The 144,179-nt window shown below is 41.0% G+C and overlaps 2 protein-coding genes across 4 annotated transcripts; both read right to left on the minus strand.

Moving 5' to 3' along the window:
- Nucleotides 1-1,195: 1,195 nt before the first annotated feature.
- BICC1 (BicC family RNA binding protein 1) lies at nucleotides 1,196-92,908 on the minus strand. Of its 3 annotated transcripts, XM_082285849.1 has the most exons (21): nucleotides 92,577-92,908; nucleotides 59,279-59,325; nucleotides 47,039-47,108; nucleotides 23,629-23,708; nucleotides 22,312-22,470; nucleotides 21,329-21,382; nucleotides 20,318-20,512; nucleotides 19,153-19,404; nucleotides 17,743-17,874; nucleotides 16,660-16,846; nucleotides 15,109-15,267; nucleotides 14,542-14,738; nucleotides 14,107-14,248; nucleotides 13,006-13,162; nucleotides 11,476-11,641; nucleotides 10,222-10,261; nucleotides 9,415-9,569; nucleotides 7,562-7,715; nucleotides 5,781-5,941; nucleotides 5,227-5,326; nucleotides 1,196-4,099 (listed from the first exon to the last, which is right to left on the minus strand). In XM_082285849.1, exons 1-21 carry the CDS (start codon nucleotides 92,776-92,778, stop codon nucleotides 3,969-3,971), a joined length of 2,940 nt encoding a protein of 979 aa, XP_082141975.1. In that variant the 5' UTR covers nucleotides 92,779-92,908; the 3' UTR covers nucleotides 1,196-3,968. The 3 variants fall into 3 exon arrangements, with proteins under 3 accessions (XP_082141975.1, XP_082141976.1, XP_082141977.1); XM_082285850.1 differs by lacking the exons at nucleotides 47,039-47,108; nucleotides 59,279-59,325; nucleotides 92,577-92,908 and adding exons at nucleotides 29,375-29,577; nucleotides 32,753-32,836; XM_082285851.1 differs by lacking the exons at nucleotides 47,039-47,108; nucleotides 59,279-59,325; nucleotides 92,577-92,908 and adding an exon at nucleotides 29,038-29,098.
- A 22,009-nt stretch (nucleotides 92,909-114,917) lies between these two features.
- LOC309575766 (protein NDNF-like) lies at nucleotides 114,918-119,198 on the minus strand (the record flags this gene model as incomplete). Its single annotated transcript, XM_082286554.1, has 3 exons — nucleotides 114,918-116,269; nucleotides 117,168-117,301; nucleotides 119,011-119,198. The coding sequence occupies 3 exons, from the start codon at nucleotides 119,196-119,198 to the stop codon at nucleotides 114,918-114,920; spliced, it is 1,674 nt and encodes a 557-aa protein (XP_082142680.1).
- Between the last annotated feature and the right edge of the window lie 24,981 nt (nucleotides 119,199-144,179).

Raw genomic sequence — 144,179 nt, forward strand, 5'->3', positions numbered from 1 at the left:
CTTGACAGAGCTTGGAGGCTCCATCTATTTTCTCTTGTGTATTGGCACCATTTCCTAGAACGCATCTTTCTGTTCAGACTGAAAATCACCAGTTTTGTTCCACTGACTGGTAGCAGAGACAAACATGCCCAGTTTGTTCAGGGAGCAATCCTGCTGATGCTGTGCCATGCCAGCTGCTGGGAACACTGCTTGCACCACATGGAGAGCAGCCAACAAGCTCTGATGCTCCATCACCTCCTTCTCTCTCCCACACCAGCTTTACACTCTGCTGACTGAAGCCACTGGAAGCAATATGACCAAATAAATTGTCCACAAAGGAAATTGTCCTTTTTAAATTGTCCACCTTGCTTCACACTAGCTCACTATTGGTCAGACATCAGAAACACTGTGCAGTTTGCAAGCCCACCTGCCTGTAAATTTCCATGTAATTTATGTCAATGCCTGGTAAATTGGTGCTCAGCACCACACCCTTCAGTTGTCCTCAGCAGAACAGTTTGCTGACCTATTTCCTTCACAGACTTGCTCCCACACCTGCACTTCTCAGCAGGTACTCAGAAAAACAACTCACAGATTGTTGCAAGGTCAGTGAGCCAGGAACAGCCACTGAAGTGGAGAGCTGTGTCTATAAAACAGAGACCACGTTAGGCTGGGATAACGAGATGCCTGAAAGCACTGAGTGAGGTAGAGCAATACCGAACCTGTATGAGCGCCTGTGGAGCAAAGAGACAGGACTGACTGTGTTTGTTGTGTGCACATTTACCTCAGTGTGACAGCTGTGCCTCTCGCCAGGCTGACTGGTCATGTCCCAGCAGCCCAAAGAAAGAATTCCTTTTCTTCCCCCCTACTTCTACACTGGAAGTGACAGTACAATGACCATTGTGAAAGAACATACACAACTCTCTGCTAACCTGACCAAAACAGTCATTAAAATGGGAAGACCAAAGAAAGAATACAAGTCATGAGCAAACTCCTAAAACCTGCTATTAACTCCTCTTAAATTAAGGAGAGGCACCCCAAAAAAGCATTTTCATTTAAAAGCTAGACAAAGACACTGTATGTGATATAAAAAGAACAGTAAAACACAAGAAACATTAACATGTGAAAGAAACATGTTGCAATTATGTCAAATACTGCTTTTTATATTTTATTAACAAGCAAGCATCCCTGGAACTGGGTCTATATAAAAATACTTCATGAACCAATCAGAATACAAGGGAGTTATATAAATTTATTTTATGCAACACTGATTAGTTTTGAAAATTTCCGTTTTTAATGTTTTAATTTCAACTTTTATTTTTTTAAAAAATCACTGAAAGGACACAACCCACAAAAATACAATCTGTATCTGCTCTATATTTACAGATAACTGGTCACTATTAAGGCACAGATTTAAAACTAACATTTTATGTAGCAAGTCAAATATTTGTGCATAATGTAACACTAACAATACGATACACTGTACTGTTATTTTCCCTTTGTGGAATCAAAGTAAGTGAGAATTTTCTTTACTTCCAGTGTGTTCTTTTTTTTTTTTTTTATGTGAAACCCTACTGAAAAATAATGTTGTTCATTGGAGATTTTCCACTTTGGTGTAAATGAAATAAGCACTGCTCAGCAAAAGACCACATCAACTTAATACTGTAAGAAAATCAGTTTCTGAGTATAGTACTGTCTGGATACATAGCACGTACTTAAAAAGACTAAAAATCTGAGTGTAAAGCTTTAGGATGCTTTTAGGTTTAGGCAAAATAAGCAAGAAAGGGGTTGCAGAAAATTCTGTACATAGTGTTGCTGAATATTTATTTCATTAAAAATATTTCACAAAATAATGAGTCTGAATACAATTTGATTTATAAGCACTGGGCTTGCAAATGCAAACATTTAAACGACAGCTTATCTGTAAGCACATAAATAGTCCCTGTGAATGGAACTATCTGCATGCTTAGGAGTAAGCACAAGTGAAAATAGCTTTAGAATGAGAAGTTGTGGCTTCCAAGAGGGTTTCCATGAAGTCACTCTTGCCTGTGTGACACACGTCCACACAAATCTCTGACACATGGATAAGGACTCTTGGTGTTGGGCACAGGAGCTTGGTGTGAACAACTGTGTGAGTACCAGATACAGTTTTAGCCAGTCACATCTGCAGTACCATTTTTAAACCAGACGAAGCTGCTACTGGATCTACAGGGGAAGTCACTCAGTTATACACCATTAAGTAGATATGGCTGAAATGAGCACTGAGCAGCAATTTTTAGCTAACCACAAGACTTTATATTATTGCTTGGTCTATGCCCTCAAGTAATAGTCTCTTTAAATTCCCTTTGTGTGTGCAAATTTATCCATACATCATTTTGCATTCTCACCTTAAGAGAAAGGATTATCCATGGAAAGTGTCAAAACTCTCTCACCCATTTTTGCATAAACCCCAACTACTGTAAATATTATTCTAATGCCTTCTGTTAAGAGCACTTGACAGTGGTTTATGTCCATCTCAAAAGGCTTGTACACTGAACATAAATAATACATTACAGTAGAGGTAAGGTAATTCACAATATTTCTCATGGGAATGCTTTTCAATTAATGCTTGGAAACTACACATTGCATTGCAAAAAGAGGCACTTTATGGATTCCTTCATTACACTGAAACCCTTCATAAACCCATAACACAACATCTGTAAAGACAGAAGAATAACATTGCCAAATTTTTTGGACTTTCACAGTATAAGAATGCAAAAGTTAGCTCTAGCCACTTATAACATGGACTCTTTCTGTTGAACATAACTTGTTTCAGAAATAGTTCATCTCCAAAGTTTCAAACACTTCTGCAGCTGACAATTACAAATCTAGATCGAACAAAACAGATGCTATTACACCTATTTTATGTAGGTCGCTTCATTGCTGCATGCATAGTCATGTAAGAAATACGAGTCATTTATTAAATGGCAACAGTGCTGTCTTGTCAAATTAGATTAGTTGTCTGTTTAATCAAACTGACAGCCCAGAGCTCTAGTTTGATGAATGCCTTTCAGTCTCTACCATAAATCTGCAGTAGATCAGTTTAATCTGTTACGTATTGTAGGTGTATAGAATCTAAAAATAAAAGTCTGATATAAATAAGTGTCCTTTAGTGGCAGGGTACTAAAAATAGCCCTTTGCTTTGAAACAACCATTGAAAACAGTTTTAGCATAACAGGCAGCAGTTAAATATGTTGACTGCAAAGGGTTAATATTGCAAGGTCCATTTTGGTCTTTCATTGCATCTGTTACAGTGAGTATTATTGCAGGCAGCATTAGACTGCTTCATAAGAGCATAACAGGACTGGTCCACTACCAAGTGACTTGATTTTGGAACAATCTCTTCAGATAACTACTGGGGAGACAGAGAGAGGAAAACCAAAAATCTGTGTAAGAACCAGTTTCTAGTACCATTATAGTGAGATGTGACTTAATGTAGGAACACCTGAAAAAATTTGATTAGTGCCAATATAAAAATTGATATGGAAATGAAAGAGAGAAATAAATTTCCACAGGACAAGAAATCAGAACACGTAAAGTGCAGAAAGACCTCAATAATTATTTTAAGCAGTACCAGAAAAAACCATCTTGATAAAGCCAAATCTATGCTCTCTGGCATCCCAGCTCTTCATTCTTCCTTCATTCAACAAAGTACAAAATTCAGTGCATACATTATAGTTATAGGTAATAAAATACTAAACAAAGAACCCTATATTATTATTATTGCAAATTCTGTCCAATCTACATGAGTAAAACATAACCCACATTTGGTGTTTCAAAAGACAACTGACAAAATGTGTTCTCTCTGATTTTTTTGGCACAGTACTGTGCAGACAAAACGCTTTGGTCCTTGACACCCAAACTCCCAAAGTGCAGAGGGTGGTGTGCAGTGAAGGCTGTCCACAGGATTGCCATGTCCATCTTTCCAGCTGATTTCTGAGCCCAACCTCCTGCTACCAGCGCCCGCTGACACTGGCAATGTCCGAGTGATACTGGCGCGGCAGTCTCCCACTGGCTCCCCCTTCCAGGAACGAGGCACGGATGTTGGATGGGTCAAAGAGCTTTCTTCGGTTTTTGTTCAGTTCTGGAGAGGTCAAGCACACCCACAGAAATCTCCCATCAGAAATTCATTTTAATGTTTTGATCTAAACCAAATGCAAAACTTCTGTTTAAAGGAACAAAGTATTTTAGACAGACACAGTATGCACTGAAAATATCTGTGAGGTACCCCTTCAATTAACAGTTCAACAGGATAATATGAGTGTCAGGTTAAGACTCAGAGGCTCCTTGGGATGCAGGCATCTACTTGGAGCAGTTCTTATTTCTCAATGGTATAGTGTGAAGCAGATCGTTTTTTTGCAATATTGATTTAGATCAAATTGACATAGCTGGAACTTAAAAAAGTTTGTTATAATATTCAAAGACTGCAATCTTCCTGGAGGCACGACCATGCAGTGTGGACTGAGATTGACAGAAAAGCTTACTACCAACTTGGTAATTTCTCAGTGCACAATTCTTCATTTCAACATAAAACTGAAGCAGTATTTTAACAAGGACTTTCAGAAAAAACAGATGCTCACCTGTCATTTAAACATGCACCCTCATCTTGTGTTAGTAATAACTCATCCAAAATATTTTTCTTTCCCCCACTTTCCTGTTCTTGTAAACTCTGTGCTAGATACAAATCCCCGAGAGATTACATAGATTTTCATGACTGCTACTGAACTAAGTACATTTGCAAACCAAAAACCAGAAAAAAACCCCAACAAAGTCCCCCAAAAGCAGGCACTTTTTCCCAGTAGGATGACTGCTCTGCTAATCAATAAAATGGAGGTAGGGAACCAAAAGGTTGAAAATGCCAGTTCTGACTGGTATGTAGTGCTGTTCAGACCCTGCAGGGCCTGTAATCCCAGAGATTCCTGGACCCTCAAGTTTGGGGCATCAAACTCCTGCTGTGAGCTGAACTTTCTACCAAGTTCCAGCTTTACAGGACTCTTCCAAGTGAGCTGTTATGAGGTCATGGGAAAGCTCTGTAAAGCCTGGGTTTAAGCACCTGTCGTGAGGGGCAAGCTAATATCACCTCTGTGGACTAGACCCTTACTTTTCAGTCTTTCCAAGTCATTTTTCCTTTGTCAGCTATAAACACACAATATGAGTGAGAAGAATACAAACAAAGCTTAAAATCAATAAATGGTACTCAGTGTTTTTTACCTGAGATTGCAAGCAGCATTTTTCTTCTGGCACCAAAAGTGGTAATTCCCAACTCTTTCAAATCTTGATCAGTAAGAGTAAGGAATGTCTGCAGATCAATCTAGAGTAAAAAGAAATAAGAAAATTATGCAAAACAAGTCTTTCCACAAAAGTATTAAGTAATACATGTGGCTCAGAATAGCTTCATTTTTTTTTCCTACTGCATTTTACAGTTACTCTGCCAAACTATTCTTTGCATGTAAACAGCAATCATGGCTTTTCAATGGCTTCTTCACACAGTTGCTCAATTTGCTACATTTCTGACAGAGAAGGAGAAATTAAAAAGTAATCAGTTCTGGAAAAGAAGAGAAAATTAGTTACTCATATTTATTTATGAGTCTTGAGACTTTTAAGTATTTACCACAATTTTAAGATGCATGATCCAGCTTTGAAAGAACAACTCATGAAAATCCTGTCACAAAGTGAGTTCTAAGTCGCTTTTGGTGAAGAGACAGAACAACTACTGCTGGAAAACATCCTACCAACACCAAGGTGCCTCTTGAGGGAACACCAACCTCTTGCTGCTGGAACACATCTGTGTATTTGCCCAAACCAAGCTTGCTGAAGAGCTCAGGCAGATCAGATCCCTTAAACAAACTGTTGAGGTTACAGCCATTGCTTCCTGTCAGTGAGGAGATGCAGTCCATGTAGTTACTGCTACTGAGATAGTGTTCAGCTGAAAGGGAACAAGTGCACTTTTCAGACACATCACAGAAGGGCATAATTTTCCACCAACATTATATTCAGCTAGCTCATTAAATTTACGAAGTATTCAAATCTTTATTTCACAGGGAAAAAAAAGCTTCTCAGTGCTCTGAGAGAATGAACAGTATAAAGCAATTTTTTTGTTAATTAAGTTCCAGTGTTTGTTTTCTATAGACCTACTTTTGTCCAGCCAACTCATTGCTGTTTCTTTTATCCTTTATCCACACATTTTACTCTCTGGGAAAGCTACAGCTGCCATAGAACATTTTCTTTCACTGCCAGTGTATTCGTGTTTCTAATTTTCTTCTAACACACATGTAAATATAATTTTAATCTTCATTTATTTTAATTAACCTAGAACTTCCATTTTTGTCCAATTAGGTTGAAAACATCAATAGATTGATTTCAAATAAACGTTTCATCTTTTTAGTTCTTCAAGTACTTAGAATGCGACGTGCAGCCATTCACAGCTCAACTAATGTGCTTTTTAAAACCATGAATATTTTCTCTAATTGGAGTTATCCTTTCTTACCATGTACAGATTTTATTATCTGTGTACTTTGGGATTTAGGTTTATTCACCCTTAAAAGAAAATGCAACAACAAAAAGTATAAACAGCCACAGTACTTATTTCCCCATAAAGCAGATAGGTAGTATGGACTTACTATTCTCTACCTCCACTTTTCACTCTTCCAGAAAAGCATCTATTAAGTTATTAAAAAAATGTAAGTTCAACTAAAGTAAAATTTTAATTTGTAAACTTCAAGCATCGTTAAAAAAAGTAATTACAAAACATACAGCCTGTGTCCACAGAAAGCAGTATTTAAAATCATGCTAGGCCATGCCAAACACATGGACAGGCTTCTGTCCACAGAATTGCCTGGGTTGGAAGGGACCTTAAAGCCCATCTCATTCCAACCCCTGCTATGGGCAGGGACACCTTCCAGTATCCCAGGTTGCCCCAGGCTCCATCCAACCTGGCCTTGGGCACTTCCAGGGATGGGGCAGCCACAGCTTCTCTGGGCACCCTGTGCCAGGGCCTTACCATGCTCACAGGGAAAATTTTCTCGTAACATCTGACCTAAACCTATTCTGTTTCAGTTTGTAGCCACTCCCCCTTGTCCTGTCACTACATGTTCTTGCAAATTTTATCCCCATGAAGAGAATCATGCTTTAAAATTCAGTTTCAGCATGGAATATCACTTCACCAGTGAGCAAATAGCCCAATAAAGCCCTGGCTGTTGCTGCACTGATAACAGAGCAGTATGAGAGCAGTCTAGAAATAAGCCTTTGTAGAGGTCTGGTTTCAGTATACCTGGAAAAACCCACTCCATGACAGCAAAGAGTTTTTAAGCAAGAATATCTGGCATTTAACAAATACCCTTAAAAGTTTTCCTTTAGGACCATTATTTGTATATCATGTTACACAAGCTTGCACTTCTTTGTAAAAATTTGCAAAAAAAAAGTAATTATTTATTACAAGGTGTCAGCAATTTAAATCCCTAGTGACGTCAGGATACATTCATATCAAAATAAATATTGATATCAATATGATTACTTTGTTTTAATCAGATGATAAGAGCTTATTAACCTGATTTGTTTTGTTTCCGTTTGGGGCTGCCAATTGAGGAGACAAAATCATGAGCAGTGGGTCCAAGGCCATTCCGGTCTCTCCAGTTATCAGATTCACTGCCACTTCCCAGGTGCTCCCGACTGCTGGACCGGGAGAGAGACATGGATGAACCCTGCAAACAACAGGAAGAAAATCTGGGCTGAAAACAGAGGTTTCATTGTGACTCAGATGTTTTCTTTGAAGCAGCTCAGTTAAAAAGCAGCTTTTAATGCTCGCAAACATTCTTTTGGCAGTTGATCAATAGTCAAATAATTGCAAACCGGACACAAAAACAGCAGGTGTGCTTAAAACATATGCAGTTTACAGTTTTTAAGCAGGAGTTATTTAAAGACCATGATTCAAAATAAATTTCTCGGTATTTCCAAGTTTGTTTCCAAAACATTCCATGGCATCAAATTCCCACACAAATTCTAGACAAAGCAGTCTATTGACTACATCCCTTCACAGGGAAGAGAACATAACAGAACATTTATCTGAAGATAAGTGGATCGAGTACACACTACTTGACAACAGTCTTGCACATAATAATACAACAACAATTCTGCAATGGCTTGTAAATTTGTAGTTGTTTTGTCTGTGATCTTTTAAAATAGGTTTTCATATTCCTGTGAAATACTTATTATCAACTCTCATCACTGTGGGTGAGAACGTAGCAATACAAGGCAGCAGCATTCAGTGGCAACGTACCCAAAAGAAATTGACGTTATAGATATCACATACTTACATGAGCTAAAAATTGTGGAAATGAACAATTTAATTCTATAAACTTGCACCAAATTGTGACTGAAAAACATCACTTAGGAGGCAGCAATCTTTTACACTATTCAGTAAAACTGACACCCCTGAAGAAACACTGTGTTCTTGGTTAGAATCACAGACCCACTTAGAGATTTTAGACATCAAGGCCTGGGAGAAAGGCCCACTGCAGCTCAACTACCATAGAAAAGTAATCACAGATTTTGGTTGCATCTTTTTCTTTCCCCGGTTACTACTGCATTACATGTAGCCAAGCCTACTGCATGTACCTGAATGGCTCAAAAAGTTGACATGTCAAGTGGAGAACACCAAGGCACATTTTTGTCCTGGCTGAATATTTCTTTTGCATTAACAGACAGTACATCCTAGAGAACTATGAAGTCCCCTTCGTTAAGAAACATACCATTTACATTTTATATAAGCAGGACAGAAAAAGGTGTCTCTGTGGAAGCTGAGAAGGATTACAGCAAGGAAGCACACTAAAAAGCAACTTCAGAATGCCTTTGAGAAGAAGGGAACAAATTCCCTGTAAGATTCCCATGCTGGGACTCTTCTGAAGAGACTTGCTGGACTCTCTGCTTTCTGCCTGGGAAAATTCTGAGCCCAGTGCATAGTGCAAGGAGAGACAGCCCTCCCAGTTCTCTGCACAGAAGGAAAGATGAGCTGCTCATTCTACTGTTCTCCTCCACCGTGCAGTGATACACATCATATAGATTATCTGTCATACATACACAGTTTTCATTAGGTTACTAAAGCCCTGCTGCTTGCTTGCAACTACTGGGATGTTTTCTCCTTAAGTTGTTTGAAGCTGCTTTAAACAAAGATATTTTAAGAAGCAGACCTCTATGCTCTATGACTTGCCTATAAAACAGATCTAACTTTGTGTTGGGCTGAATGTATTCCATATGCCTTAATACTTATGTAAGAAATACTTTTCACCATAAAAAATATTTAGAACAGGTATCTGCAAGATTTTTTTTCCGGAAGTTATAGACATATCTCAAGAGAAACAACTTACTGAAAGTAAACTTCCATTACAATATACTTTTATATACCTCATATGTGGTTGTCATGGAAGGCTTGTATGATACATGATTCGCTCTTCTTAGCTCCTTGATAGTTTCTGCAGGCATTGATTTAGAGAACCCCAAACCACTCCATGTATTTGTTGGAGTTCTCACTTCTGTTACCACTGGCTTCTTTAACATAGCTGAAAATACAGAGACAAATCAGTAAATCTCAGCCTCAGTAGAAGTACTGAGAGGATAGGACTGAAATCATGTTTGCTAAAAGCTTGAGCCCAGCACACTCTAAACACCTCCACTTGCCACACAGCTTGAATCCTACCCTTCCTTAAGGCAATTTACTCTGCCAGAAGATAGTTAAGTCCCACAGGGCTGCATGGAAGCCAAAAGAATCGTATCTGTTTCAAAGAGAGAAGCTTCTGTTTTTCTTTTAGTGAATGGGTAATTTGGTTTATTATTTAACAGGGTCAAAGATATGGTTAAGCCTCTTACCAATTCTACAACTCAATTTATCCCTGAAGCAAGAGGTCATTCAGCTGATGTGACAAACACCTTGAAGTTAAATTTGCATCCAAATAAAGGGAAGTATTACAGTAATGAGCTCTCTGAAAACAATATTGGTCGTTTGCTCATGGATTTACTTACACATCCCACCTGCAAGCTGCTTACACTGTGTTTTATACTGTGTTGGTATTAAGAAATTTTTGGAACATAAAGCAAATGTTTCACTACCACTTCCAGATTTTATTAAAAACTGGATTACAAAACTGAAAGTTCAGGAAACCATTTCATCTAAGTATCAACAAACTTTTCAGAAGTCACTGTTCATCCACATACCTTTGGTTGCTAGTAGTTTCTTCTGTTCATAGTCAAATGCCTAAAAATGAAACACGCAGAAGATCATTTAATTTCCATTCTAACTAAATGTCACTCCAGTAGTCATCTCTTTGTGAAAACAAAGGTTTGCAAAGTGGCCACTGAATACATCTAGGAGAAACCTGAAATACTGCACAGTAATTTCACAGTAGCCCAGTTAGAGCCCTAGTTACTTAAAGTGTTCATTGAAACATAGATAAAGATTTTAAATAACTATCTGATTTCCATTTGAGCGAGGCTAAAGCAGTATATTTACAAAATGCTTAGGAGGAATGAATTTTTCTTCAATTTTTTTTTAATAAGACGTCTTTCAAGCATAGTTTCTCTCCTTAACCATCTATTCTTGGCATTTAAAACATTCCTCAACAGTACGAAAAAGGTAATATATCTTAGCAAGTCTAGCCACCACAGTTATTTTTAATAATCTTTCAGGTTTACTTCTCCTTCATGCATTCATTTTGTGAAAGGAAAAGAACTTAAGTTTTGAAATAATTCAAAGAACTTTTGTATGTGTTCTACCTGTGTCAGTGGAAGATGTGAAGTTTAAATACCCCTGATTAAACAAGCTACACTTTGTTGAACTACAAATCAGGAAATCTAAACACACAAAACTACAAAAATGCTGTATTAGCCTGAAGTGTTACATTCTCTACTAAAAATAACTAGAGGAATAACTAAGGAAAAGGGCCGCAAAACACTAATCTTTCTCTCATTCGACTACTCCATACAGTCTGGTTATGCCCACACTGCAATAGATCTGTACTGAAAATAATCCTGTTACTGCTTCCTGACAAAGGGGTCTCCTCTCTCTTTGGGGAGAGTTGCAGTAACATGGCAGTAGTTTGTATTTGTAGGCTGTAATTAACCAAGTTAATTAAGTATGAGAAGGTGTGAAATTTATTTTGTAGCTATAATTCTCTTGAAGCAACAATGTAAGACTTCTTACAGGCAAATGATGGAGACAAATACAGCCACCCAACTTTGTGTACTTAAACTTTTCTTACTCAAGAGAAACGAAGAGCTTTTCTGTTCTCAAGACTTTTCATTGACAAACCACTCCTCAGTTGAAGCAGTTGATGGCTTGGCTGTGAATACTTTTACTGAACTGGTAATGACAATTCAGCCTCCAGTCCCCAATCACCTCTGCATTCTATGGTAACTTCACTCTGCAGTATCAATATTTATGCCTAACTGGCTTCATTCAGGGAGACCTACCTGCATATTTACAAAGGAGGGCTGCGGAGCCAGACGCGCTCTCTCGGAGTTCTGCTGGGCGGCTGCCGCCCGCTCGGCCGCCCGCTCGCTGCCCGGGGCCTTCTTATCAGCCACGGGGCTTTCCGGGGCACCCAGCTCTGCCTCGGAGAGCAGCCTGTCCGCGGTGCTGCGGGGACAAAGGCACTGTTAGCTCAGGCTGCTCAGGCTGCTCAGGCTGCCTCTGCGCCGGCAGCGAGCGCCCAGTGCGGTTCTGGTAACTGGGCTTCACCCGGACAAGTCTGGCAGCCAAACTCAAGACATGTCCGTACACAAAGATCTCCGCATTTTCAGCAATATTTCCACAAGTTTCAGCTCTCCTGTACCTTTTTCTCTGTCAGTGAAGGAAAGCAGTGTTTCTCCTTCCTGTATCACTAAGAGGCATAGTTTACAGATTCAGTTTTTGAACTGTCTGGGGTCTGGAAATATTGCATGTAATCCCTGCACAGTGTGATTTCCCATTTAGCCTTGCTCAGGCCAGTAGTTCAAACAGGTTCACACTTGTAGGATAAAGAGAGATTGCATAATAGGGACTAAGAAAGTTGACATAGGTCCTACTTGCTTTCACAGCTTCAAAAACTGCAGTCCTACATGCCTACATTACCTCTTGATGCAATTTTATTTTTCTAAACCTTGGCCACATTTCAGGCCTACACTAGAACAGTATAAACTCTTACTTCAAAGCAAAGTGATCATGTTTTTGAAGCTGTAAACTACTACCCCCAAGGAAACTGTGGAGCACTATGTCCTCAACAAAAAGAGCAAGACACACAAACAACCGAATTTGGTTAGCAGGATTCCTTGGATTTTTAAACTGTGAAAGCAGAATTAATGAAATACATATCATAGCCTTAAGAGTGTAAATAAATGAAGCAAAAGAAAATATGTGTCTCAGAAGAGTGGTGATAAACAGTTCCCAAACAAACAGTGAGAACATGAGTATGTCAGACAAAAACATTGCATTTAGAACAAAACCTGTGTTGCCAAGATGTATTATGACTCAAATGAGCCTTTCCCACTGCTGGGTCATTAAAGAGCCAACCCAACCAAAATCATTACTGAGACAAGTGTTTGAGAACATGCTGCTACGCCCTGAACGCAGCTTTCCTAAGAAAACAGCCTCAGGTACACACAAAAGGAAAAAGCTGTCAAATTATCCTCTAAGCAATCAATAAAGAAGGAAAGTGCAAAAATGTATACTTTAGAAACAGGTAATGAAAGTTCCTCTGACAAGGATCTCAGTTGTTTTGTGGGAGAGAAAAGACATTTTTTTAAACTCAAAGACAAATAGGATGAACAAAACGCATTCGAAGTCTGCAGTCATCAGACAAACTGGGGGCTAAATTAATGCCTAATGTGATGGAAAATCAAGGCCAAATTAAATCAGTTCTTTGAGTATCTTATGACTGAACCCCCCCTTCTACGTACAAAACCACATGAAGTAATTTTGCATTGTGAAAGTTCCACTAATCTGTGTTTATACACTCAGCTTACTGTAAGTGGGAGTTTTTGGTGCCTTGCAGTAATTCCACCGTTTGCCTCTTGGCACAGGCCTGCTTGGAAGAGCTCATCATCTGCTTCAGGTCACTGGTGTTTGCTGAATGGGACGGACTGCGGGGCATGCCCACTTCTACGAAAGCATCATTGCAACCTACAAGGCCAATAAAAGGAGAGTTAAACAACCACCCTGCTGTGTCCTAGTGAGCTTGCTGCAGGAATGATAACTATGGGAGAAAACCTCCTCCTCCTCCTCACAGGACCATCTTCAGGGACAACTCTTTGGTCAAGGTTAAGAAGTCAAGATGTGTATGCTCAAATGCAAAAAAAAGGTGTCAGTATTCACATATATAGTAGTCACACTAAGTATTTCCTTTTTTCAAATATTTATTTTAAGTAATATTAATTAATATTAAACGTGAAGGCTGACAATTCAAAGTGACTAAGTATTCTGAAGAAATTTGATTTTATACCCGGTTTTAATAGACTTTGCCAGGTGCTCAGGTAGCTTCTGCTGGAGTAAGAGCTCCCCCCACTTCAAGTATCTTTAGAACATGTTTTCACAAGCTTCAAGTGGAACTGCCTTTCCCTCCCTCCAAGAATGATGGGGACAGTTAAGCACTTCAGCTTTTAAAAGGCAGCATAACTGAAATGCTGTTGCAAAACATGCAAATAAAATTGTTTCCCAGTGTCTAGGTTAGATCTACACAATTTCCTGCAAAAACCTTCCCAGAGACATTAATTATTTGCTTTTGTTAAAAAGCAAAAATAAAACATCATTTAAACCAGAAGAGTTTAGTTACCCTCTGAGGATTTTAGTATTTTTTTACAGCAGCTTATCTCCCTCTGCTCCTAGGGAATAAGTAAAATGTTGCAAGTACATTTATGTTGATTTAAGGTGTTTCTAATAACAGCACAGCTCAGTTACTACAGGTTCTATTTACTTTCCTTGACAATGAATCTGAGATCCAGCAATCTTTTCCTTAAACATGGTTGCAAAAACAACTCACAGAGAATATCTTCACATTTTTGTATCATGAACTATACACAGACTGTACAAACACTACCAAACAAAGGAATGCAATATCAAAATCTTACCTTCTTCACTATTTGCCTTGGCAGCTACTTGTTCTGAGGCCCCATGAGCACTTGTTTGCCTTACTGCATCACTGTGGTTTGTGGTCAACACATTTTCTCCCAGCGATGTGGCAGACAGTGCAGCATACTTGATATTTGAGGCCTGAAAAGATTGTCACAAATCACTGAGGTGATTTTTATGCTTAAGGAAATATTGAAACAATTTCCCTTTTCTATCTGTGCAGGATAACAAGGAATCTCTTCCTGGAGAACAGTAAGAGAACAGTATGTTTGAATGTTCTATTTTTCAATCTTTAAGTCATATTCAAATACACTGCTGTTTGTTTTTAAACTTAGAAGCTTTATGAATCTACTAATATAGCTAGTTTTCTCTTTCAGCTTTTCTTAGTAGAGGTCTAGTACAAAAATCTGGTTCTCCAGTATAGTACCACTTACCTTTACATGACCATTTAAAGAAGGGGAGCCTTTTTTGCTTTCTGATTGCATGCCATTAACATGGACTTCAACAGGAGTCAAGCCTGGTGGTGGAGATGGAGTGTTTTGACCATAATTAGGCACTCCAGACAGCAGAATACTAGTTAAGGTTGCTTGGGCAGTAGATGGTATCATTAGGTGTGGAATAGCAGAAAAACCTGTAACAAATTTTGGTTATGTTCCGATTAAGTTTCTCATTTAACTTCTTCAGGCATTACACTACTTTATATAAATCTTTATGTAGCTATAATAAATTACTAAAAAGTTTCCATTAGAATTGCATGCCAAAACCATAATGCTTTATCTGGGTAGGTTAACTTCATTTTCTACATAAAACAGATGGAAACACTGCATTTGACAGCATGTCATATGTTAAGTTACAACTTTAAATTTGCATATTTATTCATCTGTGCTAAGTAAGTGTAGGAATTAAGGTTCCAAAGAATTAATGATTCTGGATTTGTCAACTGTCATTCTAATGACTTGGTGTTGCACAGTTCATTTAATTCACATTAAACTTCTACCGACCTGTGGTGTTTGTGTTAGCAAGAGATGTTGCCCATAATGTGGGACTGGGCGTGCCTGAACTTGGACTCTGCAAAGGGCTCACAGAGCTATTGAGGGCATTCAACAGAGAGTTTGGAGCAGTTGAGGTGTTGACTGACAGGGCTGTTGGACCTAAAAGGCCTGCAAAAAAATCATGCAAGTAAATATTTAGTTAAGACTTACAGGAAAACATTCTTCACAAAAGTACCAATCGAAAAGAAACAGAACAAACCCACATGAAGTGGCACCAGCCTGTATTTCACAAATGAATTGTAACATTAAACCTGCTGTTCATTTGGTGCACCATGCTTGTTCTTAAACTGGGCAGCATATATCCAAGGAGAATTGGAGCATCTTTTATGTCCTTCTACTTCTCTTGTCATAACAAAGAGTCTGCACTGACTGCTTCTCAGCCCTGGCATCCCTTTGCATCCCCTCTGTTGCTTCTGATGGTTTGTTCCAAAGCAGCATCACAGAGACAAGAAAGCACCTGTACTGCACCACCTCACTTTCATTTCACACAATAACGTTTCTCTCAGAAGCTCCTGTCAATTAACCACTACTTGCACACTAACAGCTATTCAATTCCTTTTTGCACCTTCAACACAGGCTGCAAATCATCCCCCAAATGCACTGATCAGTCCCAAAGCATTTCCCCAAACCAGCTCTTTGTGTAAGAGCATTCACAAAGCAGTTCAGCACTACACACTGAAAAGGTAAAAAAACCCAACCCCCCAAAGTGCAGCATGACAAGAACAGTCACAGAAGCAGCATTAAAAATCACAGTCAAATGGCACAAACACTTTCTCCTGTGTGACCCTAGGGAAGAATGTGACATGGAACTACACAGCACTCCCGCATGGCAGTCACAAGGGACAACGCTGGTTACATGAGAACTCAGAGTTTCAAGAATTTGTGTCAAGATTTGTCACTGGTTTCCTCTGGGACTGCTTGTTTTTTCTATCTATACACTTCTGGTACAAAGGTATTTGCAAAGCTTGAAAATAAAATAGGAATTCCAGTCTGGACTATGAGCTGCTTCTACAAAATTACATTAAGATAGGAAGCTTACTCATTTCTGTCCTAAATTTCAACTGATAAGTAAGGTCTAAGCTAGAAGCACGTGGATCCCTCAATTACAGTGAGATACTGAACTGAAATGTGGTGTTTGCTCTGTTAACTTTCATGGTATTGTTGACAGGCTTCAGTACCCACCCATATTCAGGACAGCCTGAGACATCATACACCCAAAGAAGCTGTAAAAGCCATGTCCTGCCTCACCTCTATTTCCCTGCCTTACACTTTCAGCTGAGTGGTTTGCGTGTTTCCATAGATTTTTCTACAGGGATGAGTCCCAAACCTGATTACAAAAGCCTTGGAGAGGTTTTATAACAACCAGAAGCTGTTGCAATTCTGCAATGCTTTAACACGGTTCCTTACGCAAAACACACATCTGCTCTTTTTTCCTAGTACAAGTGAATTAAGTTTCAAACAAGCCTATATCAAAAAAATATAAATATAATGAATGCATACCAAGTCCAGTGAGTCCTAGCCCTGCTGAGGACAAAATATCCAAACCAGGACAAGACAGACCAACAGGGCATGAGACAGTAGAGGGATTTGATACTATGGTGACTCCGCTACTTTCAAGTCCCAAGAGGCATTTCCGTGCCTCGTACATATTTAAGGCATTTCGTTCAACGCTTTTTACAATCACAGACTGCAGGGAAAGAAAACAACACCAACAAAGGAAAACCAGTGAGTAACACTTCTCCTTAACACAGATAGTTCTTCATACTCCTTCATGGCTACCACAACCACAGCAGTGTGAGACAGCATGAGCTAACATCCAGTAGCAACTATTCAAATTCAGGAAGTTCAGGACAGTAAGACCAGTGATTTCATAAGGATTTGAAGTGAGAATGATGGAAGACCTCTCTAAGAAAATTAATTACTATCATATCTTGGTGCTTTTTGGCAGACCAAATGTTAAGCACCTCAAGAGCTAGAGAGCCGAATCAATAATTAATATCTTATCTTCTCTTTTACCTGAGCTTTGTAGCTTGAAGTGGACAAAAAACCTAGTTGTTCGTATTAAATTCCCCTACTAAATTCATAGCTGTCTGAGAATAAAGTAATAAGTGCCTGGAAAATGAAATTACAAAACCCCATTGCTTCTTGTACATTCTCTACAGGATGTGTCTTTGTATTGATTTTATATATCCCTACACAGGGAAGCTCACATACTGACACAATGGAACGGTCATTTCAAATTTTAAAACTTCTGCCTGCTTGGGCATTGTATACAACATGGATGACTGCAAGAGTCCCCTATCCATACTGGCCTGAATATTTTACAATAAACACCTCCCACTGCCTTTATCAGTATATTCTATACAAAAGCTAATTTCTTCATTATTAAGCATTTAATAAAAGTCAAAATACCCTAGAGCAGAGCTGCTGGATCATTTAAACTGATATTTCAAGCATTAAATACATATGGCTTTCACAAGTTTATGATCCACTAAACTGGGGAGGAAGAGCACAAATATCAACTCATCAGCTCTGAAACTTTGCCACGAAAGCCTAAAAGGAAAATATTAGCTTTGTACAAACCTTGCTTGGTTGCTTTGGCTTAGGCTTAATGCTTATGAAGACATCTAACTGCTCCATTAGCTGTGTTATAAACTGTGGTTCTACTTCAATTTCTTCCTTCATATCAAACATGAGCACAAGGGGAAGGCAACCCTGAAAAGAAAGGCACAAAAAATCCTAGCACTTTTAACTGACCATTTTCCCATGAAAATATTAGCAATAAACTGACCTGTAGATATTGTAACATTTACACATCATGATGCAAGGAAATTTCTGTAAGTTCAGAAAAGAGAGCAAGGATGAAATTTTAAGGAAAGCCATTTCCTTGTATGCAGGCATACAGGTGTATCTTCCTGCCCTGGGATGCTAAACAAACAGTTTGGTAGCACAAGGGTGAAATGTTTTACTGAATATTTGACATTCCAGTCTGCACATACGCACCCTGAGTAGTTATTTATACAGACTTAGAGGTGCCTGGAAGATTCAAATTCAGAAACCACGATTACTTATTAAACCAGAACCAAGACTTGTCAGGAACTGATGGCAGGACGTCATACTAAAAGTCTCCCGTCAAACTATTTGAAATAAGGATACATACTTCTACAAAATCTCTAAGTTACCATTGCCAAAGTCTTAACTTTTACCTTTCTCTTCCCCATTCCAGATCAGCTACATAAATATTTTCTAGGGATATGGATAACACCTGTAACACACTTAAAATACTAAAGCTTTAGCGTAAAAACCCCCCAAAACTGAATGGTCCCGTCCTCCCACGTTTTGTCCATTAATATTCACATGTACAAAAAATGTGCACATATATTAGTACTAAAAAAATGGCTAAAGGCTCCTGTGAAGCTTAAAGATCAATATATCAAAAATCTCTACAAATAATGATATTCAACACCAGAGCTATTTTTATAAAAGGCCTCATGGAATTGTTGCTATGGTATTATAAAGATGGTAAGACTGCAGAATGAGTAATTATTTCCTATGGTTTCCCAATTTCATTGAAAACTTGCCTACATGGGAACTAAGCAATTCCTGACATTTCCCCTCAAAAGAAACCTATTTACCTGACAAACATAGAAAAGGCAGGTTGGCAAAACAAAACATAACCTGTCACCGAACACCCACAGGACATTTCAGAAATCTGCCTCTACTCAGAGGCATATTGCTATTGTAAATTTAAATCACTTATGCGGCATTTATATTACCAAGGTTATTTTCCAAGTCATGTTACCAGAGATTACAAATATTTTCAATAACTACAAACACTGACAAAACCCTGACAAAAACTGAGCTGTTTGCAGTGTGAATAGCAATCCTTCCTCTCTGTGGCTAATTTACATTTGACTTGTAAATAGATGCAGAGTGAGCATATTTTCCGTGATCTGGCAATTTTTTCCCACAAGTTTCACTGAAAGTATTTACCATGAGATATTGCCTGGCAAGACAGACAGACTCAATTGTGCCCTGGAGGTAGACAGTGGATTTCTTCTGTGGGTTACTAGGGTCAGGGAAGTGGATCTGAGCACCAGTCCTCTGCATGATATGTTTGATGTTGCTGCCGTTTCGACCCATCATAAAGAGATGATGCTGCGCTGCGATGTCGAGCTGTGTGCTCACAGGGATTGCAGAGGCCAGGCTCCCAGCCAGGTGTTCCAGGAGCATGGCTGTTCCTTCCTGGGGGGAATGGGAGAAACCAGTGAAACAGTGCTTACAGGCACACAGAACAACATCTCTGGTTGCTTCCTTGCTTGTCATGCGCTCCACAGGCAAGATAAAGAAAATATTGTTGGGTTTAAAACCAGGATTGATTTGTTAAAGGTAACAAATGCACCAAACTCTACCCACTACTCCCATTTTATGGCCAAATGCAGCATTTAATTGCCACTCTGTAAAAGGCAGTAAGACAATGCTGCATGGTTTGGTCCCAACAGGGACCATACAGGCAGTTGAAGTCAATAGAGATTTCTCTGGGTAGGTACACTTGCAAAACTTGGCCTTTCAGTGTTGGGCTCAGATGTTCTTACTGGCTTCAAATACACCCATCTGGGACTGGATCAATCTCTCATACTGCCAGTTCCTAACAAGAACACTTTTATACTTTATTAAGATGAACAGGCTCCTGGCAGTTCCTTGCCTTGGCTGTCAAATTCACATCTCCCAGTGCTGGATTTGCAAGAGCAGTTTTATTGACTAATTGGGCAACTTCTAAGGTTATTTATTTGTGTGCGTGAGAAGAACTCAGCATGAAGAATTTGAGGTGGGAAGTGTTTTTGTTTGCATTGTTTTTGAATTAAAAGATGGGTAAGATCAGCACATATTCCGGGATTGCTAGAAACCTGAACAAGTGTGCAGGAGATGAACACCAGATGAAAACCTTACCACAAACAATGCTAAATCCTAAACTTGAAACTATTTTCTGTGCATTTTTACACTTCATTTATATCAATTAATATAGGAAAAGATTCAAACCCTCAGCGTTTGCAAGTGATTATAAAATAACATGTACTGATAAGGCAGGATATACCATCTTAGACATCTTAATTATAAATATGTGACATTCAGAAACCTACTCAAGAGTAGAGATTACCTTCACAGCACTAGTGTTGTTTTGTGACCCTCTGACAATGACTGTAGCACCATACATTCGAGAGCGTTGTTTGAAGGAAACTGAAATGTTGTATGTCTGACATATGTGCTGAATGGTTGGAGAATTAGGATCTGGGATGGGTTGGAGAATTCCAGCAATAGGCAATTCAAACATGAGTACCAATGGAAGCAGCTCCTACAACAGTAATGAAGAGTAGATATTGAAAACCAGAGCCATGCACACTAAAAATGCAACAGTTTTATTCCTCAGTCATAAGGTACAGGTCAGTGATGATTAAACTGACATAACACATCCTCTGCCCAGAGTTCATCGATAAAAATATCGTACTGTCACTTGGAAAAAGGCACCTCTTTTTCCAGGGATACTAGAGTGGGGGTTTTTTGCATAGGCTTTTTTGAATTTTGTTTGGTTGATTTTTTTCCTCCAAAATAGCAGGAGCATTTGGAACAAAGTTGTGTGACATGTCTGGCTAAAAAAATTGCAGTGAGCTTTTGGTAATTTATTTGACTTTTCACTATCCATGCCAAAATACACTTAAGAGTTGAAACTAGAAGGAAAAGATAGAAAATAGCTACATGTGGAGAATGACACTGAATTATTTACACAAATTATACATGAAAATGGTTAAAACGTAAGAAGCTGAAATTGCCTTTCCCAAGTCACAGATTCACATAGGATGCCTGAGATTCCACAGGCCATCTGTGGTGGGTAAGTTAAGATGTAATTTTCTACACAGTATGGAATTAATTTACATCTTGCTTAGAGAGTAGACTTCGTGTTCAAGACCCACCTTGGGCTAGTTAAAAATTCGGCCAGAATGTGAATCACTGTTATAATACCCTGGGCATGTTTCTCATATGGATACTCACATTTGTTCCTACATTTCTGCTGTCACTACACAGAGGCAGACAACCCTAGGGTTCTCCAAACTATGCATTTTTTCCCTGTCAGATGTTTTCAAGTGGACACTACAAAGAGCTAGAGCATTACCCGAATTCTGACTCTTGCAGACTCCACTCCAGCTGGCTGTCCTGCAATAGACACCTGGAAGAGCAAGAATATAGAAAATATTGCATCATACTTTCAAATGAGGCATGGAAAAGTTATTCAGATAGCTGTGCTCTCCTTAAAAAAAAAAATCTAAAAAAAAATCAATACTTATTTCACACCTGGCAGCACCTGAGAACTATAACCTGTATTAAAAAAATAATCTCTGCATGTTACAGCATCTAGGTTACATATGTTTAGGCAACTAGAAAAAAAGGATACATCAAACAATACAGTGGTTTAGGTCAAATAATGGAATTACTACTGTATATAAATGTTCAAATGCTAATATTCAACAACTGCAGATTTTCTTGAATGTTTTGAAATTACTCTATTTTGCTCAGCAGCCATTAGGATGCACAAGAGGGAATTCTAAGTACAAGGACGAGAGACTTGAAAGTAAACATTCCACCAACATTAGCACCAGGAAAGATGTGCAATTCAGGCTCAATGACTTACTCCAATGAAGCTGAACTCTTACAATAGGACATTCATTTCTGCTGGCTGTCTGCTAAGTTTAGTCTTCAACTAAGTTACACCATAAGCAAAAAGCACCAAAAAAATCAATCAATATGCTGAATAAGTCATGTGTTGAACAGGAAAAAAAAAAAATTACAAAAGCAGATTTTTTCCTACCACTTCCCTACCATTCACACTAAGTTGTTGACTTCCGTATGTGCAGAGTAATTCTAGCTTAAAAAAATTAAAATGATTCATGAGCCATCACAAATTGTTTCCATCTGTTTTTAAAGATTTGCTCACTTAGGAAGCTCTGTGCTTTCCACACTGAGTAAATACCAAAAATCTATTTCCCTGAACATGAACACACCATCCTCAAAAAACCCAAATTGATGAGAGAAGTTTAGAAATGTTTTATACTCTCAGGAATTGCGATATAAATGAGCTCAGTACTAAACAACACTTACTTGGTTGCTTTTCTCTGCTTGATTGTTCCTATTTGAGTCTGGAAAATGGATATGGCATCCCGTTTCCTCCATCACTTTTTTAATATTATTGCCACCTTTACCTATCACATGAGAATGTTCTGTATGTGAAACATCCATCTTCAAGGTTACCCGATTGCTCTGGAAATCAAGCACCCACGGTTAGACTTGGTCACAGCAGAACCCGAGTATTTAAGTTTTTAAGAGTAATGTAACTTCAAGACTGACACTCAAAACTGTATTTCCGAAGTATTTTTGCCATTGCTTAACTTCTGCTCGAGGATGTTTTTAATATTAATCAGTTGGATGTTAATTTGGTCTTGTTTTCTTTCTAGTGAGGAAACAACAAATACCCCAAAAGATGCATCTTCAAAAAATGTCTAAGCCATTTAAAATACTCCCGAACTTTCATCAACAGTGACTTAAGTGCCCTTTTGCAATTTATTCTAATTTCTTTTAATTCTGTGTTCTTTCAACTGAAGCCATGCACCCCTGTTTGATCTGAAAGGATCACATTATGAAGACTTTGCAAATCAAAGCCATGGGACCAAGTAACGGTGTTTTTTCTTCCTTAAATTTTTTTGGTACATGAATTTTTAAAATACACAAACACTGCCTACAGCTATTCTTAAAAGCTCTATTTTTAACAGCCCATAATAATGTTGTTAAAAGTTGTTCAACAAGTGGTGCTTATCACTTGAGCGTTCCCTTTGGCAATCTGCTCAGAGAGCCAGGAGGGTGTCATACAACTACACAGGAGCCACACACACTGCCCCAAAAGGGCTGCTGATAAATTAAAATAATTTCTGATGAACAGAAGGGACCCCATGCCAAAAGTCTAGATGTTTTAGAAATTCTGGTCCTGATGTTTCAGAGTGTAAGAATTAAGCAACAGTTAAACTTTAAACTGCATAAATGCTCCTAAAATTGAATTTCAAAGAGGAACAAAATTTTAGGTTCTCTGAAGTGGTTGCATAATCTACTGCTTGCAGTGAAGCTGTATTTCAGATTTTAAAGAAAAACCCCAATTCAATGAACAAACCACTTATGCTTTTAGCCATATGGCTGGAAATATTATTTCTATATAATTCAGATCTGGAAAAGCTGCTTTAAGCAAGTCTTTTCTTGCAAAATGTTTAAATATGTGGGTATACACCAATATCAACATCTGCAAGGCATATATTGGAGACTTTGCTTCAGAGCGTCCATAAATACCTTCTCTTGAAATGTGCCTATTAAAGAGATCAATGTCACCACAAAATTAGGGGCTAAGGTGTCATTCTAAGAAAATTCTCTTACTTTTGTGTCCAAGACAGACATGATTTTCTCTTTTGCTTCTTTAACATTTTCTTTTTTCCCAGAAACTTTAATATGGGGATCTATAAAAGAAATAAACTTGTAAGAAAAATACAGTAAAATAGCTATAAAAAAATTTCCTCACCGCTCAAATCCATTTGAGCCCATTATTTATAACCCACCGATAAACTGTACCACCACAGCCTTTGGGATTCAGCTGAAGACCAAATGTCTTATTCCATCCCTTCAGCCCCACAATTAGGATTACCAGATGAATTTAGTAAACACGAGAACCAACTTAAAATAAACAGAAATCCAATCCCAAATGTATATCACAGTACCATAAACACTGTCTGCAATACAATTATGCAGCTAAGGTCTTCTCAAACAAAAAGTAACAGCGGACAGCTCAAAGCTTTTTGGCAGCCCACCAAACTCAAACCCTCCCTCATCATCACTTCATTATATTTAATTAGTCTCTAGAAATATCCCTTGCAGTTCTAACCTGGCATTAAAGGTGTCTCCACCCAAAGTCTTCTGATTGCTGTTATCAAATGAAATTTAAATGAGATTTTAATAAATCACTGAAGCGTAAAGTACAGAAATTAGCAGGAACACCAGCTGAAGGTGGGTTTTGACCAGTGAGATCTAAAATTTTGATTCTACAGCCCACATGATAATTTTCAGACCATTTCCCTTAAACAACATACATAAGGTGTTGGGCTGAGCTACCAGATGCAGTTCTGATCCCATAATATACACCTGGCCAGAAAGTACAGACACAACTCTGGAACTAAATCAAGTATCAATTACTCCAAGTGTGAAAATCACACATCAGCCAGTTTAGCAGCACCATCTGGTGTCCAGGAGCACGAAGTGCCACAGTGCAAAATCACTGTCAAAACATTAAATATAAGTTCAATTAAAACAAACAAAGAAATGCCCAACTACCACCCCCATTTATTATTAGTAGAAACAAGGGTATGATATTGCAGGTGATGCCTCTTTCCCCTGCTCTTGAGTCATCTGCCCTATTGCAGTGATCTTTTTCTCCTATGATGCAATGGACTGCTCTCAAAAAGAAACTCTCAACCCTCTTCTGACTCTTGAATTAATGTAATTCATTATGCTAGACAAATACATACATCTTAGGGAATATAAAAGTAAATATATTCTCAGTGGCAGGAGAAAACAGCTGTAATGCAATGTATCTGCCTTTCCCATCATCTCAAGTGATTGAAATCACTTCCCTAGTAAAGAAATATTGAATAATACAACTTTAGGTTGTAAACCTGTTCTATTCAGCTGAAAATTGAAACTCGAAGTCATGCCTGGATACTCTTTTCATTCCAACAGTAAAAATAAGTCTCTGGTCTTTGCCACTGAGAAGTTCTGAGCACATTCAGCTGGGGATAAAGAAACACTCAAGGAACAGAGGATTCACTGCCAAGTTTCATGAAAGTAAAGAAAAATGCAGCATTTTGAGTTCCAAGAAACAGATATATTTTATTTTTCAAAATGGAAAAACTGTAGTCACAAAAACATCGTACGCGCATAGAATCTACAGAAGCTTCAAAAATCTGCTGCTTCAGCCTTTCACAATGGAGCAAAGTAAAACAAAAACCCAACAAAATAGTCTTAAGGGCAAATTTTCTTTTCTTTTTTAAGTTGAGGAAGCCATGTGGTTCTAATGCATTTAAGCTGTGAATGATATTTGAAGTGGATGTCGCAGTCAGAAATTCCCAGCAGCAGATTCTAGCACACTGTGTGTGCTCCAAGTGCTCTTTAGATGCAACCAGGAAAAACACAAGGCCAGACCACCACCACCTCTGTGGAGCTGCTTTTCATGTATCCACAAACATTCTATTTAAATACATATTTGATTATATGTAGGAAAACTACCTGAAATCAAGCCCGGCATCCTCTTAGTACCAAAGGAGATTACTATCATTCCATAATACTATTTGCTCACCCATGGGTGAAAATACATTTCAGAACATCCGTTTTTTCCATTTCTCATCTCAGTTGGACATCTCTTTTCTGTTGATAGTGACAGCTTCAGCCAAACATCCTGTATTTCTACACTTATTGTTTATTCTTTTTAGATGAAAAAACTCAGTTCCTCACTTTAAAAACAAAACCAAAGAAGAACCCACAAAGCAAGAAAGAGTCCACTGATGCTGGTGATAATTCTAAAATATGCTACCAAATCCTTCAAAATTGATCTTAAGTACCCTTTCCTCACTTGACTTCTTCCCAAGGACACAGTGGTTGGAAATGTAAATGAAGCAGGTCAGTTTAAGTTAAAGAAATTCTTCCATTGAGAGCTGTTCACTCTTTCCTGCAGTGAAACACTATTTAAACACAACCTCATCAAACTTTGCCTGAAAAGTTACTTGTAACGAAAAGATTTGGAGTATTTGAACTGGACTTGCATGAGTTCAAAGCACTTTGAAACTACGTATGATCTGCTGGGAAACTCAGAAGTACACAAATAACAATCAACAAACAGATCATGTCAGGGATCAATTAAAAATTTAGAGACACAATTAGATCATAATAACCTGATTTTCTGTGTATTACAGAAACTGAATTTCTTAATATAGCTGTGGAAACAAATAGCTTGTTTGCTTTGCAGCTGATTCCACAGATTAACAGTTACATTTAATTTAGAAAAAAAAAATCCTACTTTGTCTTAGTACTAAGACAAGATTCCTAGTTGGATAAAGCTCTACATTTAATATTTGAAATACCTACAGGTGTGAGGGCAGCAATGCACTGTCAAAGCCCCCAGAAATATCCCTGGCACACTCAGAAGTGTGAAGAGGACTGTCAGGCACAGAACTGTAACAAGTTGTGATGCGTGTCCAGTACTGACGGTGCAGAGAAGCACAAACTGGCACTCCAGCCATGATCTACACTGATCCACGTGGCCACAGCACCTGCACCAGCTGGGGCCACAACAATGCCACTTTTTTCCAGGTGATGCTATGTCATTCCTCATCCCTAAGGAACACCTAAGTTTGATACCTGTTTTTACTGGGGGGGGGGGGGAAGGAATCACACTTTTTTTTAAGCTCCTGAATACAACTGGAAGTATATTTCATGTAAAACCAGAGAGAGAGCAAAGAACAGGTGCCTACCATAAATAAAGACACGAGACACCCCAGCTCTGCAAACTATTTGCAAACACAGAACAAAGGCTTCAGAAGAGGTCTGTGTGCTAGAAGCATACAAGGCTTTAACACTTTAAATAAAGTGTAGTGTCAGACCCTGGAAAAGGTTTTTAACTCTTAAGAAACAACATGATTAGTGTCCTGCAAACTATTAAAAATGCCATTGTATAGTGAACCACCTCTTCCATCCATTTTGAAGGGCAGTATATTTTTCTTAGGAATGGAAAAGAAAAATATAATTTTAACAGGCTTTTCCCTGTCCTTGTCGAGAATGGAGGAATATTTTACACAGAATAGAAAGCTGAAGTTACACAACAGACACTGCTGGAAATTTTTCTCAACAGTCTTCATTTTGCCAGACTCCTGCCTTCAAGTGGTCTTTTATTGCTCCTATCCTCAAATTCCTCACTCCACACTTTGGCAGAGTTTCACCGCCTCAGTCTTTGTCCACAGCTATACCAGCAAGCCTCCAGCCCTATTGCTGCTATTGTGTGTCACACTTCAGCAAACAAAATAAAATTCCTCCAAGCAAAAATATGTCTGTGCCAGTGCAAATGCATCTACACCAACTCTTGCCAGGCAAGAAATATTTCAAATAATTAAGCCATTTAACTGTGTAGGCCTCTCCTGCAGTCCAATGTACATTTAATATCTGGGGGAGCTCTTCAGACCATAGCTATGCATCCAGCTTGTTTACAGGATGAACAGCCTTGACTTAAGCAACACAAATACCACTACCCTAAAAATAGCCAGACAACTGGGCAACACCAGGGCAGATGACAGTCATTCCTAATGAGTGGCTGATTAAGATCTGAATAGCCCAAGAGTATTACTGAACTTGAGCCATTCAAACAAAAAGACAAGAGACCCAGCATTTTTAAGGGACAAGTTATGAAAGTGTCTGACCCAAAAGTACCAGCAAAACACACCAAGTCATGTGAGAAGTTAAAATAAAAAGAAAAAAACCCAAATTAACAGGCAGAAGTTGGTATGTTCTCATCTGAAAGGGCAAGTACATTGTTTGCCCTACAACAAGATGAAGAAACATAGACCTATAAAACAAACAAATTTAAGCAAAAAGGTCAAGTAAGGCTTCCTATTAATATGGAAAAAAGGATAATTGAATTGAAACAATTTATTTAATGTTCTTAAATTAGGAAATACTGTGTGCAGTTTTAGGAGTGGATATTCACTCACCAAAGTAGATGATTGGTAACAGCCAAGACAGACTTGAAATAGGCTCAGACTATTGCTGTGGAAAAGGAACAACAAGGCTAAAAGCAGGCAGTAAATGCTCAGGCGTAAGGGCACATGCAAAGGAGCTCGACTGAATAATCAAGTAAATTCCTCACTTGGGCACTTGGTGCTGTTGGCTTACCAGCTTAAAAGACTCCTCGCCCTCTCTCCAACACAACTCAGGGTACTCACTTCTCTTCCTGGTGTCTAAACCACAGAAGAAAAAACTACTCGTGTTAAGGCAGAAAGCAATGAGCCATTTCCTACTGCAGACTCCTGAGTATCCTCAGAGATATCACTCAATAACAACATGTGGTTTTTTGTTTGGGGCTTGTCTTTTTTCTTGTTTTTTAGTTGAAATTAGACTGCAGATTTATTGTCTCTGAACAAGATTTCGCCCAGCTACTTGGGCACGATCAAAAGGCTACCCAGAGCATCATAAAACTCAATGTGGGCTGCAAGCAATTAACAGTGTCTTCAGAGGAGACATATCCTGAGGCTCTGGGCATTCTGGGGCATCTGTTTGTTGTGGACAAACAACTGATTATGAAATGTCCCTGGGAAGAGCTAAAGCCACTGCCTATATGTGTGCACACATTTGAAAGACTCTGTCTTCTCAGCATTTTCTCACTCTTAACTTTCCCCCCTTACTGGCATCTAACTCCATCTTTACAAGGATTTCTGCTCAACTCAGAACACAAGAAGGAAGCTGAGAAAAAGTAAATACTTGTTGCACTGCTCCTGCACAGCTCCAGGAAAGGCAGCTCACACACAACTGTTCACTCCTTTTACATTCTGCTTGCTGCCATGCAGTCACCTGAGGAGCATTAACTACCAGAGCACTGCTTTTCAACCCTGCCCTGTAAGAACTGTGTAATGTGAAGCCAGCAATCCCCTGCTCACTCCTCTCCACCATTTATAATAATACAATATATACATATATACACACAGGCAGACATACACAGATATTCACGAAGCACAGACTGAGCAACACACTGACCTCACTCACACAGAAACTGAGGAATGCAGTGCAACATCTGGGAGAGCAGAGAAAAGAATCTTGCTTCTCAAAGATTTCAGTGTAGCTCAAAAGAAAACTTCAGTATCTGCAACAGGCTACTTAAAAGGGCTCTTAGAGTAAAATATCTGTTTGATGTAGACTCACAAATTAGAAGAAATGAGATGCCCTTGTACATCAATTATAGCTGAATGCCACATTTGGGTCTCTTAGCAGCTTTAAAACATCCCAGCAGAACACTGAAAATTCATGTTCATAATGCCCAGAATTAAGTGAAAATTAGCCAGAGACATCAGATAAGCTTTAAAAATTAGATTACCTGTACAACATTATGTTTGGAGAAATAAACTATTGATGACTGGATTTCGGACCAGTGATAGAGGAAATGAAGTTGAAAAGACTTCTCTTAAAGCATAAGCAAAGAGGGAAGACAAGGAAGAGGTAACAGATCATATGGCAATTTAAACAGAAAAGTGATGGGGTTTCAAGGGAGAAGGGGAAGGCCAAGGTGGAGAAGAAAACCTGGAAAGAAGAAATGAGAATGAATTAATTGCAATCACCCAGACACTCCATTTCAGTTACATAATTTCAGTTTCTTACCACTGTGATTAACTTAAATTCCTTATTTTACTTCTTCTAAAAAGAGCCTTTAGGGACATTTTGCAAATGCAGTCAGCCACCAAAAGGCACATGCCATGCAGCCCTTCTGCTGCCTCTTGGGCAGTTGCTCTTCAGCCTTCAGCCCAAGTAGCCACCCAAAGCAAGGCAATCTCTCAGCAGGACACGAAGTCTGTTATGGCCTATTTTTTTCAGCATGGACCCAACAAATTCACAGTTCATTATTTAAGTGTCTGTTGCCATTGTATTTCAAAGCACAAACACAGAATCACAATGCCTGGGAAAGAAAATAAGAAATAAAGAGAAGAAATAAGCTATAGTATTGTAAGATCAGCTTAATAGAGGCCCTAGAAAACAGCCACAACATTCCTATCAGAAATAACACCACTATCTCCACACAGCCTCATACTCAGGGTTGCAATTCTGATGCATAAGCCATGAGATAATTTTAGTTTCTCACACACACGTTTTCAAAAAAGTCCTTGTGACTGTGTTTTTCTAAATAAAAAACATCATCTGACTCGTGAGCCTCAATTCACACCTCAGGCTCAGCCTTCCTTGCAGTGCTCCCACATCCAACCCCTGGCTACTGCTGCACCTTTTACTGTCTGATTGCTCTGACTGCACTCCATCGTGTGAGCTGGTCTGGACACAGCCACTGGAAGGGATGAACTCTGTGGCTGGACCAGGAGGATGCAGTTAGTCTTCAGCAAAGACTAATGCACTGTATAAGCCTGAGTGAGCAGGGCAAACAGAACTGCCCTCTTGGGAATCAGGATGGAATGAAATGTTAGCAGAAAGATAAAAACAGCTGCCTCCCAACAGGACATCAGACATCTGGTGACTAAAGGCACAGAGTGCTCACAGAATATTTTTGATCACTGTTACTGCATTTGCAAAATACTTTACCTTCTCTGCTTTAGTATCACACTGTGAAATGAATTTTCCACAAGAAAGTTTTCCTTTCTCAAATTATTATATTTTTAGAGGTTATTTCAACTGTATTCCTGATGAACACAGTGAACAAGGTAGCTTTTTTTGTTTGCTTTGAGTTTTCTAAACAAAGAGAAAAATGGCAAGTCCAATAAAGAAACATCTAAACTGTCTTCTTGAGAGTTACTCAAGTAGCAACAGGTACATCAATTAGATGAAAATGATGACAAACCAGTTGTCAAAAATGATGAAAACTCCAGTCTAAGAGTCCACAGGAATACTGATTCAAGGGCTTAGTAGGCTCTTATAAAAAAGAACTCCAGTACAAGCTTCTGCTGCACTTCTGCTGCCTAGTTTTTCTTCCCATGTACCAGACACTAATTACATTGCTTACAACAGATAGATACTGAATAAGAAAAACTTCCTGCAGTCTTTTTTGAAGCTGTAAGAAGTCATTTTATGAGACAGAGTTACATCATTGACACACTCATCTCTACCTCTTGGGCTTGAAATTTGATATATCAATACATATTTTAAAGTTACGATAATATTAAGCGTATGAAATTTGACTCAAAAATTGATATGCTATCAAGAAATTTCTGCTATTGACTGAACAGGACTATTTCTTTTATTACTTTTTAAAAGCACAAGGTACACATTTTTTTTCCAGCCAGCATGGCAATGTATTGACTTTTTCCATGCACCACTACTGAGCAGGCTGTAGTCACCAGGAGGAAAAAGACAAATAGAGACAAGGGAAGTAGTATTTCCATCTTCCTTCTAAAACCCCTTGGGATGCACCTAATCAACAGAAGCATTACCCATCTGGTGACAATTGGTTCTGAATACTAAAACCTTTTAGATGCTTTTATACTAACAGTTTATTGTGTGAATACTGATTCACACATTTTAATCATGTAGTAATTGATCATTTCTTAGCTTTTAGTGTGGCAATATGTATATGGCACTGTAACAGCTGTTACATTAAATCTTACATTAAAAGGTTTTTCTTATTCACAGATATTGAATTATTTTCACCAGTACAACAGGCAGTTTGTAGCTGATTTGGGAAGAGAACCTTCATCTCCTGAAGAACAGTGACCTACTTAAAAACTTCTGTTTTTCTTCTCAGGGAGGGGCTCAGAGCAAGCAAACACTGCCCACACTGCTCCTCTGGAAGGGTAACTTCTTTGTGATAAAGTGAGAAATGAAAACAGCAAACACCTGAAAGATGTCCAGTGTTGCCTTTCAAATCAAGAAATCGTTCCTGAGCTATTCTCAGATGAATTTTCTCTGCATCACTTCTGTCCATCTGTCTCTCCCCAGTATTAGACTTATAGCAAAACTCACCTCTGGGAAATTAATCACCTATTGAGCATCTCTGTGATGTGAATTTCAGCAGTCATTCTGATAAATTGCATTCTGTGTCCCAAAAATTGAGTTTAAATAGCAAGATGGGCATCAGAGTGGAACACTCCGTCAGTCTCTACTTTACATGGAAATGCAGTGCAGAGCACATTGCAGGGTATCTGCTAGCTAAAAGCTCCAAAAAATCCAAAACCAATACACCAACTAATTCCAATTTTCACTGAAAGATCATGACAAATTTGTACTCTCAAGTAATTTAATTACAGCAATAAGTTTATATTACTACATTCCAGGGCTTGGAATTCCAGTTTTACTACAGTTACTGCCAAGCACACTCACTGGATGTTAAGCCCCTTGACAATTCCCTTCATATTACAACTGTGTTTGTATTTTGCCCCTCCCTTGTCTGGCCAAGTGTAAGCAAATCGCTGTTCTTCACAGAAAACACAGCAAGCCCTGATCAAAAGCAGAAAAGCCCCAAATCTTCCTACTCCTACAGGAATGAACAAAGTTCAAATCACTCTTGTGTAAATGTACTTAAAGCACAATGCCCACCTGCTGACTCCTTTGCTACCTAGCATTTCCTTCAACCATTCACCAACGTGACCATAAACACATTTTATCCTCCTCTGAGCCAGTACAAATTCATGACTTTAAGCTCTCATGGCTGCAGGCACACACACCCCGAGCACAGAAACACTGGCAAGACGAGCACAAACGAGATAAAAGGCTCAAGCAAATGTGACTTTCTTTCAAAGCCTTCTCGCCTGTCACCTACCCCGCAGGCGAAGCGCGGAGAATTAATGGCCGGGGCTGTCTGCTGAAGTGGCAGCAGGCTGGAGGCTCGGAGAAGTGACTCCAGTAAATGAGGGATTTGCTGCCAGCTGCTGGCACGAGGGGTGCTGCGGATTTGTGCGTGTCTAACTGCTCGGATCAGAGAGAACCAACACCAACTCCTGTGGCCGAGTTTCAAATGGCCTGGGATGGTCTTTCTGTCCATTTATTTATTGCAAAACAGGGAGGAGTCATCTGTGCTTGAGTCAGCTGCTCCAGAAACAAAAGAAATAAACAAACTTGTGATCTAAACACAACGGTTCTTTAATTTTTAAAGTACACAGTTGTGGGGTTTGGGGGAATTTTTCTTCAGAATGTAAGAAACAGTATGCACTGACAGTTTCTCATTTGCAGAGAAAGTTAATAAAAAGCAGATGGAGGTCGTAATACAGCAACTACAATACATGCTGTAATTAATCTGGCACTCCAAACAATAAACACAATGTCAGCAAGAGACTCACTTTAAATCTCTTAGTCAATTACGGACTGATTGCCTCAGCAACACATTACAGAAATTACTGACCATTTACAAAGTTGCCTTGGGGGAAGCAATCCTTCATCTGTAACAGGTACTCTGTAGGTTAATTAGCTAACTTAGCAGCGAGTACCCAAAGTGAATACTTGGAGAAGTATTTAAACTAAAGAGATGCTTTCCCCTCAAAATATTCACAAGCCAAACATCACAAGCACAGAAAACAGCAGAATTTTTCCACCTTTACATCTCACCCTGAGAAGAGCAGCCACTGACCAAAGAAAAACAGGGTAATTCATGTGCATGCACGCATTTCAAATGGCAAAATATGCAAATACAGTCACTCTTGACGAATTATAAAAAAAAAACAGACTAGAAGAGAGTGAGGCACAGGAAGTTTGTGCCTCCAGACAGAGAATATGTCCGCTCAGAAAAACGGTGGTAGTGTTGTTTCATTTGAAATGCTGAAAAAAATCACAGAAAATCATCATTCTTTCAAGTTCTACCTCCACATTTGGAAGGAAAAAAAAAAAAAAAAAATCCTAGTGTCAGATTCCCAGTAACTGCTTCACTATAGAAAAAAAAATAATTACATCCCCTTTCCAGCATCTCCTACAAATATTTCATGTCCCACCAATTTGAACCAGGAAAGCGTAGAGAAACTATGTGTTGTGGACGAACAATGTAAGTCAGCTGAAAATTGTCCCCACAGTTTAGCTGTCTAAATACTTGTGGGAGAAGACAAGTTTTCCATTAACTGCAGCAAAATCAAATTCTAGCTCATGAGTATGACAAAAAAAAACCCCTAAAAAGTGATAATTCAATCAATAATACATTTATATCATATTCAAAAAGTTGCCTGCAACTGATTTCACTTGGGTAAATTTCAACCAGCATTAAAACAAAGGAGTTTTGCAAATATTTGTGTATTATCCCAGGCATGAGAGTCACTTCAAAAATTACCAGCAAACGCTAGACTTAAAAACCAGAGAATTGCTTGAGAGAAACTAAAAAGTATGACCTAACACTCCCCATACTCCACCACACCAGTCTAACTCTTGAATGCCAGTGCTGGGCATAGGTTTTTGTCAACATTTCAGTAAGCAGCTATGGTCTCACACACCTCACTCTCTGGATGACCTTTAGCCTGCCCATGCAAAAAACAAACAAACAAAACCAAAAAGAAAAGCTGCATCATTAGGCTGATTAAGGCACTGGCAATTGAAAGAGGTCAGCAAGACAAAAATTCATCTTAATATCAGGAAGTGAAGAGCATCACTTCTCCCCACAGCTCTTGCTCATATCTTTTCCCTACCAGGAGATGAGAACAGAACAGCAAAGAGTGCCACTTGCAGACACAGCTTTAGGAGCTGCAATTTAGGCACTCAAATCTAAGTTAGCAGATGTTCATTTTCAGCTGCTGCTGGCAATGACTGGGGTTAAAGTTTTATTTGCAAAATTAACAGGAGATGAAGAAAAAGAAAAAATGCAAAAAATATCTGTGTCTGTCATTGTACATTAGGGAGACAAGAAAAAAAAGAGTTAATGGCCAAGAGTCTCTTACTTCTTGACAATTTCTCTGTTTGGGCTGATATGCTGCTTATACTGCTGAGAAGTAATTTTCAGTATCATTAGTCAGCTGATTAAAAGCATAACCCATTTTGCCACAGCTTTCTTATCTTTGTCTGGCATTTTACCAATAATTCATGCTATAAATGGCCTTCTCTATAGTAGTTTCTTTTGGTTTATTTTTCTTCCAACCCCATCACTCTGGAACTAACTCCATCTTTACTTATGGAATCCAAAAACTGCTCCCCTCCCAATTGCACCCATGTGCACTGTCATAGTTTTTCTACAGGTATCCCTTCTTGCAACACCCTTCAGTAAGCAAATCCACAAGAAAATAAAAGGATACTGCACCCAAATAGCCACTTTCATTATTCTTTCCCCTCAGAGAAAGCACATGTTCAATCTGACAATTCAGATTTCTTTGATGTGACCAAATGTGCACCTATGAGCACCAATTCACCTTTGCAACCCTCCACATGACAGCACCCAGAGGCAGGAGAGCTGAATATGAGCTTTACTGCTCACTGCACTCAGCAGTAGGAGCAGGAGAGGGGAACTGTACACAGGAATGCATTTTGCACATGTATAGCTACAAATTTACTGCTGGAAATCTCAGTGGGAGCTGTTTGGCATTAGAGTACTTTAAGCCAATTCCACAAAACAGCTTGCACTTTCCTGAAGCCCAATATTTTCTCAGCTTACTTTCTTGGCCACTACTCTCCTCCAGCACTGCAAAACAACGTTTACATTATTTGACATTGCACTGGACACAAATCCCATCAGCTGGATGAAAGCTGCACTCAAAATTAATCCTTTTTATTGCCATCTTGGTTTACTTGCACACATTCTAATTCTGTTGTGTGATTTTTTAGTAGAAATTGCCAATATCCTCAGCTCCCATGGACCAGAAATTCATGTTTTGCATTCCTGGTATTTTAAGTCATATGTATGTTTTGACACAAGACAAGACATCTGTTAAATGTTTAACAAATTTAAATTGCAGCCATCAAAACTACATCTTTATGGAAGCTGCACAAAGACCTCAGATGGGAGTAGTGACCTATTAGACACTGAATCACTGGTCTAGGACAGCAGTGAAAGTACACATCAATACTGTGGTGTTTACCAGCTTTTCCCTAGGATATTAATGAAGTAAAAACCTCAGAATTGTGTTTGATTCAATTTCCAAGACTAGGATATGTATTGGGAGTTCATGCCAGACACCTCTGAACACAATCCTCCTCTCCACTTTTTGGAATATACATTTTCACCCAATCCTTCCACAACATCTTCCTCTTTTGCACATCTCATCTGTTTTCCCATTATCTCTACACCACCTTTGTCACTAACTCTTTATTATTCTATTCTTGCAAACCCCTCATTTCTTTTAAGACCCTCACTCTATTCTCACATTTCCTGCCATCCCACTTACTTCTTTCCAACTGGCTTCAGTCTCCTCATCAACCTCTCATTTCCTCTCCATGTCTCTCACTTTCCCCATTCCACTTCATTCCCAACTTTGTGCTTTCCCACAGCTTTGTTCCCATTAACAAGAGCTCATTTGCCTTTCCCTTTCACTGGAGTTAATACAAGGAGAAGATGTTGCCAGCAGCTCTCTGTGACTGGCCTTGGTTGGTAAGCACTGCCAGATGGTTTTGGTCTTGCTAGTTAAACTAACCCAATTCCAAAGCCAAAACTACCGGAGCGCTCAACAAACATTTACCATAAAAACACAAATATTTTTTAAACATTAAAGATCTGGACCAAGAAGAAAAAAAGTCACCAGAACACTAGCTATGCCCTGGATTTTGTTCTCTTTAGATCTGACTTGCTTTACAGAAAATGTTAGTCTTGCCAAATAATCAAAGAATGAAATGACCAGAAAGTTTTATACAAGGTTAAGTTCATACAGATGAAAAGCTTAAAATTCAGAGAACTGTATTACAGCCATTTTTCAGATATTCCCTCCTACTGCTATTTCAGAAAAATCATATGATTCAAATTCCAGTTTCCAGAGGAAGTCATTAAAGAGACTAGAATTTCTATCAATGATGGTTTTGTAAGTTTGCACTCGGTCTTTGGCACAGACTCTGTCTATATTTAGAATGCACAATATAAAGAATGCTTGAAATCAAAGTAATTACACAAAAATATCAAAATTTTATTTGTAATACATCAGATTCACCGGGAGAGGATGATACTCACATACACTGTAATTCCAGAAGGTTTCTAGGACCTGATCAGGGTTGGAGAGGGGAATGCAGTAGGCAGCCCTACCTGCAAGTGCTCCTGTCCCCAGGAAAGCCTCTTCGGGGATGGCAGCTACAGAAACATCGTATCAACAAACTGGAAAGACTCTAATTTTTTTGGTCAGCTACAGAATATCACACATTAGGTATCATTGCTTCAAAGTATAAAAATGTAGTGTTCTCACCAGTAATATTCAAGGACATATGATTTTTTTTTTTTTCCCCTCCAAACTGTGACAAGACTCTTAAGAAGATTTCTGTTATGCATCTTAGTTTCTCTATGCTTTTGAGCACTGGAGGGTTCTGGCCTCCTCCACTCAAGCCATTTTTTTGTTCCAAATCAAAACAAAAATTCAAATCATGTTTACTAACCTGACATATCACTGCCACTCACTGAACAATGCTTAATGCATAACTGGTGCGTTGAAATTATCACCCTCAGTTATTCATATTAGTGTCAGATATTTGCACACAGTAATGCATTATTTTGGCAGGAAGAACTTCCCAACATCCCTCTAAGCCTTCTCAACCATTAGGATTTAAACACATGGAAGCAAGAATATGTTATACTTAAAAGAAGATGAAACATGACACTTGACCTCTCTTAACACTTTTCCAACCAAACCCAGGAAAAAGTACATGATGATAAAAGACCAAAAATGTACTATGGACACTTGACACCAAGGGATCATCTTCTCTCATGAAAAATACTCAAGAGGATGAACAATCCCTTCTCTAAAGGAAAAAGTACTAGAGTAATGCAAATAGCATTAGTTTTGCTGTAACAAGGTCAAGCACAAAAATAAGTTTAATGCCATTCTAAGGAACAGAAAAAACTTGTAATTTCCCAGACCATGTACCAGATCTGACTGAAATTTTATTTTATGAAGCAACTGCATAGATCAGAAACCATCTTACTCCCCCCACCCCAAATCCTGCCAGCATTCTCAAGAAACATTACAGAGCACCCTTTATCTCCTGGCATGAGTAACTTTCAATTCCATTCCAGAATCATATGTGCAATTCATCTACTTTTAAGATATGAGCATATATTCTTTTTTTAAATCTACTTATAGACATAGTTATTAAGTGCATAATTGCATAACAGGGTGAATCTTTTTTCCTGTTTTTAGTGAGACCAAATAAGAGCTGCAAGGGAATTCTGCTGCACTCGGAGAGAGCTGACACAGAATACCCAAACCAATGGTTTTGTTGTCATGGCACCAACAAGGAAAAGGCATTTAAATGCCAAGATTTTTAAGAAAACCTTTACTGAACTGGTATAAAGTCAGACCCACAACTTTATACCTTGGGAACCAAAACTAAACAGCTTTAGGAAAAATTCTGCTGACAAAAGAGCGCTGGCCCCCATAACCCAGCAGCCCTGAATGCCCCCTGCGTCAGTGGGACTGGCACCAGGGCATGCCAGGCTGCAGGGCTGAGCTGCCTAGCAGGGAGCTAAGGAGGCAGGGGACAGGCTGTAAGCATGCACACGACAGGAGAGGGAGAGAAGACCACAATTGTGCTGTTTGCCAGCAGTGAAAACAATCCTGTCTCCCCTGATTTCATTTCTAGCAGAAGTAGTTACCAGTCTTGCCTTTCCAAGTGCACCTTTGTTATTCACAGAATATGGAATGAGGCTGTCCTGGGGTCTGGTGATCAAAAACCATTGTGCCCACTGCCATCACATGGAATTATCTCAAACTGGTGCTCTGGGATCCCTTTCTGCTTACAGATGGGAAAGACTCAATAAGTAAATTCAAGAGCTCATTTACAGCACCTTTCTGTTGCCCTCTGTGTAACCAGGTGAAAAGCTCCTCTCCTGAGGGAACAGGTGCCCACAGCAGAGTCCCCAAACCACCACCTTCCTCATCCCACTGCAGCAGTTATGGACAGGGGACTATTTCCCTGCCTTTAAGGGTGGAGATCCACATGAACAAGGGAAGCACCCAACAGCTCTGTTAGGACCTAGACCTTGGGGCAGCAGCAGCCACTGAGCTGCCAGCAGAGTTCCAGCTGGGATAAAGCACATTACCTTCTCTGCAAGAATAACTCTGTAGGATGACTTTGGCCAATTTGAGCCCCCACTTCCATTGATCTGCACACTGAGATCAGTGCTGAGACTAAACAAATTAAACCTTGATCGTGAACCAATACAAAAGCTACCTCTGTTTGAAAGTGCTTAACCATCCAGGCACTTCAAAAGTTTAGGTGCTCCCTTCTCTGCATCACTCTACATCTCTAGCTAAAGGCTACAGAACAGAAAGAGTAATCACTCCATACATTTTAGGTTCCTACCAAGAGTTAGGGTACAGCCTTTCAGGACAGTTGGCACAATTTTCCAAAGCATCTTAGTGGGTGAGAAGCTCAAATTTGTCAGAAAAACTCCACATATCACTGCAGATCTCCAAGGGCCTGATTAATTCCCTCACCCCCTTTTTTTTTTAATTGGAGCTTAAGGCTCTAAACCAATTAAGTGGCTATTCATAGCACTGAATTTAAGGTAGGAAAATTAGTTGATTATATCCCACATTTACTCCATCGTTTTGGTTTTGGGTTGTTTTGGGGTTTTTTTTGTGAGAACAGCAGAAGCCACAATTACTGTCACTAGAAACAGCACACAAAGATTCGAAAGTAGGTCAAGAGCAGGAGTTGACCTGAACTATGTAAAACTACTGTTAGAGTCCTTGTTTCATTAACAGCTCTGAAGCATTTGGTAGTCCCTGGGATGCTGTGTGACCTTCTCAGGTGAGGCTCATTCAGCATTTAAGACTGACTTGCAAAATAAAACTCAGCACATTGTTGCATTTACAGAAACATATATTATCAATTCCTTTTACAGTAACTTACAGTAAACAGTGGGTTTTTTTAAATTGATAAATCAGCAACACAGATAAGTAGTGGCAGGCACACAAGCAATTCTAGCACACGAAGTTGTTTTGTACTATTCATGACATTTTTATGCACTTTCAGAGGTTACATATGGCTACAAATGAAGAGATTGCAATTTTAGAAGTGAATGAAATTATAGGAGGACTTGTAAATCCTATTCACATGAATACTTTTACCCCACAATTTACATGGGGGTAGTCTTTGGAAAAGTAGCAGGATTCACTTCTATATTTAAAGAATTAAGATCAAATCAAGTGTAACTAAGAAAAGTAGCTTCTGTAAGAAAATGTTTTCATGCAACTTAAATCATCTCTGAAATATACAGTACTTAATTTCTGGAGTTTTTTCACAATACAGCTAGTTCCAAATCACTTTTTAACAAAATTAAAATCAGGCACAATATATATGCATTGTGAAAAAGGGAAAAAATTAACTAATGTCTCTTCAGCCCAGAATAGGGAAATTGTTTAAGGAAAACACTTAAAACCTCTGTTATGGCTGCAACTATATTAAGAAGGAGGAACATAGATGTAAAGCCTTAAAGAAAAGGAAAACACCAAAGACCTAAAAAATAAAGCAATCCTAACAGTCATTATTCTATATAGAATCACAGGATCTTTAAGGTTGGAAAAGACCTCCAAGATCATCAAGCCCCGCCTTTGACTGAACACCACCTTGTCAGCTAAACCATGGCAGTGAGTGCCATGAGCACTTGTTTTTTTGAACATTTCAGCAGCTCCACCATTTCCCTGTTCCAACTCTTCACTATTCCTTCAGTGAAGATATGCACAAAACCACAGAGAGCACATCTACTTAGGAGTTACATAAGACAAAGAAGCAGATAGCCTAAACTATTAGGCAATTTTTAGTTGCTTTTATGCTTATTTGACTGAACTCAGACTTGGCCAATTTCTTGGGGAAAATTTCAGGTTATATAACTGCACTTTGCAGACATGCCAGGCTCCAAAGAACACCAAGCCACCTGGTATTTAGAGAAAGATTAAGTGTGTAATGTAAATTTAGTGGCATAGACCAAAATCCTCTCAGTATTTCGGCAATCCCAACGATAATTGAAAGCAGAGAAATCTATTAATTCCCCTAAACTTTGCATTTACTATAAAATACCATCAATGTAACAAGAATCTCCTGAAGGAAGGGTTCAAAACCACTTGATACTACACAAGTCCTTTCACTCTACTCAAAGTTTCTCAACATCTGCCTCATTGAGCCCTTTGCTTTGCTTAGGGGTGTTTTGGCTTGGTGGAGTTTGGGTTGTGGTTTTTGGTTGGCTGAGGGGTTTTGTGGCAGGAAGGAGAATCTAGAGACTTCCAGACACACTACAAGAGGTTACAGTGCTGTTTAAAGCTCATGTGACTCCTAGAGAACAGTGCTGTGCAGGGTTATTAACTCTTCCATTGCCACTGACATTTTATAACAAAATACTGGGTTTGGACAGAAGCATTGACAAAGTCCTACCTGCATCCATTAATCTGAGGTGGTTTTTTTGCACTGTGTTTCACTGGAATGGCAGTCTCTCCATTGTACAAATGTGGGATTCAGCTCAGTTGCAGTACCAAGAGCAATATTGCCTAACTTATGATGCACTTATGCTTTAAGCAGTGATGTAATCCCTCCATGGAACACGTGTGTAAATGATGAAGTGCTCGCACATGGGATGCTGAACTGGCAGGCACAGCTCTGAACTGCTCACGTATTAACCACTCCTCGGATATTTTACTGCTAGAGGTTTAGCATTAAAAGCAGTTTGCACTCCTTTCAAAAAAGGCTGCTGAAAAACTGAGTTGAGAAAATTAAGTCTTTTTGAAAAGAAAAGTAAATTATCTGAAAAGCCTACAATCAGATTTAAGATTTGTCAGAAAGCCTAAGGCAAGAGAATAAATAACCTGGTGTTTTATTTGTACACTTTCAGAAGCCTGCACGGCCTGATGCCGCAGCTCTTTGTTCTCTCCCTCCCTGTTTCATCTGAAAATATAAACTTCAGCTTCTATCACAGTACTGGGAAACAACTGAAAGTAGATTTAAAGGTCTGAAACGACAAACATTTTAACTTACTCTAGATATCCAAGGCAGTAACTCACATCCAAGTTTGGCCTTGAGTTCATTATGCAGTGACATTTGTTTTAACAAGAAAGGAGGCTCTAGCTTTTATCACAGTGCCTCCTGGAGCAGGCAAAGTGCTTCCCTTGTACCTAAACAACATTCCAACAAATGAGAGTGAGGTTTTACTAACTTGGCTGAAGTCTCTCTGTAGTTATTTGCCTCAAGTGTGGTATTACAGTTATTAACTTCATTGTGCACATTACCTTTGCAGCTTAGGATGCAAAGAGGGAAATAGTTGCACTTGGCTTGCAAGATAAGGTGCAAAAGGCAAAGTTTAATGAAAAAGTGTGAAACCAAATTGCCAGGCAATGAATGCCAGCAGGACCCTGTTCTAGTTATTGCTGCCTACCTTCCAGTGCCTTCAGTACCTCTATGTGCCTTGCTATTCTCCTTGGATATGAATTTGACATGCTCTGTACCTGTGTTTGAGATAGACTAATGAAAAATGGCATGCAGTGAATGTTTCGGTAACAGAAACTAGTTTAAATTTTTTGAAGTTATTAAAAAATATGAAAGAATTAGTAAAAGTAAAATCAGATGAAAAAAAGTACAAACAGAACATGGACCAGATTTTTATTGACCAACTTAAAACACATCAGTGATAAGAGAGGAAAAATAGAAAAACAAAAAGCAAAACAAAAGACCACAAAGCCAGAAACAGCAAATAAGAGGTGAAATAAAATAATAGCAGCTCAAGAGAGAAAGAAAAGATATAAGATGGTAACTTCAAGATATGATATAGATAAAAAAGAGCTGGCAACTAAAGAAAATAGAAGAGGAATGAAAATATGGGAATAATAGGAAGAAAAAAGAGCAAGAGAAGTCCTTTTTAAAAATGACTGGTGGAAGAGACCCTACAACTATACCTGTTCTCTAAGTTCAATTTATCTTGAATTTCCCCTTACCAGCTTTTTTAACTTCCCAAAATATTCCCTGTTCCAACTCTCTGAACATCTTCCTGCTTAGGGCCACTGAGTTTCCAGGAGCTGAAGGGATTCTTATGGTGGCTGTTAGCCAAAAGCTATTTCAAGGCTGTCTGCATTCTGAGCACACACATATCCCATAATGTCTTTATGGCTGTTGAAATACAAAGGGACACAGGGGTATGGGGAAGGGAGAATTTGGAAATAAAAAGGAGTAAGGAACATAGGTGAAATGTGAACTTCCATATACCCATTTCCTAAATAGCTTCAATACCCATCAACAAGCTCTGCTGGTGAGTAACATGACATTCACCTGCTCCCAAGGCATTAAGCATTCCAGATCCATACAAACAGATGGGGAAACATATGAGCACATAAAGTTAGGGTTCAAACAGCTAGCAAATGCACAAGGAACTCCCCCTCTCCAACATTAAGAGTTATCCACGGCTAATTTTAAGCCATCCTGGTCCCCCATCAGAGCACCAATGACAGCCTAACAGAAAGGGCTGGAAACAAGAACAAGACAGGTCAGTATTTTGGGAAGAGAGAGGGAAAATCCCATGAGCTTATGCCTGTTTGGACAGTGTTTGTGGAACTACAGTATCTGACCATTTAGGATTTGGCAATCTATTCATGCTTTTATACCACTGAATAAATCTTTAAAAGACAATTAACAGCATTCCTAAGGAGAAGTAACTACAACACAGTGAAAAAGCATGTTGAGAGCAAAAGTAACTCTCTCTCACTCTGGTCTTTAATTCACCAGACTGGAGGAGATCTCAGACCTCCAGACCATGAGGCTTTGGTATACCCTGAGCTCTACAGCACCAGCGCAAAGGAGAGCAAACCACGCCAGTGCCAATTCTTTCATTACTGGTGGAATCAGCCATGAAGCGCTTTAAACAGTTCACTTCCCTCCCTAAATCTTCAATGTTATGGGATCTCTGTGCCAGCCTGAACAAATGGCTTGCTTTAAGATGCTACAGAAGATTTATATGTTTGTGTATTTTCTAAACATTTATTTCAAAATACTTTAACCCTCCTCATCACTAGAGCAAGGCTGCAGCATCTGGTGTTCATTAAAACCAGGAAATTCCTGTTTTGCTCTTATGAAACTGTTGAGAGTTGATAATTGTTTTGGTTGTTTTTTTTTTAAATTTAGCTTTGCATTGAGGTATTTTAGAAAACTCAAATAAGAAATATGATTGAGCAAATTTTTTAAATCTGCTTATGCTAAATTCAGACATCAGTCTTCCGCAATTCAAAAAAAACAATCAGAAAATATTTATCAAGTGTAACATAATGAATTACCATTATGATACTTATTAGGTAGCATTTTGGACTCCTCAATTTAAAAGCTGTAATCCATATAACAGAAAAACGATACAGAAGTTCACAAGTCATTTACTCTTGGTGCTTCAGCTTCATTACAGCATATTTTTTTCTACAAGATCATGAAAAGATTCCGCATCTTTTACAGAACTTAATCTTCGTATCCTTGCTGAACCTTACTATGCACACCTTGGCTGTAAATTTCAATACCTCTGTGTTTCAATTCAAAACAAAACATGGTGTATCCTTACTGATTTAGTATCAGTGGTGTCTAATTAGAAACTGTCAACAGCAGGGAGAAGAATGATACATTAAGCCCTAAGCGTTTCACGACAGATTGACCAATATTACAGCAAGAAAAGAAATGTTTTCCTAAAGGCTGTTTTTGCCCTGTATTTGGAGGAAAGCTGTGAATGACCTAAGGCCACAACACACAGAATGCAAAGCTGCTGAAACTGCAGGCAAATTATACTGCAAAATAACACAGAAAATCTGGTATTTCTTGATTATGATCGGGCCCAGTGTAAGGCTGGGGTAAAACACTGTCTACCCATAGATGCTGCTCCCTCACGGAATGACTCAGGCACTCAGTTCCCAGCCAAGGAGACAGGCAGAGATAGCATGTTCTGAGTTCAAGTCCCCAGAGAGCTGGCCAGTTATTTGTTGCAGACTCTCCTCTCAATCACCAAATGTCATTAAGTGAAGCTAAGAGTATGTTAAACGCTTGGAATATTTCCCCCTATATAAACAGCTGCCATAGCGGCAAATGGAAACTTACAGAATTGCAAACAATTGGTATTAAGTGTAAACAGAACATATAAACTACACTTTATTTCACAAGAAATAGGAACCTCAGGGTTAAGGGGGTTCTTTGTACACATGCTGTAATTTACTATCTTAGGTGTATATATACACAGCTTAGCACACCAGAGCTGGCCACAGAGCACAAATCTCTACAAGAACTCTACAGCCACCCTGAAATCCACAGGCATTTGAAACACTTTTTTTAATAGTACAGCATATTGCTAAAATGTCTAGTTTACAGCCCATCACTATCTCACTATCTAAGGTTTCTTTTGGCATGAAGACTTTCCAGGATAATCATTCCCACTGCAGATACACTCAGTATGCCCAGCTGTAGTATGTGTTCCCTTTCCTCAATTTTATCAGCTTGTAACTCTCAGCTGTTTAATTTCCCTTGGTATTCAAATTCATTCCATATACTGATAGAGCTTCACCACATTACCTTCCACTTGAGGTCACCAATAAAGAGGTTAAATTAATCTACTTTAAAGCTGCATCTCCAAGTATCAATGCAGAAACCCAGCCAAACCCCTCTCTTACCCCTCTTTTCTTGGCCTTTTATACATGCTTTTCATCTTCAGAACTAAGTCCATTTAAATTAGGGAAAAAATTGTGCAGGCACCACTTTATGTTCTTTTCTGTCCTTGGAAGAAAAACAAACTCTCATGCCTGAGTTTCCTGAGGAGCTTTAGGTGTGCATCAATTCATTGCACCTCAGGCACAAAGTACACAGAACTCCTCAGGTCTGCACTGAGACCTTGTCACTCTTGCATTGCTATAAATGTTAGTCCCACATATTAATACCTACATACATAACACTGGCATTTTTCCGAATCTTAATTCCTTCTCCAATTTTCCCCCCTTAAGTGAGAATCTTTTTCCACACAAGTGGGGATAAAAAAAAAATGAAATCAATTTGGACTTCAATACCATGTGGGAAAGTACTTCAGAGACAATCTCACTTTACATCATAAAAATTTTATTAATCCTGCACCTTTCTAAAGAGATCAATTTCCTTCCCACGAGATGTTATTCATTTTCTAAGGGTTAACCCACACCTCCACCTATACATTATGTACATAACAGAGAAATTATCTGAAGTTCTCGTTCTTGGTTTTTAATATGGATCAGCCTGAACAGAAGAAACATATGCAATGTTAAAAATCACTCCCAGTTTAATTTTTTTGTGCAGAAGACAAATTAAGTGATGCTTTCAATCAGTCACAGTTATGACTCCTTAAGAACAGAGCAAGAAGGTTTATTTCAAAGAGAGATGTTCCAGACTGCACACTCAGTTCACACGAATAGGCTGGACTTCCAAAAGAAGCATAATTTAAAACATAATACTGGTCATTCCTAAGAAACAGCTCCACTTAGGTTTCTTGGAGAACTCAAAACAGCGTGCAGGCTGTCCCTGTCAGGGACACAATGAGTATTTACTGTTCTGCTGGGCTTGGCCAACACTCATCTTTGTACTCTACAGAAACGAACACAAAAGCACACAGAACACCCACTCATCTAAAATGTTACCAGAAACACCAACTTTGGCTGCTGTAAAATAAAGAAACTGTTCTGATTAGATACAGAATTATACAGCAGAAGGCACATATGCTTAATACATTAAGTACAACAGTATTGATTAAATAAAGTACCCACAGAATTGCAAGCTCCTTAAAATGGCTTTTATATATCAAACACCTATATAAAGCCAAGATAACTTCAATGTGAAATTTCTATAAGAAACAGTAGACTGAAATGAAAATACTTCCGATGACCAGTATTGATGTGTGACTAAAAATCCAATTCTTTATTCTGCAGTTTTACTACTCCAACAACTAATCCCACCTTGTAAGAACAAAATAAAATACCTTTTTTCGACTTTGCTCCAATCTTCAACTTTGATGGCCAAGCAATCTGTGTATTTGTTTCTTCCATAATCTATTAAAAAGAAAGCATTTTCAAAAAATTAAGTTTTTGTTTTTCTCCTGCAAAGGCATAAGTTCATTTTCTGAAAATACAATGTTTACCATTTCTAAATCTGCTGATTATTATTACTTTTAAATAGCACAAGCCATTAACTGCTTCTCTGGTTTTCCTGAGAACTTTCATCTGCTAATAAGTGTGGCTGAGTTCTGATCATCCAAAAGAATTCCACAGAGCAAACCCAAGATGCTTAACAGCTTCCATGAAGTTCAAATGACCAGTAATAGCTACAGCAGGCTCTACTTCCATCTCAGAGGGAATTTCAGACCTTTACAATTCAACACAAATATTTCTTTGGTTACCTTAGAATGGTTTTTAAGTAAAGCCTATCAAATTTAAATCGAGTCTTTCGAAGTCTCTGTAAGTCAAGATATATTGATTTGCCTCACCTTTACCCAAAAGCAGCTTTTCATTACAAGCTTATCCAGACTCCAGAATTTTTACTTCTTGGTTTAGCAGATCAGAGCAGACATTTGACAGCATTTATTTATTATGACACAGCGTGCAACCTATCTGTCCATCTCCAACCAGCCAACAGGGAAAAGCTACGCACACACTCCTATACTGAGAAAACCATGCAGTCATTCAGCTCAGTGTCAACTCTCATTCTGTTGCTGCCTTTGGCTCAGTGAAAATTCCACCAGCCCTATTACAGGCATATTGTACTGAAATTTCATCCTGGCACAGAGCTACAGCGCTTCACAAACCCATTTAGTAGTAACACAGGAGAAGGAACTGGTTGACTTCAGATATATGAATGGAAATGTAGCTCCTAGAAATGCTGGGTATGTCTACTGAGACTAAAGGACTTCCCTTTTATATTGAGATCTCACCAACAAGCATGATGAGCTCATACCTCTCATCCCACTTGAGACGGAATGAAAACAATTAAAATGTCAAAATAATTAGCAAAGCCACTTCCAAGAAGAGAACTAATGCATTAAGAAAACAGCTACCATACCAGTAAGTTTTCCATAACAGTATAATTCAGAACTAAGGCAGATTTCTCTAACAGTTCTTAATTCTTATCTTCTACCTCCAAATCCCAAGGACACAACAACTTCCAGATTAGTACACCATATGGAAAAACTGAAAGTGTCAGCCAGACTTCATTATACTATATTTTTAGTTTCAGCAACTATTGGATAATAAGTTACAGCTGAAATAAAACATTTTCAGGAGGGTGAAATTCTACCAGAAACATATATATACTTTTCACCATTTTTCAATCCAGATGTGAAAAAAGCTATTTCAAAGAATTCACTTGACTCTGATAATAGGCTTTGGGCCAGGATTTTTTTTTTTTTAATTGTGCAACAGGCAGTGAAATACATACAAAATTGGAAGGCACAAGCTAAAAGGAAAAGGGAGATGCTAAAACAAAGAATGGTGTAGGACTGAGTTACAGAAGATCCAACATGAAAGGAACCACAAGAGAGGAGATAGAAGAAGAATGCATGCCATTCAAGACAAGTGTTACATCTCACCCGTCCTTTACCCTCTCAATAAAGGTTGGAGACTTCAGTCTTAAAAGAAATTAAATCCTCCCTGTTTCTTACGCTAAACTAAAATAAAAGGAAAGCCCACAACTTCAGAGATGCACATTCTGGGGACATATGAGAAAGATGCATATGAGATCTTCAAAAGAAAAGCGGTCTGACTGCCAGCCACTGAGATTTGGCTATCTAATATCCTTAAGCTCTTTGCAGAATGCAATGCTAAAAATTGCCACACTGGACCCAAAAGAGAACTTAGTTTGGTCACTACAAAGACAAGTTAATCTCCTGTCTTAGTAAAAAAAAAAAAAAGTCAGTATGAATTTAAATGAAGTACATTTGCTGAAGTATCAAAATGCTCAGTCTGTACTGGCTTTCAACTCCAGGCTGTTAACTTTACAATAAACCAGGGCTTTCATAGGAACTCTTAAAAAGAAATTAAACTATACCACTTACTTCTTAAAGCATTATTGTATTTAATTTACTATTTATGTATTGTATTTATTATAACAGCAGAGCACCACAAAGCTCTGGAAAACAAGGAACTAAGCTTTTACTAGAGCACTTAAATTTGAAAGTAAAGATGATACTGAAAACTCCGTAGATCACTGTTGCATCAACTTTTTTGTTCAGTTTTACCATTCAAACCCAGGCAGTTTTTAAGTGCCAAGATTTTTTTTCCCTGAAATAAATTTGGAATCATTCCATGAAAACCTCAAGTGCATGTTGCAGTGGAACAGCTTTACTAGTGAAAGCTCAGTGTTATGCCCCATACCCTGAAAACAGGGGTTCTGCTCTCACATGAACAAAAAAGAGAACTCACAAGTACTCCAGCTATAATGCATGTGTTCCAATTGTATAAATACTTGAGTTACATAACATTTAGAGGAAATTCAGCCTAGGGATGACTCAGAGTTCATGATCTCTGCAGAACAGCACCTCTGCATAGCTTCCCTTATTTTCATATAAAATAAGTGACAGAGTGAGTACTAATCAGTGCTCTCCTGGCCTTGAGGGATCAACTGACCACAGGGATCAGGCATATCTGGCAGCAAGGTTTAATATCCCAGTAAATAACCTCATGCTTCTTCTCAAAATGAGGGAAAACATAAGATTGTCTTTCTACAACTTTCCTTCCTCCCCTTTCCCCAAGTGTAATTGTAGTGTTTATGAGCCAAAATATGTAAGCTATTCTCAGTGGAGAAAAAACAGAAGAGGACAAAACACTGGAAGACACCAACAAAACAAATCAGACTGTACTCTGACCCTGAAAAAAACTGGCTCTAGTTGCAAATCATTGGGCCTTCAAGACAAAAAAAAGTCTAACTGTAAAGCAGCTGGAAGACAAGCTTTTGGCCTACTTGTATTCCAGCTTGAAAAGTTTACAGTTTAAGCACTTTGGGGAGTTTTTACATTAAGACAGTAAGAAATTATTTTTTTTTTTATGCTGTATTTTTTGTTTAGCTGATTTTGGATGGAAACTGGAATGTCCTGAATGCAACAGAACCAACCAAACAAAACTCCCCCAAAGCCCACAAGTATTTCAGAATTCAAAGGAAATACTTTACACACAGTAGATGAACAAGAACAACATATATAACAGACATTTCTTCATTTAAAGCAAGCACATTAAACCAAAGTATTATTCTTTATAGTTAGTGTTGGTAAGTTACCTATTTCTGACCTTCCCACCTTTGGGATTTGGGTATCTTGGCCTTTTCTGGCTCAGTTATTAATCCCAGTGAAAGGAAAAATGGGTCAGACAGGAACCTGTATCTACTACTGGGTTTCTGCAATTTCCCAGTCTGAATTCCTTCCCCACTTTTCCCCCCTTAAGTGAGATTCTTTTTCCACACAAGTGGGGAAAAGAAAAAAATGAAATCAGTTTGGACTTCAATACCACCTGGGAAAGTACCTCAGAGACAATCTCACTTTAGACCATAAAAATGTTATGCCCAGACTCTGAATACTTGGTTTCACAGACTTTAGGTGCTCATCTTGCCTCTTCAGCTTTCAGAAAAGTCGTCTTAGTCCCCTCGGTTTGTATGCACCGACAGCTGTATAAACAAGTTTATTCTTACTGTTTATTTAAATCATGGAATATAACTTAAATGAAAATTTTAAATATATATATTTCCATAGGAGCAGAAGACCTGATGGGAAGAGTCACAGCAGGCAAGTGACATTCTGCATGGGGTGATCCTTAGCTCTTCCTCTTGCAATGCATAAGGGGGGATGCAGCACAATCTGAGAGGATGACTAATCCCTGAACATGACTTTTGGCAGCAAGAACAGAGCAATGGGTGTAGCTGGAACCAGAATTATTACATTTAATGGTTTGTTGTTTTTTTTGGTTTGGAGGGCAGGAGAAAGCAAGGCAAGAACAAGGATGGGAAGGAAGAACAAGACACAAAAGAGGGTTGTGTGAAGTTACCCATTGTGAGTTCCAACTCCAAAACTGGTGAGGCCAGAGGAAACACTTGTATTGCCAGAGCACATCAGTGGGGCAGCATCAAGGACTACTGATTTGGTGAGGAAATTTGAGGAAAACAAGGAGTTAAATAAGAGATTACAAAACTTAGCCCAAGGCCTGGTGCAAGTATGTAGCTCTTATGGAAGTCTGGCCAACATTTGGGTACAGCAATGGATTCACATCCCAAGCCCTGTTGTGGTTTGTTTTCCCCTGAGGTGATCTCCATAAGGAATTCCAATCAAGAATTCACTGTTTGTCACAGCTACTACTCCAAGTTAGACAGTACAGCCTGACTCCACAGTGTTAGCACTAATTCTGCAGGTGAGGACAAGGGCCTGTTCCTGAGAAGCAGCAATGGCACGTGGCCCCAGGCCCCCACACATTCTAGGCTACACGACCCAGAGTTTCCAGCCCGTGCTTCTGCATGGCAAAGAACCTCATCCCCTATGCAGAGTGACATCAGATCCAAAATCAAAACCAAAAAACACAGAAAATTCTTTAGCAAATTTTTTCTAACTTTAGACTGTCAATACTGATAGCACACACGTAAGTGTGAACTGTTTAAAGTACACAACCCAACAATGCACGGGGAGGACAAGCATCAAACTCCAGCTGTGTGTCTGTACAGAAAGGAGCAGTAGGACAACAAGGCTTTCCCACACCCAAGGACACGAGCGCCTGTGTGTCTTCAAGGTAGGGCTCCTGATCTTCCCATTTTATACTCCAACTGTCAGAAACCCAGACCCATTTTCAGAAAAGTACCTGCAGGTGACTGCTTGGCTAGTCCTCCTTCCCTAATTTCACCTGTCTAGGAAAAGTGTAATAATGTCATTATTTTAGACGATACCCTATGGAATAAGCAGTGTGGATAAGGATCAATACTCTCACATATTTTTTTGTCCACTGCAAGTCATTTGCTTCAATACTGCAGGAAATTGATCATCACCTACTCAGTTGTCCACCTCTATTACACTGATTTTTATTTCAAGTTTTTATTAAATGCTAAAATAACTATCAAAAAACATTGAAGTGTTTCTGATTGACATATAAAAAGGGAATAGAAGGAAAACTTGCCTGCTTCCCATTCGCATACTGCTACCCAGCTTCATGTTAAGCTAAGCAAAACACCAACATGCTTCCCTACAACTTCTCATGGCCAATACTTTTGTGCAGACTGAGACTTCCACAGAGCACTGAACAGGCTGTTTTGTTGTTAAGGACTAATCCTAGCCCCTACTGACTCAACAAATTCACCATCTTCACAAGGTATTCACAGCTATTGCTAAAGACCTTATCAAGAGCTAAGGCAAGCACGTGCAGGATGAAGAGGTATTGAAGCTAAAATGAGAGGTCAAGGTTAACATCATAGGCAACGTATTTATTCATAGTGTTGATCAATGGGTATCAAAACTCATATACTAATGAACAGATTAAATAGAAAAGCAATAAAGGCAGCAGAGTAAAAAACATCACCTTTACAACTCAAACTTTCAGGTTTACACATAAAAGCCCTAAATCACTAAAGATGGAATTGGGAAAGCTGCCTATGTGGCTATGGCTTTGGAATTTTTATTGTTTCCCTTTCCAGTAAGGGATTTTTAGCCTAGAAGGGGTGAGAACACACACACGTATGAATATACACACTGCATCTTTTTTAACCTTCACTTCACCTGAAAAGAACTGAGACGATTCTTAAAACAAGGGTCTTGTTTAAGCAAATATTGCAGTATTGCTGCTGCATCCAAAAACTGCACTAAGTGAACCTTCTGCAGCAATAACATTTACAGATCTTTGTACTTAACAAGTACAGCAAATAAAGTTAAGTGAGAGTAAAAATCAATCAATCAAATGCTCTTACCTATGAAGAAACAGTGAAGCCCTTCACTCCATTTGAATGTTTTGTTTACTCTCAATGGAAATATTAGTCAAAGGTCACAGGTAACACTTTTGTTTTAAATAAATGACAAAGCATAGTCAAAACCAAAAAAAAACCACCTTAAGCATGCAAAACAACGATCTATAAAAGTATTTGTCTGAACAGCATTAAGAATTTACACAATATAAAAAAATTCTAAGAAAAAGTATCACTGAAAAATGAAGTCCCCACAGAACACTGTTAGAATACCAACATGCATCCACCTCTCCTCTCTGAAAGCAAAATCAGCAATTCTGTTCCTTACAAGCCAGAAACCCAGTGTATGTTCTTGACTTGTAACATTCTCATACTTGTCTCCTCTTTATTAATTTTTTTTCCCCAAGGTAAAATGTACAAAAATTTCTGAGAAGGAAATCCCTCCTCTATTTTAAGGGAGGGTTTAACTCTCAGAATTAAAAGCATCAAGCACCTCAGCTGAGACTATGGTGACAAACCACTTAACCACTCCTTCTCTATTGCTTTACAACGCAAGAGATCTTGCACAGTGTTAAGTATAGCAATAAAGTGGCGTAAAGTTGAACTTTATCAACTAAAACTTCATATTACAGGTCAAATCTTAAGACAGCACCCATTGTAACAGAAGCAGCACAGAGGAAACTAGAGATGAAATGAAAAAAATAAAAATCCTTGTAATTACTCCATTACTTTAGCAGAACAGTCACTATACTGCAGATGGGACGAATGCCATTTTCCACAAAACCGAAGCCTTCCCACCACTTAGCTCTGCCTGAACCAAGCAAAAAGTTAAGTAAGCATTCTTGATTTACCTTTTTAGAGACACTGATCCAACCTAAACAGTCCCCTTTCCACTGGGTGGGGTTTTGCCAAAAGGGAGACAAATGTCTCAATCCTAAGATTTCCTGCAAATGTTAACTTCCACTGACATTCTTTCAGCCCTCTAATCCACGCTGCCCTCTCCAAGCAGTTGCTTCCTCTTCCCAGGAAACTAAATGAGAGGAAGCTCAATGTAAATTGGATGCCAGCATTCCCATCCCAGCCAGGCACTTGAAGCCAACTCTGGAAACGTATGGCCTTAATATATCCTTGTCACATGCTATGAGCCAAGCTCTCCATCAAGAGGTTATTTTAATGCTAGTGCAGATACTGATTTCCACCCAGAAATCTGGAATGTGTGGAACCAGTTCCTGCAGCTCCAAACTGCTCCTGTGGTTGAAACAGAGACAAGACCCATGATAATGTCTGATCACCACCAGCTCACGAGGTCTCACCACCAAGATAAATAACACGGGGAGAAACCGAGAGCTGAGTGGTTGCCATCAGAAATTGAAATACAGCCCTAGGGGAACTACAGTTACAAATAGCAGCTTGGGAATAGTCATGGCTGAAGACACATGGAAAGCCCTTCAGGAGTTATTCCTGAACAAGAATAATAATTAGCTTGAGACATCTTAGTCTCAGGTCAATGATTAATATTTTTAATGCCAGAAAATGCCCTAAGCCCCTTGCATTTGAAGCTCTAGATACATTTCATGTTCAGAGATTAAAACGGAAGACTGATCAGTGTTCAGTCTGACCTGCTGCAGACAGAAAATTAGCTTTTAAATAGGTTTATTTGTATCAGAATATTCCAGCTACTCTTACAAAATGCATACACCAACACTGTGTGAATATATTCACATGTAAGAATATTGCAAAAGTTAGGTTTGTCCCAGATCAGCATAACAGGTATGTTTCAAAGATACAAGAGAAAACACAGGATGTTACAAACCAAGCTCTTTTATTGTCTCAGATAAGCAAACAGGGCTTGAGGAAGTTTCCTTGTTGCCTTTGTTGCCAGAGCCTCCTAAACAAATAAAAAGTAATGCACGTTCATTAATAACTACTGCATAGAGGATATTAACAGAAATATGATTACAGATGCAGTTAGATATACCTTTGTTTCACATCTTCAAATAATTGCAGGGGGGTTGGTGGTTTTGTTTGTTTTTGGCGGGTTTTGTTTTCTTTTGTTTTTTGTTGGGGTTTTTTTGTTGGTTTTTGTTTTTCTTTTTTAGAAAAGAAACCAACTACTACTGTTTCCAAATACCTGTACTGAAAGATCAATTGTTTTAAAGGATAGTTTCACCACATCATGCTTCCAAAATGGCCTCAGTAACTGCTGAGGTGCTAATTATTTAATAAAACTCGAAGCTACAGTTTAAGCATGTTACATGTAAGGACAGGAAGGAAAATGAAGAAAAGAAGCCACTAGTCTTCCTTTACACTCCAAAGCTCCTAATAATTACCAGAAGAGATTTTGGTACACACATGAAACATTTGCTCAGTTGCAACTTCACAACTCCAAGCACACTTGTCTCCTTCAGGGAATAACAGAGTCTGCAGTCAAGAGAAACATGAGCACTTAAATAGACTTTTTGCCTAAATCCAGAGATACCTTAAAAACCCCCAAGTATCAGCAACTGGGCAAATGCATACAAACACCACTTCTGTTTGCTTAAAAAAGGTACAAAAGAAACCCAACACACAAAACAAAAGAATGTCAAACACCTGGGAACAGTAAAACACACAAGTTACAGCTGGCTGGTAGTATTTTGCGCTTCTCACTCTGCAAATGAACTCTTAAAAGCCAGGAAAGCCAGAGCTGAGGAGCCCCTCCAGGCATACTCCCAAAGCCCCTACCATGTACCCACTGAATAATACTGAAATGAAGCACGTGGATGTGACCTGGAGTCAAGCACTTGTGCAGAGCACCATGAGTGCATCACTTCCAGTCACTACCTTCTGCATGTGCAGTCCCACGTCAGCCCAGGAACTCCACCCAAATTCCACTAAGGCCATGGTCTTCATCTATCACCCACCCTTCTGCTCACAGTCCCTTGAGAAGGCTACAGACACACTCTTGTCCTGAGAAGTTTCACAGTGAAAGATTATCATCAGTGTCAAGAATCCCGAGCGTTGAAAGAAAAAGAATAAAACCCAACTCGATGATGAGAGAGCTAAAAGCAAACCAAAATGATGCATTAAATTCCTCTCTGTCCACACGGCTGACCCTCACCTGTTTTGGATTACAAACTCTTCAGGAGAGAAACTCACCACCTTCTTACCTTTTATATAAGAGTGCCCTGCATATCTACAGTGCTACATAAATTATCTGTTCCCTGGAACAATGTCCTGGGCTTTGCTGGGGAAAGGGCCTTGCTTCCCATGAGGCGTGAACCAGATGTTGTGGAACTTGGTGGAAAAAATCCACCATCAACCAAAAATGGGCTTTGGATCAAGAACATGTAATAACTTCAGATTATGTATTCCTCTCACAGAATAAATTAGAACAACAATTTAGAGAGCAAGGCCCACAAGGATCTTTTACATAAATAGTATGTAACACAACAGCAAAGCAATCCATGTTTATTTAGGATTACCTGTCATTGAAATGCAGATCCGAGAGCTCTACAGAGAAAACTATGCCGTTATTTACTTATTTTTTGCTAAATTAGTAGCTCCCAGTGATTTTGAAAAATCCTCATTAGATGATGTTAGCTTTTCCCTCATCTGAAGCAGTACTAAAACTTCGAAATATTAGAAGAAAGTATGGTAAAGTCTTCAGACTTTAAAAAATGACACTACCAAAAGACATTTATCTACTTTTCACTTGAATTCAGGACCAGAGGAAGGGACACTTCATCACCAGACCTTCCCTGCCACCACAGAAATACTAGCTGAATTTCACCAAGACTTGGGGCTTATTCTGCAACTGCATTATATGTGCTTGTTTCTGCTAAAATGCTCAATGAAATAATGCATTTTGACATTTACATTGTTATTAAACTCTCAAAGTTGATAGGAACAGTTCAGATCCACTGAGATTCTGCATGATTATGAAAATCCAAGTAATACTGCTTTCTCACATGTTTCAAGACCAGCAAAAGACTGCTTAGCATCAAACCCCTGTATTAACTTAACTTCCTTTAAAAACTTCTCTGCATCTTAACAATCCAGGCTGAGTCCCTGCCAACCCCCCAGTCCCAGCCTCCTCTCTCCATCCTCCTGGTCTGCATGCCTTGGCATATGGAATCACATTCCTGAATTTTTGCCTTGTCATTTGTCATTTCAACATTCATATGAAAACTTCTTCCACCTCACACACACTTCCACCCAAGAGCTAACCTCAGCACACTAAGGCTAGTTCATCAGAATACACCAAACATAGCATTATTTATGCAAAAAATACCCTCAGGTTCTACATGTGTCCCTTCAATGATGCACTTCCCCCCCCCGTTCCACTCAAAATCCTGCCACTGATGTCCTGAAGTCTCACTTTCAGAGCTGCTTTAAAAAATGCCTTTGCTGCAGTTTTGAGTTCATATGGAGTTTCTGAAAGTGTCCCGCTGCCTTCATTTGCAATGTGTTTCCAATGCTACAAATCACTTTCTTCCTCACTGCAACAACCCGAAACACATGAAACGAGTCTTCATTTTACCTCCACATACTCTGCCTTATTCATTTCACTTGAGAAAGGAAAAGTTTAACTCTGATTAAAGGAAATTGCGCAGACAGAGACGGTGAGTAAGCTTATGAGCAACTGTCCAAAGATTTCTTCCAACAAAAGAGAACTCAAAGGAGATAGTTTCCATCTGGTTTTATTAGCTGTAGTATTGTGTGTATGTGCTTAAAAACTTCAGAAATCTACACTGTGGAGTTGCTGATACTGTAAGAAGAATGCCAGTTAAAATGAAGCAGCTTTAACCCATTGCAGCACCCACACTGTGCCTATATAATAATTATGCACAAATATGACAAGATCTAAGTGCCGAGATAGCCACTTGGATGAGTGTGGATATGTAGTGCACTCATTCACATGCTTAAAGTTTAGCCCATTTTGCTTTCCTGTTAAAGGCAACACAGTATTTTCTGCTATTACACTAGTAACTATATAATTGTAAGGTACATCATATCTACAGTAAATAATCGAGTAATCAAATCCATGCATCAGATAGACAAGCCACTCCAGAAGAAATATTTTATCCACATCTTTAAGAATTATGAGCAGATTTATTCAAGTGAGAAAAAACACTGTGGAAAAATGAAGAATGTGCAGAAAGAAGCATAGGCTACAATGGTTTAGTTTTGTTTCAGCAAGTAAAAAAATCCCCAAGCATTTTGATAAAATCCTAAGGGGGAACTATTGACACACTCTCCCCTGTGCACACCAATTATCAGACAGATAAGCACAAGTATCACATTTGGAAAAATAACTCTCATTGTCAGTCAAGGACAACATAAATCTGAAAACCCAAACATTTTGGCAGCATATATACTCCTCCTCACGAGCCTTTATCAAGGCATCCCACGGTCACATGCAACCTTTCACATCTTCCTGTTTGGAAGTACTACTTAAAATTATACAGAAAACAGGAAAAATACAGCAAACTACTTCAATGAAGAAGTCAAAAAGGAGTTTCAAGGCATTTCAACATACAGCATCAAAGTTTACACTTTCTTCTCTGTACTAAAGACAAAACAGCTTTTATTAATTTTTTATTAAAATTTTTTCTTAGCCTGCAGCACACAGATTTTCATTAACATAACTCATAAATAATGTTCTTTACACTATTATTGAAAAAAAAGACCAATCCCCCTCCCCCCAATACCATGCTGCTTTGTAAAAATAATTTCCAAGTCATTACTCCTGACCATGTTCCTCTTTGTAGTTTAGTTGCTGCAGGACTACTTTTTCCAGTCCTTCCATGCCTCTGTCCAACCACAAACTTTGTTGAATCATTTTGTGGATTGTGCATTTCTTTCTTAAAAGGCCTTTGCATTTCTCAACCAAATATTTATGCTTTCAACAATATCACAGTAAGTTGCAAGTCAGTTTTTTAATAATAGGATGCAGCATTTCTCCACAAACAAAATCCTTAAGACCACCTCACAACATCTTCTGGGTTAACCCCCACTATTAAGCATTACAAATGCTCATCATGCATATTTTAACATTTTCAGTTAAAGAATTGCTAAAACTCTTAAATTGTTTTTCTGCATGGATAACAGTAGCATAGACCAAAGAGAGCCCATTTCTCATCTCATTCCATGTGTGGCTGGTGGCAAGGAGACACTTTAAATGACAAAATAATTTTTTAAAATTGGTCAGTACAGTGGAAACTGCACATGAAGTTTAATTAGTTGATCACATGCATGAGCAATAGGTATATGTTTTGCCCTCTAGTCAGGTGATGTTATAGAACTGAAATATCTTTCTTACCTTCTGAAAAAAGTCTTCCCCACTTTTCCCTTTGCCCTCTGCAGCAGCTGTAAAACAAAAGCAGGATCTGGTTACTAAATACACAGGAGAAAATTTGCAGGCTTACATATAGAAATCCTCAGTGAGTACACGCTACTGTAAAATAACTCTGGGTAATTTTTTCTCATGCAATAAACATGTGTCAACAACTGAGTAATATGCAGACAAACCTTTTACAAGTCACTTTCCATGGCTGAAGTCTGAAGCGTTTGTATTTGCGTACTGGAGCTCTAAAATACTGATACATATTTTAGTTACAAAATACACATGGTCTAAGTGTAACAATTTAGTCACACTGAGTACTTTGCCCTCTAATTCTGCCAACAGCAGGATCAAAAGAAAGCTAGGAGGGCGCAAGACTTGCTGTATCAAATACCACATTATGCAGGGATCTCAAGAGCAAGACCTGGATTATCTCCCACTTGCATTTAAACCCATAACTGTAAGTTTAGTTAATGCAAATTACTGCACTTAAAATGATACAACTGTTTGCATATAGTTTATGTTGTAGTTCAGCTGTGTTGAACTAGCAACCAGTTCAAAACACAGTAGCTCAAACTGATTATGAAGAGGATAACTTCCTTTTCCCTGGAGAATGGGATGCCTTCAATAAGAACTCCAAGTGCAGAAAAAAGTTTCCTGGATGGTACAGGATTACTGAAGCAACTTATACTGGTGATTGTTCTGTATTTCTCATGTACAAAACAGACCCCTTGAACTAACCCCATTACTCTGGCTTCAAAGCTATGCTTCAACTACTTAGTTCTGCCCACTCCTCCAATTACATAAGCAATTCCCAACTCTTAAGAAACTGTTACCTCAGCTAATGCAATGTAATAGCAAATCCAAGTGAGCAGATACAGCCTGGAGGCACGAGATGACTTCTCCTAGCCCAGAGGAAGCACTGCCACTACATGTGAAACAGGCTTCTCAAAATCTCAATAACACCACTTAAATACCACAGAGAAAGAGTATACTAGCAAGTTTTATCTAGAACAGTTCAGAAGTTCATGATTCAGCTCCAGTGTCACCAGAGCAGAGGAAGAGAATGACGCCCATCAAGCGTTCATCTTGCTGCAGGGCAATTCCAGACTCCCCAGTTCCACAAGTCTGAGCAAACAAAGCCCTGCTTGCCTTCAAAACCCATAGGTGCCTGTATGAGAAGAGCACACTGGTGCATATTTCACCAGAACAAGGTTTTCTGGAAGCAGAGAAAACAGTTGGGGAAGATTTGTTTTCCAGATTTACAAGCTAATGATATGAGCAGAAAAAACACAACTTCCTTGAAGCAGCCCCTTGATAGGTGCACATTGCTTGACATGTTTTCCATTAACTCAGGAATAGCTACAAAATGCTTTTGGGAAGCGAGGAGTACCACCACTCTATTTCAAGTGGAGCATGGGACCAACATGCTTTTAATCAGAGGGTACAGGAGATAAATTGGAGATGAGAACGTGACAGATGTGTGGCTGAAGTTGCAGTTATGAGAATAAACAGATTTTGATCCAGCTGCAAATGCACGATTTCCAAACTGAATACAAGCAAGAGATGGCTTAAGATAATAGCAGTGATGCTCTGCAGGACATTAAAGTGGAATGCTGACAAAGTGGATTCCAAGCTTTTTACTGTAGGTTTATTTTTAATATGAATCATTCTGGTGACCTGATTTACAGCTTGGCCCCACCAACAACTGATGGCACAACAGATAGAATCCAACAAGTACGGACAAAGTGGGAAAGAAGAGGGAATGAAAACATCCCAAAATGGCTTCACAGGAAAAAAAAAAACCACAACAGTAGAGACAAGAGGAAAGTTGGAGCAAATGGCACTTCAGAAAAATCTTTAGTTAATAACTAGTAGGTTTAGTTATTATTGTTTCATCAAACTATAAAGACATTTTTCATTAGAGCTTTTCAGCACATAAGATGCTTTATGATAACCCATTTGTCAGGTCTCATGATATCTATGAAAAGGCAGGGAAGACTGTATGGTGATTTTTGGAAAGAGACTGAAGTTGAAGGTCTGTACCTCAAAACAGCTCTTCACATGAAGAGAGATAATGCAGTCTGTTGGTATTTTGTTACTTTGTGTCCAAGACACAGCATTATTAAATCCAGGAAGAGGTATGCCTCTGACCATATCTCATTTTTCTATATTAATCTAGTCATTACCATCTCCATTATGCATTGAATTAATAAAGAAAACATGCTCAGAATTGTGGCTTAAAGTATTGTGTTACACTTAGAATGATATATTTCACTATAAAAGAAAAAAAAAATGCCTAAAAACTTGAAGATAAACTACACAAATCAACGTATGCTTCCTTTTAGGTCAGCTATTTTCCAGCTATTGCCTCCCTTTTCCCTCCTTTCTCTTATGATATAACTCTTGGTACCAATTACCTACCTACTTTTTCATTTTACTTCCTAAATTTCCTCTTGTTTTTATGAGGAGCAATTACAGTTAAGAGAATTTACATTCTATCAGTAGTTTATGAATTTTGTGATGCTACCCACAATCACCTACATCTGCATCTATGTTTAGTCCCAAACAAAGTACCTATATTTAAGAAAGCTTGCAAAATCTGTCTGAAATGTTTATGATTCATGTGAAATTACCTTGAAGCCTTTCTGCTCTCCAAAGTAGGAAATACAGTCCTAGCACTTCTGAAAACAGCAGGAATAGCCAAAGCCAAGAGGAAATTTACCCATTTCTTTTATAACTGAAAGGCTAAACAGATTCTGCTAAAGCAAGACAAAACCAGCATCTTTTGTAGGGAAATGGGCAAGAGAAGCATTCCAGAATTAGGAAATTTATGCAGAAGCCATTAAAATGCAAACCATTTACAGTGTTCTCTACAAGCAGATGCAATTTAGAGAGTCATTGAGGTTTACCTCAAATCAGATAAACTGAGATAAAAGCAAACTTGAATTCGTGTTTAGGAAAAAAACCTCCTAGGTCATCACACCCCAAGATCAACTTTTCTAAACAAATCTTGAGAGTATTAACCCCGACTCTCAAAATAAACTTCAGCTTTGAAATATCATATTAAGAAGCTCACAATATTTACATCTGACAGTGCACTCTGGCAAGTTATTTTTGTAATCTTAATGATAATAATTAGAGTTTTAGTATAAAATCAGGATTTATTCAAAAAGCAGTAATTTTTCAACTTCCCAAACCCCCAAGACAACAAGCCTTTGTGGGAGGCTGAGGGGGCCAGCAGTGCTGTACCTGTGCTGCAGGGAAGGCACAACAGAACCCATCCCTACTAAATTTGAAATAAACTTTCAGATTTTAAAGGACAAAGTTTCACATTTTCTGAAATTAATGAATTCAAAATAGTACATCAGCAACAACCAACATCAGGGAGTGACATTATTGCCTGGCATGTGCCTTAGGAGACCACTCCACCCTTCTGCTGGTGGTCCCTGTCCCCAAAGCAGGTTTGAGAGAAACCACAAGCCAAACGCTAATTAATCCAGTTGTACCTGACCTCTGACTGACAAATTGATTCATTTCTGCCAACTCAGGAAATACTGTTTTCTTAGAAAATAGCATTTACTTTATGGTATTAAATAATCACTTAACCAACCCTCACAAAAACTAGGATTACTTTTACACAAGATGGCTACACTGGTTTCAGAAACACAGATGAAACCTATGTAAATGTGCATAACAAGCATTTTATATTTTAAGCTATACTCTGTTTATTGTAATTTCTTCCATACCATGAAATATTTTATATTAGATTTTTTGCTTTTCAAGACATATTGGATTGCTGAGGTTTCATCCAATACAAATATAAAACAGTTGGAACAGGTGTTAACTGTTATGGTACCCATGAAGTGCACCATTTGTCTACTTAAATCACCAAATCATAAAAAGGCCCAATTGTAATTTCTTCTAGGTTCACATGGAAAAAATGAATTTGAGCTTTCACTTCAAATGTTATTTTAATTATTAAAAAAGTTATTACAATACAGGTCATATTTTACAGGAACAGAACCCAAGATACACTGATTAAGTCAAGTCTTTAAATGAATTACCGTAACTTTGCTGATCTCACACATCAGTTTTGTGTCTTACCTTCCAAACTCTTGAAGTTGTTATCAAAAACCCAATGTACCAGATGTTGATGACTTTGCCTTTACATTGAATAGTGCAAAAACTACTTCCTCTGTCTGCACTGAAAGACTACATTTTTAAGAGAACAAAAAAGCATATTCTGCTCTTCAGGTCTCAACTATGAGGAAACAAAATCATTCCTTGCATCAAAGTAATATTTAACATGGCAGATAACTAGATATTATTTTCATAGTATCAAGACAAATCAACTTAAGAGGGTTTCAAGAAACTGTAGAATAATATATCTGAAGGTAAGTGCTCAATTATCCTTCACTTTCCTATCCACTGAATGAGAAATATTTCATAACACTAATGTCAAGAATGTCCTCATGTTATTTCAGTTTGGTTTTTTCTGAAACTGCCATGGAAACATGCTAGTGTGCATAACAGTGTTGATTTTTATTTACTGCTAACTTTTTAAATGAAATGGACAGTTATTTATTGAAAGCCTGAGCTATTTCTCCAAAGTTACCAAGCTGCTGTTATACACAAAGAAACCCAACCAAAACCTTCTTTCATTGAACCAGAAACCACCTGACAAAATGATTGTGTTTTCCTGTGCACCAAGTCAGACACTAACCCACACATGCTCTAAAAGCTTGCTTATACCAAGCCAAGATAAAGAATCCCACCCCTATGACCACAAAGTTAAGCCAAATTGCTGAAAATATGCCTTTAGGAATAAAAAGATAGAGCGTACATTGTTAAAGAAAAAAGTCTGACCTTAAATTGAATTTGCTGAAATCCAAATGAAACAATTTTCCATTTTTCTTGTAATTGCAAAGCCAGTCTTTCTTAAAGTTTTCAGCTTAGGAACTAAAAAGTCAGAGACAACTCAGCTAAAATATACAGCCTGGCAAGAGAAGTAACAAGGCTTAAAAAAGCAAGAAATGTGCATGAAAAATTCAAATATTTGAGTCTGTTAACTGGCTTTTCAATAATGTAACATGCTCTTTTACTTTGTTATTAACTATAATAAACTTCATCAAATAACCTGCTACACATAGCAATCTCACTATTTTGGAGCCTTATGTGGCTTCATGGAGTTTTCCAGAATTGATGAATGAAAATCAGACATTCAAATTTTCTTAAACTTCTATACAGAGCAATCTTCAGATTTTGAGGATGCTCACTATAGACAGATCAGAGTCAGGTGGAGGTACCAGTAAAGGGGACTGAGCAAAGGGACCTAAAAAGCTCCAAAATTCTTGGGACATTACTGGAACATTGAACAAACAAGAAAAAGAGCAAACTATACCTGCCTGTACAGCATGCTGACAAATAGTACTGACAAAGTCAGGGCCTGCATGGTAACTGGAATATTACAGAAACTATCCAGTATCTACATATTTCGTGACAAAGGGACTCTTGGACTGAGGGTGAAACTTTTATTAACGAGTCAGGTAAAAAATTTTAAAAGTCCAAACAAAAACATCCATGATACAAACTTAAAATGTTTATAAGGGAGCATTCCCCCTCTGTTAGAGCAGCCAAAGAAGAACTGGAAGAATTTCAGCACGCTCAGTAAATGACAATAAATAGCCTGTCAGGTATCTGGACAGTTTTGGGTGGGTTCCACTGTATCTCCTCCTGCTATCAGGAACTCAGTACACAACTGCTGAGCTATCCACAGAGAGGCCAGACGTGCTCCAGTGTCTGACAGACCAAAGCAGTGCTGGGAACGAAGCAGGCTGATGCTAGGATGCTTTTCCCTGCTGCTGAAATACAGTATCAGTGAGCCCCCTTGGCCAGCCAGGGTCCATGGCATCTTTCTGGACCCTTTGCCAGCTGGAGGAGGCTCTTTGGATCAAGGTCTGTGTCATCAGAATGTAACTGTAAACAAAGACAGGTAACACGTCCATAATCTTCATTCTCCCCTTAATATTAGGCATATTCACTTATGAGAATATTAACTTTTCAGCTCCCCTGAATACTAAATTAAGATTAAATCATTGATACTAAAATTAGGATTGCTGGCAGATAACTAAAACCAATTTTATAACCAACACTCATGAAGCTTCACCCATCCATCATTTGTGATGATTAAAGACAACAGCAACACAGAGAAAAAGAGAAAGCTTAAAATAAACTACACTTGCTTCCATTAGCTCTGCATACAGAATGCAAAAAAAAACCCCCAACACACGTGCTCTGAGAGCCAAAAAGACATTGATTTTGAACAAATATTCCTAGAGATCTGCTTGTAGTATTCATAGGGACTTGACAGATTTGGTGACTAAATGCTAAGGGGAAAAACAAATAGAAAACAAACAAAAAAAAACCCCTAGGCTATAGAGAAGGCAATTCACCTTGTTCATTCCACCATCAATATTTTTAGAGTTGCATAACTATAAAACTCTAAACCCAATAATTTAATACATAGCAACTGTAAATTTTAGATATCTGACAGATTTTTCTAATTGCACAAAACAAATTTATCCCTAGGGAGAAAGCTGTCTGCCAAGACTCCGCATAGAAATAAGTCTGCTTGTTTGTTTATTTTTAGAGACAAGTCACAGCTTGAAGGCAGGCTGTGAAGCTGGGGTTGCTTTGGGAGCCCCTTTTTCCTTGGTGGAAATCTCTCCTTTCAAAGGCACACATGGGTGCAGCTCACCCCCACAGGCACAGAACGCTTCCTGATGTGATGAGGATGCACGAGATTGAGGATTTTAATGAAGATAATGAAGTGACTGCTTTGCTTCCTGCCAGTCACTCCAGAACAAAGCCAGGAAAACTGAGTAGCTGTCAGCACTGTATTACCTGATTAAAACTACTCTATTAGCTGATGCACTCAAGGACTTCTGCTGCTTCCTACAGAAGATATGCCAGCTGATGAATCCAAACAAATTTTCAAAGCCCTTCTGAAGTCTTGATTTCCATGACTGACAGAGACTAAATCAATGACCCTGCTTCTGGGATCAGCAGAGGGCTTCTTGGAAATTGCTTAACTAATAAAATTCAACTTAAGTCAACAAGTAAAACAAAACCAAACAAAGCACAACTTCACTTAGGATTTCCTGAAAGCGTAAGGAGTCTCAAAAGAACACAAGTTCTCCATTTCAAGTTTGTAACCCCTTTGATGGTACTGTGAAAGGAGAATATCCATCCAGTGTACCCAACTGCCAGATTGTAGGAAAGGGGATGAGAATTCCAAGAAAGATAGTCTTGTTAAACATTTTTCACCAAATAATTCCACTATTATCACCAGATTTTTAATTACAAGCAACATTTTTCTTCCATTTTAATCAATGGAAGATAGCTTTTTGACACCTAAATAACGGCTGAGTTGAACACCCTATTTCTAGGTCCTCTTAAGACAGAAAATTTCCATCTGTGCTACTGATAATCACTTTTTTACAAGTGACCCTATCAAACAGTCAATTATGAGACAGTTTTGCTAAGATCCATTGGCATAAGTGAAACCTGATTAAAACCTTACATTAAGTACATTAAACCCCTGTAGCTCACCCCAGTATCTTTCCCAGTTTTGAGAAAAACATCTGTGAAAATATACTGGAGACAGTAGTAAAAAGGGAAGAGAACAATTCTATGACTGTCATGTTCATAAAGCATTTTAGCTACCTACATGAAAAAGAATAAAATATCTGTGACCTCAGTCTTCCTTCACTCTTTGCCAAGCAGCTCCCCCCTTGAGAGATGCAAAGTGGAATCAGTCACATCCAAAAAGTGCCAGCTATACTGAGATGTGTAAAGGAAAGGTGATGTGGTTGAGCTTCTATTATTTCAATCAAGAAGTTAGTTAATTGCCTTCCCTTCCTTCAAATAGGCCTTTCAGTATTTCAGTTTTCCAGGAAATTTGGAACCCCGTAGCTGAAATGATTGGCTGGCCAGGAACAATTTTCACATTGTATTAATTTGTTCCAAATCCTTTGTAGTCAAAAGCTGACAGCAGCAGCGTGCAGCCAGCCGTGCAGCGAGCACTCTCCCACTTTAACAGTTTAGATGTTATCAATTCCCTTCACCAGTTATCCAAAGAGAGGTAGTTTTGGAGGAGGCAGCTGGAGATGGGCAGCTCTAGTAGCTCCAGGAAAACCTCCCCAACACACCATACCACTGTTATCATTCTAAGCACAGCAATAAAAAATATGAATATTTATGCCAGCAACTCACTTTTTTCCACTGCTCTAGGCTTCCCCTCCGACACAAGGGAAGAGACCGAAGCAGTGTGGTAGGGTGAAGCCAGTCCAGCCTTTCTTTCACCCTGCCTGCCTCAGCTGACTCCCCCATTATTATTAGTGCATGAGGTGTCATGCACATAAGCTGCACTAAATATGGGGGCTGTGGTTCCCTAGGAAGGTATTTAGTAGGAAAAATATGGAAGACAAAGACCCAGGATGTAGCACTTTGCCCCTTGCCTTCAGTGTGGCCACTTCAAACACTCCAGAAGGGACAGGACAGCTGAGTGAGCTGCCCCTGTGCTGTCACACATCTGGAAATGGGCCAAAGCATCCATGGAAGGGTCAGAGAAGTAAGAGATGCAAAGCCTGGCATTTTTTCTTAAAAGCTCTGCAGTGGGACTGCCTTGAGTCACTGGATGTGACAGCTCAAAAAAAAAAAAAAAAAAAAAGCCTTTGAGTGCCTCAGGAGGCAGAACCTCCCTTGCTGCCAGTGCCTGACAGCTCCAACTCAGCCCCCAAGCCAGAGTATCCATTTAACAGAACTCCCTGTTTACAGGGGGAAAGAAAATCATAATATCAGAAGTGCCCCAGGGGCTGACAGAGGATACCTGCCAAATACAAAAGCTCTGCTCTCAGCAGATTGATTGCTGGGGATATTCTTTCTATTTGTTTAGCATTCAACTTTCCCTCAATGCACAACCACTTGTCAGGTATGAGTACAGATACTGCATGATTCATTGCATGGGAGGGGAGAACGTAGCAAGGCTGTAAAAAAATTAGAAACAAAAACCCTACAGATTTGGATAAAAAATGTACACAATCTTTTTCTGATGGTCCTGCTTGTTATGAGTCATTCACAGATGTGGAGTTACAGGAGAGAAGCCAAGATTAAGTCAAAGACAAAGCTTTATACAGGAAACCAGTTTAAGTCTGTTGCAGTGCAGGTTACACATTGAGCTACAAGGCCTTTTCCAACAGCAAGGAGACGCTGACTGTGTCTGGACCCATTATGCTGAACAAGATTCTGGAATACATCTGACAGGGACAAAAAAACCCCATTATTTGGAATTACAAAATCTCCTGCTTTTCTAAAATTTGACCAACCCCACACTCTTCAGCTTCATGGATGCAGTTGGAATATTTTGAGAACAAAACAGAGTTTCCTTTTTCTGTCCAAAACCCACTGTCTCTTCATTTCTGTCTCTATCAGAAGAAAAAACCCAAAAGCCTCGGAATTTTTAAAGGACACATATTGTGAACCCTTTTCTAGGCATCTGTGCTCCCGTTTCTGCACGTCCACACAGCTGGTAACACTTGCAAATCCACACGTCCAGGCTGCTTGTCATCTCCTTTGCCCTTAACCTGAGAATTTCAAATTTCTGCCTTTTTCTATTTTGTATTCATCAGTTTTAAAATCTATTGATCGCCTTAGATGTAAATTCTTCCCCAGATAAAAATCCAATTCAGGCTTCTCAGTATATTTTAGTTCCAGGTTGTGAGGCATGTGACAATAGAGGAATTCTAGCAGAGGGCTGCTCAGTTTAGAACAGCCAATTTCCGGTTCAGGGTACAACTGAGAGTCAACTGCTGTACACTAAATTTATAATATGTTAGACTACTGACAATACTACTGAAGCAGCAACCACTTGACATCAGCTGTTGCCTTGAGTATTTGCAAAAAGTAAATAGGGTCCCTTTTGTATCTTTTACTTCCCCTAAATGAAAAAAAAAAAAGTTTAAATTTACATCCAGAAAAATGTAAACCCACTTAAAGACTTCATGAGAAGGATAACTGAGCTATAAACCAGCTTTAAGTAGCAAAGGACAAAAAGCTTAAAAAGCCAAGAAGAAAAGCATAAGATAAACAGATTTAAGTAAGTACAGGCATAAACACTGGGGCAAGGCACTGATGCATTCAGCTAATTTTAAAAAATGAAGACAAAGGTAAAAACCACACTTAAACATATAACCCCATTTGCAGGAATACACTGTATGTCTCAATTCATAGCTTTAAATACAAGAAAAAATGGTGCCAATTTATTCTTAGACACCATCATAACCTAGATAACATTTGAAGAATGCAAGCTCATTTGCTTGACTCAAGAACCAAAACAATTTATTCAAGTAATATCACTGAGGAAGTTGCAAAGCAGATGTGTAAAGAGAGAGTGGGATGGATCTCCCCCAGAGGGTGGAAGCAGAGGAAATAAACTCACCCATGCATCCAGTTTAGAGCTGTGCACCACCACAACACAGTGTGCACCAACTTGTCACCCATTTTCCCATGTATTTGCTAGGCAAGAAATCCAAATTATGTATCAGCACAAAAATACAGTGATATAAGTTACTTTGCCAAACTCAAGTTTACTCACAATACCAAGATCTTTCTGCTTTTAAGAAATTAAGGAAATGAAATAATTGTTTAGGTAAGAAGATCAAAGCACAACAGAAGTCTAGACCCTTCTGGTAAAGGTGAACAAGTTTTATTTTCACAGCTGGTTTTATGTGCACATTTTCATCAGCTACATGAATTTTTCTTATGAACAGTTCCCATGTTAAAAAACACAACTTCTGTATGCAGCTGCCAAATTATTCTGTTTATGTACATGCATGTAAATAAAAACATGCACATTCCCAGTGAATGAAGAATGTCAAGCTGTAGAATTAGGATTTCTAGACACAGTTTGCAGTAAAATAAAAGGACTGGTTTACATTACAGTGGTAAAACTTAGCCAGAAGCCTGGCATCCATACCAGCTCCAATCACACCACATCAGGAGATGTGGACTGCATAAGGTGTTAAGAATAATCTATTAGCTTTTAATTTAGAATTGTGGACTTTTAGCAAAAAAAGAAGACAGCTAGCTTAAGACAAGCAAAAGCATTCTGATTTTAGGGTGTTAAACAAAAATAAATTAAACCAATTAGGTTAGTTTTAATCTCCCAAGTTAAACTACTCCACCTGGGAAATCCTACCTGCTTCTTCACTGAGGCAGCACTACAGATATAAACAGCTCTGGACTCAGACTCAGCAGATGTACATATCCAGAAAAACAGTGCTCTAAGCTGGCACCAGGACAAAGCCTCTTCTGGACAAAAAGATACAACTCCACAGGAAATTCTGCACTTCCACTGGTAGTATTTCTTTTTATTACCAATGAGTTTTTCAAAGTAAATCATCTTCTATGAGAAGTTCGCTGAATGTAGCAAATCCTTGCAAAATGCATGTGAACAATAATTACATTCTTTTACCATCTATTTCTCGATAATTTTTCATCAATAACTACAGAAAACCTACAACAATTTTCTCTACAGTGAAAGAGGAGCTGAACAGGAGGATAAATCATGTTGATACTGTGTTTAGTTTGCTATACACTATTTCAGAAAACCTGAGTATTCTTGCCAAACCAAGGGTAAGATGGCATATACAAGTGGAATTTCAAGTTACACAAGCAAGCAGCAAAGTCACTGTTTCACTGAGAAGTGCTTTACACTCCAAAAAGTGCATGATGGCACAGGTATTATGAAATTGAGCTCATGCTGTGCGTGACAGAAGCAAAGGAGAGAGACCACAAGTTATTCAGCTAAAGGTTTAAAAAAAACCAAACAAACAACCAAAATCTTATCCAGCAGAACACACAGTGATATTTATTCAAATACCTCAATGCTATGAGATTTGTCCCTCAAAGATCCCAAAGCTCTGTCTGAAATTGAACACAGGCATGCTGGAAGCACACATCACTAAAGGCTACACGTGGATGAGAAGTTTTAACTGCCTCTTGACCTTCAAGCACTGATCTAGGTTGTTAGCCCTCTTCACATGGGGACTGCTCCTAAATTTGGCTGATCTCAAGAGAACAAAATTAGTCAAGGATGCAAATTTTTCAGTACTTAAATAAAAATAAATGAACATCTTAGAGGAATAAAGATTATTACCAATTTTATGGCTCAGCCACCAAACCCTGTAGGTATTTTTGGGCCATGCTTTCATATACATTAACATGCTCAAGTTAATTTTTCTTGGTTTCCAAACTACATCTTCTGGCTACATGGGAGACACACAGCTCCCCCCAGCCCAAGTCAATAAACAGATGAGTTTTTACAAAGCCAGCTGCATTAACCACTGGACTCCTCGTGATTTCCACCTCCTAGAGGTGAGGTCCTGCCACAGGGTAGCTGAAATGCTCCAAGGGGACTGCAAAGTCCTGGCAACACCTTTGAACTGCTACACTTGCAAGGCAAGAGAAACCTTCATTTGCACTTTTCAGCAGCCAGGAAGCAGCCCTGCAGAGGGGTGAAACCCCCAGCAGTCGCCTGGACTGCTCAAACCCATCCGAAACCTGCTGTGGGCATCAGACTAACTCTAAATAAACATCACTTAGGAGTGTGTGTACCAAGACTTGAAAGCCAGCCTTTGTGGGCTGCTGAACCTTTTATTCAAACCTTATGAAACCGAGCGAGGCGTTTGAGGACCAGGCAGGAAGTGGAGAGCTGAAGTTATGTTGCCTACACAAACAGGCCCAAAATATGTTACTCAAATCCTGAGATTCCTTTCTTTTCAAGCACAAGCAAATCACTGACTACACTGTACAATCTCAAAGACTTGCATCTGGCTCCCTGCTATCTAATTTGTATTTTTATGGACTCAAAACTATTTCTACAACTGCTGTTTACAAGAAATATATAAGTCAGGAAAACTCTACAAAGCTGCATTTACACAACCTTGTGATACAGTGCAGGAAATGCTTAAGCTAAATTAATGACCACAAGTAAACAAGAAAGCATTGTTTTGTGGTTAGACAACTGGAATTCTGAGTTACACAACTCAAACTTATCTAGAAACCTTGACTATTTCTGAAATTAAATTCCCCTTTTTTATGTTCAAGACTCAGGAAAGTCCTGCTTAGAAGAGCTGATACTATACAAACCCCTTTAAGTTCATGCAAAATAAACTGGAAAGAAACTTGTAAACTTAAGGGATATAAAATGTCAAGTGTGGGGACGTGAAAATTTAAAACAAAGAATGTGCAATTTCTGCCAAAATCTAGAAAAACAAACAATAACAAGTAAGGAATTAATATTAGGCCCACTTCTGCCTCCAGTTCCTGCATGGGGGCTTTAGCTCAAGAAATATCATATTTTTGCAAACAGAAAGAGGCTTAAGTAGCAAGATGTTAGAACAGATGATTTAATGCAATGCTGTTTTCAGGACTTTCTTAGCATTTTTGCTCAGTGTTACTCAATTTGGATCTTTTCCGTAAAAGTTTGTCAGTGTTTTTTTCTCTGTATTATGTCAAGTATCAACTCTTTTTCCAGTAACAAATACACAAACAATTCTTTATCACCAAACACAATGACATTACCACCTGTTCATAAAAGCCACTATGGGCTGAGCATTGTGTAACATCTCTCAAAATGTTGCACTTGCAAAATATCCCAGTTTTTATAAATATTGCCCATGTGTCTCATGCTTGCATAAAGCTTTTGCCAAAACACTCACTTTCCAAGTGACACGGAAATCTTAGTAATCTGGAAGGAATGTCAGTGAACCAAAGAGAAAAATCAAGTCTACGTTCAAACCTTGCTATTTGCCCTGTTACCTGGCAGTTGGTGATCTTTGGAGCAATCATAATTAACTGATGTAATTAATACACACATCCAGATCTGTTGAGGCTGAGCTGACATAGGACACTTAGCAATTTTATAGTATCTTTTATAATCAAGGAGCATAATGCCACTCTCTGGACTCAATAGTGAATAAAACCAAAATCACAGCCAGTTTTTGGACAAAAAAATCTTAAAGTGTCATCTGATAATTAGATAAAGATTAGATTGTTATGGCAGCATAAATTAGACTGGAAACCACAGCTAAGCAAGCTTTTACTAAACCAGTACAGAACTATTGATGAGGTTCTTTTTAAAACAGGCCAAGAAATAAGTGCCATAAAGCATCAACTTAAGTATCAAGGAAGCCTGGCAAAAGGAAAAATATTATCCAAAAGTCTTTAAAATCAGCCCAGACAAGAGCCATACACAGGGAACACTAGCAAGAGATTGCTCTTGAGAATAATTCTAGCTAGGAATGATAAAGACAGCCAATACAGGAAAAAGGGCTCATTTATTTATGGAGCCATGTTTGCTCCTGAGAAGTCCCTGTGTGTGATTCATATGATATAAAAAACAAGCAGGCACATACATAATTCAGTTACACAAACAGGGTATTTTTAATTTGCAGGAACCACATCTGTATGCTGGTATGTGGGAAAACAAGAACGCCGTGCAAAGGCCTGATTTCTCAACTCAAACAACAGTTTTGTTTCAAACAGGCAAGGGGGCCTTGAACAGCAAACCTTCCTAAGGAAATACAGTCCACTTGAGAGCAGGGGGAAGTAGCTCAAAGTCAGCATTCCCAGACATAAATAAGCATGTACTGGGGTCAGCTTGCTGTGAAAGAAATGAGCTACCCATCAATAAAAAGTGACTACATGTGTGTTTGCAACAGCCATCAGTAGTTTCTTCAACCAAAACCAATGTGTTTTATGTTCAACAGCATTAACAATAAACCAAGCCCTAAGCACTCAGTTTTGCTGAAGAGTAAAAATATAATGGCACTGTTGCCACTTGACAGCCAAGGGATCTTAGCTTTGTGTTTCAGTGAGAAACAATCACCACCACCACCACCCTGGAGCACAGATTGGTCAATACCCCTTATGTGCCCACATTTGGCTACTGTTTCCAGTGAACACCAGCTAGTAGTTCATTTTAAAAACAAAAATAAAACATGCAACAAAGCCTTGTTCTAGTCATAAGCAGATCCAGTTAAGAAATATTGAAAAAAATTGCTTTAGGTTTTCATTCTCTATCAAAATGTGTAGTAGATGATGAACAATGAATAGCAGGAGCAAAACCCCCCCAGTAAGAAACACACAGTTTATGTAAGAGGTGAACAGGCTGTAACTCAGCCTCACTTTCTCTCTGATGACTATTTCAAGCCATGTACTTTTTCAACACCAAATTGCAATGCATACAGGAAAGTATCACAATCACAGAAAAACCTGTCATTTTCCAAGTCCTCTGTTACTTCCTCTAAGCTTTATCAGGCCCTCAGGAAAGAAGTCTTTCACATATTGGGTGAGACTTAGAGTTCTTGGAAGTTCCACAAGTTAACTTACAAGTTAAAAAAAAATAAAAATAGGTAATAGTAAACATATAATATATAATAAAACCAACATAACGCCTAATGCTTTTAATTTGACAAAAAACTCCCTCCACAGAACAACCTCAAACTGTGCTGTTCTCAATATATTGAGCCTCTGACCTTCATTTCAGCTTTTTTAATCACACAGAGCAGCTCAGGATGGAAAAAGCCAGGTCAGTATTCCCACAGGTTTGCAAGAACTATGCAAAGCCTGGAATAATGCTGAATAAGCCACAAAGCCATCCAGGAGAAAAATAAAAACAAAACAAAGCAGCATTGTACCACAAGCTGAAAACTGAAAATTTAAGGCTATTATTTCACTTAAAATTGCCAACCCAACAATTATTTTCCTGAGAAAGGAAGGAGAGGATAGATCACAGAGCCCTTGAATATGAAAATGCCTGCTACTGAAGAACAAAAATGTTTAAAAAGCTATGACAGCCTTTGCTCTTCGCCATCCAGAAAGCTCTGCTTTGAGAAAAAAAAAAAATTGTCCACAAAAGATTCCTAACATTCTTTTTCCATTACAATTATATAGATTTCAAGATGTTCCACAATGTGAACCAAAGCTTTGTGCAGAAAGCAGCCAACAGAAAGAAATACATTCTTCCTGCAGTTAAAATGGATTAGCTTTAAAACCAAGGAGAAAGGGAAAAAACTGAGGACTTGCTGCTCTAGTTCCCCTGCTGAATGTTTGGGAAGTTCATGTTTCAGGAGTCTTTAAGCAGAGTAAACAGCAGGAGACTGCACTGGAAGAGGAAGAAGGTTAAACACTAAGTTACACTGGTAGAGTCAGGGATCTTGAATCATAAATGTGTTGAGAAAGGGTAAGAACAAGTCCCCATACAGGGAACTGAAGCCATGCTCAGCCCTGCTGTCACACAGCACATGCAAACACCACCAGGGAAAATGGGCATTTTCAGTTCAGAAAAACCCTCCCTACAGTGGAAGCGTCCACTCAGAATAAACTACACTGTGCCTCCTGCAGAAAAATGGCAAACACAGCCCTACCCACACATGATAAGTATTAAGCAAAGCCTCCTACTATTGACTTTATTTAACTGGGTCTTCCTAGAGTTGCAATTAATCCCTAGGAATTTTCCAAGTCCCTAAGTTTGCAGAGACTGTGGGTGATTTTTATATCAAGTCTGCCTTTACAGTTGAAAGAAGTCGATATACTCAGAGAAATGCAAGCCCAATATTCAGAACACCATCTCCTGATATTGAAATCCAGATATTCTAAAAACAGTAAAATTATAAACACATGCACCTTATTTACTCTAAAGACAATATATACCATCAATAGCACTTAATCTTGAGCTCAAAAATAATACAGGAGTGCAACTATCAACTGCATATAGTTTATTGCTTATATGCAATAGCACAGGGATAACCCATCAGATGTGGCTCCAATCTTCACAATTCATGCTGTTCTTCAGATAAACATGACAGTACTGTGCTTTCTACTGTGCCAGCAATGACTTTATCACTTAATTTATGCTTCTTCCTTCCTGCTGGTTTTTTTTTTTTTTTTTACCAGAGCTATTTCAACAATTTGAGCTGTCCCTTTAAAACACAATTTGGCTATTGTTTGCTTTTTTTGGCACATTACTAAAAATAATGAGGCAGTGCATACAATTAGGACTAATTAATTTGTATGGAGACCAGTAGATTGTTCTGTAAGGACAAGCATGTAGGTTTATAAATTACTCTTGTGGAGTAAAGTTCATTTTAACAGCCAGAAGTTACAAAGAAGCTCACTAGACTCTGAAAGTCTCTGCCTATCTCAACCACATATAATTTTAAAAAAATCCCAAACCATAAAGAATTAACAGAGGTGAAAGTCTGGATGGTGTACTCCATTTCTGGAGTTCATAAGCCATTATTATTAAGACTGCCAAAAAAAGCAACGTTTCCTGTTTGCATTTTTTTCTTCTGTTTTGATTTTGGTTGAATTTGGGTATTCTGTTACAGGTCAACTGGATTTCACCATAAAATGCTTTTCAGCTCTTTAAGTTGTTACCCTGAAATCATGAGACTGCTCGGCTACCACAAACCCACAACCTTGGCAAAACCAACGTGCAGAAAGTCGTACAAATCCTTTCTGTAAGTTGATGAAAAATAATCACCAAATTTAAGGGGTCAGAAGAAAAACTTTGTTTTAGAAAAGAAAAGCAGATTTAGTGCCATTGCCTAAGCTGCCACAGTGAAATGTTAACCAGCTCTCACTGTGCCTACATGAGCCCACCTGACCACAGATCAGAGAGGGTTCTCCAGAAAAGGAAATTATTCTGAAGAAATATTGCTGAAGGAATAGCACCAGGGAGCTGAGCTAGCTCAAGCACCTGTGCCCCAAGGTGTTCAGTGCTCTTCAGTCTCTATATTGCAGCAGTTAACCAGTTCCTGCCAGAAACATCCCAAACTAGTGTGTACTTGAGCAAAAGGAGCTGACCTGGGATCCACCTGCAGCAGTAACCACCACTTACAGAAGAACAAACAAGTGTCATTAGAGCACATTAAAAAAATTGAATTCAAAGTTATTTAACTTACCAGAAAAGGTGTCTTCCTCCTAAACAGCATCTTCACCTCTACTTCTGTCCTCAATAATGTTCAGATACTATCTAAATTCAATAAGGTTTAACTCATAGACTACCTCAAAATAAAAACTGACTTTGTATTTCTGAACTAAAAGAAATACAGCCCTAGAGCAGAATGTTTGAGAAGACTACATCACTTGTGAATCACAAGAGACCACAAAGATAATTTTATTTTATAATTAGAACAGAGAACCATGTTTTCACTTGTGCTGATGTTAAACTCTTTTGCAGGACATAAAATTACTTAGACATTGTTAAGAGCACATTCCTACTCCTTTGATTATTAAAATGATGGAAGATGGGTTAAATTACAACAAAATGCAAAATACTAAGGACTTTCATGTGTTTCAGAATGAGAAGCTTCATCCAGAAGTTTACCATTACCTTCACATCACCAGGTAAAATTGATCTACTTTAAAAATGTGTATTCCCCCAATTATTTTTTAATCATTTGCTAGACATTAAGATGAGTAGAACAGCACAACATCAATCCCTTACAAAGTGATACTCAGCTGTATGCAAAACTACACTCCTAAAGTCTCCACTGTCATCCAGAAGACTGCAAAAATTATTTTGTGGCTGTGGCTCTTCTCTTGAGATTAGAACAATGCAAATCCAGGCTGACTGACACCTGACCAGCAGCTCTACACCACAGTCCTCCAGTTCACATCTTTAACATGGAAGTCAGCATGCACTGAGCCATCTGACTTTGCTTTATTGCAGCAAACAAAATGCACCCAAAATATCAAATATCCCAACCATCTTGCCACTGCCTCCATGCCAGTGAGGCAGGCCTGATGAACCAGAGTTGCTGTTTTGAGACACACATCACACGGAAAGAATCCCAGCCGAGGTGGGTACACAGCAAAGCATCTACACCAAAGCCTATACTCAAATGTGATGCTCACCAATGATCTACACTATCTGAAAGGGCAGCTCAGGAGAGGATGGAACACAGCTGAGTGTTCATCCAGCCCCTGCAGCTTCCCAGCTCTCCCTGCCTGCCCTTGGCCTGCTCTTGGCCTGCTCTCACTCACATGAAGCGGAGCAGCCCCAAGTCTGGGTACCAGCTGCAGAAACGCCGAATGTGCTCCAAGGGATCTCGATCCATCATGCTGCTGGGAGGCAGCAGAACAGAGCTGGTGAGTAGTTTCTCCTCCTCTCTGCCCATAAAACAGTACAAACAGAAAGAGAGCGGAAGAGAGGCTGAACAGAAGCACTGAGCAGCTCCTCTCCCGACAGCGCGCCTGGCTGCCGTGCGATGTATGGGGAGATCCTTCCTGTGCACATCCAAAGCTACTGGACTTTAATAATCCTCTTAGTCACGTCTCCGTTTGCCTCTTGGGTCCCGAGATTTCCCACTTTGCAAGTATTTCCTATCTGTCTGAAAAACTTGGCTTGGACACCCTGCACTAACCCTCTGGTCTGGCTAACCTGCATGGGCAGTTGTGTAAATCTTTCCTTTAACTCAGCCACTCGCTGCTCCCACGCCTCACTCAGCCCTGGAATGGCCAGACCCAAGCCACTGCTCCACTTGGAGGATGAACATTCCTTTAACTCACGCAATGCAGAAAGCAGGAGCAGGGAAGAGAGACACCAAAAGCAGCCTCAGGCAGCACAGAACTGTAGCACGAAGCTGACAGCATTTAATTCTTTAGCACGTTATTAAAACCAGTCTCAAACTCTCTGCTGGCTATTCAAGCCTGGAGGGAAGGCAGTGCCAACAGAAGCTCTGCAGTGATACAGGAGAGACACCCAATGAAAAGATTCCTGCAAATATGCAATTGATATCCTCTGAGGAAAAAAGTGTATTAACATTTTATGTTTTAATTGGTTTGTATTACACTCTCAAAACAACACTAACCCTCAGCTCTCTACATAAACACAGAAAACGTACTTCCAACTACATACAAACCAATTAAAAAAACCTTCAGTCAGATACAATTTATCTGTTGTCTGAGTTTGCATCTTTCAGGTGGTAAATACCTAAAACTATACTTAAAATCCAGCAGAATAATCTTCTAGCACTCACTCACATTTACAAGAACACACAATATAAAGTTTTGTAAATGATTAAATATATACAAAACTTTACAATAAGCCAACCCTACTCTTTTTTTTCCACAGCTTAAACGATTCCTCATGTCTCAAACACTGGAATGACTTTCTTATTTCTGCCAAGTCTCTGAACAATCTAAAGATGTCACTGAAGACCACTTAAAGTAAAAAACCTGAGTGCTGCTAAGCAACCCAGAAAACATCATTACATGTTCAATTGTTTAGTGCATTGAAAAATTTCACACATATTGAGAATCCATGTATTCTGCACTCTAATGATGGTAAAGTAATGTCTTCCACACAGAGGAAGAAAAGAAAATGCTGCAGAATATGTTCGTATTTCAGAAAGGAATTGCTTATAAAGAACTAAAGATTTGATCAAATTTACTCACTGTTTCTGCACATGGAACAGATTAGAAACAGATTCTCTCTTATCCACTATTTTATATACACTCCGGAAGTAAATTTACTAAGGAGAAACAGCACTTGTGTTTGTTTAACTAAAAAATTAAAGACATAGCAGGATTCTTTTCCACTATATAAAACAGTATCTTAAAAATGTATTCCACATCCAGACTCTTTAAATCAATGCTATTTTAACTGCTTCAGCTGCATATAAACAAAGGCCATCTAATGTAATTTAATATTTCACCACTCTATAGCACTTCTCACCCATGGATGTGCTTTACACATCCAGGAAAAGAGAGACCAAGTCTCATATTCCTTCGATGAAACAAAGGACTTCACATCACAGCAAGGGTGACATGCAAATGTATCCTTCGTTTCAACTACACATAAATACATATGTATATTTTTCCATTTAAATCTAAGAGATATGGTTTTAAACACAGGTGATTTTAACCTCTTTCTGTTCAGCACATGGCTCATCTTTCACTCATCATGGCTCTGTACCACAGTGTTGTGTTCTGTACAAGAACTCTCTTACAACAAAGCTCTTGGTTTAATTACCCTGCATCTCACTTTATAGACCCTCAAGGAACACAAACCCCACCGTAAAGGTCACGGGGAATATCTTCAGAAGACAGCAATCTAACTAAATGTAAGAATGTTTCACTGCATCACTTATAATTGACTTAATATTAATTTTGGAATTATTTTTTCCATCTCTCAAGATGCTTGGTCTTAAGTTACCAATCTCACATATTCAACTGCCATAAATTTATTGCAGGCACAGCCTGAACAGAACAGAGCCAATCAAAATAGACATAATCAAAGCCCTCCATTGACACCAAGGGATTGGCAATAAGGTAAAAGGCAAGCTTAAAGGTTAAACCACTAATTCAGAGTGGTAACACAGATTTCCCTAACCAAAGTTTGCTTAAAATGTAAAAAAAAAATATCGCCTGTATGTAGAATTAAAAAATGCTTTATAAACAAAAAAGGAAGAGGTGAAAATCTATTTAAAACTCTGGAATACATGGTAACATCACCATGGAACCTTAGACTATCAAAACAATCAAGAAATTTAAAGCTTTACATAGCAAGGTAGAACAAGAGACAACAGCAGATGCTGATACCCAGGAAGTTCCACCTGGACACGAGGAAGAACTTCTGATGTCTTGAAATGGCTACCTGAAAACAGAGGCTAGACAAGATTAAGAGAATAAAAGCAGGTATTTATTGAAGGCCTTCAAAGGTACACCTTGGGCAGTGAAGAGGCTACACCCAACAAGGACCCTGGGACACGAGTTTGTCACATTTTTTAAGTTTGGTCTATTTGTGTATCAGGGTTAATTCTCCAATAACAATTTCAGGCAATGAAGTAATTACCCCAAGTGTGCCCCCTGTTCAGAGGCTTTAGTGCACATATTTCAGGGCCTGGGACAACAAGGCATCCTTGAAGTGCAAACCTAGAGAGGGTTTGTTGTGTCCAACCAGAATGAGAGAACAGTAGCTAACAGGCTGTATGAAGTTTCAGAGTTACATAATAAGCAGCACAGGATCTGAAAAATATAAAAGTTAAAACCTAAGGCATCCCTTCCTTTCTGTGCAGTGACCGAGCACTGGGACAGACTGCTCAGAGAAGGTGTGGAATATCCCTCACTGGAGATATTCCAGACCCAGCTGGACACAGTCCTGTGCCATGTGCTCTGGGATGAACAGGGAGGTAGGAATAGATGACCCCATGGTCCTTTCCTGACCCACTGTGTGACTGTGAGGTAAGAACAGCACAGACGTATGTACATGTTCCAGAAAACAAAAGCAGCACTTAAAAACAACAGGATAAGCCACTAGTGTTACCAACTTCTCCCTCCAATTATCTTTTAACATTGCTTCTTTCAGACCAGATTTACTTGGCTTCATACCAATTTTCAGATATGTTGTACTACAGAGACCATTTAGCTCAACTTGATTATAAAAATGTTGCAAGTTCTCCTCACAAGGAAATCTAGCATAATTCCTTTCTAAGAACCAAGTTTAAACAGACGAAGCCCATGATCTGAGCTGTTCCACAAGCAGCAGAACGGTATTTTGGGTTTGTTCTGCTTGTGATCTCATCACTAATATGGATAACTGTTGAAGCTTTTACACATACTTTGTGCCAAGTAAGTGAGAAAACACATAGCTCAATCTTTTAAAGTACATCATTTGAATATGCAGATATATTTCACTTGAATGATCTGGAATGAGGCTTCTTTTTTTTCTTTCCTTGATACTCTTATTTATAATTTTTTGCTTTCAAAACCCCTGTAACATTTTAGCAGCTAGAGAAAAACCCTGTGGCATTATAACTCCTACAAATAGAAGTTATTTTTTGCAAGTTAAAAAGCTGTAGAGAAGGACTGATGAAAGACCTAAAAAAAATTATCAACCCATAGCTTCTTAATATGTTGGGCAGGGCCACAGGAAAACAAACCAACCAACCAGAAAAACTTTTCTATGAGATGAGGGGAAAAAAAGTACCTATAAAAGCCCCAGTATAATAAACATTCCTCAGCATCTACATACTTCAAGCCTGACAATAACCACACAAGCACAATGATTGCTGCTTATTTTTCCTTGAAAACCATTCTTACAGACCTGATTCATCTTTTTAGGAGAAAATGGAATCAAGATTTTGCAAAGCCTCTGAGTCCTGGCCTGCAGAGACATTTAGTAAATGGAAAATGGATGGCTCATGCCCCATTTGCATCTACACATGTTCCCAACAGGCAAAAAGCCAAAAGAGGAATAGGGACTCACTGCATACATTCATATTTATAAAAAAGCTTCTCCATACAAGTTTATCTAATTTTATACAGAAGAAGTATTTTTCTTTAGTTTTACTGCAACCTTTACACATCAGGCAAGCCCTGGAATTGCATCAGAGTGGGGAATGCAGGTACCTTGTGGCTGGCACCAGCTACACTGACCACCTTCCTATCTCTGGGAAAAGGCTCAGCAATCAAATCAGATGGGGAAAAGAAAAGCAATTTTTTCGAAGTCTCAAAGCAGCAAACCAGAGACTATTCCTTCCAGTCCAGTAAAATTTCTACCAGACTGCATCTGAGCCCTTCTAGAAATGGTAACGGCTAAAACATTTAACTGCATACAAAAGCATCGCTAATCAAGGGCTAACTTCATCTTCAAAACATCTTCAGATGGCAGATTGTGTGGGTGTCCTGGAAAGCACCTCCTCAAGTGACCAGTGTGCCCCAGAAGTACACAGTCGCTAAAGGAATGGTCCAAAATCTGATTTTTAAAGTTCTAGGAAATATCAAAATATCAGCCTGGGCAATTAAAAAAAGAAAAAAAAAAAAAAAAGCTAAGTAATAAAAAGAGTTTTACAGTTTTACTCCACAGCATTTATAAACTGTTGATCTCAAGATGCCAAATTCAAGACACAGCTGCTGGCAGCTGGCCACTTGGGAGGTAGTCAGAATGACTGGAAATCTCATGCCTTTTAAATGCATCATCTATTATTGTCCTTCTCACCATAAGCAATACATTCATAAAGATATTCTACAAGCCTTTCAAGCTCCAAGGAAAAGAAACCTGAAGAACAAGTTACCTCCTGTTCTCACTCACATGCACAAGGAAGACACTTCCAGGAAGGATGAATTGAGCAACGTGTACTTCTGTGGTTTACACAACGGCATCCAAGCAGTAGAGATAACAGGACTGCGCTCCAATCCCAGCTGCACTCCCAAGTCCTGTTTTCACAGCTTGCTCACATACCATCAGCAGGAACACAAAGTTTAGTGGGATGTAGTGTGATCCAGAGCACAGAGTCCCTGAACTACACCACTGGAACCAGCAAGGCCACTCCAGCCCACGGCCAGCTCCCACTGCTCAGTCATCACTGAACATGCAGTTAGTTTATCCCATCCCTGGGAACAAACCCTGATAAAGCCTCAGCAAAATCTCTAGCAGGTGAGAAGCACACAGAGCTAACCACAGCTACATCCTTGCATGATGAACACTTCAAAAACTGTCTGAAGGCAGCAAAGCAGCAGCACACAAGCGCTGCCACAGCAGATCTGTGTCCCAGCTCAGCCAGCCAGGCTGCAGGGACCTTCCAGTAGTGCTCCCATGGGCCAGAGCACCCCAAAACTACAATCTGCAGCCAAACACAGCACCCAGCATCCCTCGTAGGCATGAGAACCAGGACCCACCCTGGCAGCTGCCTGTCCCAGCCATCGCCTTCCCTTCCTGGGGGCCAGCATAACCAAATCCTACCAGCACTGTTAAAGCTGGGATGCACAGACCATTTTTCCCAGCAGATGTTTCTCAATGCCCTGAGGAAGGCAAATTGACCCCTAACTCAATCACAATTTTATCAACCCTGGGGTACACTTTCAGGCTGCAAACTGCTATTTTTATTACTGGTATCTAACCAAGGATTTACCGAAAAATGTATTTTTAGTCATCTTCAATACCTAACATTAATAAACACTGTGCTTTAATATTACAGTCCAATCTCAGATTTAGTATTTTAACTCAACAATTTAAATTGTAGTTAAGAATCCTTTGATTCCTTTGCTGTCCAAAAGAGACAGCAGTGACCTCACCTCAGCACTGAACACTGCAAAACCTGAAAAGTCTGCAGATTTAATGGATTATTTCCTTTTCAGAAAAAGGGGAAGAGTCATAAAATGACATTTTTCTGCTTGTTCTGTCAGGCACCACTGAGAAGACTCTGGCTCCATCTGCTTATATCCTCTGACACACACAATTCATACGGTCTTCCCTGTGCCTTCTCAAGATTAAAGATAAACAATCACAGACGTCTCAGCCTCTCCTCCGGTGTCAGTTGCTCCAGTCCCCCCTCAGCACTGCAGCCCTTAGCTGGATTTGTTCCAGAATGCCCATGTCTCTCTGCCACTGGGGAAGCCAGGGCTGCACTCCTGATGTGTCTCACCAGGGCTGCACAGTGTGTCAGGCCCCAACCTGGGGCAGTTATTTTCTCCCTTGGTGCAGCACTTCACATTCCCTTTTGCAGAACTTTGTGAAATTCCTTTGGGCCATTTCTCCAGCTTGTCAGGGTCCCTCTGAATGGCTGCCCTCCATCTTCACATCCATGATTAATGTTTCCTTGCAAGCAGAAAGCCCAGCAAACCAGCTCCTGCTGTGACCTCCTTGATCCGGAAGCTGTCACAAAATCATTCCAGGAACCACCTCCATGGCTTGTGTCCTGCCAGGCTCTTGTCCCAGCAGGGAACAGAGGGGTTAAAGTCCTCTGTGGGGATTGAGGCTTGCTAACAGGAGCCTCCCTCCAGTTGTTTGAGGCCCCATCTGCTGCTTCTTCCCAATCAGATGGTCTTAGCAGCCACCTGTAAAAGCACCCAGCACTCCTGACCCTGCACTCTCAAACAGCTGGTGGTGTGCTCCAAGACAGAGCTCCCTGCAATCCTGCCACTCCCCCACATCCTCCTCAGCATCCCACTGTGCATCCTAAAGACCCTGTCACTGAAGGACTCCAGTCCCAAGAACTATCCCACCACACCCCTCCAGCATGAGGGAGACCACAACCCTGCAGTTCCACTGTCTGCTATTCAAGGATTACCATCGGGTGTTTCAGGGATGTACCCACACACGTGGGTTTTCCCAGTAGAGGTTTTCCTGTAGCAGTCCTGCAGGCACATGCCTATGGTGTGCCTTCCCAGTTGCTACACTCTAGTGTCTATTACAGTAGAGCTGCACAGCAGGACAACATGGGACAGACCAGTGTTGCTACATGCCCATCAGCCTCTCCATGAAATCTGGCTTGCAGCAGAAAAATCAAATGAAGTGATGCTACCAGGCAAGTGACCTATTCAGACACCTAGTGTTCACTGTTACGTGTTTGTTTTCAACCCCCTATCCATCACACCCATCTCTTCCTGCAGAGACATCAAGAGTATCCAAAAACTGCTTTCACACATGAGAGAACTTGTTGTTTATTAAGATTCCTTAGACTGTATTATCAAGTGAGGTAACACTCTCACTCAGGAGCGTTCCTTCAAAACGTCAATAAAACTTTAACATGAAACTATTTCTTTTTAAATCATGTATTCCTATTCCAGTAAAGAGGGTATCACTGCAGACATCTTTGCATAAATCAGCTATAAAGGCACCAAAACATGAAGAGTTCCTTTGCCTCATGCAATACACTCATATTGGTCCGGGCCAGAGACAAGAAACAAAAACAAATACTGAACAAAAGCTGAGGCTATGTGCAAGGAGTGGTTTGAATTGCTTAAGTCAAAATTATTTTAGAAACTACCACTGATTAATAGGTAGCATCTCAGAGAAGAAACCCCTAAATCAAGGGGCTCGTTCCTTCAGATAGCTTATTAGGTGTGCTTATTTTCTCTAGCTGAACTCCAACTCGTGTAGTCATACTAGTTTTTAAGCTCAAAGTGCATGAAAGTCACCACAGAGTCTTCACAGTAAAGGTCACTACTGTAAAAATGTTTTAAAAAAAAGCTATTAGTTCTTCAACAGAGAGGTTTGAAATTAAAGAAAACTAGCATGTTTCATTGTTTGAGAGGCATAAAGCCAAGAGCCTGAAATGAGTACTCAAAATAGGACATATTTTCCAATGGAGGTAAAGATTACAATATAACCAACAGGAATGTGCAAGCCAGCAATACTTAACTCGGCAGCTCATGCCAAACCATGATAGTCCGTTGTACTACTTGAACACTGAAACTTGAGAAAGTGGTATTATTACAATTGTTAATAATGGAATGCAAGAACTACAAGTCACACAAATGCATTTCATGTATTTATTTTTTGTAGAAATAGACTATTCAGCACTTCAGGGATTTGAAAACCTGACAAAACTTGGATTCTTTTTTCCTGCTACATATAAGTTAAAAACCAAATGTAAATGCTATTAGGAAGGTTCCAATTTCCCCACAACTATGTCCTTGTATAGGTTATGCTGACACATTACAAGGCACAAAATATAATAAAAACCACCAACAGAAATCTCACAATGTAGTAGAAAAACCCCACATATTCTTCCTCTAGGAAAAGCAACTGTGGTTAGGAGCCACTAAAATAAAGAGGGAGATATTTCAGTATGAATCTGGTCAGAGACAAAACATAGTTCACAACCCTTGGAGCTCCAACAGGGACATGGGAACTGTAAACAGGAGTATAAATCAACAGCACTGAGTATTTTTAACTTCAGTTGCAAGCAAGGTACACTAGTTATTTGAAGGACCACAGTACACTTAGTTTTATTGTACAGATTTCTGCCACCATCACAAACACCCCCCAAAAATCCAGGGGACTATCAGTAATTCCCGCTTAAACATAAAACCCCCAAAAAAATGTAACACAGAGCTTGCCTTCCCTGCACATAAACCATCAGAGTCAGGGCCATTATGATTGCCTGTTAGGCAGCCAACTTGCTCAAAATTCATATTGTTAGGGTCCAGCCTCTAATAAAGCCATTGTTTGTAGCACTCAGTAGAGGCCTGGGTTTCTTAGAATATCTCTGTCTTCTTCAACACATTCAAATAAAAGTGCTTTTCTTCCCCCCACTCCTCTTCCCCCAAGATTTGCCTGCCACACTTATCGATTTATCATTCTCTGTAGACGAAACAAACTAGTGGAGGAGGCTGTGAAAAGTACTGGAGTAAACTTTCCAACAGTTATGCATTAAGTATGGAAAATACACTTGTTTAAACACAAGTTTCACCTGATGGATCAGCAAACAAAGCTGGTTATCATCCAGGCATCAGAAAGAGGCATTGCATAAGTACAATCAAGATCAGACAATGGTCTCAAGGGTGACCTTTAGGCAAAGGAATTAACAATCGATTTACAGTAAGTTTCGCCTGGATGAAACTGTGCAAAAAAGTTATCTAAGTATTCATGTCACCCCCCCCCCCCCCCCCAAAGAAAAATAGAGCTTGTTTTGGCAGAAAATTAATAGCTGAGTATTTTTCTGGCTCCCCATGACAGGCAAAGGGCACCAAAACAGAGGGAGTAGAATGGGGGAGAGCTCACCCAATGCTGCAATGGCAGGACAGAGCTATGCAAAGGCCTCTCAACAAGCTGCTTGCACTGGCTGCTCATAGGGAATTTGTTACAGCACTTCTATCCTAACGGTCTGGAAAGTAATCAGTGATCCACTATTATTTTTAGAAATTGAGTCTACATGACATAAATTCAGATTGATGTGATTCCTGTAATTCTGGCCTACTCCAGCTACACTGTGACATAACCAGTATAGCCAGTACTAAATCCACTGCTATTTTCCAAGGTGCCCACCTGGTAGCAACACAACCTGCTCTGTAAGATGGGCTCAAGAGCAAACTGGGTGCTTGTGCTGCTGAGTGCTCCACAGAGTTCCCTGGGCATGTAGGTCTGTGCTTTTCTTAATGTGTTTGTTTATCAGTAAATAGTCAGGCAAATGCTGAATTACCTCATAAGGGAAAAAAATCCCAACAAAACCAATAAAAACACAGAACAAAAAGCCACCACCCATAAAGTTTTAGATCCCTAATTAAAATTACTCTGAAGAGTCCTCAAAATGAAAAACGATGCATTAAAAAAATCCAAAACAGAACAAAGAACAGAATTTTAACAAGCACAGTTTTGTTTTTTACTGAAAGAGCCATATATAATATGGGGCCACACATCATTGTTAGGTTTAGACTCTTATTAAAAACAGCATGGATTTGTTTTTTTTTTTTTTAACCAAGCTACTATCATGTGATAGTGCATTATAAAGTCACAAAATATTTAACCATGTGTGCTTAAACCACACAAATCACATATGTCTGTTAAAGAACATAACAAAGAAAAAGGATTATTTGAAATGCAAGATTGGCATAACATTCTGTAACCAAATATGAGACACACCATGCAAGCAAAAAAAGGTGTTGCTTTCTTTGGTTTGGGTTATTTTAGTGTTCATGGCCAACCTGTCTAAGCCTACTGATTGCTGCAACATTAGCTGATAGATTATACTTTCTGGACAGCTTTCCTAAGTTTACTGTTCTGCATTTTTACATAATAATACTCAGCTGCTATGGTAACAGGCACTCAAACATGCACTAAGTAAATCATCCCACAATATGAAGTCACCTGAGCATTTACCAGAATTTTTGCAGAGCAGCTGTAATTAATTGGGCTACTAGGAAATACCATCTTCTCTCACTGCTGAGAACAGCTGAACTGCTTTACTCAGATTGGCCTCCTAGAAGAAAAAATTATTCTGGAAATATCTGTTTAACCAACTCTGATGAAGACATGCAGCATAAGAGAGCTTACACCCCATTGTAGAGACTGAGATTTGTTTAAGGGACATGATTCCAGTCACCTATGTGCAAGTAATAAAACAGTGGTACAAAGAAGATGGACACAAGAAAAAAATCGTATTTTCAAGGGTTTTACCACAGCTTTTGCAATTTCTGATATTCCAAACAGAAGCGTTCGGAAAATACCAGCACAATTATTTTTGGGGGGGGGAAGGTAGCAGAAGCACTCTCAAATCTATCAAAATTTTCTGACACCTCAAGTCAGATTTGATTTCTGCTTCAGATACAACTGGTAGCAAACTACCTGCAACTCTTTTTTGAAAGAGGAGTTCTTGCTACAGCACTTACTGCAGTTACTCTGTATCTCACAGAAAGGTGCCCCAGTCCCCTCCTGAGCTGCAGTCTGCTATTCCCAGGTGAGCCTCGCTGGGATAAGCCCCAGCCCCCAGGAAACTGTCCACAAACCATCAGCTGTGGGAAAGATGAAAATAACCACAGCAGCAACACATATAAAATTCAGCAAAGCAAAAAGTAACAGAAGCACCGAGCTGAACACAGAGCTGCTGCATATCCTTTCTCCCAGATAGTTTTTCTTACATTTCATGATTAGCACAGCAAACAACAGAGGTTGATGAGCCAAAAAAAAGCCACCAAGGCACCTCCAAGCAAGAATGAGAACAGTTCCTGATAAGTTTCTTCAACAGATGCTCTTTCAAACTTGGCTTTAAAGACAACTGAACTAAAGATGACGCATTCTCACTCTTCCAAATTACAAGAAAGGTGTGGAGATCACTAGAAGAGATTCTAAGTTTTTTAATCATTTAAAAAGTAACTTTCACAAATGTGAACAAGCTCTCTAACAGCTGGTAAAAGCAAGAGGAGCCTTTAAGCATCTAATATGAACAAAAAGCTGTATTTATACCAACTTGAATTTAAAAAAAAGTGTAAAAAATTGGCTAACTTTCGGAAATAAGAAATCTGCTCATCACCACTTGGATTACAGAGATGTTTCTCTTCCATAATGCAACTTCTGCATATTTTAAGAACTTCCAGTGAAGGATCTGGTATTAGAAACCATAGGGAACACAACCCTACAAATTATCTAACAGAAGTTTGTTTCTGGAGATAGTTCACACTACTTCCTTTCCATTGTCCCTTTCCTACGAAGGCAAGTCAAAGTTTCCACTCCCAAAAGATGGAGACAAACAAAAGGTGGGGAGGGTGGGAGAAGTTAAAAAAGAAAATCAAGTTTGGCTTGTAATCAGTAGCACAACTGACTCTGAATTTCTGGTTACCAGTTACAGATCTGGCTTCACGATGAGCTGACAGAGCTGCTTGGTGCTTGAGGTGCTAGTAAGCCAAGAGATGAGACAAATACTTACAAAGTACAGAGAGGAAACTGAGAGGACAGTGACAGAAAGTGACAATGTTTAACAAACAGTTCGGTTTTCTGAGAGAAAGGACTACTATGTCTGCTTCTTGTTTCCTAATAAGCAGTTTTTCATTAACACTAAGCCAGACAGTTCAGATTTTCACATAAAACCACTTATTACCAAGTCCAACAAACTTCTGGTCACAACAAGGGTAACTATCTGATGCAAAACCTCCTCAAACCATCACCTGAAGCATGTGTATTCTAGACAGGGCACACAGCAACCTCTCATCAAAAAGCAGGCAGTATTCTGCTTGCATTTACTCACTGTGCTCTATCACTCATATACCTTTTATTACTTTATTCTTCTTATAAAGATAAGAAAATTTGAAAAAGGAGCAAAGAAAGTCTTCTATTTTGACACTGTCTTCTGCTGGGTCACACAACCTATACAGTATTTGGTTTCTGCTTGGGAGCTTTGTTTACCTCTTCATGCTTACTACCTTGGGCAGTAGAAGAAAGGACTGTGTGAGGGATGAGATGAGATAATGGAAATTTATTTAGCTATTAGAGGGAAAAATTAAGGCAACCTTCATCTTCTTACTGAACTCTAACTTTTGACCCTTCTCTACCACTTCTTACACAGAAACACCCATGTGGTTTTGGTTTTCAGACACTTTTGATGAGCACGTCTTTACAAACAGTTGTTGCTGTTCTGTTTCTCCAAATTCCTTTCTCTTTACTGCATTACATAATGAGATTTTTCTACTAGCACTAAAGTATTAACTGATTAAAGATTAACTCACCCCCAGGAGAGAGCATCTCAATTAAAAAAATTCCAATCATTGTAGTCACCAAGTCAAACCGCAGCTCTTCAGTGACCAACCCAACTCACCGGCTCCTGTTCCCCTGCTTGCTCCCACAGCCTCCCATCCACCGCTGCAGGGAGGAAGGCAGGAGCCTTGACAGGGGATGCTCATGTAGGGAGCACCTAAAACTTCCAGTAAGTGACTGAAATGCCTTCCTTGTGACATGCCACGTGAAACATTTGTCAGGTCTGTTTGTTCTGAAAATGTACATAAATATGTGAGTTACCATGTTAGTGTAACATTAAATGTTTACAAAACAGTAATTAGAAAGGAAAAAGCGCCCTCTTGAAATCACCACCGTCTCTTCTTGTTGATCCAAACGCACCTTAAGATTTGACACTGTAAGGCCTGAAACTCATCCTCGGTTCTCACGGGCTCCTCAGACCAGACAGGAATACCCCGGGGGAATTACCCCGCTCAGCAGCATCCTCAACTGGTTCAAACCTACTCATGTGCTCTTTAGCAACAAAACCAGCAATTACTACTCCTGTTTTGTCAAAAGCTGCCTACGTAACTTCCACTGAGAGTCAGATAATTCAAAACATACTGGAGCAAAATATGTAGCCTCAAGGAAAGAAAAAAAACTTCAATAAAAAATCCCAGAAAGCGGAGCCAAGGGCCGAGCCGGTCCCACGGCAGCGGCGGCCGCTGTCAGCTCTGCGGAGCCGTGCCCCCTCCTCCAGCCGGGACGCCCGGCTCCAGCGGCTCCCTGCCCGCTAGCCCGTTCCTCGAAAGCCGAGAGCCCGCACCGCCCTGCCCGAGCGGGATGTTATGTTCGTACCGCTGGAATTCTGAGGGACCGGGACCCTGCGAGCCGCAGCCCCGCGGCGCGGGACGAGCCCCGGCAGGGCAGGGCACCGGCACCATCCGCGACGCCGGCGCGGCCCCAAGCGGCACCGGGCAGCCCGGGGTACGGGGCCGGGGCGCTCGGCTCCGCACCGGGGGCACAAGGAGCCGCCTCCCCCGGCAGAGCGGGAGGCCACGACAGCGCCCGGAGCCGGGACCGGCCCGCGGGGCTCCCGCCGACCCAGGCCCGCGTCCAGCGCCCGAGGAAGGAGCTGACAGGACGGGGCTCCCGTTCCGGCGGGGAAGGGGGAGCCAGGACAAGGCATGGCGGGGACCGGGGCCCCCTCTCGCCCCTCCCGGCCGCCGCCACCGCCTCGCGCCCCCCGGGCACCGCCGCCGCTCCCGCCCTCACCTTGGAGCATGGCCTCCAGTTTCTTCCTGTCCACCCGGAATCGCTCCTCGCCCCACTCGGGGCTGTGCAGGGGCCGCGGCGGCCCGGCCGAGTCCTCCTCGGAGCCGGGCGCGGGCGAGTCGGCGCTGCGCTCGCTGTTGGAGCCCGGGTCGGAGAGCGGCTGGGGCAGGTACCCGCTCAGCGGGTCGCACTGCGCCGCCATGGCGCTGCCCGGCGGCCGCCGCCCCGGGCCCCACTCGGCCGCCTCCCCGCGGGACGCTATCTGCCCCCACAGCCGCCCGGCCGGCGCATCCCAGCCGCCGCCGCACCGAGCCCCGGCGCCGCCCGCCTCTGCCCGCGGCTCCCCGCCGAGTGAGCGCGGCCCCGGCCCGGCGGCGTCCGCGGCTCGGCGGCGCCCCCAGCCCGCCCGCAGCCCGCACAGCATCCCCACCTCCATTGGGCCGCCGCCCGCCGGGGAGGGGCCGGGGATATCCCCGGCGGGAGGGGGCAGCGCTGCGGCCCCGGCCGAGGGCGGGGAGGCACGGAGGGAGGGCAGGGGAGGAGAGGGGAGATGCCGCCGCCCCCAGCGGCACCGCCCCCGCCTCAGGGCGCTGGGCAGGGGTCTCTGCCAGCCGAGGTCCCCGGCCAGCTGGGATCGCCCTTTCAGCCGGGATCCCCCCGGATCCGGCGACCCGCCGACCCTGTGAGCGGGTCGGCAGCGACCGTGCGGTGCCGGGCCACACACAGGACCGGCGGGTGGCGGTCCTGGGTTACCCCGTGCCCGGAGCCGATCCCGAAACGCGCCGCTGTGCGCGGCGGGACCAGCTCGCCGCAGCTTTGCCGCGCGTCCCGGAGTCACTGCGTGGTGCCCTGGCTGGCACATCCCGTCCCGCGGGGGAGGAGGGCCTGGCTCCCCGCTCGGACGTTTCGCTGCACGAAGCCTCGTGACGGAGAAGTGCCTTGTGCCGCAGCACAAGAGACTGGGTTATGTGTCCCTCACGTTCCAGCAGAATTGTGTTTATCCACACCCAGAATCCCAGCTGGATGTACACCGGCACAGTTCATACCACTTTGCAAACAGTTTCAGCCCAGAAGCACGCAGTGGTATAGAGGAAACATCAGCATGGGCTGCCACACTGGCCTGGTGGCAGTGGTGGCGTTTTGCTGTTCCCGCAGCCGGACACTGCCCGGGAAGCGGATCACTGCCCAAGCGTGACTGCCCAAATCACCTGGACAAGAGTAAGAATGGACACCCTGCTCTCTTTGGGTCTGTGTTGTTTCTACTGAATCAGAGGAATCCTCTCTGGTAAAAAAAGTTACACAGCACTACCTCCAACAAAAGCTTTCTGTTTAATTAATCACTGTTTTGTGCTGTTTTCCAGTCTGCTAGATAGAAGATGATCCAGCAGCACTGGGTCAGGAATCCCACAAGGTGTCCTACCCTGCAGTACTGCAGATACCTGTCCTCTCCAGAGCTGGAGCATCCATGCATTTATGGTGGCCAAACCAGGTTGCTGGGCGCACTCTGGAAGCCAATACAGAAATTACAGCTGACGTGACGGTGAACTCACCTCATTGATAACATCAACTTGAATTGTTATCATGTGAACATTTGTGAGGAGATTTGCTGGTACTCCAGCTAGATGGGGCCTGCACTGTGTCCAGTCTCAAAGTGCACTCATTTTTACAGAGTTCAAGTTTTGCCTTACTGAGTCTTCATGTATTTCCCACTTAGTTCCATGACAGTATGAATTCTACAACACCCAGGATTCCAGTTCTACATTACGTGCATGGAGTGATGTATTCTTAGTGGAAACTTCTAGTATTTAATTGTAGTGTTTAATTATCCTTGTGGTCTCATCCTCTGTGGATGGTAGCCAGCAGCTTGCAGGCAACTCACTGCTCACAAGATCTTCTGATACTTCTCATGGCCCCGGGAAATAAAATGTCTAAAGTCAAAAACACTAGAACAAAATACGCATGCAGGTCATGAAATCAGTGCAAACTCCCTTTCTCTTAATGTTTTCTTGTAGTGTGATCTCATTTTAGGTGTGTGGGGCAGTCTCAGGAAAGACTGAAAGTCTTTTCCTTCCCAGTTAAGAAGTTTACAGTCATTAAGCACCTTTTTTTTTTTTTTTTTTCAGATGGTAAAGTGAACACTGCCCTTATCAAAACAACTTGAAATTCAGCAAAGCGTGCTGCCTCACCCCAGACCAACATCAGCTGGAGTTGTGGGTCTTCTAGATACCAGGACCTGTGCGTTGCACAATCCAAATATTCACGAGTCATGAGTGTTGACAGCACCAATTACAATCCACAACAGCTACAGGTGCTTAGCTCCTCTGAGCAAAACAATTATTTGGGTATTTTCCACTCAAAAATTAGTGAGATTTACAGTCAGAGATCCTCAGAGTAGGAAATCCAGGATGTCCTTTTCCTTGTGTTTTATCCATTCCTGCAATACAACCACAGAAATCTTCTTTCCCATCAATTGGTTGAGCCCAGAAGTAGTTTTTTTTTCAGCAGCCATATAAATAATACAATCAATCAAAGACCTCTTAAATATAATTATGTCCACAGTTTAGTTTTTATTCACTGAAAAGAACCCTTTCTTAATGTGCTTTTAGATTAAAAAAAAAGAAGTAAACTCTTTAATTTCCTATTTAAATCCATATAAATGCTTTAAGAAGGATACAGTGATTAGGCATTATTATAGTTAAATTCAGTACTCTACCACTTCAATTGAATAAATGACATTTTATTTTCCTAGTATATTTGCAGGGGAAGAATAAAATGCCTGTTACACAGAAAACTTGAACTAAGTAGAAAAACACATTTTTAATGGCTACATAATATTAAATGTGGATAAAATTGGGGAAATGGGTGGAAGTTGGCAGATACAAGATCAAATGGCTAGAAAGAACATCAGCTGAAGTTGACTTTGGCACATATAATTTACGTTGGCCATTTTTCTGGGGCCAGGAGCTTGATCAAAGAAAAGAATAACAGGATCTTTCTCATTTTGGTGTACCATGCAGAGAGCACCGTTGGATGTGTTCAGGTCTGCTTTGGGGCTGCTCCCAATGCATGGAGCTGATGGCTGGGTGTGTCTGCACTCCACGGGCCCAAGAGGTAGAAGTTAAATATAAATGGACCACTAAGACAATGTAATTTATCACTAATATAGCACAGCCTGTATTGCAGAGCTTGCATTTATTTATTTTTCTTGATCTCAAATTTCTCCACAGCGCCACAGTGAAGCAAAGTGCTCTTTTCTGTAGTTCCCTAGGTGGGTGCAAAAAGGGTGGTTTGGAAAGCTGCAAAGTGAGTGTGGGGAAGGAGAAGGCAGCACACAGATTCTTTCATCATCTGTAGTATCTAGAAATGCTCTTCTGGAAAGAGTGCTAAATTTGGGGGTTGTTATTTGGGAGAGGTTTATTGCTGGTGAAAATTAATGCTGGTGGTGTTTTGAAAGGCTTTCTTGCATTCACTATTTTGCTGAAGTAAGAGCCCATAATATTTTGTCTTTCATGATGTTATGCCATATTCCCCAAGTGAGTCCCATTAACTTAAATTTCTCAGAATAATATAATGTGGCCTACTGTGTTCTAAAGTACTGTGCACTTAAGGCCCACCAGCAAATAAATAAAACATCCTCCACAGCTGTTATAAAAACTTTTCCACCCCTAGAAATTCCCCAGATAAATTCTTTTTCTAACCATAAGGGCAGAGAAATTCTGAAACACCTTTTTAGCTATACTGAATCATGGAACCATAAAAAAGATTGAAAGAGATCACAAAAAGTTTATCTCATTCATCTCCTAACTATGCTGAGTTCATTCCTGATAGATATTTTTTTATTTACTCCTTTACAATTTCTAAAGATGAGGTCTTCGTGACCTATCCAGGAAATTCCTATGCTTCACTTACCATCAAGAAGTATTTTCTCCCTTTAATAAGTAACTTGAATTATTCTTGCTGCAACTTAAAGCTATTAGTTATTGTCCTGTCCACCATGGACACAAGGAATGAATTATATCTCCTTTCTATCAGACTTTGGTGCTTAGGAATACCTTTATCAAGCATTGATTAACCTTTGAGAGTTACCTTCATTAAGCTAGACACTCCTAAGTCTTTCAGCTGATTCTCAGAGGTCGTATTTCTTGTGGGTCTGCAAGGAACTCTTTCCATAGTAGGCTACATCCTTCTTGAAATACAAGCACAAAACTGGAGTGGATACCCTGGCCGAGGCCTGACTAGTGCTGGACAGAACTGCATGGTCTTACCAGCTGCCTCACAACCTGTACTCCTGATTATTCATTTTTATGGAGTGCTTATCCTGTCTGCACGGCATTTTTGGCTTGTGTTCATGAACTGGAACCCCCAGGTCTTTTTCTGAAAATGCCATCGTTCAACAAATGTGGTTCTTTGATGTATGTTTTCGGTGTTGATTACTGTTGCTCAGCATGGTCTCCTGGTCTTGTCCCAAATGAATTTAATCCCTTTTTTTTTTTTCTTAAAGATTGTGTTCCTGGGTTTTTGACATCTATTTGCACTAATGCTGTACTTCTGCAGCTTCAGTTTTTACTCCTCTCAGAAGCATAAGTCCAGTTTTCTCATAGAATCATCAATGAAACAGAACAGATATGGGCCCAGGATAGACTATCTGTCTATTTTCATACATCCTTCCATCTTAATGGTCACAACATTAACTCCTGTGTGGGGATGCTTATTATACATTTTTATGTCATTGACAGTTTTTGGTATATTTTATGGGAACGATACAGGAAATAGGATTTAAACTCTGCTGAAGTCCTGAATTACGGTCTCTGCTGCTGCTCCCCTGTCTGTAGACATTTTTGGTTTGCTACAGTAGCACCTTAGTCTGGTAGGATTTATTCTTGTCATAGAATATGACACTTGCTGCGTATAACTCTTGTTATTAGGTTACCTATTCCAATTACCTGTTCCAATTACTTTTTTTTCCTCCAGAATATTTCTGGGAGAAGAAGTTCAACTGACTAGTCTAGAATTTATTGGTTCCTTTCCTGCATTTTTAAAAACAGTCACTATATTTGACCTTTTTCAGTTTTCTGGTACCTCACCCATCACCAAAGGATTTTAAAGAGAGCCATTAATGCTTGTGAGAATGAGCAGGGAAATAAATACAGCCTTGGTGAACCTGACAGAAAACCATTGAACCTCGGCTTAATAGTCTGACTGAGCACACACGAGGTGTTAACATTTGGTAACATTCAACGTGCTGTACAACCTTGTATGTACACTGTTATTTATTAGAGCCACGCAGTTTTAAACATCTTAATCTCTGGAAGATTTTTCAACAGATGGACTGTGTGAACCTTGTCTCTTCTGAAATGTTAGGAGAATTAGAAACAAATGTACAAGGCTTAGAAGTCCAGGAATTCTCACTCTTGGAAATGGCACGGGCACTTTCTGGCGAGAGTGCAACCTGTCTGTTTTGGCTCTCAGAAGCAAAGTCATAGTTCACATTCTAAATCTAATTAGAGAATACTATGATGAGAGATTTAAATATTACCAAACAGAAAAAAAATTATCGATATTGCCTAATTTGTAAGGAGAGTAATTAATAAATAAGAGCATGAGTTAGAATTGAAGATGGCACTCTAAAGAACCAAAAAGAATGAGTGCAATAATCCTGCACTGGCAATCTCCTTGTCATGTCAGGTAACATCCTACATTGCTGTCAAAGGAACTGCATTACAAATCTGTAAATAAGGAAAAGTTGGTTTGTGACCTAAATCCTGAATTTGCTAACCATGTTCTTTCCTTAATTAAGAACAAGAAAAGTTGTCTCTCTTCTTGAGAAGCCACTGGAAAAAAGCTCTCCTGGATTAAGAAAAAATACTTCTGTTTTGAAACTTGCCTCATGCCACTGTAATCTTCACAGGTGATTTTTAGATGTTTTATGTTCTTTCTAGTCCACTCACAGAAAGTGTCAAACAGGAAAAAGTGGTTTTATTGAAGGCGAGGGTATCTGAAATAAATTCTGATGTAAGTTTGCAATTGAGGGGAGTTAATACTTCAATTTAAATTAAATATATACTGAAGCAGTTTTCCTCTACATTTGTAAACTAATGGAAATAAAATTACAGATAGGTAAAGGTGTTTTCTGGAGTCAGGTTCCAAATGGATCAACCTTCTTTATTAGAAATATTCTGGTTATTTTTGTTTGTTATTATTGGTATATGTAGTGTACATTCTTCTTAGCATCCTGCAAAGCTAAAATGCTGCATTTAACAATGATGCATTTAGAAAAATCTACTCTTCTGTTTGTCTCAGCAGATAAGATTTATTCAATTATTATAGTAGTCTCTCAACTAAGTGAAAATCTCCTTTACACTGCACAGGTTCCTTCAGTCACTCAAGGCTTTCATACTGTATAAAATGGCTGAAGTAATTAATGCACTTCCCCTGCAGTAGCAAAGGCTAATAGCTGCTGAGATCAGCCTTGGGGTAGCTATCAGAAACTGAACAGAAAAATGGGATTTCAGGGTTTCTTGTTTTGTTTTGTTTCTTTCATACAAGTCTTATAACTGACTTCATTACTATAAAATTGTTTGCACTTGGTGAGTCACTATTCTGTAAAAAGCACCTGGATATATTTAGCACTTAGAACATGGTTGCTTTTATTTCTCTCAACTACTCATCCCTGAGCCCTGGGCAGCCCCTCTCCCGCAGTGCCCAGGCTCTGAGTGCTAACAGGCTTGAATTGCCCCAATCAGCCCCACCTGACACCCTCTACCCATGGGCCCAGGAGCTCCATTTAAGCTTGACCCTGCACTCTTATTCCTGGTTTGAGCTTCTCTGGGTTTCAGTTTTGTGTTGTGTCTCTGGCCTGGTGGGAGGGTGATTCTGCGTTGTAGGTAGGTGGTTTCCTGGCCCGTCTCTTGTTCCTGTGTGGGCTCCCTGCATGGCTCTTTCTGGTATGGATATGCTTGTTCCTTTTTTGGTGTGTGCTTTCCTCTGCCCAAGACCTAGCAATACACAGAGGCATATTTGAGCCATTAAAATGCATCAGAAGACTTCATACAATTAAACATAAAGACTTCTTTCCATTTATTCTATTTAAATGAAGGCATGAAAGGAAAGAGTGCTATAGCCATGTTTCTAAAGGCTTGGGAAACAACTGCTCCTCTGTGGGGGTTTTATCATAAGAGTCAGAAAGCATTGGCCTCAGACCCTCAACAACTAGAACCTTGTGTGACTTCGAAGAATTTATACTGACAACTGAGCTTGAATGATTTGCATCAGACAAAAATGCAATTATTTCAACTAAATAGCTAAATCTGCTCAAATAGAGAAATGGTTCTAGCACACAGCAGAATTAAAACCAGGAGTAGAAGAGGCACATTGGCAGTTCCTGCTATCCTGAAGGCTGCAGCCAAACCAGCAAAGATTTAAGGAAATGACTCACAGTACTCACAAGAAAGAAAAATATCATAGTAATGGCAAGGAAAGCTAGGTTAATATAACTAAACTGTTCAAGTCAAGTTTACTAGCCCACAGAGGCAGAGACAGGAAGCACTGAAATGACTGAATAGCATTCCTAAAACAAGTCTGTAATAGTGTTTTATCAGGTTAGTGACTGTAAATGTCCAAGAACTTCAGTGGAGATGTTGGAATGCATTTTGCTCTTGGACATTTTCACACAGATGTGTTGGAGTAAATGATTTTGCACATATAACAGACAGAGATTTGATCCAGAGATCTCAGTGCAATGAATGCTCTTTGACAATGCTATGAAGCATGTTCTTCAGTTTGCCTTATAAATACCTGAGTCTCAACATGTAATTTTTAAAGTGTTACTGGGGAAAAAAAACCCCTGTGCTTTGTTTATTTTTGGGCAAATTTTTTGTACTGCTCTTAAAAATATAAATCACCTCTAAATGTATTAGTAAGGCTAATTATTTAGGAATGCTTGCTATCTTACTGTGTGAATAGGCTACAAAGAGTAAAGAAAAGGCTGATATTCCAGAAGATTCTATGTCAATTTAAAATTAATCTGAAAAACTTATGCTATAATATAATATTTATTTCCAAACCCAAACAGTAATTCTAATGGTGTTTTTCTGGAATAATTGGTGCTGCCCTCAGCACAATCTCCAGTGGCTCAGGATAGCAGGGCTGCCTGACTGCCTTTCTTTTTCCTTTTTCTGAAAAACCAGTCAGCTGATGACAGGATGGAGGTAGTGTACACATGATAGTATGCAGTCATGAATGGATTTTATTGAGAACATGATCACGTTAAGTGGGCAGTTACTGTAGCAGTTGTACAGGGAAGAGTGTTACCTTCTATGGTTCAGTCTTTCTGCAAAGCTGTGAACAACATTGGGATTAAAACTTTCTTTTTGGACAAGGAACTGGCTGGGATTACCAGTCACAAGTCCCCATAGGTGTAAGGGCTAAAGGTGTCTTTATCACTTATAAAGTAGTGCAAGTAGCTTTGTAAATGCACTGTGATGTGTACAGCTTGCCTGTACTCTGAGTGCCATACTGTTTCAGCTGGTGCAGCCACCAGAGCAGTTTCAGACATGCAGGTATGTCTTCTATAGCAATCTGAGAGGCTTGGGTGGCTTCAAGGTATGTGGCTTGCTGCACTCTGTCACAAATGCCGAAGTATGGAGCAATATTGTCCTTCTCTGGAAGCATATTGCACTCCTGTATGTGGTTCTAATATGCAGCTCTGCAGGGAAATGCAGAATAATCTAATAGTCTTCTTTTTTTGTCCTAGTGTGTGCACTTTAAATGAGATGAATAACTAACTTGACTGGGTTAACCCTAGGGGAAGGCCTTTTAATTATTAACTTAAATAGTTGTGGGAGTTTTGCACATTTTGCTCTAAGAATGTTTTGCATTTTATGCTGAAATAGGCCGAGTGTGTCTTATCTGACTCTGTCAGGATATTTAAAATAAATCTTTTGACTCCAGTACAAAGCCACTGACTGAGACCATTGAAGTAAATCAATCCAAACAGGTGCAGCAGGGATTTCAGCTGACGAGAGCAGTGCCCTTCCATACAGCCATCATGCCTGAGAAGGAGCTGCTGGAGTTAGGGAAGGGCATTGCTATTTTTGCAGGTGATGTAAGAGCAGGGAGATGAGGACTCTCAGTTATGAGATGAAATATTGCAGTCCAAGGGCTTTTGTACAGGTGCTGTGCTCCAAATGAAACTCACTTGACTAATCAGTACCCTTCCTGAACCTGTTTTGTGTGACAAACTGGACAGTGCTGGCATGGCAAACGGGATATAGGACTTGAGGTGAGAAGATAAGTACGTGATCATTGTATATTGAAAAAAAAATCAAAAAATACCCTGTAACAGACAATCCTCCCCCAGCAGATGAACAGCTCCTGCAGTGGTGCTGAACACTGATGGAGAGAAGAGACTTCTTGAATGTTCTTGCAGAGTGTAGTGGCCTAGAGACACCTGCAATATCCTGTCCTTCAGCAGGTAAGGGAGAGCAGGCTTCAGATCCCTGGGGATAGGCAGCCTGTGGTACCACAGCATCAGTGTTTGGCTAATACCCCAAAAACCATGGACACAACTGCTCTGAAATGGCTCAAGCTGACTGGTTGTGCATGCCTACCTCAATTAAGGTAGCTGGATGGTTGTAGACTGTGTGAGATGATAAAGAGAGGCCACTGTTCACTTTGGTGCTTAAGCCTGGTTTCATGTGTACAAAGAGGTTGACCAAAATCAATAGGCTTAATCGTGTGACTGAATTCATGTGTCTGTGTAATTGTTGCTGGAAGGGTATATTTCCAACTGTGGTATGTAAAACAATGCAGATTAGGAGGAAAGCATAATCCCCAACAATATATCATGAGAAAGAGATAAAAATTTGTATTTGACTGTTACACACAAGCCTGAGAGAGACAGTCTGACAAATGGAACATAACATGCAGTGGGGAATAGTGTTGTGGAAGGTGGATTGTTGCTGACTTAAAAGTAGGTGTTTTAATTGGGGGGACAGATTTTGAATACTTTTCCCACAGTTGACTAGGAAAAAGTTGTATTAGGACACTTAGGAAAACCTATTGGCTACTAATATTTATTCTGTTTTTGAGGCAGCATTGCCAGTTAGATGCTACTGGTGAAAAACTCACCTTTTTCTGTCATGGAGCTGATAAAACAATAGCTAATCATTGAAAAGCTTCCATGTGCTCACACCAGGTTAAGTTTCACAGACAGCATTCCTGGGTCTTAGAAATGAGCTGCTGTGGCACTGTGATTCCTGATCTATGAGAAAATGTTTTCTTTGGTTTTACAGGTGGGTTAATATTGGAAATGCCTATGAACAGTGCCAGGTATTATTTGCTATGATAAGGAACAACAGTTCAGTTTTAATCTTGTGCTTGGGAGAAAGACATCAATCATGTACACTCAGCATGGAGAGAGCAAATTTCAGAGTGACTTTTTGGTTTTTTGGGTCTTCATACTGTAATTAGAGAAATGTAGGCAGGTCCAAAATGTGATTCTTTACCTCTTGTTTCCTTTCTTATGATGCATTAATTAGATCAGGGTTGTGGTTTTTTTTAAAAATGCCTGCTTTTTATACTTGTAGCTCAGGTACTAGTCTTAAAGACTGTGTAATAAAGGAAGACTTTGTTAAATTGGTGATTTTTCAGTTTCATGCAAGTGAAACATGAACTGTTAGGAAAAGATTGCATTTCTAGACTCTTAAACATCTTTTGCACATGCAGTTATTTTAATGTTTAGTCTGTTCTAAGTATTGGGGGATCACTTTCCGTGGGTTTTGCTTACTTTGGTTGGAATGGACCAGTCTCCATCATGATCGGCTTGTCTGGCTGGAAATCCTGAGGAAGAGGAGGAGGTTCTCAGGCTTTGCAAGGTTTTTTGCTCTCCCTTCATCACTGGCATGATTTCTTTCAGGCTTTTTGCTCAGCCAGTGGCCTGTTAGGGGTTCTCCACCAGCCTCTACTCAGGCTCTACTCCCCCTAGAGCAAGCCAGAGGTCTGTAATGTAGTGAATGAAATCTGCTCTGGATTGAGCAACTAAACCCAAGAGGACCCAGGGCTGAGGCTGACCAAAAGAAAAGCATTCCAGTCATTGGCTTGCCTATGGATAATTGGAATTTTGTATGTTTTATTACCACACACGTCATAAACCTTGAACATTTGCAGTTGCTGGAAGCTAAATAATAAAGGACCTAAGCAGTGGCTTTCAATATGGTGAATTCAGACATAAATGCACCATGAAATGACCTGTGGATGTTTGTCTTCCTTGCAAGATGTGTGATTAAAACAAAAATTAACCCAGAAACATTCTTAACTTAGTGAAGAACATGCTGACAGTGACCTGGATTGACACACTGACTCAGTACAGTGGGAATAATCCCTGAGAGTTTTTATGGCTCTTCAGATGATGTAATAAATTTTAGTACAAATATGAAATATTGTTTAGTGTATGAATGGGTTCCTCATGTTTTTTTCCTTAGAGGTTTTATGAGTTCTGGTCCATTGTTGTGAATATATCTTTGCTTTTCCATCTTGCTGTCAAGTAGAATGGCTGGAGATTCTTTGGTTCAGGCACGGTATGAAAGCACATTGTGTCCACAGGGTTTGGGGCTAAGGACTCCTGCGAGTAAGAGCACGGCACTGGACTCAGTTGCTTAATCAGATGTATCAGAAATATGCATAATGCACCAGTGTCCTGGTGTTTATCCAGCCAGATGAGGATGTTGTCTTAAAAAGCAAGCTGCAGTTAATAATTTTTTTTTAAATTGTCAACTATTTGGTATACATCTTCCTTACGTAAGAAAACAAAAATATTTCTTTTCCTCTCTGACAAATGAAATAAGCTGTTGCAGGAGTTTTCTGTAGTGCTGGAAAGTAAATGTACCTCTAATAGTTTATGGTGGCTCGAAATCAGCGTTGGTAGAATGCCTAAAAATTCCTGCTTCCTGTTGAAAGTACATTCAGCACACTGGGACACATTTGTCTGGATGTGATCTGTGGGTCTACTTTTTTTATTTACACTAAATTTGCAGTGATTCCTGTTATTTCAAACCACATACACCCACACAGCTATGGTTACTTGGAATCTGTCTTGACTGGAATATATCAGGAGTAATTGGGTTGGTATGCCATCTTTTGTTGATAATTGGAAACTCTTGGATCTGACACAAGAAGTTAACAAATTCCCTGTACTTAGCCATATGCTTTAGAAGTTCTTGCAACAGCAATTTTCAGGTCATTTGTCTGGCTAGAACTTGAGAAGAAACATATGGCTACTGCTTATGTCCTGCCTTATTATTCTTAAGAGTATTATTTCATAAACAGAAAAGAGCTCATTAGCTGGTAAATTATTCATAGACCTTGCTGGAATTGCACCAGATATGCACAGGGACTCTTAAAAGGGTATTTTTTAACAGCCCACATTTGGAATTGTCTGGGCAGAGGTATATTTTTCTTTTCAGTAAGACAAATAAAACCCTACAAAGCTGTTCATCTCAGTTAAATCCAACTGTACGGCAATTTCACGTTAAATACTTCTCATGTGTGATTAAGAATAAAAATCACCTGCTAATAAATCGTGGCTGTAGCTGTAACTTGCATTCTGATGAACTGTGTATCACTTATAGTAAGTAATTAAAGAGCTCATACGCATAGCAAAGAGGGCTATTTTTTAATTACGTGGTTACATCTGCTTAAGACTATCCCAGTTCCAAAGGGCCTTCCTGCTATTGTTCAAATATTCTCTGGTGCCACCTAATGGTAAAATGCTCCCGTTGCTCTGGAGTGAGAATGAACAGTGGATGCCCACCACATTTATTGCTGCACTTAGGCCCATCGGGATCAGTTCTGTGGCCTGAATATGTATATAATAAAAAAGGCTCCTGACCCTAATTGCTTCCAGTCAAAACATTTCACTGTTCAAGGCAAAAGTACAGTAAACTCTATAGTCCTTCCTTTAACTGCTCTAACTGAACTGTTTTTTAAAGGGTTTGGACACAATCCTGAACCAAACCAACTAGAACTTAAATCAAAGCTGTGTTCTGACAGTGACCCATAATTTCCTAAAAGCCAAATGCTGTTCACCCTTATTCTACTGGGAGTACAACATTCAGATTTGTGATATAGCTTTGTGTTTATTTTTTTTTTCTGTATTCTTGCCATAATGCTGCAATTTCTTTGAAATGGAGAAGTGCCTCTTTGGATGTGGGAAAAGCAGTAAGATAGATGTGAATAGTACCCCTCATGCTCACCCTTTCCGTAGCCCCTGAGTGTTTCAGGGCACTGTGCTCTCTGCACACCTCACAGGGCAGGCAGGGTGCTGAAAGCCAGTCTCTTTACCTGCCCAAAGTCACATTTAAGAGACGTGGATCTGGCTCTTTCCAGACTGCAGGCTGTAGGTAGTTCTTTCTTAGTTTCCCTTTTAGGATTTGGTCTTTCCATTATCTTTTTGCTTCCATTTGCCTACCTTTAGATATGCTCTAGCAGTGGGAAGTGAGTGTGCTTACAGTTTTACCTTTGGATGTCACTGGGGCCTTGCTATGACAATATACATTCTTTCCTTGGAGTAGGTGGGGAACTGTTCTGTTAGGGAAGAAAAAGCAGCTTCCTGCTCTAAATAAAGCAAAAATGCATGTGGCTATTTAGCTCAGTTGGTTTGAGCCTGGTGCTAATAGTGCCAAGGCTGTGGGTCCAATCTCTGTATGGGCCAGTCACTTAAGGGTTGGACTTGATGGTGGATGATCCATGTGGGTCCTTTCCAACTCCGAATATTCTGTGATACTTTATCTCAAGTCAGTAGAGAAAGCAACTGTAGTGAGGCAATAATAGATGTAATTCTATGATTCTTATAAGGAGCTGGTGGGAGGGACAGTGTAGCCAAAGGATGTTGCAAAAGAACTACTTAAATGAACTATTTTGCAATCCTCTGGAAAAGAATGTTCGGTATGTTTTGACTGATCAATTCTGCTATCACACATTTTCTGAATACCTGGTTAAGATGGAATTAATAGAGTTGAGGCAAATAAACAGCAATACCCGAGAGACAAGGAACAGTTTTATCCAAATAGCAGAAATATTAGGTTTGCTGCCAATTTCTGAGATTCAAAAGGCTATTGAATAATGTAATTGTCATTTATTCTAGTCAGAACTGACTGTGCCCAACACAATGTGAGCTGCAGATTTCCCCTCTAATGTCCTGTTCAGAACCAGACTTAGTTTTTTCATGTTCTGAATCACCTTTCAATTCCATTGTTGAGTCCTTTCTTCAGGAACAACCACCCTTGCAAACAAAAGCCATTTGCATGAGTGGGAGTTCCGATATCGCTTTTAGAGAAGTTTCATTTCAAAGTGAATTGTCCTGCTGCTTAGCTATAGAATAGTTGTATTTTGGAGCTGGAATTGGCTGCTTTTTGTGGGTAATTATATTCTCTTTTGAATAAGAGGAGGAATAAAAATAAAACACCTTTCTGCGTTCTTCTGGGTATTTTAGAAAATAATGCTATTGTGCATTAGTACACGTGAATAGCATGGATAAAGTAGTCACTATTTTTCCCTTTGCATAAACATGACTAGGGAGGAAAATATTGTGGGCCAAATTGTTTGCAGATGTAACTGTTGTGGTTTCATTGAGTTACAGGCAGATTTGAAAAGATTTTGTCCCAACAGGAGATAATATGTGCAGAGCACTGCTGATGGTCTGGCCAATTTGTGGGTTCTCAGTCTGAGCTGAGAAACTGGCACTCTGCTTTTGAAATCTGGCTTTGAGGACTGTACCATGTTACAAAACCAGAGGGTTTGGCCCACATATGAAACTAACTGCCTGAATAGAAATATTTGCCTTTTTTTTTTTTGCCAACCCAATAATAAAATTGTGTTTCCTTCCTTGAGTTGTAGATAAAGAAAAGAATCCCTCTCTGTGGGTGGATGGCTCTTGTCCTCAAAGGCACTTGTCACTGACTGTAGTGCTTAATGCTGGCTCCCTCTTTGACTGGGATTCTTCTATAGGGAAAAAGGCCAAAGAATTCAAGATAAAACTTTCCACCATGTACAGAAAACATCTTAATCCTTCCTGGTTGTCATTGTAAGCAAACTGTTCTTGCTTTCAGGATCCCTCTTGAACTGTGATTCACGAGCCCCCTGTCAACTCCAAATGCTTAATAATCATGAAACTGACCACAAGTCATGACACTGAGATACTAAGTCAAGTAGCTCATGCTTATGATCATTTTCTATGTATCAGGAATGGAGAAAGGGAAGAAGGAATTAACTCCCTAATTATGGGGGTTCAGTGGGTGAAGCCTCAGGACACGAAGGCTTGTCAGCACTGCAGTGAATAGCAACAGCTCTGCTCTAACTCTGGTTATGTTTTCAGCCTTGGGTGAGACAGCTCATGCCCTAAGCATGTGTGCAGATGCATTTAATCTCTTTAAAGCCATCACCTGCCTCCACAAAAAGTGTGGGACCCAGCACTGGTACTTCCTGTCTTTCAAATGGAAGTTTTCCTTAACACTAGTACCACCTCAGCTGTGCTGGGTAGCACCTCTTTGGGTGTTGCTGGGCTGATTTTGAACCATATGTCCCAGAGGAAAATGAAAAGCAGGCCAGCTAGACTTTGGCTATTTAGTTAGAGTCCCTGTTTTGGTTTTGTGGTGTTTTGTAGCAGATATGTCAGATGGTTTTGTGGTGTATGTAGCAGATATGTCAGATGTGAGATCCAGGTCTAACAGCACATTACCTTCACAGTGGGCTCTGTGTGGTTATTTTCAGAGGCCTCTAAAGGAGACTCAGATTGAGTATTTCCTTAGGATCATAGTCTTGGGACAGACAACACAGTGCATGCTGAGTTCTCTTATGAGTCACAGGCTACAGGAATACTAGGGGCTTAGTGGGTTTGTATGCTGGCAGAGAGCTCTGGAGACAGAAGTTAATCAGTAGTGAAGCTCAATCAAATATAATCTTCTTGCTGCTGGAAAGAGAATGAAAAAATTGCTGGTGTCAGTTACCACTGTGGTGCTGGTGCCTGGAAAATGCTGCAGGAAGGGCCAGGACAGATGTATCCCACTGGCAGCCCTTATCAGAGCCCTTCTGAGAATGAATGTCATTCCAGAGAAATCTCTGTCCAGGCAAAAAGGCTTCCTGTGAGTAGTAGGCAACTTATAAAAATGGGAGCTGGATGCAAAATGTGGATCCATTTTGGGCCCTTCCTTTGCTTAGAAGCTTCTAACAAACTCAAATTTTACCTCATTACTTTTACTATTCATTGTTTTCTTCTGCTCCTGGAGGTCTGCCTTCCTACTGAGTTCTGCTTTCAGAGCAAACTACCATGGGAATCCGAAACAATCTTTTTGAAACTGGACTTTGAGGCACCTTCTTGAAGCCCCTCTTGTGTCACTGATACCAGCACCTACAAAAAGAAACAGTATCTCTGATTCTCACCTTCTTGGTCCCTTCTGCTGTCACCTCTGTCCTTGTTCACATGCTTTTGTAAACTTGAGGTGGAGAAGCAGGATTTCAGAGAACTTTCCTCAGTGCAGAAGCAGTATAGGTCTGCAGTTTTTTTGGCGATGGCTCCTGGCCTCTGTAAGCAAATCCTTAGCCTCTCATAGAGGCTACAAAGTCAGTGACCAAATTCCCCCCAAAATAAGTCCCTGACAAGCTGCAGTCTGTTTCCTGTGTCCCAGAGTATAGATGGGACATCCAGCTCCAGTGGGAGGTAAGTCTCTGAGTGTTGTTGGTGGGACAGGGAAGCAATACTCCAGAGAATCTCCCTCAGTACAAGGACACTACAGGAGAAGAGATGGAGTTGTCATGGGGTGCCTCAGATAAGAACTTGCTGAGCAGGCTTTGCCTGAAATAAGACTCCCCATTTGAACCTCATGGAGTCTATGACTATCCTCTGTACCACAGTATTTCTTTGTTTTATAGGAGCTTTAGCCCCATTAGTGATTGAACGTTTCAGAGGCAGTGGGAGCACTGGTGTTTCAGCCCTGGCAGCAAATGCCTGTCTCTTACTGTTCCTTGGCTGTCAGGTTTTAAGCACTTTAATTTTAACAAAACCCCCTCAAACTTGGAAGACTTAATGAAAATTAAATGTGTGCTCTGGATTTTTCTTCTATCTGTTCTGCCTAATAATCTTATCAGAAAGATGCTTGTCTTGTTAAATTTGCTGAAATATTTGCTCCTGATAAGGCGTACCAAGCACACTTTGTGCTTCTCCAGCCTGACAGTGCCCTCTCGTGTTGGCAGCTCTGGTGGCAGCACGGCATTCCATGTGCTGCCTGAGATGATGTTCTGGCAGCGTGGGCTGCTGGAGGCCCTGCAGCTCCTGCCACCGGCGCTTGCCAGCCCGGAATCCTCCGGGCTTATCCTTGAGTTACATCACGTTTCTGGGCAGAGGAATGCAATGCAGCAGTGAGATGCACTCGTTGTTTACCTCTTCTAGTAAATTGATCTACTTTTTACTATGCTGTTATTTAATATTCCTTGACAGACTTGTCCAGGAAATCCCTGTTGTTGTTCAAGAGAGGCACATTGACCTGTCTGCTTTGTTACACTGTTGATTTCTCCATCCTGCATGTGCAGAACAGGTAACACTGATGAGCAGCCACGCATCATTTGTTCACCCTCTTCCCCCAAAGCCACCATCTATTTTGTTTTGCCTGGGTTGGTTATTTTGCTGAATGACTAATCTGCTGCTAAGTCATCCATTTTTCTCTAAATGCCAGAGAGCTTCAGCTGCTCTAACAGCACCTGAAAGCCTTTGGCATTTTGGGGTCACTGGTCTGTACTTGCTGTCAGTGCTAATACTGTTTGATTTTCAATATTAGATTTTATGCCTTGTGCAAAGCTGCATGTGGCCAGGATGTTTAACTGCAGTGCCCATGGCTCATAAATTCTTAACCCACAGAAACCAACAGGGAATAGTAAGGAAGCCCAAAATGGGGGTTATGTGGGTACATGTAAACCAACATGTCAGCTCTGTGTCTTTCAACGCAAATAATGAGCAGGATTTCACCTCAGCATCACAGGCCAAAGTAGGAAGAATATCTGAATATGTTGTTTAAGCTAGAAGTGAGTCTTCCAAGTGAGAAAGCATCAGCCAGAAAAAGAAATTGCAAGATACAAAGATGAAATGGAGAATTTTTTTTTAAAGCTGTGAATGCATTCCTGAACATGGGCAGATAGGGAACAGTTTATTAAACTACCAGATCCACTCGGAAAGGTATTTAAATTTATTATTCAAAGTAACAGGGAATGAATAAATGGGCTCTTAAATACAGGGAAAAGGAATGACGAAATAGATGATTCTTATTGTCAGTTAAATATTAACTAATAAATGCTTTTAGTCCATGAACCCAGTGTCTGAAACCTCTACACTGGTTTTAGCAGTATCTTTCAAAGTGTATAAATTAAACAAGCAGTTGTTGCAGACTTGGGTCACATTTTGAAATTTCTATGAGTAGCAGTTGTATGAAGCACTGAAAGGAGATGCTGAAGAGCCCCAGTGTTCTGGTTTGTGGCTAACAGCAACACACAATGGTAGACTTAGGCCCATGCTCTATTATTTCACTGTTTCGCATACCAGCACCTCATTTTGCCAATTCAAATTTTGATTTGTGAGGCTGAGCCCACAGGGGAAGTGGGTGTGGGATTAAACCTGTTTTCTCTTATTTGCCTGCTCTGCTTTTGGTACCCTGACCCTCACTTCCCAGGGGTGGCATTGCAGTGGGAGCAATTCTGTAAAAATGCTGGGAGGGGATGCATGGCCTTTGATCTCAGCTCTGACAGGACTTGAGATACATTAGCTGGAAGTACACAAAAAAGCTGGGACCCACTACTGAACACCAGAAAAAATACTTTGGCCTGATAATGATGTTGATGACTTACTCTAAATGATCCGCAAGACCAAAACATTGCTCTAAAATGTTCTCCGTTAAAAGATCTGTCTTTGCTTCTGATGTGACTCAGATTCAGCAGGGCTGGGAAGCACATGGGAAGAGCTAATGACAGCTTAGGACAGGCTGAGCTGAAGGCATTGAGCCTTTCTGAAAAACTGAGCAGGAAGGATGGCAGAAAGCATGAACACAAGAAATGGGGTGGTTTGGGAAATGTTTATGGGCAGACGTGGCCTAGTATGCCAGGACTAGTCAAATGGGAAGGAGGGGGAAAGGAAAGATGCCAAACAGCTTGGAAAGAAAAGGACTTGTGAGTGCTGAAGATGGGGAGCTATGCACATAAGTAGCTGCCTGTGTAGGGGTGGGAAGAGCACCAAGGGTGTAACGCAGCCCTGTTGGGGCCCTTCCCCTGCCATGTAGCCCTGGGAGAGGGGCCCTGGGGGGAGGCACGGGGTTTCCCTGCCCCTGGTCAGCCTCACTCCCCACTGGTTGTTTTGTGTTCCCCTGCACAGGCAAGGACCCTCGGGTCCCGGGATTGCCTCAGTTCCTGGGCAGATCCCGGCCATGCAGCTGGAGAAATAAACATCTCTGAAACAGCTATCAAGAATCAGTCCATGTATATTTTTTTTCCACGGGACTTGTTGTCTGATACACGTGTTGCAGTATCCACACTGTAACACAGCACCTTTGGTTTTTTTGTGGATAAACCTTTGAAACTTTCAGGACAGCAGTCAGCACTGAGACTCAGCTTAAACCAGTGCACCCAGAGGCCACCTCAGGAGCAGTGTCTGGGCATGAGTGAATTGAATACAGGTTTGCAGCCTGGTGCACACAGGCACAATCACAGTGGAAGAATCAGTGGAGAGGAGCATTCCCTCCCATTACAGAGCATGGCTGGCTGCACACACGAGCAAAGTGGGCTGCTACCTGGAGGGCAGGTACCTGCTCTGTGTGTATTAGGGGCGATGGGTTCGACAGAACAGTGTGCTCCTCTCTACAGCTGAGCTCTGTCCTGAATGCAGGGGCCTTGGCTGATGGAGGACCTGGTGTGGGTGGGAGAAAGCTCCTTCTGTGAGCGAGGGACTGGCATCAGCCCTTCCAGCAGCACCAGTGGTCACTGCCCTGCTTGGCTGCCAGCCTGGGCTGTGGGACCGGTAAGTTGTGTTCTTCAGAGCTTCCCACTGAGCTCTGCCTCAGCCACTCCTCTGCATGGGGCAATGGCCAGGGAGAGGAGGAGTGAAGAGGAGCTGGTGAATCTGGGAAGAGGAGAATCTCCTGGCTCTTTTCAAAGTCCCTCTGAAATATGTACTGTCCTTCAAACCTGAACTCCTTCCTAATAGATTCACTGTCAGTCTACTTGGTGCAACACACAGCCTTTGCTTCTGTGCCACCTTTGACTGCTCAGCTCTCTGCTGTCTTTCAGGCTCTCCTTCTATCTTTTCCTCATTCTCTTGACTACAGCCCTGAACCACGGTATTGCTGAGAAGCCCAAGGCAAATTCTGTTGTAAAAAACCTGCTTTAGTAGAAACACTGGTATGGGTCATGTTGCCAATGTATCTTCCTCTTCCAGGGGACATTTTTGTGGCAATTGTGTACAGAGGGTAAAAGCAAGGGTTAATGCTCTGACAGACTGAGGGCGGGGGATTAAGAATATATTGTATCTGCTGTTAGACAGATCTTCCTGTTCTTCCTCTATTATAATTATGGTTGTTATTACAGTCAGTTGTAGGGCATCTAAGTGAAATTCATCCAGAATATAAATGCCTGAAATTGAGGAGGAAGGCAGAAGACAGTGAGATTTCCAAGTGGAGATGACCTTTGTTGCTCTCTGAGCTCAGACTATTTTTGGCAGGAGGCAAATGAAGCGAGAGCGTGCCTTGGAATGAAGGCAGAGCAGCTGCCAGCCCCTGTAATTAGCCAAAAGGCCTGTGGAGTGTGGACAGGAGGCTGCAGAGCACGTGGCTCCTGCCATGGCACTGCTGAGTCCGGAACAGCGCCTGCAGGAATGCAAGCCAAGCCCAGATATTGCAGCAGGGAAGGCCCTGAGCCCCCATCTGGGGCTGAATAGTCACAGGGTGCCCTGAAACAGGGTGCACAGGGCTGTGAGAGGCTTTGGAGCAGGAGACACGACCCTCGGCCTGCACACGGGACTGATTCACTCCTCACCAAGGGCCTCCAAGCATGCTTGGATGTAATAATTACTCAGGGTAAACTGGAGCTTTGACAACCCTGAATTGCAAGAGAATGACTCAAATACACAATAATGTATTTAATAATTTATGCATGTGTTTACTGTAGTTGTAGAGGAAAAAGAATTACTGCAGGCAAGATTTCTCTGGCAGCCTCTGGGCTAGTGCATCTATTGCATCTCTTCATAGGTAGATTCCAGGCCTGCCACAAGCCTATGTGCAAAATATTTTCTACTGATAATTGAAGTTGAATGTGACAGTTTTTTATGAAGACTTGATATTTTGGTTTTTTTTACACTCTTACCATGTAAGAAAGGTAGTCAAGGAAGCAAGACAATCAAAATGCATTTGTCAGAATTTTTACTGCAAATATTTTTTCTCCATGATATTTAATAGGAAAATTGCATTTAATTTTTGTCAAAGCAATGCATTCATTGATATAGGCTGGCTTGAGGATGCAAAGAATGAATATATTACAGTCAAGAGTTACAGAGTCATAGAGATGAGCTCAATATCAGAGGCTAGAGATGATAAATCTTTCTATGGCAAGATTCCTCAGTTGCTGCTTTCCTCCATGGGCAGTAGCACAGCAGTGTATTTGTACACTCCCCAGAAAAGCCAGAGCCGGTTCCTGGCCTGAATTTTGTCTGTTTCTAACCAAGCACAGTTTCTCTGTAGGAACAAAACCAAGCAAACATGCGGGCAATAGGGGAAGATGTAGTTCAGCCTGCTTTACTGAAGGAGCTATACATCAGTTCCACTGCTTTTTCAATTTCTTTTTGCCTCCATTCCTGTTCAAGCAGTGAGGAATCTGTTTCTCAAGAGTAGTCTGATTTGTGGGATCTCTCAGTTCCTCATTAGCTGAATGAGTTATGGAAAGTAGAAAACTCTGGGACTTGAAAAATGATGTGTGCTTCTTGTGAGGCATTTTCCATCACTTCTGTGCTGAATTTCAGGAGCATTTTAGGTAACCAATCTATTTCTCATGGGTTCTCTTGGCCTATTTTATTTTCATGCATATGAGTTTGTTTCACAGCTCTGTTTTTAATGTTTGAATGAGACAGGAAAAGAAAGCACCCCACCTTACACAGGAGAGGAGATGTAAGTGTAATCATCTAAGGTGTTTTTTGCTGTAGAATCTTCTGCCTTTAAATTTTTTGTGTCAGCACGGTTCAAACTGCAGGGACTTTGACTTGGAGTGGTGTAGATTTTGATAATAACCTTCATTCACTCACTTCAAAGCTTTCCTTTAAAACCTTCAACATTTTTTCCTTGTCTTCACAACTTTGCTGTGATATCTGACAGGGATGCCAGATGGCCCAAAGAGATAAACATCAAACAAGTAGAATGTCCCTGCCTCCAGCCCTTTGATGGTCTCTGTGGTGACAGCTCGCTGGAGGTTTAGATCATAGAAGTACTTGCACAGCACTTTCTCTGATCTGTGCCGAGATTCAGGCCCGGAGCACCTGTCTGCACTCTGCAGTTCCCCCCAAATCTGATCCTCTTCAATCCTTTTCCTGTACACACAGTACTTGCTCTCTTCTTGTGTTCCCAGCCAGGCAATGGTCACAGACCTGCATGTTCTCAGTTTACTGAAGGATTTGATTTTTAAGCTCTCTGGAAGAAGTGGGAATAAGGGCTTGTGGAAATGTGGGGATGCCTGTACCTTCACAGAAGAGTTAGATTCCTCTGTGGACCTCAGCTGCACCAAATAGGTGTCCAGCAGCTTTCCCTTCAGGGACAAATACCTCAGCCCAGAGAGATTTTCCGATGCCACTGTTTTGCCGTTCCTTGTTATGTGAACCCGTATTTGGCCCCGACACAACTGAAAGGTGAAGTGGATTTTCTTGTGCCTCGCCTGGTACTGCAGACTGTAGAATTTCTGCTTTTTCCCATCCAGGACCACATGAATCACTTTGCCATCTTTCAGCTCTGTCACCTTGGGTTCAGGTTCTTCCAGGGTCCTGGCGAATGTCCCGGTGTATGCGGCGCTGGCATTTGTGAGGAGGTTGACAATAAAAACATCAAAGTAATACTGAGTGCTGGGGCTGAGATTGGGCACTGTGTAAGTGTTCTTGGTGCCCATGCACACCTGCCTGACTTCCCCACTGCTCACTTTGTTGATGATGCTCAGTTCACTGTTGGACAATATCATCACCTGCTGTGGCTCCAGAAGGTATGGAGAGAGGGACAGAGCTAATGTGGGTGGCAACTTCATTCCAGAGGATCTGATTGCTGTCTCAGCAGCACATAAGCTCTTATAGTTGTGCTTTTCATTAACCAGGAGACAGTACTGGATGCTTTCCCTGTGCTGCAAGACAGAAGGGCTGTGTTTCCAGGTCAGAGTCACCGTTGTGTGGCCAATGCCAATCACATCTATGCGTGGGTCCATGGGAAGCTCTGGGTAGAGGTGCCCAGACGTTGTGTCAGTTGTTAAGTACACGGTGATGTGCGTGTCTCGCTCGGTGGATAAGAACTCCAGCAGGTAAACGGCAGAATGGGAAGACATTCCCATGTAAGTCTCTACAGAATTTCCCTTGTAGTTGAAGATGGTGGACACCATGCTTGGAGCCTTCTGAGATTTTGAGACCTCTTGTGTATCATGGTCACCTGCAGGCAAAAAGCAGACTTGTAACTTCTGTTTTAAAAGATGTGAAACAAAGCACATCATACAAGTTTTATTGTTAGGGAACATTGTATTTCCTTCCTGAAAGCAGCAATTATAACTAAAAATATGTTTTAGTAAAAATAAGTTGCTACTGGCAATTTATTAAAATAAAATTTGAGGAGCTGTTATTTTAGCAGTGCAGCTGTAGAATTATGTTTTCAAAAATACTATAATTATGAAACCACAACTTACAAAAGCTTGGCTTGTATGGTGCCTGATGCCCCTACAATTTTCTTCTTCTATTTGCTGTCTCTTAGGGTACTTTTCTTTAAGGAGACTCATTATTTCTATGATAGGTTCTTTTCTTTGGATTAGTTTTAGGCTGTTGTCTCATGAAGAGGGAAAACTTATCAATTCAAAGGAGTAGAATTTGTTCTCATCAGTCAGGTGTACTTGCTTAGGTAAGAACTTAATGGCAGCTTTTAGATTTTTAATTTGAAAAATTAATTCAAAAAATCATGCAAGAGAAAGGAATTGCCTTTCAGAGTAAAGGCAATTTATTACCCACTGCTGTGGTAGGTGTGGAAAGAATAAATGGCTAAATCTTCTCTGCTTCACATGGGGAGCAAATGATTGTCTCAAGCAGCCTAAGCCACAGAAAAATGACTGAGAAGTTTGGCCCAGTACCAACACTTACGAAGTTGATCTGTTTGTGCAGCCTGGAGGACCTGCAGTTGTTCCTCTCCCATGTTTCACCCATGGGGACAGGGTCAGTCCATGGCAACTCACAGGAGAGGGAACCATGGCATGTTTGGGCTTGTGGGAAATTTCCTATAACACAGTTATGTATGAGTAACTTATGCTTTCTTTGCCTCTACTTAGGCAGACCAAAGGCCTTACCTGGTGTTGCTTTTCCTGGGAAACCTGGTGGAGACTTGTAGACAAGTATGCTCCACTCGATGGGAACATCACAGGGAGTCACTGTTATTGAGAAAGGGGTGAGGACCCTGCCCTCTTCCAAAACAAAGTAGTACCTGTGAATGTGGATAGAAATAGAGGGAAATGTATCAGGGAATTCAAGTTTGCCTGAAACTCCTTGTAATCAGCCATTCTGATGTGGGTCACTGTGCTCTGGGTAGAAATGACTGTTCTCTGAGGTGTGTCCACACAAAGGGATGGTGAATGTCTGCAGCCTTCACAGCATGTTTTCATTCTGCATCTGGAGTTTTTTCCTACTCCACAAGTATTTGCTAGAAGCTTTATTCACTTAGCTTAGGCAGTATCTTTCCCTCTGAGGTTTTATTTTTTTGCACTTCAGGTGAACATTGTATCTTGTCCTTAGCTGGTTATTTTGGATGATGGATGTGATTTAGCTGACTGCTGTCTCCATAACCACCTGTTGGTGGTTCTACCTTAATTACCTCATGTGCATGAGCAGTACAAAGTGACATCAGTCTCCTTGGTCAGGTTTTGATTCCTGCCTTAAAAAAGCCCAACTTTCTGTCTTGCTCTGTTTTATTTCTGTTGTTTTTATACAGACTGTACAATGTTTGGACTTGGCCACAGAAATGTTTGGATCTGGGTGCCTCACTCTGCACTGAAATGAAGGCAATTGGCAATTCAAGGGTTTTTTTGTTGTTCACCAGTGAGACAAGCCTAGTCATTATGGATAGATCCTGTCAGTCTGGAGGTCTGGCTTACTTTCAGGGTATGGCTACTAGGCCAGAATGAAGCTTCACTGGAAACAGTTCCACATTCTCAAGTCTTTAAGCTAAAACTTGTCCTCTCTTGTGTTTCTGTTTGCATGACTGGGGTTCAAAAGAACCTTCCTGATCATGCTAAACTGCTTCCTAATTGCAGTCTTAATGTTATGCCACAAGAGCGTAGAAAAATTCCCTTTTCTTTAAAATTTCAGTACCCCTTTTCCTTTAATGAGGAGAGGTCCTTATTCTGTTCCTGTTAGCCTGGTCACATTATATAACATGTGCCATGTTCTAGTTTTTCTGTGCAATGCATATGAAGACTGAGCAATCTGGCTCACCCTCTGCTCCATGACCACTCGGGTGTATGTCAAAATCTGTATTTGCTGCTCTCTCTCCAAAGTGCATCTCTTCCCAAACAAGTAGATTGATCTTTGCTGCCCAGATGCAGTGCCAGTTGTAGTATCTAGATCACCTACATATCTAGGTGTGGCAGAAGACTTTGCAGATGGTTTAGGAAGGTGAAGAATGTGGAATTTCCTCATGCAAAGCACTTTTGATCTCAGTAAATTGTATTGCCATTCAACAAAAAGACTTTTAGTGTGCAGGACAGTGGCAGAAGTTTTCCAGATATGTGTGGCTATTCTGCTGATTTTTGGGGTAGTTAATTTGCTAGGTAACATGGTTGTATTTCACCATGAATGTAGGATGGCTGCTGTCTCTGCAGACCTGAAGCTGGGCTGTTTGTGACACAACTGTTTGCTGCTGGAGCCCACCTGTCCTGTATCAGTTCTGCTGCTTCTCTGACAAACAACACAGAAAGCTGCTGAAATGTCTACAGGAAGCTAAATCTCATCTCAGAGGCTCATTCCAGATCCTGGGCAGTGTAATGACACTTGAGGAGTGGGGCAATTTTCTGGCAATTCAGTGTGCACAGACAGAGCCCTGCAGGTGCAGAGGGATTCTTGGCTTGCACTGGTAGCATGCAATTATCAGGGACATGGGGAAATACCTGGGAGTAGCAGTGGCTGATTTGCTCTTACCTTTTGGGTATATCCTTCAGCAGGTGAACTGTAGTTTCCTTACCATCTGCCAGTATCAGGGAGTGGTAGAAATTGAAGAGATTGGTCTTGAAGCTCTGTTGGGAACTGGTGGTGGCTGGTTTTGTAGAATGGCACAAAGAAGTCGCCATGAGAAGATGGAGAGGAAGATAAAGCCAGAACCAGGACATCTTCAGTACTGCAAAGTGAGATGACAAAAATGAACAGAAATGGCTGCCATAGGAGACAAAGTAATGTGACCCTTTCTTTCTGTGCCTTTCCTGATATTTGTATCCCAGTAATCCCAGTAAGACAGGCATTCAAATATAGTGCCAGTCTCCATTTTGCTAAATTGTTTAAAGTTCACAGAAATATTCCTCAGAGGATCTCTCTGCAAAGATTTAATTGCAGAAACTATGAAGTCTTTGATTATAGGAAAAAATATAGTCAATGGAGCACAAGTTCAACATCACAGTTATTCAAACAAATCCTTTTACTGCTTTCAGAATGAGTGAAGAATTACATTTAAACGATTTTTTTTTTCTAGTTTGTGGCGTTCACTTACTAAATTTCAAGGCTGAGCTATTTGTAATGGAACTGTCCCTTTAAAACTCACAGGAGATCAGTATATCCCAAACACTGCTGCTCTTGCTGTTCTATCAGAGATCATTGAATTTTTATTTTGTCCACTGTGATTGTAGGTGCGTGTAGATAAGAGGATCAGTATAACTTATCCAGAGCTGTGTAAGATACTGTTTGGTCAAAGGTGGAGAATCCTGGATAAGAATCCCTGAACTGGTACTTAGATTTTAAGCTCTGTGTATCTCATTTGGAAGAAGGCTTTATCACTGTAGGGCAGTAATCTTGTTCTTAGAGTTTTGTATTGCCCATCATTCTCATACCTGCACCACTTCCAGCCTGTCTCAGCTTTTTCTGTTCACTGGAACTGTTACAACTGTATTGTATTCACTGTGGCAAGAGATTTTAAAAAATCAGTTATGTCCCTTTTTTTTTCAACAGGCCTTATTATCAGCTTGGAATCTATGAAAGAAAAGAACAAAACCAGTTCCCAGCAAATACTGGCATTACTTAAACTGGTGTGAGCATTGCCCAGAGCTGCACAGAGGAGGAGACTCCAGTTAGGACAAGAAGTTTTGACAGTGCACTATGTGCAGTTATCGATTATGCTTACAACTCTTTCGTCTGCCACATGCAGTTTCAGAAAGTATGAAAATGGAAAGGGCATAGACCTTTAATGCAGGTGCCAGCTGTAGCTCAGGGATTTGGAAAGCAGAGGGAGCTCTGTGAGCGAGATCCCTTTTTTGAGGGAAAAAGTAGCTTATTGCATCTTAGAAGCAGCAAGGAGTAAAGATCCTGGTTAAATCTGATTATTGGTTGGTGGTAGGAGAAAACATACAGGACAAAGGCTCAATTCTTAAGTCATTTTTATTTCTTTCTGAGATTAGCTCTTTCCCCATAGTGCCTGTGAAAGTGGGGAAGATCTTAGGCGGTCAAATCTCCAGTTCAGCAGACCCGCTGTCCATTGCAGTTAAAGTGACTTTATAAAAGGACCCCTTCCTTTTAAAATCCATTTCAAACATGCACATTTAAATGTAGCATTGAATACATCTGTAGGTTTTTATGTACAGAATCTGGGATTCCCATAGTCAAGCACATCTTTAGTACCAGTGAGATGATTATGGAAATTATCATTACCAGGTCATCTGAATGTCCCTCTCAACGTCCAGACAAAGTTGGTTTATTCTCTGCCTGTTTGTAATATTTTAGCACCTGGTTGAATGCAGGCTTAAACAACCATCTGAACAAGTTGAAAGAATAGTTATAATTTCCAATCAATTCTGTTAATGCTCTTAGAGCTTTTCCTTATGACTCTGAGTCACTTTGCCACTTTGTTATTCTTGTAGTCTAATTATAGCTTACAGATTTAAAATATAACCCCAAATATTTTGTTTTACCTTTGACAGTGGAATCTGAGTTGCTCTGTGCTTTGGAGAAGATTTAAAAAAAAGTCTTTCTGCTGTTTAAATGACAGGATCTTGCAAACCACACTGATACCACAGCAGCTCAGCTTTTCTTGTCCAGGAAAACAAACAAACCAAGCGATCAACAAACCTATAATCAGCTTATCCCAAAGAGAGTATCATCCTAAAGGCTGTTTTCACTCAGTTACACAAACAATATATTCTCAGACTGCTGGAAATACGTTACACAAAAAATTCTGTGCTTACCTATTGTGTTCCTGGCCAGATGATCCTCAGACAACTTGCTTTCTTTGCCAAAAAAGCATAAAAGAACATAGACTTTTCAGATCTCTTTAGGCAGATGAAAATCAAAACTGTGCAACCAGTTTAACAGGACAGGACTGATTTTTCCATATGGCTCCTGAACAGACATAGCAACTAAAATGCTTGCAGTCCTTCAAGAAAAGTAAAAAAAAAAAAAAAAAAAAAAAAAGGCCAGGATTTTGGTATTTTCTTGAGTTGGTTGTTTTAAACTTGCCCAGCTCTGCAATCTCCCAAGACCTGATGGTTGTTCCTTCAGTTCTCGCGTTGCTCCTGGAGCTGTGCAGCAGTTGGGGTGCGCTGCGTGCCGAGCCCAGGACTCTGCTCCTGCACCGAGTGTCAGCCCGGCTGCTCCTGCAGCCTAATCCCAGCACTGGCTGGCCAGGGAGCAGGTCTGTGACTGAAATGCACAGTGAGGAGGAGGGGGGGTGTGATGGAGAGAGGAGCAAACACTGTTAACCCTTGTCAGCCCTTAGTCCAAGCCAGCCAGGGGTGCGCCACTCTCCTCCAGAAAACTACTTTTGTGTTAGCAGCTTGATGGCCCACTCCATCCCAAGGAGTGTGGGATCTCCCTGCCCTCAGCACTGTGGAAGCTCCAAATAATTTCAGGTGCACTGAGTTTCTGCTGTGGTGCTTTATGGGCCCAACAGGTGCTGACCTAAAGCAGGGAAGGCAGAAAAGCTGCAAGGGAGAGAATGCTCTGCATTTTTAAAGCAGACTGGAATTAGCAGTCCTTTTGAAGGCTGTCAGGAGTCTACTGAATAGAGCTGAGTGGTTTTCTTGGTTTGGAGAGGCTGTGTAAGAAGCTCCAAAAGTGTCTGGGCTGGGGGAGCATTTCTGATGCGAAAGCAGTGTGGCTGAGGGAGGAGGCAGCAAAAGGGTGTATGGGAAATGGCTCACAGCAAGCCAAGCACTTGCTTGTTGGGGCTACAAAGCAGTTGTAGCAAAGCCATGGTTGTTTTCAGGCCACTCCTGCTGAGTGAGAGCAGTGTGTGGCCAGGATTCACATGCTGCTTGTACTTCTTGGCCTGGGATGTCAGGAAAGATGCCCTGGGATTAGTACTGTGGGGATGCCTGCTCAGAAAGGCAAGCCCCAGGGCGCTGCATGAGCTTCCAGGCAGGCACTTTGCAGGGGGAAAAGACAGAATATTGTAGGGAGGCTTTATTTTTAAATAAAGTCTCTTGTCCAGTGTTTGGAGAGCGACTTGCAGTAACCCTGTACTACTGTCTCCCTGGATTCGGAGTTAGGTTGTTTAAGCCTTCCCAATACTAAAAGTTTGCTAAGAAGAAGGGAGCAGATAAGGGAGAAGTAGAAAGAGGTTTCAACAGATTTTGCATAGCAGATCCTTCTGAAAATGTAAATTTGCTCATCAGCCAATGTAAGAGAAATATTTACAGTGCATTTATTCTCACTGCAGAAGATGGCAGGAATAATTAAGGTGTTAATGAATTGTTTGGCGAAAAGTTTGGCTCAGCAACTGGGCTTTTTTAAAAGGACAGCATGTGGGAGCCTTGATACAGGCACAGGGTCTGTTAGACAAACCATCATTCTGTATGAAATCCAGCACAGGTAAAGTCTGTGTAACAGATCTGGCAACTAATGAAAATGTGAGCACCTAGCCAGAACCAAACTGTTTCCCTGATGGAAGAGGAACAGCAGAGAAAGGTGCTGCTGCAAAGTCCATTAAGGTCCTAGAGCAGGCCTGGAAAAGGGTAGTGTAGGTCAGATGAGGTGCATCAAAAATGTGCCCTGAAAGCAGGACATAAACTTATTTTCACAGAAAAAATATTGGTCACAATGCAGGTGCAGGGACTACAGTCTGTTTTTGCTGGGAATTTGGAGGGACTCATGGGTGGAAGTCAGCAGGGAGAATTGTAGGCCAGCAACCAGTGCTAAGTAGGGATACCTCTGGGCAAATCTCAGAAACAGATGTCACTCATGTCTGGTAAAACCCCTAAATCTGGGCAGAGTGGACATGTCGTAGATGGGATGGACTCCCTGTCTTGTCCTCCCCAAAGCTCCCCACTGCCATCAAAACAAACTATTACTCACAGAAAAACCAGGGAAGGCATTGGGAGTCTTTCTTGTGGTCATCATTTCAGCACTGGAAGGCAAATGCTTGAAGGAACCCTCTGTCTCCCACTGAACAAAACATGAGCAAGATTGTCAGGTGAAAGAGGCTGCTGGTGGTTTAGGTATGGAAATAATCCAGTTCCTCTCTGGACAATTTCTCACGTACTTCCTGTGTGTGCTTACGTGCTTTGCTGGAGCAGAATCCGTGCACATAAATTTTCAGAGGTTCACTGAAGCACTATCAAAGGGGGAAAAAAGCATTCTCTATGGAGAAAGTTAAGAGCAAAATTCATGACTTGTATAGCTTGACTGAAATCAGTGAAGTTACAATAGGGATAAATCAGCCCTTGATTTGGCAAAAAATTGGCACAATGGCCTTTTCAGTTGACAGTCTGTAATGAGCAGGCTCTGCTCCCCTCAGAGCTGAGTCAGTGACTTCAAGAGGGCTGTTCAGAGATCCTACTTCTGTTCCAACCCTGCTGCCCATCCACGCCTTTCATAAACGTGAGAGATGGACCACCTTTGACACCAGACGCTTGATTTATACTCAGTTATGTAGTGGCTCTGCTAAAAGATCAGTAATGCTAAAACAAAGCACCTGCTTTGAAATGGGAGCAAAAAGCCAGACTCGGGGATTTAGCTTGAAGCTCTCAAAGACGATTCAGATGTTCATTTTCTGGAACTGTAGTCCAAATCTCTGTACTCAGGTGAGGGATTCTGCAAGCCAGGGGAGTGTCTTGCAGTCTTGGCAGCACTGTCCCTCAGCAGGCCCTGCCTGCAGCATTCAGTTGCTGTTTCATGACATGCCTTGCACAGGGATGCTTGGAGGCTCACCCTGGCTCACCCCACAGAGCACAACTGTGGGAATTGTATCATGCTGCTTTGTACTTGGCAAGGAGATGCAAAAAATGGACCATGGGTATTTCTGATGAAGCAATTTCCATGCCCTGGCAACCCCTCTTCAAGCAGGTTGGGTCACCTTCATTAGGAAACTGTCTGTGGGAAGGGCCAGGAGAGCTCCAGTCCTCCCTGTCAGTGTGATACAGGGGAGAGTAGGAACAGGGCTGCACTGTCTTCCCATCCATCACCCACCCAGCTGGATCAGCCCCTGGCTGTTAGTTCTGGCAACTCCCAAGCACAGACAATTTCCCTATGCCCCCAGCCCAGCCTAGGGAGTTCTGTTTCATGAAACTCTGTAAGCAAATTAAAAAACTTATGGGGAATGAGAAATCTAATCTTTGAGTTATGAGACAAGCAGCATTCTCCCTTTCTGTCTTTTACACATGCACATATGCATTCTATGAACAACAACTGAGGTAGAATTGTTAGTCTTTGGCTCCCAGCTACTTGTCTGCCTGCAAAATGCCTTCTGAATTGATCTTCATGTATAAACTACCTTCATAGTCCTGAGCAGAGGTAGCTATGGATGTCTAAGGGGGGAATGATAGCATCCAAACACATTCTGCCTTTTCAGCTGCTTCAAATTGCAATCTATTCTTCTTAGCAAAAGAATCTAACTTGCCCTTATGGCTATGGAAAGGGGGATGCAAATTTCTGTAAAAATCCCCTCCCAAGTGGAGGGGTTGTCCAAATCATTGCTTGATAGTTACTGGAGTCAGTATGTCCTTGATGAGTTAATGTACTTCTGGTTAGTATTGCTCAAAAAAAAATAATTCTAGACACACAGCTGGGCTCCAGCAAGAATCACACTTTCCTTTTGAAGCTGTGAAAGTCAATCCTAAGCAAAAGTCTGGCACTTGAAACTACTGAGGGTACTTTAGTGGGGCAGCTGCTTTTATTTCTTCCAGGTTTTGTCAAATCCTGGCAATGCAAAGAACTGTCAAATGAGAAAAGCACTAAGTCTGTTCCTATTCAGAGCCATTAATAAGCAGGAGACACAGGGAATTCCTTCTAAGTCAAAAGCAGATTTGAACTTTTCCTGCAGCCTGTACCCAGGTGAGAATGCAGGAATAGGTTGTTTAGGGCGCTGGTGGGTTGTCCTGGCAGTACATAGTGGGTTTGTAGCCATTGACCTACATTTTGGACCTGTAGCTCCCATTATGGCACGTCTATATTGAGAAGCTCTCCAGGTAATTACACAGTGATAATTTAGACCCACTAACATTACTTGAGTTTTTCCTTAGCAGTTCCTCTCCAGGATAAGATGCTGGCATTTGAAAATGATCATTTTTGTTGCTTTTGAAACTAAAGAGAATCTTGAAGATCTTTTAATGACCAACAAAATAAATATTACAGACACCTGATTGCTCGTCACAGTTCTTATATTCTGTATTTTTAAGAATGATTGTAATTGCTCAGACGAGTCTGTCAAGAAATGATAGATACAATGTTGGGGCTATCTCCTGTGCAAAGCTGATCTTGTAGGATGTGAGATGGGAATATTCCTTATTTTTAGGGTAAATCTGTTCTTCCACAAGTGTAAATTCAGTGTAAAATAAAGATCTTCAAGTACTCAGCTAGGAGTCAGTATTACACTGACAGCTCCTCTATGAATTAGAGGAAAACATATTGAAAGTCCTGAGCTGCTGCTTTCATTTCCTTTTCCTTTTACCATAGCCCCTAGGCTTCCAGGACTTTACCTAAAGTCCTGTTAAATAATTCCTTGGAAAACACCTACAGAATTCCCTTGAAGTCATCAAAGCAGCATAACAGTTTGCGCAGGTGTGGAAAAATGAGGTGAGGTTTCCAGCTTAGCTGAAAACTGCTGGTTATCTCAGTTAAGAAAGTCAGAAGCAGAATGAAGTGGTGTTGTCCATAATCACTACACTGTTTTAATAGGGTAATCCTGTATTTTGTTTTTAGCTATGGTGTTGTTTGTTTTACATGACAAAGGATTAAATTTGTATAAATAGAACTAATCCAGCCTGGTGGACAAGGAGCATTCAAGTGTTTCCTGTGGTGGATGTTCTGAAGTGTTGGGTCACTCCTTTCAGTGTCAGGTTAGAGAGGGGCAGGGAAGGCTGAGCAGCCAGGCTGTTCTTAAATTGAGCAGGGCCCCGCTGGCTTTTATGCATCTTTCAATGCTTTCTGATCCTGTGCAGCTCCATAAGATTTTTAGAAACACCTTCAGCCTGACCAAGAGGCCTTTCATCTTCTGGGTGCTGGTTTCATTTACAGCATTTCACTTTCCTCCTGGACTGCTGGGACCCCTCCTTCCATGGGAGTTTGCAAACACCCCCACTTTCCACCTCCATCACTGAACAGTTTTTCAGAAGGATGTGATAATTGGTCCTTGCTTTGCTTGTCCCTGTGGGCTACACCGGTTTGCTCCTGAGAGCTTTGAAATAAAAACTGCCTCTTGCAGCATTGGAAAGCAGGCTGCATTTATCTCCCTGTCCAGCCCTCCTCTGCGGTGGCTGGCACAGGAGGAGTTAACCACTGTCCTCCTTTCTGCCTTTGCTGGCTGGAATCACTGGCATCCCATCTGGTCCAGGCTGGCCAGAGCTCTTCCCGGCGTTCTCTGGGGAAGGCACTACAATATCCAGGAATTTTAACAATCCTAAACAGATTGGGGGCTACATATGGACTAAAATGATTCAATTATAAGAAATCCAATCACATTTGCTGCCCCAGCCATATATTTTTAAGCATTTGAGATCAGGCTTTTTGCTCAATTACAAATATTTTACATGTAGCATAGATAAAGTCATGATGTTTGTCTCTCCATCTTGTCCCCAGAGAAATAGTATTGATTTTAATGTTTGATTGTAGGAATCTGATGAATAAAATTTGCCCCTTTTGTCATAAATTGTCACAGTAACTTTCTGTTCATGCTAGGCTGCAGAGAAGAAAGAATGCTCAGCGTGGTCATACTTGGCTATAGGAGAGGAAATGTACTCTCCATGCTTTGTTTTTTCTGCCTTGTTTACTCCAGTATATGGGCTTTTTTTCTGTTCATTTGAAAAGAGATGGATATTTCATGACAGACCTTAGCTATAAGAGTTTATTTCTGTGAAACACTTTTTATTGAGCAATGGCCTCAGCTGTGTGGAAAGCCCCTTCACACCCATGTGGGCACCTCCAGGCCAGTTTGTTTCCTGTTCTTTGCACCCATCCATTGTGGTCCTCCATGATTCCAACACCTTGGAATGCTGTGCCTGCCCCCATCTGTTCCTCAGCTTACCTGTCTCCCATTCCTCCCTGATTGTCACCTGTTTTTTTTCCAATCTTTGCATGGGATTGGTAAATGCATGCACCAAGGGGCATGAATTCCCCAAAATACCCTCCCAAAGTTGTAGAGGGCCTTGCAAAACGACCAGTGCAGCTTTTTGTGCAAAGGAGAGCTTAAAAGGTCACCACATAGCAGAAGAGCCCCACAGGGAATCCTCATAGTGGAAATAGGGAGCTAGCTGGTCTGGTTGTGCTCAGTTCCCTTCCCACAGACCAAAAGTTTTGCCTGGGGTGAATTTTCTACTTAGAAAATTTTATTTTAAGAATTGTCTTGTTAATTCTTTTCCTGATGTCTGGGAGAAGATGTTAAGTCCTCAAGCACCCCCTGAAGGAAGCAGCCTGCCAGGCTGTGGAAAGCAGGGATTGCTCTACTAGGACAGCCTAAAAACCTCAGAGAGCTTGTCCCTGACACTGGTCTGTATCAGAAATATTAGCAGGAGGTGCAAGACCTTTCCTGGGGCATAGGAGCACACCTAAGACCAGTGATTAACAGCAGTGGCTGCAGCCAGCTAATGCTTCAGGGCCTCTGTGAAAATCACTCTGTTGATTTAAAAAAAAAGCAACAAAACCAAACTGCTTTAAATTTACAAGCTATTTTATAGACTCATTAATTTTTCATGGGGGAAGGATAAATGAGTGGCTGGGGAGGAGGTCAGAATATGCTATTTACACTTAATTTATAAATTATGAACTTGAAAGCTGACACTTTATGGTGCTTGTATCATTTCATAATGAAATGGAATGAATCTCTGCCTCTGTGCCAGATCTGGCATAACATTAACATTTATGCTTCCAGGCAGTTTTTTAGCAGCAGTGACTGAGCACAGCTCAGCCCTTTGGTGGAAGGGGTTTCCTGTGCATTTTCCTTGCGCTCCCTCTTTCCTGTGGCAGACTGCAGGTTATCCATTAGAGTCCCAGCATGGCCTGGATAGCAATTGTGACTCTGTCCTGACTCCAGAACCCTTCATCTCCATCCCCAAGGAAAGACTCCACTAAATCACTCCAGGAGGCTTCTCTAAGGTGTCTCCAGTAGCACATACTGAACTGCCTGGGGCAGGGATAAGAGAGATGGCCCTATCTGTGCCTCTGCTGAATTCAGGTGATCCCCGGTCCCCATGGCCAAGTTCCTGCACTCACAGATGGGCATCTGGAGTGTCCTCTGACAGGAGAAGCAGCAGTGATGCCACTGCAAAGGCAGGACCACAGAGGATTTGGGGAACCCCCACCCTTCACATGATGCTTGCTGGGACTGGGTTTTTACTGAAGCAGAGATGTGTGTGCAGGGAAAGTGCAGCCACAAGCTCGGGGGGACTAATTCAGTGTTCTCCCTTTGCTGACACAGCTACTCGTGTGTCAGACTCTGTCTGTGTTAACAAATTGTTCCTGACATTGGGGTAGCTCTGGTGTGGTGTCCAGCTTTTCAGATTTATTCCTAAAAGTGGCCCCATTTATCTTACCACTTGGCCAGTGGCCATTTCTTGCTGAGTCTTGTCTTCAGATTTCCGTGCGAAATTAAATTTTCACCACCTTGTTAGTGCTCCCTATGAGTGTACAGCTTTCCAGGGAGCTGCTCGGAGTAGGACTCGGGAGCTGGATTCCATGATCCTTGTGGGTCTCTTCCAACTCAGGACATCCTGTGACTCTGTGACTGCCTCAGCACAGAGAGGCTTGAGAAGCCTGTCCCAGTGATGTCCTGCACTGCCAGCCCCTTGGCTTCTTGCTCCCAAGCCCAGTTTCCTCCTGGGAGTTCAGGTAATGTAAGGCCAAACCATTTCAGGTGGAAGTTTTCTCAAAGGCTTGGTGAACATGTTGTCAAAGAGGAGTTATCGTCAGAAATCCCTGAGCTTTCCTTCTCTATCTGTGAACATAATTTAGTGCCTTGTTCCTTTCCTACATGGAATTGTTCTTGGCTTGGGTCAGACTTGATTCTAATTTATGTCTGTCTAATATTAGGATGGATACTAAGAATAAGGTACCTAACGTTGTGATGGTGCCAGAACCTTGGCACCTGTAAGCACATCTGGATTATGTGTCAATTGGCATCCATTTGTATTTTCTTTGAGCAATGATTAGAAATTTCTTGCTGCTGGATTTCAGCAGCCATAAAACAGGTTGTCCATAAGCATGGCTCAGCCTGTGCCATAGGAAGGAAACCCATGAGTTCCTGACATTCCCTGCACCTTTCATGTGGAGAGCTGTTGGTGTTTGGGTGCTGTTTCTCCTCCACGCTGTTGGGATCTTATTTTTATGTTACAACTCGGAGTGAGAGGGGAGCTGGGGGCTGTGCCTGACTCTTCCACATGGGGAAAAAACAGATTTCATTGCTCTGGAGGCACAGGATTTGGAGCAGGCCGATGGTGGGAGGTTCCTGTCACAGAAGGGGCTCCTCTGTGGTAGCTAATGTGGAAGTCAGCTGGAGAAGAAAGGCATCATTCCAAGATGTGCTGGGCCACAGGGTAAATAGCAGGCAACCCCTGAGCTTGAGAGGGAAAAAGGAACAGAGCTTCAGGAGGTGTTTAATTTTCCAAGCAGACATTGCACTGGGAGGAGTCAGGGTCATAAGGCAGGGTCAGGAAATGTCTCTCCCCAGAACCAGCTCCCTACTTCCCTTCAAATTCAATTAGGCTTGGAGCAATAGGGATGCTGCTCCAGATGGCAGGGGCAGCACTCCCTGTGGCATGGAGAGGGGCTGCTCTCTGAGGGGCAAAGGGATGAGGGGAGGAATAGGGGGCCAGGAGGTCAGGCAGAGGAGGGAGTGGGAACAGCCACACCATTTCAGCTCCAGGTCACTGCCTCCAAAGGCCGGGGGGGAGCATTTTGACAGTCAGACTCTTGGCTGGCACAGCATGCATGGATGTGTGGTCTGTTCTGTTGTTTCCACAACCTGGCATTACAAAGCCAAAGAATACAAATGTGTCCCCTCTCACCTGGCTTCTGAGGCGAGCTTGTCTGACATATGGTATCCCAGATTTATAGTTCTCATTTATGGTAATAAATCCCCTTTTCACAGGGGAATAGAGGAAGAATCAGAGAACTAGAACTAGCAACTGCTAGGGAAACCAGTGATCAATGTGCACTCTGGGAGAAAACATCTCTGACCAAAACTGCTCCTAGCAGTATTGTCAGGGAAGCTACAGCCAATTCCTGGAGGAAATAATTTCTTCATAATCATCTCTGATGAGCATCTTTATCATATTAGCTGAGCGATTGCACTGCTGTCAGCAGGGAACTTCTGCTAATTGATTAACAACCTTTTTTTACTTCTGTATGCACCTGACTTATTTATCTGATGGAGGGGAAAAAAAAATCTGATAACGCATCTTGGCTCAGAGAAAAATGCTGAAAGGAAGTTGGAGTAGGAAGGTGGGGAAATAAAAGCGGATTTTTCTCAAAGGATCTACTGGGAAATACAAAGTAGGTTGTCAGTGAAATGCATTCAAGGGATAATGTCTCTCAGCCATCATATTTCAAGTACAAGACCACAAGGAAATGAAATTTGCCTTCACACTCCAGCATGCCAATCTGATGCAGCTGTAGATGGAAGCAAAGCCAGGGAATGCATGCTGCAGCCATATGAAGACATGAAAACTAACAGGCAGCTGAGGAAAGTCAGCAGTCTAAATGGGCAAGACAAATGAGCTGTTGTTTGGGCCAAGCTGGCTTTGTTCCTGCCTTTCAGAAGCCCACACATGAGCTCTCTGAACTTTGGAGCAGATGATCAGGTTAGCTCCATTGTGCTCTTATGAACAATCCAACAAAGTATTTTGAAAGTGATGTTGGCTTTTTTTTTAATATAAATGTCACACCTTTACAGAGCGACCCCATTTTTCTTTCTTCCCAACAACAGTAAAAGTGCTCGAGGGCCTCAATCTGCAAGTGCTGCTCATGAATTATTGACAAGGCTTCTCCTGCCAGGGAAATTATGCACAGGGTGAGTGGTTATGGAGCTGAGCCTTTGGCCCAGGGAACCCATTCTGCCTTAGAAAGGTGCTAAGAATGTGCTCGTAATTGCACATTTTACAAAGCCAATTAAGAAATGATTAGTGCCACAAGCAGCACAGCCTAACCAGAGGTGGGCCCCTCATCTTTGAGGCAGAACCCCCCAACACACACATTTTCATCATCTCTATGTAGCTGCCTAATGCACAAAAGGGGCTGAGAAATCTGGCAGTCTGACCACATATTTTCCACTTATGAAAATGAAACGTGTGTGACCATTTCTCCAAGCTGCCTCGAGAGTATCTACCTATTAACTTTCCACATAAGAGATTTCCCTGAGATTTTCCACTTCTCCAAAAACCCTTTCCCACGTTGGCAGTCCCCACAGGAGGACCCAAGACTGCAGCTACCTTCATTATTTGGAAAGCCTGAGGGGGAGGTAAGTCTGTACTGCTATGAGGAGAGAGCACAGGTGCAGATTATATTAATGCTCAGGGAAAGAGATGGCTTTGATACCTCCGTGAAAAACCTGCTCCCTCTCAGCTCCCCCACAGCAAAGAGCTTTTTTGGGGATAAAGAGTGCCTCAGTAGTTTTGACTTCTCTCCCTGACTGTTCCTGTTAGCAAACAGCCTGCACTCCACTGACATGTCCTTACTCCCTCCAGCTTAACAGGGAGGAAAAAGACTGGAAGCTGCAAGGAAAGAGAGTCAGAAGCTGCTCTTTGCTTGTAGGACAAGCTGGATGTCAAATGTGGCTTGCAAGACATAAGAGTCTTCTTTGAAAGCAGAGGATAAAGCCCTCCTTCCTCCTGGAGGTGCTCTGTAAAGTCACCAACTCCCACGGAGCTGCTGTGGGCTCAGAGCTCAATTTCTGTCAGGGTCTTTTAGCTGGTGTAGTCCAAGCACTTTGTGAGGGATGTGCACTCATTTTATTACACAAGCGTCAGTATATATCAGCATTTACATATGCAGATGCAAAGGCTTCAAGCCGTGCATGGTTTTAAAGTCCTCTTACAGAGATCTTCTGGCTAATTGAAATCTGGTTGCTGATGCTGTTTTGTTTGATAAAAAGAGAGAGAGCCTCCTTTCTCCTAGATGCCTTCCTTAGGCTTTTCTTTCCATGGGCAATAGGGTATGAAAACAGGGATGGTATGATATTAGCTGGCCAAAATGAGGAAAACAAGTACTTTGGTTACATTTCCTTTGAGCCCTGTCTCTTACTTTTCCACTTTCCTATTTTCTCTATGTGTTCACACCTCAGTTAATCTAATTTTATTTTCCTTCTATTCCTAATTTTGTCCCCACTATTCAGGCAGTTTATAATTCTGGGCTGGCTTTTGTCTTTGGTCTGCCTGTTCTGTTCAGTGCAAAATACAACACTTTTACCTACTTACTGAACCCTGTGTCAGGAAGATTTAAGAAATATTTACAAACCCTGGAAAAACCACAAACTGCTCTAGGTGCCAGAAATTAAAACCACTAAATAACCATCTGGAAATAATAGCAATAGCTTCACAGTTAACTTATAATAATAATAGCATGGCTGAAGCTGCTTATATTTTGCCTGTATTAAAATACCATCTTCTGAATCATATGTAGAGAGGTTAGGCTGCAGTTTGACAGTTTGTGCTGCCCTTGAAATTTTTGCCATCAAGCATATTTTAAAAAGCTAATTGATGATGCCCTGAGTGGTGACAATACCTCTATTTCTGTGTCAGTAATGGAGAGCATGTGAGAGGTGGTATATAATTGCATTGTAATGTATATAGTTGCTTCAGCCTGGATTAGGTCTCTGCCTTTGCCCTTGAGATCCCTGAGACAGCAGGTTTCCCTGCTGCTCTTGGCAGGAGGTGACACAGTCAGGCTTGGCTTTAACACTTGGCATCACCCTGATGGGGTTTGAAGACAGGCAGTGATAAGGGCTTAAATGACAGAGGGACAAGCCCTGGGTGTGACACTGGCCTGAAGCAGCACAAGGGGTTTTGGGACAAGGCCCAAGCTCTGGGTGCTCTGTAGGGTGAGCCCACAAAATAGACCCTCCATATTTTCTGGGGAGCCTGCCTTTGTACTTCACATGCATTTAGAGAACTGCAACATCAAATAAAGACTGTGATCAGATCTGCTCACTATCAGCTTGAATGGCTTTTGTTACTCTGTGCCATGCATGTTTCTTCATGCACAACCCTTTCCCCTCTCCCATGGACCGAGCTGTTTCCAGTATGAACACTCCCAGTGGGATTATTTGCAGCTGGATCATTCCCTTAGCTCCCAGCACAGCTTTGCAAACATGTTCTGTGTGTAGGAGTGGGACATGCATGGGGGCAATGTCAGATGCAAGACTTCTTCTCAAGCCAGAGTTGCACCAGACAGGGAGATACTCCTCATGAGAAGTCCCTGTGAGACAGGGGGGTGACCCTTGCTGTGTGGGAAATCTTTGTAAACTCTTTGAACTACAGCAGCTTTTAATGCTAAAATAGAAGAGCATTTAGGCTCTTTGATCACTGGCAGTGCTACTTGGTGACAAGTCTGGTACTTTCTCCACTAGCCTGTCATTCAAAAGATTTTAGCCTGGATTCTTGCCTCACCTGCTGTGTCTCTGTATTTTAGCAAAAAGGGATTCCTTCTTTGCAGAGCTGTGGCTATCCAAAGGACAAAATACCAGCCAGCACGACTCTTGTCTCCTCTGTCATAGGTATGAGGCAAGAGGGAACCTTTAATAATGGAGATTTAGTTTGTCATACGTGATTTTGCAGACTGATGAACAGGCTTATTTATAATGTTGTAAAGGAGATGGCTAGGGATGATGCTACAAGAATAAATTTAGTAAATGAAATAATAATACTTCCAGTTTAACCAGGGACCTCAGCCCCATCCAGCCAGCTCTAAGAGAATGCATCTATGTAACATCTAATTCTGTACTAAGGAGTTTGGGGAGGAATTCCTCATAATTGTGTCTCCAACCCCAGAGCCTTTGGGAAGCATTCTCTTTACTATACTGAGGAAAAAATATTCCACTCTTTAGATAGGAATGAGAACTTGTACACTTAGTGAGGTCACTTGTGTCACAGAGCAGACATAAATAAGAGCTCAGGTTGCCTGTGTCCCTCATTCATTAGGCTCGAGGCTTTAAGTATGTGACTGTGCAGCTCCTCCTGCGTTGCAGTCAGCTCTTGTTGGCAGGTTGTGACCTGTTTGTCCTTTCTCCTGGAGCAGGGTGGGGTGGGGATCCAGCTGGGATCCAGACACTGTGAACTGAGCTCTTCTGTGGGGAGGCACAGCTGGGAAAAGTTGAGTCACTGATCTGCTCCTCAGAAGAGAGAAGATTAAGTAAGAGGTGAGACTGCTTCGTTAAGACTTTCATTTACAGGTAGATGGATGCATTCTGAAATGAATGATAATCACTTAAACTGCTGCTGCCTATGGTCTGTCTCAGGACATTTATCAGTGTTATCTGAGATGCAGTGTTATCTGAGATGGCCTGGTGGGCAGATTTGTACAGCACAGCTTGATGTTGAGACTCCATTAGATTTTCATCATTTATTCTCTTTATTGATTCACTGTTACACCACACTGCTGCTTCTCAGAAGTCAGGTAGTGCCCTTAAAACAAAAAATAGTTCCTCAATTTCCTGACCTCCACTGAAGTCCTAAATTTCTGTGCTGTGTTTCCAAACAGGTCCTCAGCTCTTAGATCTTTTTTGTGGCATCAGGTAAGCAACTTGATCACACCTCAACTCTCTATTTTGGACGTGCCTGCGTGTACATCGCACTGCAAAGCCTTAAATTCAGGCCTTGGGTTCCCAACACTTCCCTCTCATTCACTTCTTTCTTCACCTCCCTGGGTGAGAGATCTCTGTATCTCTGTTCTCCTCCCAAAACACCTCTCACTCCAGTCAGGTTTTGGTACTTTTGATAAGGATAGCAACAAATGCCCCATCAGCACAGCCTGAGGCTGTGCAGAACCTGCTGCCACATGGGAAAAGAGCACAAGGAGGTTATTGCAAGCTGGGTGGATGTACCCTGAGAAATCGGAAAGGATCACCTTGTATAAACAGTTTAAATAGTTTTGAAGGTAATTTTTAGGCAGTGAGGCTATGCAATCTCATTGCATTGAGTGACTAAAGCCTAAGCAAGCACACTGCTTGCACTCTGTGTGGAGGTGAAGCCACTCCACAGCGCAGTCTCCTGCTGACAGCCCAGGAGAAGGATGGTCACGGTCTTGCTGCATCTGATGCCATTGTATTTGTCATGTCTTTCTCTGCAGTGTCTGCTCTGTGCATGGACACGGGATATCTATCTGCAGAGCTGCCAATCAATAACTTTCATTGATATTCACTTAATTTTTAGGCTAGAGAACAATCACACTGCCCCAGGAGATAAGGACAAGTCAGTGAGCTAGCTTGGTGTGTTTTGCTGTTACTTCTATCCATGTTGCTCTGAGACTCACACACAAAGTCTCTGGAGAGTTCACCTGTCTTTCTGCTGGATGCCAAACTGCTGCATTTTGTAGGGAAACTGGTCCTTACCAGTCCCACTAATAAGCAATAATGACCCTGATGAGCCTCAGTGGGGCTCACCCACAGCCTCTGCCACAGCCCAGGTGCTCTATTTAGGCTCACCTTGGGCCAGCAGTTCTGGCCAGAGCTGTGGTGCAGAAATGCTGGTCTCTGATCCTGTCATGCTTGTGCCTGGATGTTTGGGTTTCTGCACTCCACAGGGTGAATTCTGCTCTGCCATGTCTCAGTGGTGCCAGGAGTACTCATAGAGCAGAACCAGGTTTGCAAGTGCAGCATCCTTTGTGTTTGCAGTCAACCAGGCACTGCCCAGGAGCACTGCACACCACTTTGGAGAGCTGTTGACATGGAGCCTGGAAAGATGAGGCTCTGTAATGTACTCAGTGCACCCACAGGTCTCAGCAGCTGCGGTCCACTTTTGGTCTGACTCCTTACAGGTGGAGAGGAAATGGGTTGTGCTTCTGTGGATTCACAGCTTCTCGTTGCTGGCTGCATGTTATCTGGCAGACTGCTGGGTCCCAGTTTGACAGCTAAGGAAAGATAGAGGAATTTAACCATTCTTTAAATGAAGCAAGAAAACAAAAATCAAATGTGTAGATCAGCCATCATGATGACAGCTGTGCTGGGCTCCCTTTCAGCAGAGACATGGAAAATGTATCCATGTGGAAGCAGTTGGAGACACCTATTGGGAATCTGTCTTTGCAGCTAGTTCCTGAAAGTCTTTCTGTTCGTCAGCATCCCTGCCTATGCCTGTGAGCCAGCCCAGCAGGTGTGTGAATGCTGCTTGTTTCCTCTGCCACCAAAACTTGGCAGACACGGAGAGCAGGCAGTGAGAACCACTCTGGAGTCTGCTGCTCGCCCTTTGTGTGTCAGTGTTTCCTGTCAGGCTGTCACAGGACACAAATAACAGGCAGAAGGGATGCAGACAGGGGCAGTGACCTTGGCAGGCTGTTTTCCCAAAAGGCCTGGGGCCAGCCTCTGCTCTTAGACATTCACCATTTCCAGTGGGATCAACAGGGAAAACTAACAGTGAGGAGGAGTTCCATGAGCAGATGCACTGCCACGGTCAGAGCAAAGGAGCAGTTAAATTTGATATTCAACTTGCCAAATTACCTCAGCTGAAAGTAATTTTGCAGCAACTGTGCACAAACTCAGCAGGCAGTGGTCCTGGAGGTGAACTTGAATTACTTGATAAGTGCTCAGCAAGTCTCTGTCTGCCTTTTATGTTTGGGGAATCTTATTCCTAAATTGCCTTACTCTGTTGGTTGTATGCTTCTTATTTGGGGTATGTACTTTGTAATTGGGAGTGAAGGGCCAGAGTCCTGCCTCTTTACTGGAGACAGATTTTGGTTGTTGCCTTTGAAATTTTCTCCAAGTGAGATAGTGTTCCTGCATGGAGCTATTCAGTATTGTTTGGAAGGGTGGAAAATACTGCCCCGTATCAGCTGCGATTGCAATAACACCTCTGAATGGGGACCAGGTTCTAAAGTTAATTTCTCCTTACTTTTAGGCTTGTTCAGACTGGTCCAGGATTTCTTCTATAAGCTTGTAGTTGTTCTTTCTAGAATTTTTTTTTTTAACCAGAACATGTCAGTCACACTTGAATATCTGTAGTCTAAATGCCACAGGGATGGATATATTCACATTAAAAGTCTTTGTGCAATCATCTCTCATGAGATCTAATGTCATGTGGGCTGTTTGAATCATCCCAAACAATCAAATTGGCTTAATCAGTAAAAAATTGCATAATTATTCAGTGTGGTTTATAATTAAGGATAAATGCTTGAAAGAAGCTCCCGTGAAGCCTGTGGTGAGGAATGCTGAAGGGGATGGACTCCCTGATGCAGCCTGAGCCACTGTATGGAGGTGGGAGCAGACTGCTGAAACTGGGAATGTTTTATTTACTATGCCATGCTGTACATCACACTCAGAATTTTGCTTCCTTTTAATTGCCTTCTGCAGTAAGTCAGGTGTGATGTAAATGATTAATTAGCTTCAAGTGTTACCACTTGGCCCAGGTTTGTCCTGGATGGCCCGGGTTGGATCTGTATGGGCAGCTATGCCATGGTGCCTCCTGAGGGAGCCTGCATCTCAAAACAAAGTTCAGGTGGGATGCATAAAGGTGCTAAAAGAGGTGTAACTCAGGATGGGCCAAGAAAATCATCAAGGGAGGGTTAGGTAACTGTGCCACAAAGCGGCCATGCTGTAGCCTTCCCCCAGATACACTTGGAAGGTGGATGTGGAGTGAGGCTGCCCTGCCTGGCCCTTCCCCTACAGCCTTCCTCAATGTGCAGCAGTAGAACGTGTTGGGGGAGCTCAGAAACTCAAGTTGAAAGTCTCCCTGCCCGTTTTTTAAGCAATGAGTCCCGTTTACAGCTAGAGGTGAGCAGAGAGCTGCCAGGGCAGTTCAGACTGTACAGTCCTAGCCACACACTTGGTCCAGTGTCTGGTTTGGTGCCTCTGGTGTGCACCCTGTCTGTCTGGCAGCCTTCCCTCCACTCAGTGTCCCACTGTGCTGGACACTAATTTTTCTAGACCCAGCCTGTTGAAAGGGAAAAGGGGATTAAAAGGAAAGCCTTGTAGTCTTGTTCCTTCAGAGCCCGGCAGCCAGCTGGCTCTCTACTCCTGAGAGCCATGAAGTGGTGCACTAAGTCTGCCCTTAGCTCTGAGCACTAATTCCCTTTCCCCAGTGACAGCATTATGCCCATTTCCTAGAAGCTTTTTAGGGCCAAGAGGTGCCAGAGGGCTCAGGCAGGTACCTGCTCTCTCCCAGCCCTCCCAGGTCTTGCATAGGCACTTGGGCAGCCGGGGCTGGTGCCAGGGGTTTGAGCAGCAGCACAGGGAACCAGGGGCTGGGCTTGCTTTTACTGCTGAGCTTGGATGGGCAGGGAGTGCTGGAGGGCACTTGAGCGTGGGAAGGCTGCTCTCAGATGTGGAGATGGGGGATTTGGGGAAGGGGCAGGGAGAGATCCATTTTGCTGGGTCAGTCCTGTGTTACCCCTTCCTGCAGGATGGATGGTCACCAAAGCATTTTGAAGTGTCTCCCTCTGTGGCCTCCCCATGGGGTGGCAGTGCAGCTCCTTCAGGGGATGGGATAGCCAAAGGCTGCCCCACAGTGCACAGAAATGAGCATTGGCATGAACAGCTTCACTGGAATCCCGGGTCTCGCTTCTCTGAAGCTTCCACTTAACTCCAGTTGGACATGGAGGACTGAGATGTTACAGGCACTGGGCAGGGCCAGCAGTTACAGGAAAACAGCAAAGAGCTTTTTTAGGTGTTCCACTGGTATCATCCTGTTTCTCTACCAAACACAAAGCTCTCCTAAGCCCAGATGTCCCAATTTTATTTTTAATTCACTTTATCAGCTTGGTTGCAAGCAGAGTAAAGAAAACAGTTCGGTTCTTTTTGAATTCTTTGGATTTTCTAGTCAGTGGTTCACTGAGGAAACTCATACCTGAGCCTCTGGCACTGCCAGAGTATTCCAGTCTCCCTTCACTGTCAGCTCATCCACACAGATTAACTCCTGTGGGGCCCTCTTCCTCGCTGTTTGGGGCTCCTGGCTGTCCCCATCCCTGCTGTGAGCAGGCCTATCTGGAGCAGGTCTCCATGGGGATTTCAGCTCCAACAATGTATCTATGAACAAAAAGGCCAAGGGACCAGGGCGAGATGGGGCTCATTCTCCACCATATGCTGTAAGTCATTTGCTGAAGCTGGGTGTCACTGGGGCCAGGCAGGGACCTGTGTCCCCAGATCCATGTGCTAAAGGGCCATGCACGTCACCTGCCAGCCCTGTGCTCACCGATGAGCTGGAGAGAAATGTGGTGTGCTCAAGGCCAATCTGGGAGCTCCAAGGGATGTGCTGCACCAGAGGATCCCTCATGAATCCCTTGAGCCTGGCACTAATGGGAGCACAGCAGCCATGAATGAATAAATATGCCCTCTCCAGTAAAAATTGGGCTCCTTAATGGAGATGCAAGGGAAGTCCTCCAAGCTTCTCAATGTTTGAAACAAGAGCTGACTGCTTGTTAGCTGTGACTTACTGCTTTTGATGGGGTCCTCCAAATGGAATGGATTCAGAAGGTTAAGCCCAGATGAGCTCATGCTGTTCAGCTGGATGATATTAGGAGTTAATCCCTTTGCGTGGTTCGGTATTTTGTAATACCTCCCAAGCCTGATGATTGCAGCTGTATTTTAAAAGCTTTGTTTTTTTAAAGATAATCTGATGGAAGCGTGAAGCTGGCAGAAATAAAAAATATTCTCTTCTTTCCATAGAAAAGACACAGTATTTGTTTCCATATTTAAACTTTTCTTTGAACTGGCTTGCAAAACAAATTCAAGATTGTCTACAGCCTTCCAGTGATGACTTGTAAAATTCAAATCTGTGATAGAGATGCAACTGGTAATGTTTCCCACAACTGCTGCAAATAATTAAAGGTCTCCTTCACATGTTTAATAACCATCTTGTTTCCTGGCTACTCAATAACTCTTTTGTTCCCTGTGGTTTGTCTTTGTGCTGCTGGCGCTTAGAATGGCTGGTTTCTGGGAGCCCCTGAACTGCTAGGTGTTTTAAATAGCTCATCAGCCAGGTAATGTTGTCACCTTCTGGCTGTGAGCTAATTAAATATGTGTATAACAAATCTACCCTGTAGACTGAAACTCCAAGGATGTGCTTGGTTGACCCAGGGGTCCCAGCTGGGGTTATTTCTTTGATTCCCCTGTGAACACAACATTTTGGGGGATTTGCTGCTGATGTGAAATCCTCCTACCAGGTTTCCGAGCCATCCACTGAGCAGCTGATCCACTCATCCCAGTTAACCTTCTTGTTCCCACCTGTGTCACAGGACTCAGAGGATGGAAATCAACAGGAAAATACCAGACTTGCTTTCTTTGAAGAATTGTGGGAATACTGCAATGCCCTGAGTGTTTGCAACATGCCTCTGAGCTAAATATCAATTAAAGGAAGTTTACTTTTGAAAGCCAGAGGATCGCTAAGTCTGGCTTTATTTGGAATTCTTATGAGTTTTATTTACAGCTTCTGTGTAAAAAAAAAAAAAAAAAATCCATATGGCTGCAGAGAAACATGATCTGAGCAAATCCTAATAACTGGAAAGTCAGAAAGCAGAGTAAAGGGTTTAGCATAGGTAAGCAGGCCTGTCTTTTAAGGTCTGAGTTAAAATGCAAAGGTCTCTAGAACACTGTGGTTTGGAGACTTGGCCTTGGCCTGGTCTATCAGGACCTGTGAGAGCTACCAAGGAGTTCTCTGTCCTCCCTAATAGTATTTATTGTTTCAGCTGTCACTTTGAGATCCTTGTGGCCACATGCTCTGTATGAAGAGTTGAACTCTGCAGGCACAGGGCAGTGGGGCTGTTTTCAAGGTCTCTATGATCTGTAAGTCAGTCAAGCAATTCTGAGGGCATGGCTTTCAATTTAGGAATCCTTAGGGCTCCCAGTACCAGTAATGAAGCAGAAAGTAACCAAAATGGTGTTTGGAAGGGAAATAAGTGATAGAGGAGAAACAGATGGGAGGAGGAAAAAAATCACAATATTCTTATGTCACTTATATGTTTCAGTTGTTATTTTGTTCATGTGTTTCCTTGATTATTTTTCCACTCCTTCCTCTGCTCTCCTTTTCTGCTTCTTACCTGCTTAGGTTCAAATATTTGATAGAAAACACTTGTTCCTGCTTTTTATCTCCAGAAATGCATAGAAGAGATTAGAGTTTAAGGCATCCCTGTTCTAGGTTGGAATTTGTGTTACTAAAATAGATTAACAGCATGAAAATTTGGTCAAGAAAATACTGGCTCTTCTGCTGCTAGAGAATAGCTGGTATTAGAGTTCATGAATTTTACTTGACAGGGCCAAAAGGGAGGTAATTGGTGTTAAACATGAGACTTTTGACTTTTGACTTTTTTTTTGATTGGAATAGCTGTAACCAGAATCCAGTCCCCCAGCACTGTGCATCTCACTGGGTGGCTGTGTAAAAGCCTTTAGGGAGTAAATGTGTAGCTGAAAGGTCTCTGCTGTTGTACTTTCAGTCCAGCTTGGAGCTCCAGGAGGTGCTGCTGCCTGCTAAGCACTCAGCACAGCAGCTCTTTGTGTCAGACTTCAGTCCTTCTGAGAGAAGCATGGGGGAGATCTCCAGAGATTTCACCTACAGGAGGTGACTTCTCATCCCCTGGGCCTCAGGTAATGCACCTGGAAATGAAATGCACTGTATTTTAAGAGGAGAGAAGCACATCTGGAAAAGGAAACAGAACTTTCTGCCAGCCCAATTTCTAGAAATGATGTGTTTGTTATTTAACAGGAGGGGATTTTCACTGTGAGATTTAGTGGAAAAGTGCTTCAGCATGCTGTGCCAGGGGCAGGTGTCAATAATGAAGCTTTTTGAGCTCTTGCTGGCCACATGTGTGGTTTCTCTTCTGCTCTGAGGTGTGGACTCTCCACTGTAGTATTTCCAAAAGGGAAGAAAGGAATAAACTTAGACAATCAAAGCAGTAATAGTGGCAGTTCAGGGATACTCCGTGTATTTTTAAGAATGTGAGAAAGCAAGAGCGATATAGAGATTCAGAGCTGTCAGTCTGGCTTCAACCACCATTTCTTTTGGCTGAAGGAGTAGTTGAATAGTTTTTTTAACCATATCCTGGGGGGCATCAGGCACCACCGGCTGGTCAAAGGAGGGGATTGTCCCACTGCTCTGCTCTTGGGTGGCCCCACATTGAGTGCTGGTGGCAGTTTTGGGCACAACAATACAAGAAAGATAATGAAGCTACTAGAGGGTGTTTAAAGGAGGACAATGAAGATGGTGAAGGGCCTTGAGGGGAAGCTATATGAGGAGCAGCTGTGGTCCCTTGGTCTGTTCAGCCTGGAGAAGAGGAGACTGAGGGGAGACCTCACTGCAGTCACAACTTCCTCGTGAGGGGAAGAGGAGGGGCAGGCACTGATCTCTGCTCTGTGGTGACAGTGACAGGAGCTGAGGGAATGGCCTGGAGCTGTGCCAGGGGAGGTTGAGGCTGGATATCAGGAAAAGGTTCTTCACCCAGAGGGTGGTCAGGTGCTGGAGCAGGCTCCCAGGGCAGCGGTCACAGCTCCAAGGCTGGCTGAGTTCAAGAAGCGTTTGGACAATGCTCTCAGGCACAAGGTGTGACTCTTGGCATTGTCCAGGACAGGGCCAGGAGTTGGACTTGGTGATCCTTGAAGGTCCTTTCAAGCTCTGCTTATTCTGTGATTTTACAAACTTGGTTATATAATGGCTTCTTCAAAGGAAATTATGTTCCCCTAATTTGCTGGACTTCAAGTACACCATTGAAACAGTGGACAAAGGCATACTTTGCTTGTGATCCCCAGAAAAATCTGTTTCCAAAACCACTTTTAAGAGCTTATCAAAGTACTAAGCCATTACGGATTAAGGCAATGTCCTGGTTTACATACAGGTTAAAAGACAAAGTGATGAAAAGCTTTTTAGTTAAATTTCATCACAAAGCTGCATTAACTATGACATAGCCAAGATTTTAAGACTCCTGTAAAATTGCACAACATGCCAGGAACCTTTTTTTTTTTTTGGGGTCATGGGAGATGGACATGATAGGAACTCCAAGGAGCTTTCAGATCTCAGTGCTTTCCAATGGCACATTAAACACAGAATCAATAAATGCTATAGAATGCCAACGGAAAGAATGAATTAATTTAAACCCTGAGCACTGAAAAGTTGTTAACTGATTGGTGAAAGGCTTAGGAAAAGGCTTGAATGCTGCTGTGCATTGCTCAGCAAACTGTGTGACAGGTCAGAACAGAGGTTGCACTGGAGCCCTGCATGAAGAGCTGAGCCTGATATAAATGTTTTGCTCTGCTTGGCTGGTGACTTTCTCAGGAGTCAAGCCAGCTGTCCTGGCAGCTTGAAGGGACAGGTAAAGTCTAGGATAGAGGGCAATTGCTTGGACTTTGCCTTGCTCATACATTAGTGATACATCAAAGGCTGCTGGATTAGGGCTGACCCTGGGGTCTGCTCACACTCAGTGTGGATAGAGGGGACCGTCGCTGTCACCTGATGGCAGAGCCTGCAGGGGCAGGGAGGTGCTCCCTGCCTGCTCACTCATCTTCTGGGCTCCTGCTCCAGGCAGTACAGCTCGGGGCAAGAAATCTGCATACACAATAG

This window comes from Coloeus monedula (assembly GCF_965178545.1).
Source record: "Coloeus monedula genome assembly, chromosome: 8".
In the NCBI taxonomy this organism is placed as follows: Eukaryota; Metazoa; Chordata; class Aves; order Passeriformes; family Corvidae; genus Coloeus; species Coloeus monedula.

What these genes read in the sequence shown, in the direction of transcription:
- BICC1 (XM_082285849.1), bottom strand. Translation starts at nt 92,778, where the DNA reads ATGGCGGCGCAGTGCGACCCGCTGAGCGGGTACCTGCCCCAGCCGCTC. An exon ending in ACAACACTAGTGCTGTGAAG is followed by an intron (nt 19,405 to 20,317) that starts GTAATCTCTACT and finishes CATTCCCCCCAG; the next exon opens with GAAGGAACAGCCATGCTCCT. An exon ending in ATGTGTTCCAGCAGCAAGAG is followed by an intron (nt 5,327 to 5,780) that starts GTTGGTGTTCCC and finishes TTTTTACTCTAG; the next exon opens with ATTGATCTGCAGACATTCCT.